At 37.5% G+C, this 144,179-nt stretch overlaps 4 protein-coding genes and 1 long non-coding RNA gene across 6 annotated transcripts; 1 reads left to right on the top strand and 4 right to left on the bottom strand.

The window, feature by feature from the left end:
• Window positions 1–34,297: 34,297 nt before the first annotated feature.
• On the bottom strand, window positions 34,298–42,721 carry LOC140172784 (cytochrome P450 2U1-like). Its single transcript, XM_072195914.1, has 2 exons — window positions 42,141–42,721; window positions 34,298–35,958 (listed from the first exon to the last, which is right to left on the bottom strand). The coding sequence occupies exons 1-2, from the start codon at window positions 42,661–42,663 to the stop codon at window positions 35,762–35,764; spliced, it is 720 nt and encodes a 239-aa protein (XP_072052015.1). The 5' UTR covers window positions 42,664–42,721; the 3' UTR covers window positions 34,298–35,761.
• Window positions 42,722–54,898: 12,177 nt separating this feature from the next.
• On the bottom strand, window positions 54,899–60,362 carry LOC140145859 (cytochrome P450 2J6-like). Its single transcript, XM_072167547.1, has 3 exons — window positions 59,933–60,362; window positions 57,252–58,214; window positions 54,899–56,253 (listed from the first exon to the last, which is right to left on the bottom strand). Exons 1-3 carry the CDS (start codon window positions 60,294–60,296, stop codon window positions 56,072–56,074), a joined length of 1,509 nt encoding a protein of 502 aa, XP_072023648.1. The 5' UTR covers window positions 60,297–60,362; the 3' UTR covers window positions 54,899–56,071.
• Window positions 60,363–69,998: 9,636 nt separating this feature from the next.
• Window positions 69,999–73,624, bottom strand: LOC140145858 (uncharacterized). Its single transcript, XR_011858140.1, has 2 exons — window positions 71,141–73,624; window positions 69,999–71,034 (listed from the first exon to the last, which is right to left on the bottom strand). It is a non-coding gene; the product is annotated as an uncharacterized lncRNA (long non-coding RNA).
• Window positions 73,625–74,454: 830 nt separating this feature from the next.
• On the bottom strand, window positions 74,455–99,677 carry LOC140145857 (UDP-N-acetylglucosamine transporter-like). Of its 2 annotated transcripts, none has more exons than XM_072167546.1 (8): window positions 99,547–99,677; window positions 97,051–97,246; window positions 95,236–95,390; window positions 94,335–94,457; window positions 91,414–91,582; window positions 90,887–91,005; window positions 87,652–87,785; window positions 74,455–75,088 (listed from the first exon to the last, which is right to left on the bottom strand). In XM_072167546.1, exons 2-8 carry the CDS (start codon window positions 97,244–97,246, stop codon window positions 75,010–75,012), a joined length of 975 nt encoding a protein of 324 aa, XP_072023647.1. In that variant the 5' UTR covers window positions 99,547–99,677; the 3' UTR covers window positions 74,455–75,009. The 2 variants fall into 2 exon arrangements, with proteins under 2 accessions (XP_072023647.1, XP_072023646.1); XM_072167545.1 differs by lacking the exon at window positions 99,547–99,677 and adding an exon at window positions 99,087–99,211.
• Window positions 99,678–100,596: 919 nt separating this feature from the next.
• On the top strand, window positions 100,597–134,880 carry LOC140145856 (ATP synthase mitochondrial F1 complex assembly factor 1-like). The gene is made up of 10 exons (XM_072167543.1): window positions 100,597–100,787; window positions 109,201–109,291; window positions 110,340–110,405; window positions 111,099–111,161; window positions 111,951–112,001; window positions 118,110–118,157; window positions 119,202–119,297; window positions 120,624–120,690; window positions 123,382–123,422; window positions 130,279–134,880. Exons 1-10 carry the CDS (start codon window positions 100,603–100,605, stop codon window positions 130,471–130,473), a joined length of 903 nt encoding a protein of 300 aa, XP_072023644.1. The 5' UTR covers window positions 100,597–100,602; the 3' UTR covers window positions 130,474–134,880.
• Window positions 134,881–144,179: the final 9,299 nt, after the last annotated feature.

Here is a 144,179-nt window from a genome sequence, read left to right as displayed (position 1 = left end):
GGCAGAAGAAGCATTTTGAAGATATTTGGTTTTATACCGGAAATGACCCCTTAATGACCTTTGACCCCAAATTTGTGAATATCCTATAGACACTGGATATAGCCGATGCATATGTGCAAGTGACGTCATTGTAGGATGTAACATGTAAGAGAAGAAGCATTTTGAAATTTGTTGCCAGAAGAAAGAAGAAGAAGAAGAAAGATCCGATAGCATCACAAGACCTAGCCGGTGTCCCGGCTAGGTAAAGAAAGATCCGATAGCATCACAAGACCTAGCCGGTGTCCCGGCTAGGTAAGAAAGAAGAAGAATTGAGAAGAGACAGAACAAGCCGACATCCGTCGTCGGCTTGTAAGAACTAGTGGCAAATGGTGGTCATAGACCACAAACCTAGCTGGGGCATGTTGGTGTTTTGGAGGTATCTGACCCTGCAAAATGTTCCAAAATGTTCCCCTGGTCATGAGGTTTGTTGTCACCGAGTTTGAGTCCCATACAACTTACAGATGCCCAGAAAATTAAATTTTACGATTTGACCCAGATGACCTTTGACCTGACCCCTGTACATCAGTCCAAAGTGTTCCCCTGGTCAGTAAATTTGTTATCACAGAGTTTGAGCCCCGTACCCCTTACAGATGTCCAGAAAATGCATTTCTAAAATTTGACCTCTGCATGACCTTTGACCTGACCCCTTCAAACTGTTCCCATGTTCATGAGATTTGTTGTCACTGAGTTTGAGCCCCATACCCCATACAGATATCCAGAAAATGATATATGATTTGACCCCAGTTAACCTTTGACATGACCCTGCAAAGTGTTCCAAAATATTCCCCTGGTCATTAAGTTCGTTGTCACAGAGTTTGAGCACTGTACCCCTTACAGATGTCCAGAAAATGCATTTCTAAAATTTGACCTCTGCATGACCTTTGACCTGACCCCTGTAAAATGTTCCCCTGGTCATGAGATTTGTTGTCACTGAGTGTGAGCCCCACACCCCTTACAGATATCGAGATAAGGCAAAATAGATTTTAACCCCTTAATGACCTTTGACCCCAATTCTGTGTGCAAGGTATGGGCACTGGATAAAGCCGATGCACATGTGTAAGTGACGTCATTGTGCTATGTAATATGTGGCAGAAGAAGCATTTTGAAGGTATTTGATTATATACCGGTAATGCCCCCTTAATGACCTTTGACCCCAATTCTGTTTGCACCCTATGGGCATTGGATATAGCCGATACATATGTGCAAGTTACGTAATTGTAGGGTGTAACATGTAGGAGGAGAAGCATTTTGAAATTAATTGCCAGAAAGAAAGAAAGAAAGAAAGAAGAACTAGTGGCAAATGGTGGTCATAGACCACAAACCTAGCTGGGGCATGTTGGTGTTGTGGAGGTATCTGACCCCTACAAAATGTTCCAATAATGCCCCCCTGGTCATGGGGTTTGTTTTCACCGAGTTTGAGTCCCGTACTCCTAACAGATGTCCAAAAAATTCAATTCTAAGATTTGACCCCAGATGACCTTTGACCTGACCTATGCATGATGTTCCATAATGTTCCCCTGGTCTTGAGGTTTGTTGTCACCATGTTTGAGCCCCGTACCTCTTACAGACATCCAGAAAATGAAATTCTACGATTTGACCCCAGATGACCTTTGACATGACCCTTGCACAGTGTTCCAAAATGTTCCCCAGGTCAGTAAGTTTGTTGTTGTGGAGTTTGAGCCCCGTACCCCTAACAGATGTCCAGAAATGCATTTAGAAAATTTGACCTCTACATGACCTTTGACCTGACCCCTGCAAAATGTTCCCCTGGTCATGAGATTTGTTGTCACTGAGTTTGAGCCCCATACCCCTTGCAGATATCCAGAAAATGAAGTTATAAAGATTTGACCCCAGATAACCTTTGACCTGACCCCTGCAAAGTGTTCCAACATGTTCCCCTGATCATTAAGTTTGTTGTCACCAAGTTTGAGCCCCGTACCCCTTACAGATGTCCAGGAAATGCGTTTTTAAAATTTGACCTCTGCATGACCTTTGACCTGACCCCCGCAAAATGTTCCCCTGGTCATGAGATTTATTGTATCGAGTTTGAGCCCGATACTCCTTACAGATGTCCAGATAATGTAATTGTAAGATTTTACCCCCTTAATGACCTTTGACCCCAATTCTGTGTGCAAGGTATGGGCACTGGGTAAAGCCGATGCACATGTGTAAGTGACGTCATTGTGCTATGTAATATGTGGCAGAAGAAGCATTTTGAAGATATTTGGTTATATACCGAAAATGCCCCGTTAATGACCTCTGATCCCAATTCTGTTTGCACCATATGGGCACTGGATATAGGCGGTACATATGTGCAAGTTACGTAATTGTAGGGTGTAACATGTAGGAGGAGAAGCATTTCGAAGTTTGTTGCCAGAAGAAGAAGAAGAAAGAAGAATCGGAGAGCATTACAGTACCTAGCTGGGGGGTTTACCACAAACCTAGCTGGGGCGTGTTGGTGTTGTGGAGGTATCTGACCCCTGCAAAATGTTCCAAAAATGTTCCCCTGGTTATGATGTTTGTTGTCACCGAGTTTGAGTCCCGTACTCCTTACAGATATCCAGAAAATGCAATTCTAAGATTTGACCCCAGATGACCTTTGACCTGACCCCTGCATTATGTTCCATAACGTTCCCCAGGTCATGAGGTTAGTTGCCACCGAGTTTGAGCCCCGTACCTCTTACAGATGTCCAGATAATGAAATTCTAAGATTTGGCCCCAGATGACCTTTGACCTGACCCCTGCAAAGTGTTCCAAAATGTTCCCCTGGCATTAAGCCCCATACCCCTTACAGATGTCCATAAAATGAAATTATAAGATTTGACCTCAGATAACCTTTGACCTGACCGCTGCAAAATGTTACAAAATGTTCCTGTGGCCATTACGTTTGTTGTCACTGAGTTTGAACCCCGTACCCCTTACAGATGTCCAGAAAATGCATTTCTAAAATTTGACCTCTGCATGACCTTTGACCTGACCCCGGCAAATTGTTCCCCTGGTCATGATATTTGTTGTCACTGAGTTTGAGCCCCAAACCCTTACAGATGTCCAGATAATGCAATTGTAAGATTTTACCCCTTAATGACCTTTGACCCCAATTTTGTGTGCAAGGTATGGGCACTAGGTAAAGCCGATGCACATGTGTAAGTGACGTCATTGTGCTATGTAATATGTGGCAGAAGAAGCATTTTGAAGGTATTTGGTTATATACCGGAAATGCCCCTTTAATGACCTTTGATCCCAATTCTGTTTGCACCCTATGGGCACTGGGTATAGCCGATACATGTGTGCAAGTTACGTAATTGTAGGGTGTAACATGTAGGAGGAGAAGCATTTTGAAGTTTGTTGCCAGAAGAAGAAGAAGAAAGCAGAATCGGATAGCATTAGAATACCTAGATGGGGGGTGTAAACCCCCCATCTAGGTAAAGATCCGATAGCAAAACAGTACCTAGCTCGGGGGGTTGAAAACCCCCAGCTAGGTAAGAAGAAGAAGAAAGAATTGGAAGAAGACAGAACAAGCCGACGTTCGTCGTCGGCTTGTAAGAATTGGAAGAAGACAGAACAAGCCGACATTCGTCGTCGGCTTGTAACAAGCCGACGTTCGTCGTCGGCTTGTAAATAAATTATACAGCCTAAATATTAATAAATAAATATTAACTAAATATATAATTCAAAATGTAAATAAATCCAAGTAAGGTAAATCATCCACGGTAAAGTGCTCAAGCAAGAAGGGAGCTGGAATATATTTAAAATGTAGGCCCTACTTGGTATCAAAGTAGGGCCTACATAAAGTATTGTTGTTTACGTCACTGACAGTGGCGTGCGCATGAGGGGGGGGCAGGTGCGCCCCATTTTTGTTGGTCATTCGGAGGATAACGCTAAAACCGCACCTTACACACCTAAATCTGACTCCATTGGGGGAAACCTGCCCCCCCCCCCCCCCCTCCCCACTTTCAATGTGCTGCGCACGCCACTGGTCACTTTACGACGTTGTTTCATGAAGGTCAGACAAGCAGGCTATCAGAACATCATAGTCTCATGTTTTAAATACTCGGTTCCAGAAGGCCCGCCAAAAGGGTATCTCATGCAGTCATGTTATGATGATAAAAACTGCGAGGTGTTCGGTGCAAACTGTTTGTCTCATGTCATAAGTGTGACATGTTTAGACGCTCAGGTAGTAGGCCTATGTTATTGATAATGAAAAGGGCAAAAACTCTCAGGTAGTCTCGCGTCGTTTTTAAAAGATTATAGGCCTAATATAAAGAGCTATCAAGATTTATCACGGAAATGAACCCCTATATCCCCAGTAGTCTCACTCATGTTATTGATAATAATCATAGGCGTAGATCTTGCTAGTGAAGATGGTCCATACAGCCCCCCCTCCCCATGTTGACGCCAATAGGCCCTAAGTGGGTTTCTGAACAAATTAACCTCATATTGGCTATTTTAACCTGAAAAAACCTTTTTGCGCGCCTCGCGCGCATTTGTTCAACTTTTGTACCATATTTCACCAGTTTAGCTTCAATATGCCATTTTTTTTCGCGCGCAAACCATAATTACTAGTACCATAAACTTATTTTGTCGCTAAGGTGCGGATTCACAATACTTCAAGAAAAATTTTCCAACTCAATGATCCCCCCCCCTCAGCTCCCCAATGTCAAAAAGAAATCTACGCCACTGACTATCGCCCGGTATAATCTCATGTTAATGAAAAAATATAAGAATATATCACGGACTATAGAAGACCCATCACTAGATCGCCTAGTTGTCTCATGTTAACAAGAGGTCCAAATCTCTCCGTTACTTTTAAAGAAGCCCCTCCCCCCCTATATAAGCCCACCATATATATTTATTATATAGATGTATCACGGACCGTGTTAGAATTATTGATAATAAAAGGTCTCAAACTTCCCGGTAGTCTCCTGTCGTTTAAACGAATCCCTCTATGCTCTATAACACACAGATATATCACGGACATCACAAATAGACAAATCAGCCGGTAGTCTCATGTTAAAGAAAAAGAAATATATCACGGACATAATAGAGGCCCCTATATCACCCGGTAGTCTCATGTTAATGAAAAATAAAAATACTCAAGGACATGATAGAAAGACCCCTATGTCACATGGTAGTCTGTCTATGAAAAAAATATCACGGACATGATAGAAAGATCCCCTATATCGCCCGGTAGTCTCATGTTATTGAAAATAAGCTAAAATAAGAGGTCCAAATATCTCCGGTAGTCTCATGTCGTGTGTAAATGAATCCCTATGCACACGGACACGATAGAAAGAGCCCCTATGTCACCCGGTAATCTCAGTGAAAAAGAAATATCACGGACATGATAGAAAGACCCCTATATCACATGTTAATAAAAAAATATAGTCACGGACATGATAGAAAGGCTCCATGTATCATCCGGTAGGCTCATGTTAATGAAAAAAATATATCACGGACATGATAGAAAGACCCCGATATCGCCCGGTAGTCTCATGTTAATGAAAAAAATTATCACGGACATGATAGAAAGAACCCATATATCGCCCGGTAATCTCATGTTAATGAACAAAATATTATACGGACATTATAGAAAGACCCCCTATATCACCCGGTAGTCTCAAGTCAATGAAAAAATATCACGGAAATGATAGAAAGACCCCCGATTAGGCCCGATATCGCCCGGTAGTCTCATGTCAACGAAAAAAATTATCACGGACATAATAGAGAGACCCCATATATCGCCCGGTAGTCTCATGTTAATGAAAAAAATATTATACGGACATGATACAAAGACCCCCGATATCGCCCGGTAGTCTCATGTCAATGACAAAAAATATATCACGGACATGATAGAAAGACCCCTATATCACCCGGTAGTCTCAAGTCAATGAAAAAATATCACGTACATGATACAAAGACCCCGATATCGCCCGGTAGTCTCATGTCAATGAAAAAAAATATATCACGGACATGATAGAAAGACCCACTCTATCGCCCGGTAGTCTCATGTCAATGAAAAAATATCACGGACATGAAGGAAAGACCATATGTATAGGTCTTTCAAACTGCCCCCTATTCAAATGTTAACTACGGAAAAAAAGTTAGCCTCCCGGTAGTCTCATGTCAATGAAAAACTTTATCACGGACATGATAGAGAGACCCTATATCGCCCAGTAGTCTCATGTTAATGAAAAAAAAAATATTATACGGACATGATAGAAAGACCCCCTATATCACCCGGTAGTCTCAAGTCAATGAGAAAAATATCACGGACATGATAGAAAGACCCCAGATATCGCCCGGTAGTCTCATGTCAATGAAAAAAAATATATCACGGACATGATGGAAAGACCCCCTATATCACCCGGTAGTCTCTTGTTAATGAAAATAAAAGGTCCAAAAATTAAACTCCTGCAGTCTCATGTCGTGTGTAATCTATGCACACAAATCTATCACGGACATGATAGAAAGACCCTCTATTATATCGGCCGGTAGTCTCCTACACACGACATGAGACTACCGAAGTCTGGTCCTCTTATTTTCATTAACATGAGACTATCATAGGGGGGGGGGGGGGCATCTATCATATCCTTGATTATATTTATTCATGAGACTACCAGGCGATGTACTGGTCTTTCTATCATGTCCGTGAGTATTTTTTTCATTAACATGAGACTACCGGGATACTGGGGTCTTTCTAACATGTCCGTGATATATATATCTTTAAATATAGGGTGGGTGGGGGAGGCTTCATAATGTCTTTTTACCCTGCCTAGCAAAGATATTGTCTTCTTGTACAGGCTACATCAGACTACCGGAGAGATTTGGACCTCTTATTTTCATAACATGAGACTACCGGGCGATATAGGGGGTCTTCTATCATGTCCGTGAGTATTTTTTTTATTAGCATGAGACTACCGGTCGATATAATGGGCTCTCTATCATGCCCGTGAGTATTTTATGCATCCACCGCGAGGCATACTGTTTTTGCAATGTCCGTGCTTCCGTGCTTCCGTCCGGATGCCATATCTCGGGCATGGATGGGCGGATTGACTTCAGATTTTCAGGATAGGTGGGTCATGGTCAGAAACTTTTTGGGTGAGGTTCAAGGTCATATGCTGAGGTAAAGGTCATTTGAGGTCAGGGGCCCATTTTCCTTATTTACCTCTTTTCTTGGAGACTAGGGGTCGCATGTTCCTCAAACTTGGTGGCCGACGGTGGGTGCATCTTGACCCCAGGCAGAACAAGTTTATATTGGTTAGTGGGTCAAGGTCACCTGAGCTCATGCTGGGGTCATTTGAGGTCAAATTAGCAAAAACTGCCATCTGGCCATGAAACTGGGTAGGTACAGTCAACATTTAGAGCAAAATTTTTGGAAGGTCAGTTTGGGGTCATCTGGGGTCAAATTAGTAAAGACTGTCTTAGGGGCATGAAACTGGGTAGGTACAGTCAACATTTAGAGCCAAATTTTGGGAAGGTCATTTTGGGGTCATCCAAGGTCACCCAGGGGTCATCTGAGGTAAAATTATTAAAAACTGTCGTAAGGGCATGAAATTTGGTGGGTACAGTCAACATTTAGAGCCAAATTTTGGAAGGTCATATCAGGGTCATCTGAGGTCATCCAGGGGTCATCTGAGGTCAAATTAGTAAAAACTGTTGGATGGGCATGAAACTTCGTGGGTACAGTCAACATTTAGAGCCAAATATTTGGAAGGTCATTTTGGGGTCATCCGGGGTCATCCAGAGGTCATCTGAGGTCAAATTGATAAAAACTGTCGTATGGGCATGACATTTGGTGGCTACAGTCAACATATAGAAATGTTTGGAAGGTCATTTCGTCAAAATGTCCGTCACATATTTGAGAAGGCTATTTCTCGGAAGTGGTGTGATGCACTTTGGTGGAATACAATTGTTATGCAGTAGATTTCGGCGCAAAATATGCAAATGAAGTACAGCTAATTTGCATAATGTGCTAATGTACAGTGATGGGACTTGGTGAAAAGGTGTATTGGGGTCAGGAAATTATAGATGCTTTTTTTTGAAAGGTCATTTTGGGGTCATCTTAGGTCAAATTCTAATATTTGTCCTTTGGGCATGAAACTTGGTGGGTATTGTTACCATTTACCGCCTATCATGTCCGTGATGTTTTTTCATTAACATGAGACTACCGGTCGATATAGGGGTCTTCCTATCATATCCGTGATATTTTATTCATTGACATGAGACTACCGGGCGATATAGGGGTCTTCCTATCATGTCCGTGATATTGTTTTCATTAACATGAAACTACCGGTCGATATAGGGGTTTTCTATCATGTTCGTGATATTGTTTTCATTAACATGAGACTACCGGTCGATATAGGGGTCTTTCTATCATGTCCGTGAGTATTTTTTATTATTGACATGAGACTACCGGGCGATATAGGGGGTCTTCTATCCTGTCCGTGAGTATATTTTTTCATTGACATGAGACTACCGGTCGACATAGGGGGTCTTCCTATCATGTCCGTGATATTTATTTCATTGACATGAGACTACCGGGCGATATAGGGGGTAGAAGTTCCTATCATTTACCGGTCGATATAGGGGGCTTTCTATCATGTCCGTGATATTGTTTTCATTAACATAAGACTACCGGTCAACATAAGGAGTCTTCCTATCATGTCCGTGATATATTTTTTTCATTAACATGAGACTACCAGGCGATATAGGGGTCTTCCTATCATGTCCGTGATATTGTTTTCATTAACATGAAACTACCGGTCGATATAGGGGGGCTTTCTATCATGTTCGTGATATAGTTTTCATTAACATGAGACTACCGGTCAACATAGTGGGTCTTCCTATCATGTCCGTGATATTTATTTAATTGACATGAGACTACCGTGCGATATAGGGGGATCTTTCTATCACGTCCGAAAGTAATTTTTTTAATTAACATGAGACTACCGGGTGATATAGGGTCTTTTATCATGTCCGTGAGTATATTTTTCATTAACATGAGACTACCGGTCGATATAGGGGTCTTCCTATCATGTCCGTGATGTTTTTCATTAACATGAGACTACCGGTCGATATAGGGGGTCTTCCTATCATATCCGTGATATTTTATTCATTGACATGAGACTACCGAGCAATATAGGGGGTCTTTCTATCTTGTCCGTGAGTATTTTTGTATTAACATGAGACTACCGGGCGATATAGGGGGTATTCTATCATGTCCGTGAGTACATTTTTTCATTAACATGAAACTACCGGTCGATATAGGGGGCTTTCTATCATGTTCGTGATATAGTTTTCATTAACATGAGACTACCGGTCGACATAGTGAGTCTTCCTATCATGTCCGTGATATTTATTTAATTGACATGAGACTACCGTGCGATATAGGGGGTCTTTCTATCACGTCCGAAAGTATTTTTTAATTAACACCATATAGGGGTCTTTCTATCACGTCCGAAAGTATTGTTTTAATTAACATGAGACTACCGGGTGATATAGCTGTCTTTATCATGTCCGTGAGTATATGTTTTCATTAACATGAGTGACTACCGGTCGATATAGGGGGTCATCCTATCATGTCCGTGATGTTTTTTCATTAACATGAGACTACCGGTCGATATAGGGGTCTTCCTATCATCATGTCCGTGATGTTTTTTCATTAACATGAGACTACCGGTCGATATAGGGGGTCTTCCTATCATATCCGTGATATTTTATTCATTGACATGAAACTACCGGGCGATATAGGGGGTCTTTCTATCTTGTCCGTGAGTATTTTTTTTATTAACATGAGACTACCGGGCGATATAGGGGGTCTTCTATCATGTCCGTGAGTATATTTTTTCATTCACATGAGACTACCGGTCGATATAGGGGGTCTTCCTACCATGTCCGTGATATTTTTCCATTTCATTGACATGAGACTACCGGTCGATATAGGGGACTCTCTATCATGTCCGTGAGTACCGGTATTTTTTTAATTAACATGAGACTACCGGGCGATATAGGGGTCTTCTATCATGTCCGTGAGTACATTTTTTCATTAACATGAAACTACCGGTCGATATAGGGGGCTTTCTATCATGTCCGTGATATTGTTTTCATTAACGTGAGACTACCGGTCGACATAGGAGGTCTTCCTACCATGTCCGTGATATTTTTTCATTGACATGAGACTACCGGTCGATATAGGGGACTCTCTATCATGTCCGAGAGTACCGGTATTTTTTTTAATTAACATGAGACTACCGGGCGATATAGGGGGTCTTCTATTCATTCATTGTATTTTATTAAGTACGTAGGCCTCCAGCCCATAGTACAAAGCAAACAATAATTACACGGTGACAGACATTATTTACATGCATATGAAAGAAAAATCAACAATTTAGATTAATAGAGAAACATTATGTATCAGAATGCATATTATACCTGAGTTTGAGAGCAATATAAATAAACTCTGAAAGTGTTTGAATAACATTAATATCTTCATTTTTCATCAAAGAGATAAACTTATATAATGATGGATTGACTCTATAAAAAACAGGAATGTACTTATCTCTTAAAATCCGAAAAAGGGACATACCAAAACAAAGTGATATTCATCTTCAACACTACCATCATTGCACAATTCGCAAAACCTCTCCTCGGCGTTTATTTTATTCCACCTGCCAGTTTCAATTCTGAGAGGGTGATCGGAACATCTTAATTTTGCCATGGCCCTTCTTTTACCAAAATTTCTAATCAATAATAAGTACCTTTCAGGAGCAAGGAGTGATTTGAACTGAATGTAGGTTCTTAATTTATTCCTTGAACTCATATCAGAAAACCAATTTTGAAAGGAAATATCTCTAATTCTGGTGGCAAAAATATTCAAAAATAATTTTAAATCACCAACATCTTGAGTTTGCCACACTACACCGAAACCAGACGTCTGCAATAAGTGTTTTATATTTGTAGTCCAATTTGTCATACCACGTTGATCTAAATTAAAAAGCATCAGATAACATTTCTTTGGGTATCTATCATTTGACATAAAAATTAATTTCAACCAATATTTTATACAACGCACAACCTGAAAAGTATACATAGGGGGTCTTCCGCACTCACCCAAAGAAGCACTATTTGATGTATTGTATGATACCCCTAAAACTTTTTACAGGCCTTAATATGTACATTCTCAATCGCATCATATCTTTTTACACCCCAGATCTCAGAACCATAAAGCAAAATAGGTGCAATGACTGAATCAAAAATTTTGAAATATGCAGAGAAGGGCAAACCACCAACCTTTTTCATTGCACTTTCTAAAGCATACATTGCTTTTGTTGCTTGCATAGCAAGCGTTTTGGTTGCTTCAGTAAAAGTATTACCAGTTGAAACCATTATACCAAGATATTTATAGGCGCTAACAATTTCAAGCTCTTTACCTTGAAAAACCACTTTTCATACCTTCCGGATTTGCCTCCTTTTCGGTTTATGATAACCTTGGTCTTATCTACATTTACTGACATGCCCCAAGTATTACAAAACAATTCAAGAACATCGATGTGTTTTTTTAAATTACTAACACTATCTGCAACTAAAACAATATCATCTGCATAGAACAATGATTTGACTTCAGTGTTATTATCAAGTTGAATTCCACGACCACCATTAACATCAAGAAGTCTTGAAAGCTCACTAATAAAAATTGAGAAGGAAAGAGGGCTAATTTGGCAGCCCTGACGAAGACCAAAGGGGCAATCAAAGAGATCTGAAAGATGTGAGCCACTTTTAATACAAGATTTTAAAATATTGTTTATATTACAAAGAATATTATACAATTTACCATTAACACCAATATCCTTAATTTTTTTTAAGCAACTTATCCCGAAGTATGCTGTCAAAGGCCCTCGAGAAATCAACATAAAGACAATAACATTTACCACGTTTTCTGACCAAAAATTTTTGAATAATACCATGGAGTGTAAAAATGTTATCAACAGTCATATAGCCTTTCCTAAAACCGGCTTGATTTTCAGGCAAAATATTATTATTTTCACACCAAGAATACAAACGACTGTTTATAATATACATAAAAATTTTTCTTATGACATCGAGAAGAGAAATAGGCCTGTAATTTGAGGGACTATTCACATCACCCTTCTTAAAAATTGGAACAATAATACTTACTGTCCACGAATCTGGAATGACAGCAGTATCAAAAATTAAATTAAAATATCTTTCCAACAAAGGCAAAATGTAATCAAGAGAAAATTTAAACACCTCAGCTGGTAGTCCATCAGGACCAACAGCTTTTTTTACATTTCATTTTAGAAACAGCAACTTCAATTTCATGCCTACTTATTGGAGCATTAAGCTCTTCGACGTCACGATTTGGATCAAACAAATTCTCTTCTTCAACCTCATTTTGATCAAAATTCACAAAATCATTTTTTGAAAAACAGTTTGAAAGTGATTAAACCAATCATCCATACCCAAATTATTTGCAACTCTAGGCTCATTTCTAGAATAAATGTTCCTAAGAGTTTCCCAAAACTCGTTTGGGTCATTGACCTTATCTTCCAACTCCGTTTGTAACATTTTGTTATAAACGTCTTTTTTTTTTTTTTACATAACTTCTTATAATCTGACCGACAAGCAATATAATTTCTTAAATCAGTTTCAGTTCTTTTTGTTCTGAATTTCTTAAGTAAATTAAGCTTTTTCTTTTTCTTTCTTCTACATTCATCATCAAACCAACCATCATTTTTCATATTATTATTATTACTACGACTTGGTTTACACAGCATGTTATTTGCAGCCAACTTCAATGCATTAATCAGCTGGGATGTAGCACTACTTACGTCACTGGAATTTATCGCATTGTCACACCCATTTAAAAGTTCATAAACCTCATTTGAAGCTAGGTTGCACCTAAACTCATTAACATACTGGTCTTTCCATTTATACTTTTCATGAATGCTACCTGTACTACATGTATCATTGATATTATTTGTGAACATGTTATGCAAAGCTCCTGTCTTAATAGACCAGGTGATAGGTAAATGGTCGGATTCAGTACGCATAGTCACTTCAAAATCATTCACCGCATTAAAGAATTGGCTGCTCACCAGTAGATAATCCACAAGACTAAGACCTTGGTGACTAACAAAGGTATATTCACCTTCTTTATCTCTTTCTGACCGTCCATTCATGATGTGAATATTAAGTACTTTACACAACTCAATAAGTCTACGACCCCAAACATTAACAACTTTGTCCTTAGAGCAGCGAGCTGCACAGAAAGAATCTACGTTATAAACATCAGCATGATCAATGCTTGGAATATAGTCATATGAATCGTCCAAAATAAAATCATGTTCAGTACCTGACCGGGCATTGAAATCACCCGAGATAAGGAAATTTGCTGTAGAATAAGACGTTCTTAAATCTAGAAGAACATCTTCCAACGAATCAAAATTTAAATCAGACTTTCTTTCATGTCTTTTTGAGTCGATTGGTGGCAAATAAACAACTCCAAAAACAATATCATTTGTAAAACCAAAGAATCGTTTGTCCAGAAGTAAAAACACAGAATCACTTTGTTTTGTATTCAGAAGTTTAACACCACCAATCAGATCATGTTTAAGGAAAATAGCAACACCACCTGCAATTCTACCTCTTTTTGGTTTTTCCCCATTACATGCAAAAACATCATAATCAACAAACATATGCGAGAAATCATTTTCATCAATTGACCACGTTTCTGTGGTACCAATTATATCAAAAGTATTACAAAATTGCATAAAATCAGTATCAGTTGTTTTGTTTTTAAGTCCATTCACGTTCCACGACATACATTTTATAGTTCTTCTGCACAATGGAATAGTACTATTTTGGCCTTGACCATGCCCCTATAGCGACACTATTTCATTAGAGTCTTCGTCGAAAACAAACACCGACTTGTTATCCGCGTTATCGACGACCACCAGTTTCTTGTAACGTACATCGGCCTTTTTTACATGAGCTTTTATTTCTTTTTGCCGTTCTCGCAAGATTCCGTGGATTCGACGGGTGTTCTTACAGTAATCTTCGTTCACATACATATCACTACCTTTCAATTTATAAGATTTTGAAAGTACATTATCTTTGTCCTTATATCGAGAGAACATTACAATAATTGGTTTACTGTTATTTACTCTCGAAGTAGGCCCATTATGTAAGCGATGCGCTCTTTCTATATCAATGTTTTCAGTATCTATCCCCATCTTGTCTTTTATCACCTGTCTGACTTTTTTCTCCGTCTGCTCCCAAGATTCCGCACGTCCCTGCTCAATACCTGAAAAGATCAGGTTATTACGTCTGTTTCTATCTTCTAGTTCGTCCATAGAGCGATTTAGCGATTTGTTATGTTCTATCGAGTTTTTAAGATCTTCTTTTGTTTGACGCAGATCCTCTTCTAATAAATCAATTTTGTTCAACTTTTCTTGATTTTCAACAGATTTTTGCTCAATTTCACTCACCGAGTCTTGCAATGTTGATAACTTATCCGATAGTGAGTTCCATTGTATTTTCATGTCGTCGATACCTGACAGAACCTTGTCCAATCTACAATTTATCGCCGTTATGTCCTCTTTAGTAGCAAATTCAGATCCCGGGCCGGGGTGAGTTTCGATATCATTTCCCAGAAGCAAGAGTTTACGGGTAAAATTCAGAGAACATTGAGTAATTGACAAATCAGCATCAGTACATGTACGTACCATATGAACTGCCATATCCGTTGTATGCATAACCATGAGACTCGAGTCAAAACCGTGCATTGTGTTTGTCATCCTTATATTCCAAATGTCAAGGTTGGACGCAGATGAAACTCCGGCGGGAAAAACAAAAGAATCATCGTCAGTCATGTTAGTTGAGAATCCATATATCTGCTCCATGCCCTCCAAAAATTTGTCACAACCATGTCGAACCACTGGTCTACCCCAGTATACCATCTCTAATAACAACACCTGTAGCAACAAGCGGTAGCATAATTCTGCACGGTTGCCCGGGTCATATTCACTGTGTGTACCTATATCTACACAACGCCACGAAAACGGCTGTTTAAAAGTCCCAATTCTGGCTCTCCATGACGAGATATCGACCCCCATACTGGTTGATAAGGGGGTAGAAGTACCTATAAATAGATTATATGTACAACTGAGCCGAACTCTATCGAAAAAAGTGGACAATTTTGATGAAAAATGCCGGACTCGCTGTAGATAACAGGTAGCGTGTCCGTCACCGTCAAACTTTTTTAATATCATGTCCGTGAGTACATTTTTTCATTAACATGAAACTACCGGTCGATATAGGGGGCTTTCTAACATGTCCGTGATATTGTTTTCATTAACGTGAGACTACCGGTCGACATAGGAGGTCTTCCTATCATGTCCGTGATATTTTTTTCATTGACATGAGACTACCGGGCGATATAGGGGGTCTTGCTATCATGTCCGTGATATTGTTTTCATTAACATGAAACTACCGGTCGATATAGGGGGTTTTCTATCATGTTCGTGATATTGTTTTCATTAACATGAGACTACCGGTCGACATAGGGGTCTTCCTATCATGTCCGTGATATTTATTTCATTGACATGAGACTACTGGGCGATATAGGGGGTCTTCTATCATGTCCGTGAGTATATTTTTTCATTGACATGAGACTACCGGTCGATATAGGGGGTCTTCCTACCATGTCCGTGATATTTTTTTTCATTTACATGAGACTACCGGTCGGTATAGGGGGCTCTCTATATGTCCGTGAGTATTTTTTTTAATTAACATGAGACTACCGGGCGATATAGGGGGTCTTCTATCATGTCCGTGAGTACATTTTTTCATTAACATGAAACTACCGGTCGATATGGGGGGGGGGGGTGGGCATTCTATCATGTCCGTGATGTTGTTTTCATTAACATGAGACTACCGGTCGACATAGGGGGTCTTCCTATCATGTCCGTGATATTTATTTCATTGACATGAGACTACTGGGCGATATAGGGGGTCTTCTATCATGTCCGTGAGTATATTTTTTCATTGACATGAGACTACCGGTCGATATAGGGGGTCTTCCTACCATGTCCGTGATATTTTTTTCATTTACATGAGACTACCGGTCGGTATAGGGGCTCTCTATATGTCCGTGAGTATTTTTTAAATTAACATGAGACTACCGGGCGATATAGGGGTCTTCTATCATGTCCGTGAGTACATTTTTCATTAACATGAAACTACCGGTCGATATGGGGGGGCTTTCTATCATGTCCGTGATGTTGTTTTCATTAACATGAGACTACCGGTCGACATAGGGGTCTTCCTATCATGTCCGTGATATTTATTTCATTGACATGAGACTACCGGGCGATATAGGGGGTAGAAGTTCCTATCATATCCGTGATATTTTTTTCATTAACATGAAACTACCGGTCGATATAGGGGGCTTTCTATCATGTCCGTGATATTGTTTTCATTAACATAAGACTACCGGTCAACATAAGGAGGTCTTCCTATCATGTCCGTGATATTTTTTTCATTAACATGAGACTACCAGGCGATATAGGGGGTCTTCCTATCATGTCCGTGATATTGTTTTCATTAACATGAAACTACCGGTCGATATAGGGGGCTTTCTATCATGTTCGTGATATAGTTTTCATTAACATGAGACTACCGGTCAACATAGTGGGTCTTCCTATCATGTCCGTGATATTTATTTAATTGACATGAGACTACCAAAGCGATATAGGGGGTCTTTCTATCACGTCCGAAAGTATTTTTTAATTAACATGAGACTACCGGGTGATATAGGGGTCTTTTATCATGTCCGTGAGTATATTTTTTCATTAACATGAGACTACCGGTCGATATAGGGGGTCTTCCTATCATGTCCGTGATGTTTTTTCATTAACATGAGACTACCGGTCGATATAGGGGGTCTTCCTATCATATCCGTGATATTTTATTCATTGACATGAGACTACCGAGGAATATAGGGGGTCTTTCTATCTTGTCCGTGAGTATTTTTGTATTAACATGAGACTACCGGGCGATATAGGGGTTCTTCTTTTATTTCCGTGAGGACATTTTTCATTAACATGAAACTACCGGTCGATATAGGGGCTTTCTATCATGTTCGTGATATAGTTTTCATTAACATGAGACTACCGGTCGACATAGTGAGTCTTCCTATCATGTCCGTGATATTTATTTAATTGACATGAGACTACCGTGCGATATAGGGGGTCTTTCTATCACGTCCGAAAGTATTTTTTAATTAACACCATGCATATAGGGGGTCTTTCTATCACGTCCGAAAGTATTGTTTTAATTAACATGAGACTACCGGGTGATATAGCTGTCTTTTATCATGTCCGTGAGTATATTTTTTCATTAACATGAGTGACTACCGGTCGATATAGGGGGTCATCCTATCATGTCCGTGATGTTTTTTCATTAACATGAGACTACCGGTCGATATAGGGGTCTTCCTATCATCATGTCCGTGATGTTTTTTCATTAACATGAGACTACCGGTCGATATAGGGGGTCTTCCTATCATATCCGTGATATTTTATTCATTGACATGAAACTACCGGGCGATATAGGGGGTCTTTCTATCTTGTCCGTGAGTATTTTTTTTATTAACATGAGACTACCGGGCGATATAGGGGGTCTTCTATCATGTCCGTGAGTATATTTTTTCATTCACATGAGACTACCGGTCGATATAGGGGTCTTCCTACCATGTCCGTGATATTTTTTCATTGACATGAGACTACCGGTCGATATAGGGGACTCTCTATCATGTCCGTGAGTACCGGTATTTTTTTTTATTAACATGAGACTACCGGGCGATATAGGGGGTCTTCTATCATGTCCGTGAGTACATTTTTTCATTAACATGAAACTACCGGTCAATATATAGGGGGCTTTCTATCATGTCCGTGATATTGTTTTCATTAACGTGAGACTACCGGTCGACATAGGAGGTCTTCCTACCATGTCCGTGATATTATTTTCATTGACATGAGACTACCGGTCGATATAGGGGACTCTCTATCATGTCCGTGAGTACCGGTATTTTTTTTAATTAACATGAGACTACCGGGCGATATAGGGGGTCTTCTATCATGTCCGTGAGTACATTTTTTCATTAACATGAAACTACCGGTCGATATAGGGGGCTTTCTATCATGTCCGTGATATTGTTTTCATTAACGTGAGACTACCGGTCGACATAGGAGGTCTTCCTATCATGTCCGTGATATTTTTTTCATTGACATGAGACTACCGGGTGATATAGGGGGTCTTGCTATCATGTCCGTGATATTGTTTTCATTAACATGAAACTACCGGTCGATATAGGGGGTTTTCTATCATGTTCGTGATATTGTTTTCATTAACATGAGACTACCGGTCGACATAGGGGGTCTTCCTATCATGTCCGTGATATTTATTTCATTGACATGAGACTACTGGGCGATATAGGGGGTCTTCTATCATGTCCGTGAGTATATTTTTTCATTGACATGAGACTACCGGTCGATATAGGGGGTCTTCCTACCATGTCCGTGATATTTTTTTCATTTACATGAGACTACCGGTCGGTATAGGGGCTCTCTATATGTCCGTGAGTATTTTTTAATTAACATGAGACTACCGGGCGATATAGGGTCTTCTATCATGTCCGTGAGTACATTTTTTCATTACTGACATGAAACTACCGGTCGATATGGGGGGGGGGGGGCTTTCTATCATGTCCGTGATGTTGTTTTCATTAACATGAGACTACCGGTCGACATAGGGGGTCTTCCTATCATGTCCGTGATATTTTTTTCATTGACATGAGACTACCGGTCGATATAGGGGTCTTCCTATCATGTCCGTGATATTTATTTCATTGACATGAGACTACCGGTCGATATAGGGGGCTTTCTATCATGTTCGTGATATAGTTTTCATTAACATGAGACTACCGGTCGACATAGTGGGTCTTTCTATCATGTCCGTGATATTTATTTCATTGACATGAGACTACCGTGCGATATAGGGGGTCTTTCTATCACGTCCGAAAGTAGTTTTTTTTTATTAACATGAGACTACCGGGTGATATAGGGGGTCTTCCTATCATGTCCGTGATGTTTTTTCATTAACATGAGACTACCGGTCGACATAGGGGGTCTTCCTATCATGTCCGTGATATTTATTTCATTGACATGAGACTACTGGGCGATATAGGGGGTCTTCTATCATGTCCGTGAGTACATTTTTTCATTAACATGAAACTACCGGTCGATATGGGGGGGCTTTCTATCATGTCCGTGATATTGTTTTCATTAACATAAGACTACCGGTCGACATAGGGGGTCTTCCTATCATGTCCGTGATATTTATTTCATTGACATGAGACTACTGGGCGATATAGGGGGTCTTCTATCATGTCCGTGAGTACATTTTTTCATTAACATAAAACTACCGGTCGATATGGGGGGGGGGGGCTTTCTATCATGTCCGTGATGTTGTTTTCATTAACATGAGACTACCGGTCGACATAGGGGGTCTTCCTATCATGTCCGTGATATTTTTTTCATTGACATGAGACTACCGGTCGACATAGGGGGTCTTCCTATCATGTCCGTGATATTTATTTCATTGACATGAGACTACCGGTCGATATAGGGGCTTTCTATCATGTTCGTGATATAGTTTTCATTAACATGAGACTACCGGTCGACATAGTGGGTCTTTCTATCATGTCCGTGATATTTATTTCATTGACATGAGACTACCGTGCAATATAGGGGGTCTTTCTATCACGTCCGAAAGTAGTTTTTTTTATTAACATGAGACTACCGGGTGATATAGGGGGTCTTCCTATCATGTCCGTGATGTTTTTTCATTAACATGAGACTACCGGTCGACATAGGGGGTCTTCCTATCATGTCCGTGATATTTATTTCATTGACATGAGACTACTGGGCGATATAGGGGGTCTTCTATCATGTCCGTGAGTACATTTTTTCATTAACATGAAACTACCGGTCGATATGGGGGGGGGCTTTCTATCATGTCCGTGATATTGTTTTCATTAACATAAGACTACCGGTCGACATAGGGGTCTTCCTATCATGTCCGTGATATTTATTTCATTGACATGAGACTACTGGGCGATATAGGGGGTCTTCTATCATGTCCGTGAGTACATTTTTCATTAACATAAAACTACCGGTCGATATGGGGGGGGGGCTTTCTATCATGTCCGTGATATTGTTTTCATTGACATGAGACTACCGGGCGATATAGGGGGGGGGGCTTTCTATCATGTTCGTGATATAGTTTTCATGAACATGAGACTACCGGTCGACATAGTGGGTCTTCCTATCATGTCCGTGATATTTATTTTATTGACATGAGACTACCGGGCGATATAGGGGGTCTTCTATCATGTCTGTGAGTACATTTTTTCATTAACATGAAACTACCGGTCGATATATAGGGGGGCTTTGTATCATGTCCTTGATATTGTTTTCATTAATATGAGACTACCGGTCGACATCATGTCCGTGGATATTTATTTCATTGACCATGTTGACATGAGACTACCGGGCGATATAGGGGTCTTTCTATCATGTCCATGATATATAGATCTGTGTGCATATAGGGATTCATTTAGACATGAGACTACCAGAGAGTTTGACATTTAATTATCAATAAAATAAAGGGGTCTTTCTTTATATATCTTTAAATATAGTAAGGGGGGCTTCTTTATAAACAATAATTATGAAATATGAGACAGTCGACATCATATGGGGTCTTTTTTTATTCGGCTTAGCAATCTTCTTCACAAACAACCCGAGACTACCAGTGAGTCTGTGAGCTCTTATTATTTGGCCTATTATACCGTATAAAATATTTGTTTGTTTAATCTTGTATATGGTAGGTAGGCAGTTTTATAGAATAATGAGTGATTATGAAATAACATTCGTAGAAAAATGACCGGGTACTGAAAATAACAATTCGATTTCAAAGAGGAAAATTAGTTTCATTTATTTATTTTAACTACTTCAATGTGGCAACATCCACATCCTGACACGGCCTTGAACGTCTACGCGAATACAAGTTACACGACAGTTAGGGACGCACCAATAGATATCAATGGGGACTGTCGACTGGGTAGGGTAGTTGGGTCGATTTGTTTAGCACCCCGGTTAGCACCTCGGTGAAGCATAATTGGAACACCTCGGTGAAGCAATTTTTGTTTGGGGGGGGGGGGGTTTGAACACCTTGGTGAATAATTCTTTTTCATTAACATGAGACTCAATTTTTTGTTTTCATCGTTATTGAATAGTGAGTTCTCTATTTTCAGCCATTTGTGTGCATTGGTTAAACAACTTTATAATGTTGTTTTATATTTGCCGCCTAAGTCTATATTTTTACCATTTTAACGTTTTATATAGCACCTAAATTCTCATGTGCCGTAAAAAGCAGTAGGCCTATCTTTAGGTTAAATGATATAGGCCTAGTGAGTTTTTGTGCAGAATTTTTTTCAAAGGATAGGCCCTATCCATGATATTGAAAAATAACTCTGGTGCGTAAACATCTAGACGTATCCCCTTCTATAATCTGTGATATACATCATCATTCATGCTGACATCCTCACATCCAAACCCAGTAGGCCCGCACCAGTGCCGTGTCCGCATCAAGATTGACTCCCGCGGATTAGGCCTATCATACATGTATAGGCCTATGCTGGAACAAATTCGCGCAAAGCGCGAGAAAATATGCATTATTTTAAGCCAAACTAATAAAATAGGACGTCAATAATTATTTTCCTTAATTAAACTGTAATTTTTTTTCCTACCCTTGACATGAAATCTTTTCTTTGCTCAGATGGCGAGACAATTTTTTCCATAAAACTATCAAGCCCTCCTTTATATCTTATGGTGCGTCCCTTATTGGTCTTCTCTTGCATTCGTTGCAGTGACAGAAAACAATTTGAGCCACAGTTGCAATTTTATTGTTTCCCCAAAATTTTACTACAGCCTTATTAATATCACCAAACATGTCAGTTGACCTAAATAATTAGTAAGATAATGTCAAGAATATTTCTGGGCCCCTCCCCGCGATCACACAGGCTACCGTAATTACGGGGTTTTACCAGGGTTTTACGTAGCCTACTGTATCATACCACGTACGTGTGATGCCTGATACCATCATGGGCACTTCATGCCAATTTTAACTGCTCATTGATTTGTGCGAGCGAGCAGCGAGGGAGAAAAATATCGTGTCAACTCTTCTAATTGTCTCTACCAATTACCTTGTAATATTATGAACTATTATTTTATTTCTAACCAAAATACCCAGCCAGAAAAACCCACTCGGAGACACCCCAGCCATCGCGCGCCATACTGTATTGCCCAGTGCCGGAGTGGTTTAATATGCCACTGGCTGACCCGAAAGTGGCCCTGATATTACTCATTAATATTCATATTAACACAATGACGTACAGCATGAGACTACCGGTATATAGCAGTGTCGCTGAGGGAACAGGTGTTTTGCCGTTATACCAAGCCCGTGTTACTGCTACTTTTTCCTATTCTTAGTCCGTCACCCTAAGTTCTCATTGGGTGAAAGTTTTCATACCCCAAAAATACATTTCCGTCGGAATAAACAAAACAAGTTTATTATCAAATTCAATGTATACGGGTGGACAGTGCAATTCAGTGGCGTAACTGGGGTTGGAAGCGCCCGGGGCAAGAAACAAAATCAGTGGCGTCCCTACCCCGGGGGCACTTCAATATGAAATGGATATAGGTGTAGGGGCATTCAGTTTGAGCAAAATGTAAAAAAATATGGGGTCATTGGATGAGAGCATGATTTTTGGCATTCGGATCCAGGAATTTTCAATAGAAGGGGCGCCGAGCCTCCGCCGTCGCCGCAGCGGCTCGGCGTGGCGCCCACACAAAGTCAGGCGCCGCTCTGCAAAAATACACATAGTCAGGCGCCGATCTGCAAAAAATAGAGGGGGCGTGCGCCGGGTGCGCCCCCATCTAAATCCGCCACTGGGTGAGAGCAAAATGTAAAAAATATGGGGTCATTGGGTGAGAGCCGAAAAAGCGCTACAAAAACCTCGAAAATCGAATTTCTAGTTCTACATGGCTTCAAATTTCATTGTTTTTTCAAAATAAGTAACAAAATCGGTGAAAAATGAAAGTTGCTGTTCAAATTGAACTTGTAAGCGCCATCATGTTGGTTCCCTTCCCAGGTGGATGGGCTTAGTTTAGGTTTTGGGCTACGAGCTCTGTTTACCACTTCATTCTTCCTTGCCAACTCATGGCTGTTATCATACAATAAATGTGTTTCACTTATCGACATAAGCTCAGTGTTTGGTTGTTATCCTTCTTCCTTAGTGGCGTGGCGGCAGCGTTGAGAAACGATTCCATAGTCATAACTCTGTTCTACAAGTACAGTGCAGTGCTATAACTTTGCTTGCCTTTAAGCTTACTGTTGGTAAGCTTATAAACACATGCTACAAGAACACTCACATTCAATTTGTGGACAACCAGCCAGCTAGTACAGAGCTGTTTAATGACACTGACTTATAGTTTCTCGTGAGTGTAAACCTGACATCATGGCTACAACAAATCGTGCGCCAAAGCAATGGTGCCTTAGCAAGACTGAAACTGTGAATTCATTTGAAAACTGGAAGCAAAACTTGCAATACACCCTTTCACTAGACCAAAACTTTGCTCCCTTCTTAGTAGAAGGTTACGAGTGGGGCAAAAGTCCAAGACATCTCCTCAACGTGGATTGACAAATGACGGTGCAGACGTTCCAGAAGCCAAAAGACTGACTGCCATCCAGAAGAGCACTATGCTCGACCTGATGCTAGGACAAATTGCAAATTATTGTCCCATTATCTCACGTAGCACCATCGTCAAAACCTCAAAGTCCCTGAACGATATTTGGCAGACTATCAGACTCCACTACGGATTTCAAAGTACTGGGGGTCACTTCATTGACTTTGCCAACATACACCTCAACCCAGATGAACGCCCGGAAGACCTATACCAACGATTAATGGCGTTCGTAGAGGACAACCTGTTGGTTCAGGGTGGAGGAATCACACACCATGGTCAAGCAGTCACAGAAGACGAAGAACTCTCCCTTCCCTAGAGAACTTTGTAGTCCTCACCTGGTTACGCTTGCTTCATTCTGATCTACCCCGACTCGTCAAACAACGTTATGGAACAGAGCTCCGGTCGCGAACACTCGCTTCCATCAAGCCAGAAATATCACAGGCGCTGGACTCGCTTCTGGATGAACTACAGTCATCAGAAAATGCACGTTCCATGCGAACCACTATGCCCCAAGCACAACAGTATCACCGCCAAGCCCCACCAGCCGGTAAGCCTCGCATGACCCTAGCAAGATCCAAACCCGCCAAATCATGTCCCTTATGCAAACAAGTCGGTCGCGCAGACTTCCACCACTTTCTCAGTGAGTGTACATTTCTTCCAGATAGGGACAGAAAGTACATATTACGCGCACGCCAAGTTGCAAACATTTTTGATGAGCAAGAGGAGCCTGATCCTGATGACATGACATGCGCATTTGTGGAACAGTTTCCAGATGACCAACAACATACAGATGCACCAGCCACACATCGCGTTCAAACCCGCCAGTCTCCGTACTTTGACGCATTTTACAATCACCATACTACTAGGATCACGATAGACAGTGGAGCCGAAGGCAACTTAATTCGCGAAAGCGCTGCCAAGTCCATGAACGCCGTTATTCACAAAGTTCACAGTCGGCCCATCAAGCAGATGGTTCCTCTCCATTAACTGTCACTGGTGAGACAACCTCACATTCACTCGTCAGGGAAAATCCTTCCTGTTTGAAGGTTTAGTTGTTCAAAACTTGGACGTTGACGTCCTTGCAGGAATCCCATTCATGGAGGTGAATGATATCACCATCCGACCTGCAAAGCGCCAAATCAGTCTCAGTGATGGAACCATGTTCTTCTATGGAAGTAAACCCTCACGTTCCAATCACCACACTGTGCGACGTGCCCATGTTTTACGCGCACCCACCCGCACAACAACCATCTGGCCTGATGAATTTATCGAGATTGACCTCCTCCAGATATTTCAGAGCACGACTGTACCTTTGCTCTTGAACCCCGCACGGATGCCTGCATTGCCAAGACCCTCAGTCCAAGCCAGTTGTGGCCTCAGCCAAGTCTTGTGCACAGCGTGGCTGGTAAGATCCGTATCCCCAACCTTACTCATGACCCATTGATCCTGAAACGCCATGAACAATTTGGCCAAATACGTGCTATTTTCATACCCCAGACTATGAATACAAGCCCAGTAACACAACATGCCCCCGCAAATGTGCACCCATCAACCACATTCTCCGCCTCTGTTTCCATTGATCAAGGCAATACGCTTTGTCCTGATGATCAGTCAAAGTTCCGCAGTCTCCTCGAAGAATACGACGAAGTGTTTGATCCAGCCTTTCCTGGCTACCATGGTGCCGCAGGCCCGTTTGAGGCAGTTGTCAATATGGGTCCCGTACAGCCACCACAACGTAAGGGGCGTCTTCCCCAATATGCTCATGATAAACTTCAGGATCTGCAACAAAAGTTCGATGAACTTGAAGCACAAGGCGTATTCGCTCGCCCTGAAGATCTTGGACTTACAGTTGAGTATTTGAATCCATCCTTTTTGATCAAGAAACCAAAGGGTGGTTTCCGCCTTGTTACGGCATTTGCTGATGTTGGCAGATATAGCAAACCACAACCATCACTCATGCCAGATGTTGAGTCAACCCTCCGTACCATCGCTAAATGGAAGCATCTCATTGCCACAGACCTTACAAGTGCCTTTTACCAGATCCCACTGTCCCGTAAATCCATGAAATATTGTGGTGTTGCAACACCTTTTCGTGGAGTCCGCGTCTACACAAGATCAGCCATGGGCATGCCTGGCTCTGAGACTGCCTTGGAGGAGCTCATGTGTCGCGTTCTGGGTGACCTCCTGGAAAAGGTGTTGTCGCTAAGATCGCTGATGATCTTTACTGTGGTGGAAACACAGTGCAAGAACTTCTCCATAATTGGAGATTAGTTCTTCAAGCCCTATACAAATGTAAACTACGTCTCTCTGCATCTAAGACTGTAATATGTCCAAAGAGCGCCATGATCTTAGGATGGATCTGGTCTGATGGAACTCTTCAGGCAAGTCCACATCGGGTGGCCACCCTCAGCACATGTTCTCCCCCAGAGAAGGTTCGTGGCCTAAGATCATTCATTGGTGCATTCAAGTTCCTAGCCCGGGTTATTCCCAATTGTGCCAAGCTGCTCAGCCCGCTAGATGAAGCAGTTGCTGGACTCCAGTCAAAAGACAAGATAGCATGGTCTGATGACCTTCGCTCAGCCTTCCAAACTGCTCAAGCAGCACTCGCTTCCCCACATACCATCACTCTTCCACAACCACATGACCAATTGTGGATTGTCACTGATGGCTCTGTCAAGAAGCACAGTATTGGTTCCACCCTCTATATTACTCGTGATGGTAAACCACATCTGGCTGGATTTTTAGTGCCAAGTTACGGGCTCGACAACCCACATGGCTACCCTGTGAGGTCGAAGCTCTGTCCATTGCTGCCTCGACAAAACATTTTAGTCCATACATTATCCAGTCACGTCATCATGCCTGTATTCTGACGGACAGCAAACCCTGCGTTCAAGCATTTGAGAAACTTTGTCGCGGAGAGTTCTCGGCTAGTCCTCGTGTATCTACATTTCTCTCTACAGTCAGCCGTTATCAAGCCTCTGTCCGCCACCTTGCTGGTTCCGCTAATATTCCCTCTGACTTTGCCAGTCGCAATGCCCCAGACTGCACTGATTCAACTTGCCAAATCTGCAGCTTTGTGAAACGGGAGGAAGAAGCTACAGTTCTCCGCATATCAGCCCATGACATTCTGTCAGGCAATGCAAAACTCCCGTTCACCAGCAGAACAGCTTGGTCCTCTATCCAGCAAGAATGCTCTGACTTGAGGCGAAGCCATGCCCACCTAATCCAAGGCACACGCCCTTCCAAGAAAGCAACTAATGTCAAAGACATCAAGCGGTACCTTCATGTTGCTGTAATCGCCAAAGATGGACTTCTTGTTGTCCATCGTGACCAACCGCTGTCTCCCACACGCGAGTGCATCATTGTGCCCCGCCAAGTTCTTAATGGTCTTCTGACGGCACTTCACATCCAATTAGACCATCCATCCCGTCATCAACTTGCTTCTGTTATGCAGCGTTACTTCTATGCATTAGACATGGACAAAGCCATAGACCAAGTTACGTCTGGATGCCACCAGTGCGCTTCTCTTCGTACCGCTCCCCATACCCTCCTGACCCAATCCACAGGCGACCCCCCAGAAGCAGTAGGCATATCGTTTGCTGCAGATGTCATCAGACGCAATCGCCGGTTCATTCTTGTTCTACGCGAAACCACCACTTCCTACACGTCTTCATGCATTATTGATAATGAGCGCCATGATACCCTTCGCGATGCATTGATCCGCTTATGTATTGAGCTTCGTCCGCTAGATGGTCCACCCGCAGTTATCCGCACTGACCCTGCCCCGGGCTTTGCATGCCTTGCCCAGGATAAGCTTCTCAAGTACCATCGCCTGACTATTGAAATAGGTCGCATCAAGAACATTAATAAGAACCCAGTTGCAGAGAAAGCAGTTCGTGAGCTAGAAGATGAACTTGTTCGTCTCGACCCAATAGGAGGTCCTGCAACACAACTGTCGCTCTCACTCGCCACAGCCAACTTGAACTCTCGCATTAGGTCACGTGGGCTGTCAGCACGAGAAATGTGGTTCCAGCGTGATCAGTTCACCAATAAACAGATCCCAATCCACGACCAACAGATGATCCAGTCGCAGCACAAGCTTCGCAAATCCAACCACCCTTCTAGTGAGCACTCAAAGGTACCATCTGGACAGTTAGCCCCATGACACAAGTTGACATTGGCGATTTAGTGTACCTTTACTCAGATCGCGACAAGTCGCATGCCAGAAACCGGTATTTGATTACGTCTGTCGACGACAAGTGGTGCAATGTTCGCAAGTTTGTGGGATCCCAATTAAGAAATGCTTCCTATCGCATTAAGAGGTCCGAGTGCTACAAGGTCCCAACTCAGCAGCGTACTCCGCATGAGACTAGATTTAGACCAACTGTAGACTACGCAAGCGACGAAGACACGGCCATAGAGCGGTTACCAGAACCACCTGTCCCACCCCTCATCCCACTGGAACTGTCAACCCCAGCTATAGACTCAGCCAATGATAGCTCTGATCTTCACAGTGATGGTGCAAGTGACATTAACTTTGTACACCCTCCTCCGAATGAGGCTCCCACCTCCCCAATCACCAACCCTGTTGGTCCAACTACCAGTGGCATTGAGGACGGTTCTGACCCATCTCCAATCCCATGTACCCCTAGACGCTCAGGGCGCCAACGCAACATACCATCTCATCTTAAGGACTTTGTGATGGAGTTCTAGTCCATCAAATAACTTTTGTATACTCTTGTTGGACAGAAAACCCCGCTAATTTGCGGTGGTAAATCAGTGTTTTTTGTAAATATGTTTGCATGCCGCGTAAGTTGGATTGTCGCGACTGTTTTGCCGAAAGTTCAGTCGGCTTTTCAACCCAGGACTCAAGCCAATAAGTACTGTTTTGAACTTTCTTCCCACGTTTGAACTTAAGATCAAGAAAGAGAAAAAAAAAGTGGTTACGCCATCATGTTGGTTCCCTTCCCAGGTGGATGGGCTTAGTTTAGGTTTTGGGCTACGAGCTCTGTTTACCACTTCATTCTTCCTTGCCAACTCATGGCTGTTATCATACAATAAATGTGTTTCACTTATCGACATAAGCTCAGTGTTTGGTTGTTATCCTTCTTCCTTAGTGGCGAAGGGTCTTTGGGTGACAGATCAAATGGAAAAATAGGGGGTCTTCGGGTGACAGAGCATGTGTTTGTAAAAAATATGGGGTCTTTGGGTGACAGCGATACTGAAAAGGGGTCTTAACAGCCCTACATACGCGTCACCTCCAAAGTTGAGTGCCCCTGGGGTCCCTACCCCCAGAATATCTTAGGCGCGGGCAGTGGCGTAGCTATGGGTTGTGGCACACCGGGGCTAATTAATTTTGGTTACTAGAAGTTGAATATCGGTCTTAAAATGTTCTTTCAATTGATTTTGTGCTGAAATGCGCGAACATTTTGACTTTCATCGCTTGGAGGGACGCAGAATCGATGCTGAATTGGTCAATTTGGCGCCCCCCTAAAGGTTGCCCCCTGCCCCCGTAGATGCAATCTACGTGAATTGCACTTGCATGGGTTCATCTGCTACCAATGTGGACATAGCAGCTGCCGAAAGACATCATTCGCATGTCAAATGCTGGGAAGAGGACACAACATCAACAAAAAATCAAAAATCCAGGCTGCCATTCACACCGCCACGCGCCATTGTGATTCACACACATCTCTCCCTAGTATCGAAAAAAACGGGGAAGACAACTACTAAAAAATGCCGAAGGGTTTCCCAAAGTGACAAGAAAAGACAAAACGTCCGCTCAACAAAAGGACCCGTTTAAAGACGGTCATCTGGATCAAACTGTGGACTCCAATGACTTGTCGAAGCCACATCTAACTTCGGGTCTTTCGAAATTTATTCAGCCTAAACCAGCGGCGTAGCTGGGATTTTTCCAGGGGGGGGGGGGGCAAGCCTGTATGGGCCCAAATGTACCAAATTTCCCTGCACTAGGGGGGGGGGGCAGGGGGCGGGGGCCCAAATAGACAATTTTTGCCAGGCTTATTGATAATAATCGTAAAATATTGCATATCGTATGGCTTCCCCATCCCTCTGCCCCTCCTCTCCCCCTCTTCTCTTTTTTCCTCTCCCCCCCCCCCCCCTTTCCCTCTTTTTTTCCTTGCACTAGGGGCGGGGGCCCAAATAGGCAATTTTTGCCAGGGGGGGCAATTCCTGCCCCCCCGGCAGCTACGCCACTGGCCTAAACCACCAACGACGCCTCGAAATACATTTAGTAATCAAACATCCACTGAATTCACTCAGGAAATTATTTAAATAGCATAAAAATGCAATTAGCAAAAGGGGATAGGTACATATGTAGCCAAGCTTAGCCAGAGGGGTGGTCGTACATTCGGCCATTCCAGTTGAAATACATACACCCCTGTGGAAGATTTGACCTTAATCTTTCACACAGGGAGTTTGAATTTCAAATGGAGTTACCTGAATGGGTGACTCCATTTGAAATCTACACCCCCTGTGTGGGAGATTAATGTCATGTCTTCTATAGGGGGTGTATGGATTTCAACTGGGATAGCCCATTTGAGTAGTGATTTGGATGGGTAGATATGTGTGGGGATATCAAGTGGTGATGATATCTGTTATGATCATGAGAAGAGATCAGTGCACGGTGTCATGGATAGTTAAGGGGGTCTTGATTGATACCTAGGTTAAGGATAGCATATGTGACAGCATCACGTTGACGAAGCTACTTAGGGAATTGAAAAAGTATGTTCATGTCTGTTATGAAGAACGCTGCTCTTGGTCATATAGAAATGGGTCATTCCATATGATATCAAGGAGGCGCCCCACCTGACCCCCTCAGATTTGCTTTATATTTTAGTCATATATTGTACCTGTAAAAATATTAAAAACCTGCAAATTTGAGGTCTGTAGCTCTTACGGATTTTCTGTGGCAGCCATTTAAAGTTGGAGTAGGGGGGTCTAAATTTTAACCCAAAAGTTGCCCTTTAAATAAATTTCATCTTTGGGAGTCTGTACCTTCTTTATAAAAAGAGAGAGAGAGGTCTGAAACTTTGTATACACACTAACAGCATGCCCAATTTGTCAAAAATAAAAAATAAAATAATTCTATAATTGCGCATTGTGTCACAGGGTCATATATTCAAGAACAAATTTAATTTTTTGTAAACTGGCAAGTTTAGCCCCCCTAAATTCACATTTTTTGTCAGAATAATTATTTTTTGTTGTCACTGATGCTATATATAGGATAAATTCAATGCATATCCAAAACATTGAGGTCACAACTCATTTACATTTCGAACAGCGCCCTCACGAAGATGAAATTTATTGCAAATTCAACATGTTCAGGGGGCCCAAAGTCGATGTGGTCCACCTTCTAGAAAATATAAAAATCTCATTATTTGGTGGCACGGTGGTGATTTGAGGATGTCACCAATGGAAAGAGCACCCTCACATTACCCATGATATGGATTTATCTCAAAATGTCCAAATTGCAAGTTAGATCGTCACCAAATCAGCTCAGGGCCGAATGTAACTCGGAACTTGGAATCAGAATGTTTGAGCGATGGGCTTCAATTCAATGTAGCAAACATTGTTTGTTAGAGTTGGACCACACACCTTTAATTTGAGTGAAAAAAAAGGAAATAATAATTTATGCAAGAAAGGAGAGTGAAACTGGTGAAAATGCATGAATGCAACAATGAAATTATAAAACTTATACAGGTCATTGTTAGGACACTTATGGAAATCACATGATAAGTTTCAGTGCCTGTTTCCCAGTATAAATCCTAAATACACTCTTTTTCAAAATGTTTGGTACCCATTGGTTTTCATGTTTATTGACACTACCTTGATCATATTGAAATGGTCACAGTTTACAACCTTCCACAACCTACAAATTAGGTGCATCTTATGGTGTATTTTGAGGTGACAGTCTTCTGACAGTTTCACTAGAAACTGCATTGGTAATTATTGTATTGATACAGCCTGTATAACTAATAAAGCACAATTGGATCAAACAGAAGACTCCTGTGTATTATCGAAGACACATCTAACAAGGCGTCGTCTGAAAATCGGTCCTAAACCATCAATTACGCGTCGCGATGCGTTATTTTTTGACACTAACAATAATTCTAAAAGAAAGGTAACATCTCCAAAAACGACATCAATAATGTTGCAGCGTTCAATAAATATGCCAACATGTCAGACAGTGCCGGGGAAAGTTTTCTCAGTATCACCTCATCATGTTCTATCAAAATTATGGCTACTCAGCCAAAATTGGAGGATATAATGTCCTAAGTAAACGAAACGTAAAAAGACCCGCTCTATATTTTTACGTTTCGACAATGATATTCATAGTCAATTTTGGTATTTTACATTAGGCTTGCCAATGTGTTCTCTACAGTACCAAACTAATTCACGTTCATTTATTTTATTTTCATTTACTTATTTGCTACTGTAACGATGTAGACAGTACAGCCAGCAACACAATCATGATGAGATATTGCTCCGTTCTTTCCCCTTCTATTTACTCACATCTTGGTGTTCATGGCATTTGTTAGGTTAGGTTTAATACCAGGTCTTTCAAGAGCATTTGTGAGTTATGTTCCGGCCGGACTTTGTCCTTAAACTGCTGGAGAACAGGGCTAGTTTAGTTCCAAGGTCTCTTGCCATGAACATCAAACTCCATCTTCGTTTTCTTGAGTCTTCTAAGGGGTCAAGGACGGTAGTGATTCTCTTCATATTGGCGTAGCCTATCTCAATGGCTCCGAATTTCCATCATGGGCCAATATGCGGAACAGGAAGATTTACTTCGCAACGGTCAATAGGCTGGTGTTGAACATGTCATCATTAGTCATCCTTCCAACACTGGCCCACATGTTCCAGATCAGAGGCGAACTACTGCATAATTGGTGGATCTCGGCTGCTGTGTGTCCAGAAATAAGCTGAAACAGGGCTGATCACCCGTAATGCTGGTGGGACTGGACTAAAATAATCCCCTGCAACTTAATGATTACGAAAACTACAAGCAAATTTTCAAAAATAGCGAGGGTAGATGAGCGGCAGTCTACTGTTGACCCCATGACGGACCAGCGTGAACTCGGCACACCTTCACGAACTGTTGGCCCTGATTATTGTCGCCTGTCTACCTTCAAACCTCTTGTAATATCTACTTATAATGTCCGTACTATTAACCAACAAGAGAAAATCCATGAGCTATTCATGGGCTGTGCTGATGCAGGTATTGACATTGCCGTAATTCAAGAACATCGTCTGATTACACCAAGCCCAACAGAACTTTGGTCAGACGATAGGAACTGGGTTTTAATATTCAGTTCTGCTACCAAGCAAAGGCACGGAGGAGTGGGTCTGGTCTTGTCTATTCTTAAGAGTGTTGAAGCTGTTTCCGAGAGGATACTCTTTGTAACATTCCATGGTAACCCTCAGCTTAGCATCACTGTTGTATATGCTCCCACTGCTGAGTGCTCAACATCTTCTGACAAGGAGGAATTCTATTCATCTCTATCTGACCACTTGTATGGTATGAAAAGGCACAACATCCATCTCATCCTCGGCGATTTTAATGCCAGAATAGGAACAGATAGTCATCTTTCCCATCCTTGGGTGATTGGTCCATACTGCTACCATGATTCTACCAAATGACAATGGTGAGGAGTACAACATCAGACCGGCCCAAATGAGATTCCCCAACCCAGGAACCGTCTCTGGACTTGGACCCAGAGAGATGGATCAGCCCCAACCAGTGACCATGAAGTGCTTGAGGAATGGAAGGAATATTTTAGCTCACTCCTTAACAACGACAGTGGCACAGTAGCTTAGCTTCAGAACTTTCTGCACCAGCTGTTGAAGATCTTCCTATTATCACTGAGCCCCCAAACTCGTGAAGAAGTAGTCGAAGCAATATCAGCCACGAAGACCAACAAGGCAGCCGCATTGGACTGTGCTATAACTGCTGAAGCACTTCAGGGAGGAGGGGATAGCATGATTGATATGATTCTCAAATTCTGTATGGAAGTATTCTCAACGCTGACACCGCCACGTCATTGGGTCGCAAATGTCATCATTCCTTTACCAAAGAAAGGCGACCTCTCTCTCATGACAAACTATCGCGGTATTTCGCTTATGTCCATGGCCACAAAAGTGTACAACAAGATCCTTCTGAACAGGATTCGACCTCACATTGATCCTTTTCTGAGAAGCAACCAGGTTTGGCTTTAGATCAGGTCGAAGCTGTGCTCAGCAAATACACATTTTGAGAAGGATCATGGAAGGCTTCAAGGAGTACCAACTTCCATTAACAGTCACTTTTGTGGACTTCAAAAAGGCCTTCGACTCCATCAACAGGTCTGTCATGTTCTCAGTGCTGCGGCATAATGGAATACCAAAGGTTGTGGTCAGTGACATCCAGGTGCTCTACAAGGACTCCAATAGTGCCGTTATGGTAGATGGAAGTATCTCAGAGCCTTTCCAAAAATAACAACTGGAGTGCTTCAGGGTGATGTGTTGGCACCATTCCTGTTCATTATCCTGGTAGACTACCTCCTGAAGAAGTCAACTTCAGGAATTGATGCCGGAATAATTGTTACCTACCCACGTCGGTCAAGCAGGTATCCTGCTAGGATGCTGAATGACCTGGATTTTGGTGATGATATTGCCCTGTTGGAATCTTCTATAGCCCGGGCCCAGTCACAGCTTACTAGGACTGCAACAGCAGCAGCCGATCTGGGCCTTGTCATCAGTGCACCTAAGACAGAATATATGACTGCAAACTGTAACGCCCAGCCAGCACTTGAAGTCTATGGTAGCACCATCAACCATATCACAGACTTCAAGTACTTGGGTTCCAAGATGGGCTCTAGTGTTGGAGACCTAAAATGAAGAAAAGCATTAGCCTGGGCCACTTTCTGGAACATGGAACGCCTTTGGAGAAGCCCATCCCTGCCAATCGAAACAAAAATCAAGCTGTTTGAGACAACTTGTGTTACTGTCCTTCTGTACGGGTGCGAGTCATGGGTAATCATGCAGGACATGGAAAACAAGATCAATGCCTTTGTAACATCTTGCTACAGAGTCATGTTAAACATCAAGCGTGTGGATCGGATTCCAAATGAAACCATCTACAATCTGACCAACACCATCAAGATTCATCAACTCAAATTTCTCGGCCATATACTGCGTCGTGAAGACGACGAGCCTGTGAAAGAATATGCCTTTTATATTCCACCACATGGGAAGAGGAAACCGGGACGGCCACGCACACTGTACTTACGTACAGCATCTCCTGGGAGATACTGACTGAAGGGATGCTGCAGCCAAACAAAATGGTTTCGCTTGCCCAAGACCGCAATAGTTGGAGAAAGCTTGTAGTCGCCTGCTCCGCAGCCGACTGATGATGATGATGATGATGATGATGATGATGATGATGATGATGATGATGATGTTTCTAGATTTGTTCCTAATTCATAAACACATGTTTGTAAAAGTATAATGTTTGGAAGGTCGTATTTGACATTCGTTTACTTATACTTTGATCAGCTCGTAATTGGCGGGAATTATTAGGCTTTTACCACTACGCCGAAAAGTAGACCCACGTTAAGAGTGATATAGTTGATCTGCCTGGTCTATATTTTGTGTGTTAAAGAAAGTTCGCACAGTATAGAACAATAAAATGTATTGATATTAATCCGCAATGTTATAAGGCCCCCGATTACGAGCTGATCAACTGAACTATACTACTATTACACCCACAAGCTAGCAGTGAGCGAACATGTCAAATGAAATGCCATTTCGAAAGACAAACGGACGCCTGAAAATTACAGATTATCATTTCTTTGGCGCTCCGTGATAACAATCTGATAGGGCGTGGGACTCAATATGACTCCACCGATACCATTCATAGAGGGTGCCTTCGCATCAGATGGTTTTGTGATAGTGAATGTGTGCAGGATGTAGGTGAAGAACAAGAAGTTCTCCATTTTAGCAAGATTTTCACCAACACATTGTCGATGACCTGTAAAACATAATAATGGGAGAGAAAAGAAGATTGAAATAAGAATTATACTCGCTGAGATCGAAACAGTTAATATATCAGAGACTAGAGAAAACATTTCTACAGTATGGCATTATATATTCTTTCACCCACCGTACCCAGGATCGATCACTATCTGGTGCGATTAGTTACTTAGCGGTTAGTGCGTTCGGCTCAATTATCATAAGGTTGTGGCTAGGGGATACACTCTTATTCACGTGTTCATTTATACAACGCAGACATATATCGAATCCCGGTGGTTTGCGAATAATGAAATGTCCACACCCGAGACTATTTAATCCCTGGTATGAATTATTTATTAGGCTTGTTAATGCAATTGCCACGATCCGTTTATATAATTATACGGTGTAGGTGGTAAATAATAAAACAACTAATAAAATCATGTCATCATGATGTCATTTCAAAGGTTCATTATATCCCGTATGTTTGTCTAAAGTCATTAATATTTGAGAACAATTTCTGTATCCATTTAATACATGTATGTACACAGGTGGAACCCTGCTTTTTTTAATTTTAATTTTTTTATGTTACAAATTCAGGTTTTTCCATTGCGCGGAGCCGCCGGGCAATACAAATTTAATGCTTACATTGAGTGAATGCGAAATTAAGAATAGGCATTTCTTGTACATGCAGCGTCTGATTCTACTTGAGGACCAACCTGGGTCCCACGGGCTCCAAGAATGGCTCTCCATACACAAATACACACAAAAAAGAAAGAAAACAAAACAACAACAAAAAACAGATCCACCGTGTACATATAAATGGGTAGAAAAATTGGTCTCAAATATTAATTAATTCAGAGAAACATGCGGGATATGATGAACCACTGACCTGACGCCATGATGGCAGAATTTATTAGTCGTTTTATTTCATGTATATACCGTATGTCAAAATCCCACTTCTTGCACAAACGAAAACTAACCTTTACGATATTATTAAGGTTTTTGTACAACTCATATAACATGTAACGCAGGTCATATGTGTTGATAAGTTTCAACATAAATTAACAAAAATAAGCTGGCTGCCAAATTTTACGCAAACTTGCCGCTAGGAACGCGAATTTTCCCAAATGGAACCATGCAGTCTGTTTGAATATGTTACATTTTGATGCAAACTTGCAAATTGTCAGTTCTTAAAAACAATAAAATACAAAAGAATTTTAGCAACAACTGAAAATCAATATTAACCATACCGTAAAACCCCGTCTACAAGGATATACCTAAGAAACGCCCTCAATAAAATTGGTTGCTTGTTGTATTTGGAGTTTGAGCAAATATATACTGGCACTGGGTGGCTATGCATTCCATCTAAGGACCCGGTGCTTTATCTCGCCGATTACCTCAGCGTCGTCTCGCAGCAATTCGATGGCTCTACTGCGTGTTGCAGTTTCAAGCCGCAGCACGCCGATGAATTAATATAATGTAGCCATATATCTGGTTGCGAATTCGCGAGCAGTTATGTGCATCGAGTTCGCAACATTTTGCCATCATCTTGCTCTGCGGTTTGCCATTCATTACTCAAAACCTTTATATTAATGTTTATTGTAGTACTTACTTGAGTTTACTCACCGTGAGCAATTTGCGGATCAGTCGATATAATCCGGCAAAGAATATATATCGAAGGTCATAATGATATCATCCAAGCATAGAAATGGTATAAAGCACATTGGTTCTGCTTTAAAGGGTTTATAGGTTTTCATTTTTTTCTCTCTTTCTTTTATCGGTTTCACCATTGTTTTATATCAATTATATATGGATATAAATTATATAGCATATATATTTCCCGTAAAAGGTTCTTGACATTATACATTATTTGCAATAATACATGAATTTTAACCATTGCTAGTCTCTGACAACTTCATTTGATGAAATAAGAAAGCGTGCTTTCCTACCAAATTTACCATTTCGGGTCAAATGACGTCCTACCACTCTCTTAATTAATAGCCATAAGTTAGTTAAACCGATATCTGTAACTCTTGGCGTAATGTACATGATGCATGAAGAAAGTACAGATGTTTTAAATAAAATTATTAGAAATTCATCAGTATACTGGTATTAAGGGCATCATATCAGCCTATAATACTAGCCTCAGAGGACTAGCTAAATCTAATTGGAAAGTTGCTAACAAAATGGCAAACAAATTAAATTTAGCAACCTGATTATAAAATATTCATGAAAATTTGTAGGCCTAAATTCATTTTATGAATGAGCTCGACTGTAAACATATTCTATAAATAGGCGCTTTTTTTCAAAAATAACTGACTCAGCGTCAATAATTATCATGCATATATATAAATGCATGTTCTTATGGTGAAATAAGAAGGCAACATAATGACAAAAGACACACCCGCCGCGACCCGGGCCTTTTGCATTAAGGATTCCGCGCGGGTCAATACACCACTATAATACGCCACTGCTTTATGAGTGCATATCAATATGACGTTGCTATTTTATTATTAAGCCAAAACAAAGAGCTTGTTTCTTTTGCCAAAAGTTTGTGTGTTATGTTCGTTTGTGCTGAGGCTAAATTAAATATCAATACCCGATTTAATTCTCAGCTGGGTTGTGGGGGAGGGTTAAGGGGGTACCACTTTTTCTTGGTTGATTTGTCGCAAAGTGGCCAAAATTATGATATCAGATAAAAAGTTAAATATTAAGAGTTCAAATTTGACATCATTATGATGAAGATTGTTTTAATAATTGGGTTTACAGGTGCGGGTGGGATGTGTGGAGTGTTTGGTTGGGGTGTGAGCCTCGTGTTTGGGCTTGCGGATGTGGATTTGTTCATAATTCTAATCTTATAATTCCAATGTTGTTGCTTCTTATGTAATGGTTTGTTCTTATTACTTGATATACTCAATTTTATTGTGATTTATATGTTTATATTTTATTTGCTTGTGTATACTCATTATGTCTGTAAAATACTATGTAGGGTACATGATCGGGCTGGGTAAATATGTTATAACAAATAAATTGATAGATTCAGCAACTATATTGTATTATTCTTTAAATTTTTCGGGCTTGCATCGTTAATTTCCGATCCTCGCATATATATATATAATAGTGTCTCGCATTGTCTTACGCCCTGCTAGAAGCATATATATAGGTCGTCTCCTTCTTCATTATTCTTTAATTTGAATACATGTAGTCTAAAATTAAAAGAAAACAATATATGCTGGCTAATGTGAAGTTTTGTTGAACAAATTACTTTCAATATATTATCATGCAAACATCATCATGGTAAATAGCATTTGCTTCCAACTACAGCCATTTTGACTAACCTACCATAGGAGTAAAGTATGCACATAATTTTAAAATGTGTAAAAATGTTGGGTTTGCAGCAGAGATCGAGTTAATGTTATTAAGTAAACATTGGCCACATTCATCAACGCACTCAAGGATACTAATTTGTTAGGGTATTGTTGTCAAGTGTTATAAGCCGGTTGCGAGAAATGTAGGAGTTGGGCCGATCAAGCCGATGAACGGGTGACTGAACATGGCTTTTCATCGAGCAGACACACATTTTGTTAGTGCATATCGCAACAGTATTTTATTTCTCAGCATAGGCGCATCGGCTTGGGTCTGCGTCTTGGGTTGCGGGCACGCCGCAGACTTCATCGTCGAGATTAAGCACCCGGGCCTAAGTATGTTGTAACACCAATCAATTGTATTGACATAATAACGACTGTTTCGTATATCAGGATCGTATAGCTCAATTGATAGAGCGTCAGACTTTGGAACTGAAGACATGCTGAAGAGAGCATGGTCCGGGCATCGGTTCCGTTTTTTCATTCTCGTTTAATTTTAACTTTTTGACATGTTCTTTTTATCTTTCTTCAAATCTACCTTTCTACTTTTAATTTTAGGTGTGTTTTTTTGTGTTTTTTTTTTTAATAGTTTTTTATAGTTTTTTTAGTAATTTTGTGGTTTTATAGAAACTAGTAAAAGCATTTATTCTAAATAATAGCGAAACCCACGGTTAGACAGATGTGTTGTAACTACTTGTCTGTCCTCGTCTTTGCAATAAAAACCTATGTTGCACCTTTGTGCCATCCCAATTCTTGAGGAATGGTAGGTAGGGTGCGTTTTGGCTTAAGCACGATTTTGTTTCTACTTGAAATGAAATCAAAATAAATATTGTTCTGTTGCCACAATTGCAGTTTTTTCAATAAAAAAAAATAGATGAGGAATAATAATTATTCCATATTTGAATCTATTGTCCCATCAAGAATAGAGTGTCTTCAAAAACTTCAATCAATTCATCTGACAAAGGAAACTATTCTGGTCATTCAATTTTGTTTCGCTTGCACCTGTTATATCACAGGCGTTGGTAGAGAAGGCACACTTCTCTTGTCTTCACCGAAGTAGTGATGTAAACACTAACATGATTAATTACCATAGCTAGCAATGGACATACACTATTTTTTGTTCCACTTGAACCCATACTATAGGCTATTCGCTGTCGATGTGACGTAATTAATCGGATTAACTACCATAGCAATTGATGAATACAATTTCGAATATATAGCCCTGCACTTCATCGTTCACGTGGCACCTATGCATTAAACCATAGTTGTCAAAGAAATGCTAATCACTCGCCATGTAAGATTAGTATTTATGAAAAGAGTGGTATTCAATCTATGTTTGGTGACATACGCGGGTGATTAGTGCAATCTGCTTGATGGTAGTTATTGCGATTATTACGTCACTTCGACAGCGAATTGTAGTATAGACGAATCCAACAAGCCAAGTGATGGTCAGAATTTATTCGGCCATTATACGCTGGTGAAGTTGCGTAATTAATCGGATTAATTACCATAGCAATAGGTGAAAACAATTTTGAACATATCGCGCTGCGCTACAAGCAGGTTACACTCATCACCTGTACTGTGTATGTCTGCAATCATAGATTGAATACAATACTGGTCTTTTCAAAGATCTTACAGGTGCAGCATGATATGGTTCAATGAAGAGGTACCGCCTGAACGTATCAGTGTATAACGCGGTATATTCAAAAATTGTTTTCACCTATTGCTATGGTAGTTAATCCGATTATTACGTAACTTCGCCAGCGTATTGAATAAAACAGGAGGATGTGAGTTCATAAGGGCAATGTCGGGGATTATAGGTCACAATCGATGTGGAGAGATGAGAGGTCCGACCAACAGCCATAGCGAATGGTTCATGTTCAACTAATTCCAGCGGACGGTCTGTGGCTAGTAAGGAATCGTCTTTGACCACATGCGCAGATCTGTCTCGTCAGGAAGATATTTAATATCCCGAATTTATAATAGGCCTATGCCTACCAGTTCCATCGTATAACAGATCTGCCAGAGAATATTTGTTACCATGTTTAATAAATTCGTATTTATCGTATAATAAAATGTAGCCAAATGTATATTATGTGTCACACGCCCGGGTCACACGGTTTTCTGCTGAACCACTAGCAGGCTATGTTACCACATCTATGACAATGACAAAGGTGAATTTTGATGATTTTTACGATCGTCCGGATGAGCAAATCACTGAATGGGTCTTTAGTTCCCTCCTCTCCTTATCCTGCCAATATTATATGAATCAAAGAAAAATAAAGAAAAAAAATAAAATTAAACAAGAAAAAAAAGACAAAGAAAAGAAACAATAAAAGAAAAACAATAGAATAAATTAAACTAAATATGAAAAAAAATGATCACGAAAGGAGTCTTTAGAAAATGCAAGAAAATATAAATGAAAAGTTTGAACAATATTTTGTTTATAAAAGTTTGTGTGACCGTGATGAGGCTCGAACTCACCATCTTCCGATCTAAAGAACCAAAGTCTTATGCCTTGCCAAGTGAGCTATGCTCGTGAGATGCGAAATAAAGATAAAATAATACATTGTATACCTGCTTGTGTCGGTAAATGATTTGCTCAAATTCCATAATGATATAATATTGTGGAGGGCGCTAGCGTGAAATATGCTATCATCACAGTCGCTTCTATTCCTTATAGACGGGTTTCTACGGTATGTGACTCATTTCCCTAATAATCCTGTCACATTTTATTTATTTAGTTGTTTATTAATCTGCCTATACATTCAATGTGTTAAATACAAAAGTGTAATGATTATGGCCATTGGTGTGGGTAAAGTGAAAAATATCTGACCTTTACTGAAGGGCATCAATTCTTCACGATGACGTAACTTTCCGTCATCATCTATGAACCTCCCTGGCCTGAATTCCTCCGGTTTCGCCCATACATCAGGGTCGTTATGCACTGCCCAATGATTGAGGACCACAACTGTACCTTTTAGTATATCATAGCCAGCTAGTTTCGTGTCTTCGGAAGCCACACGAGGAAAGCTAGTTGCCTCCACCGTCCGAATACGTTGAATCTCAAGCAGAACGGCTTCGGTGTAGGGGAGCAACGATCTATCGGCCCACTGTGGCTTACGCGTGGGAGATATAACCACATCTATTTCTTGATGCACTTTAGCCTGAATCTCTGGGTACATCATCATATAAAGGAGAGACCATCGCAAAGTTGATGTAGAAGTTCCAGTTCCAGCTGCGAACAGAATTGTTGTTGTAGCAATGAGAGACTTCATGTGTATGTGGTTGACGCGTTCACCAGTTTCGATTTTAGCAAGCTCAATTTCATTTAGAAACACATCAACGATGTCTTTCATGTTGTCCTTATCAAAGGTTTGTCGATGCTCGTTAACGATAGTCGTGATAAACTTTCTTAAAGGCCCTTTCAGTGATTTCACAGGAACATTAAAAAAATGGAAATTTGTCAGAGTTGCTTAGAAATAAAGAATAAGTCTACAGAATTTCATTAAACCACTTTTCCCTGAATACATCGACAAATTAGTCTAAAAACAGAAGTTTTAGAAAGGTTTTCTACTTCAACTCAGATCGACTCGAGAAAATCGAGATTTTCGTACAGTGCGCCACCAATCGACTGGAAAAACTTCCTAGTCCAGTGTTTCTAACACGGGGAAGTAGAGTCTAAATTGATTTAAAACAGACGCTTAATTTTTGTAGTAGAAAACTAAATCAGCAATTAAAGGTCACCGAGGCAAACTAACGGTCAATTCAAATATGAAAAACAGTTAAAAGCTGTTAAAATTGTGTATTTTGTTTAAAATAGTAGCTACTGATGTAATAAGTAGTAGAAACAATACGCAACGCGTGTTGGTACGTGGAGAGTGAGCTTCTTTCGATCTCGAGTCGGACTTTTTGTACTGTCAGTATCAAAAGTCCAGAATCATGCAAATGCTTTATTTTGTCTAAAATACACGGCTTTCGACCGAACCACTAGCAGGCTATGTTAGCACATCTATGCCAATTACAAAGGTACCAAAATCTGAATTTTGATGATTTTTACGATCGTCCGGATGAGCAAATCACTGAATGGGCCTTTAATTCTGACATACTAGATGCTATGCTCTTGTATCTTTGTGCAAAAATATATTTTGCGATGGGAAGAAACGGGACATGCACGCCGGTTCCTACCTCATGGCTGGCTTGGTTTATCAGCAAGATAAGACGTTTAAACTCGGCGTCTGAATGATCATATCGCCTGCCCAAAACGAACGAACATGGGTGATTCTCTGAAAAGAGTAACTTTTAAGTCCCGCGACTTTCGGCGCTCATAAAAGTTTTAAAAGCGGATTTTTTTTTCCTTTTTTTGCTTAGTCATGGACTTTTGTATGTATAAAAATAGTTAAGAACATCCAAGTAGGGAAAATTAATTTCTTGGTGTCAAAAATTCTTCAATATCTGACGACCCCCTGAAAACCCCATGTCCCGATGTCACGCACCGAATTTTAGTGATTTTGTAGTATTTTTGTGAGCAAGTGTGGGAAGTGAAAATTACCACTGACTGGGGTAAATATCATGTCTAAGAAGGTTTAAATGCTTAAAACCACTTCTAAAGTCAATATTATGGAATAATTCAAAACTTTGTGTCAAAAAATTGCTGTCCCTTGGTTTTGCATCATTGCCGTCACATTGGCATCAAAACGACTGGAGGTGAAGACCAAATATCAGAGGTCAATAATTTGACCCTGTACGCTGCCTTTTACAGACGACGAAAAACATCAACCCGGAATAGGTGCACATTGGCACTCTTTTCCTGCCAATTTTGAGGGTATCTTCAAGTATACACGTGCGTACCTTTATTCAACATCATCTCCAAACGTTTCTGATCAATTTGATATAAGTCTTATTGTTGAAATTTTCCGGAAAATAATGATGGTTGAATATGTCCCACAAGCTGTTGTGGTGATATGTAACACGTGGGTAAGATTAACCCTGCTATTAATCGTAAGCAATGTCTGAACCATCATCTCCGCTACATCAGTTGGCGTCACAATTTGCCGTGGCGGAGATGATTCTCTATAGGAATTCGTGTAGAAATATCATCTCCGTCACATCACCATCATCTCCATCACATCACCGGATCTTGAGATACAGCGAAGTCCAGTTTAGTTTATCAGAAAATGCTTACCAATTCTAGACCTTCTCATCTGTATGAATTTAATTTTCAAGTAGTGTGAAAACATTACTGAAATCAAATGTCTGTGACGGAGATGATTCTCTATAGGAATTTGTGTAGAAACATCATCTCCGTCACATCACTATCATCTCCATCACAGCATTGTCATCTCCATCACAATTGTTGTTGACCTTTATTTGACCTTTGACCCAGACAACATGGAATTTACTATTTGGAAATGTAATTGATATTGTATGTGTTTACTATGTCAATAGAAATTTATTTAGTTATTTCAAGCAAAATTATGAATATACTTAAGTTTGTATAAAAAAATACTAACAGACGTGACATTTTCCGTACAGCCTGCCTCTCATTGTCCCAACTAAATGACGAAAGTACAAAATCATATTTTTAAAAAAAAAAAAAAGCAAACATGAATCAAGCAACTTACAAGTTATCCATAAAACTCATAATTAAGAGTTTTAACAATAGTTTTGTCCTTATTTCCTTTTTGGCCTAAATGTGACGGAGATGATGCTCACCTGGCACAACCTGCAGATTACGCCCTCTATAATATAGAGGGCGCCCTAAAGATTGCGCCAAATATTGTTTTCATGCACTAGAGACTTACATCTTTACAGATATGTAAAGGAAACATTTTTATAATCATTTTCAAATTCATATTTGCCTATCTTCAAATAGTACACCTTTTCAGAGAAATACCCACATATGACATTGGATACGCAATTTGCGATCAGAGTATGAGGATCAAAAGGCTCCCCCTTGGTATTGCGTATGCCATCAACCAATGTTGTTGCTTCCTTGATAATGTTGCCTTCGAATTTGGTTCTCCCAACGCCAAGAGCCCGGAATGTCTTCAGTACAAAATTACGCTGGTATTGCCACGATTTACCGGCCGGAGGTAAAGCCTATGCCTGAAAAAATAAAGACATAAAGATATTAGTATCCAATTGATCTTCTTTATCTGGCAACAAAGTCGGCCCCAAAATGATAATGAATATCCCTTGGAATGTAAAGAGCACCATACCAGACTACCCACCTCTATAAGTGCCGATCTGACCTGCATAAGCGCCCAATTAACAAGTCCAATTTTGACTTTTAGAGTTTTCAAAAACTGTAGCAAAAGAATCGAGTAAGTGATGAGAATAAAATTCAGCATAACTTTTCTTAAGGAATCGGATAGCAACGTGTGTATATTATTTTTTGTGGACCTGAGAGAACATCAAACATATCATATTGCATTTTAAAAACAAGGAATGTCTTTCTGGTATCAAACAATTTGAATTTTTTGAAATTCGCGATATAATACAAATTGTGTGCTAAATTATTAAAATATGATATTTTTGATATTCAACAGACCTCGAAGTAAACTTTATAAATCTAATGATATGTACTTAAATATTATGTATGTTGCTGGGATATAAAGCCGACCATCAATTGGAAATACATTTTCCCCACAAAAGACCCACATTTTTTTTGGTGTTTGGGGAAAAATCTATATCTTCAATACGAAAGATCAAAATTTTCATATGAAGGACGGCTTTTCATCCCAGCTACATAAACTTTAGGTACATATCATTAGATTTATACAATTTACTTCAAGGACTGATAAATTTCAAAAATATCAATTTGTAATCATTTGCCATAAAATTTGTATTAAATCTCGAATTTCAAACAATCAAAATTATTTGATATCAGAAGGACATTCATCGTATTCAAATTGAATACAATTCGATTTGTCTGAAGGGCTCTCATGTCCCTCAAAAATACGTGAAAACGTCGCTATCTTAGCCCTTAAGATATTTCCATTGTGCATTACATTGAAAATCTTAAAGGGCATACATATTGCTCGGACAACATCATATCATTGGCTTGCTAATACTATGAGGACAATGAAAATGGCTAATTTTTTGAAAAAAATAAGTCGTTTAATTTGACCTAGTCACGATATGAACATTGCCAGCTTTGAGAGAATGGACTGACAACACTCTCAATGCTATCTGATTTTGTTATCAGAAAAAAACACCTCTGAATCAAGTATTACAAATTGAATGGTTTTTACACACATTGGTAAAATCAGGCCGCTTTATTATATATTAGTAAATTGTAATATGTATATCAACTTGATGAGATATACTTTGGACTAAAAAAATAAAAAAAATATTTTAGGTCAATTTCACCGTACATGCCGTATGAGCTTAGAATTTGAGCATGGCATATCAATATTGTATTTATTATGCATATAACCAATGTCCATGGCCCGGGAACTAATATTTTGTTGTCCTTTCACAATTTCTCGTGTACAAGGTCGCGCATTATAATACACCAATGAACATCAAAAGACCTCTCCCAGAGCTCATGTGTATGTATTGCACTGCTTGTGAACATTATCGTGTCCTACACGGCCAGTTTGGTTACGTGTAACAAAACAGGCTGCGGAGGAGACTACTCTTCATATACTGTACGTCATCAGTCTGCTGTATTGGAAAACCCGACAGCTTCTTGACTTGTAAAGAGTACCTCAGGAGCTCCCTGGTCGGGTAGTATCCCGGGGGTTTTGCATATAGACAAACTCACCTTCGTCAAGCTCAACCTCTTCAAATAAGGTACTTGTTGGGCGGCCATTGACGCGAGGATCTTGGGAACTTTCTTTAATTGATTTCAATTCATTAGCTACAACAATCAATTTGGTACCGATCTTCAAGCTGAATACTTCGCCATATTTCTTTGCCATGTCAGCAAACAATTGCTCCGGTTCTTTGCCAGTGCGATAAAGGGTTAACGCGAGAATTGGAAGATTTCCCAGCAGAGGAAGACGCCATGGTCCTGGTGGTAGATTCTTGCGTCGTCTAAAACCATATGATGACAACAAGTATATGGCAAACAATACCAGTATTGTTTGGACATTGAAAATCGGTATAAACAACTCACAAAATGACATTTTTTCTCTTGATTTGCAACGTACAAAACAATATATCTGATTATTGGTGTAGTGCAAACGGTGTCAATATACTGTCAATTCGTACGTATGAATTCATAACGACGTAAATTATTATACACAGGTAGTGCAAGTTCTAGACAACATAAATAGTCATGCATGTGCGAACATGCTGAATGTATGGTTCAAGGTCTTTCATTTCGTTTAAGGGTAGATGAGGTATTGTTGGTCGAAGCAACCAAATATTATGTAAATCAATATATTATTGAAAACAATAAACAAGAACTGCAACGATATCAAAGCAATATGCAAATCGAACGTCACATCATGCCCGAATTTTCAACTCCCAATTGTCTTTTACTGGAATCCAATACCTTCATTTCATTGGTTCTTATCATAGGTTCTTTTATTTAAAATTTTGTTGCAGTTTGGAAAGACACAGAGGTCTGCAATAGTTACAGCGCATCATTTTAAATGCACTCAGTAATAACAATCTGATAGGGCGTGGGACTCGTGTGATTCCACCGATACCCTTCATAGAGGGCGTCTCTGCATCAGATGGTTTTGTGATAGTGAAATAGGATTGGGGTAATTTAGGATTAGAAATAATAGGAGATTTTGTAGAATTGCATGCTGTCCCAATATTTTTATTTTATTTCTGCAAACTCTATTTATTGGCTATGAATAGTTATAAATTTAGGGTCCATTGTTCAAGTAAAATGTTGTTGCAATTTGGAGGCCTGCCATAGTTACAGAGCATTATTTGTAATGCGTTCAGTAATAACAATCTGATAGGGCGTGGGCCTGAACGTTGCTCCACCGATACCCTTCATAGAGGGCGCCTTCGCATCAGATGGTTTTGTGATGGTGAATGAATGCAGGATATAGGTGAAGAACAAGAAGATCTCCATTTTAGCAAGGTTCTCACCAAGACATTGTCGATGACCTGTACAACAAAACACGGGATAGAAAAGAAGATTTGATGTTATTTTGCGCCAAAATTAATGATGTCTCGTGTTATGAGAGGATAGATACACGACAGAGGCTAAAAACAATACCTTTATTCTCATTCTTAAACACTTATATTAATCTTAAGTATACCATATTTTAATCAAATTAAATCCTATTTTCAAAGGAATTACCTGGGGCTTAGAATCGATTAGTCTTGTTGTTGCTGTTCACCTCCGATTGGTAAAAATAGCGCGTAAGAGTATCGCGTCGCGACACGCACACGCTATAATGTGTGTTATATCGTGTCATACCACACAGCTATTAACGAACCAATAAGATTGCAGTGTTTAAGATAACGTCTTAAGGGCACGGATAGCGACGTTTTCACGTATTTCTTGTGCGACCTGAGAGCACATCAGGCATATAGAATTGCATTTTCAATACGAGGAATGTCCCTCTGATGTCAAATAATTTAGATTTTTTTTAATTCGCGATATAATACACAATTTATGGCAAATTACTAAAAATTAATATTTTTGATATTTTGCTAAAAAACATCGTTTAATTCATAAAAAAACTAACCAAAAAAGGCTACTGAAAGTAACAAGTTTTGTCCGAAAATAACCTGTCCATGTATTTTATATCTCACGTTGGTTTTGATGTATTGGTGTTTTGGTGCTGTCTTACTCTAATAGTAGGGATGACCAATGAACCATCAACTTGATTAGAACACTCCCATAGACATGCAGGGAGCTCAACTGTGCACTGCTTGCACATACATTTCTAAATTGATCTCATTCTTTTATTTTTCAATATTTTTCTGTGAAATTTGGGGAAGTTACTGCCAATTATATTTTGTAACTATCTTGCAAATTACAGCAACATAACTTATTTTGTTTTTCTGTAAGTGCGAGTCAAAATTGGTCCATCGCCACAGTGCGCTTAATTGCCAGTGGCTGAGTTTAGCACTGCTCAAGAATGGCACAAAATATTCAAATCAGTAAGATCAGGTGAAAAACGTAGCCTACTGAGCTGTAATTTAGCAGAGTTGCCAGTAATACCTCTATCATACCCTCTGTAAAAAGGTTAAAAAATTGAACAAGTAGATCTCGAGTTACAAATTAAATCACCAGCTTCCCTTTGGAATTTTTATATTCCTTTCAAATCATGTTAAGAAGACACCTTTCTGAACATAAATGTGAAGTTTCGTGCTCATTCGATGTATTGTTCACCTGATCTTAACTCTAAACGTTTTCTTATATTTAGGCCTATAACATCTACAACTTGCTGCTGGCTATACCTTGTTTAGGACTTTCAAAAGAAGTACCTGAATGTGCAACCATAACTGTTTCAAAATAGCCCGCGATAGTCATGCAGGTAACTCCGAGGTCAAGCATTGAATTGGTTTGAACAAAGATACTCATAATGTATTGAGTGCTACTTTGGTTTGAATGAGGAATACTACAGGAATACACATGAGCATGATGAGGATAATCTCTATTGTTGTGAATGAGTCAATGACCTTCAAAACTTAAGATTTTGTTTACATACACCTACTAATTGGTCATATTAAACCCAATAACATTGAAATTCTTGGTTGTGAAAAAAAGTTCACCTACTTAGTGCAATTTTGATTTTGTGCCATATCGGCTATCTTGGATGATTTTTGGCAAATGTCCTCTAAATGCATGATTTCAATGCCTTGGTTTGAAAAAATAAGTTATGCCAGTGACTAGTTAAGTGCCATTTCATAAGAAACCCCTTTGATACTTTCACAATATGCTTGTTTCATGTTTGCAAATATGTTAAAATAAAGAAATATATAAAGGTAAATATATGCTTATGCCAATTTTGCTCCCAACTGCTATTTTTGGACCTTGTCATTTTATTTCGTTCCAATGACCGGTCAGAATGGGAAACTTTGATAATTCATAATTCGAAAAGTTTTTGACCGATTTTGACCATTTAACCACCAAAATACTTCTGTTGATTAGTTCTACTCAGAAAACAATCTTTTGTAGCAATAGGGTCAACATGAAATTTTGATGGTTATCCCTACTAATAGTGTCTAGTTATCAGTACGTATGCGTGCAAAAATTCAATTTGCAAGGGTGATTGTGGCCTAATGGAAGATAAACATTCCTAATTTGGTCCATTTTATCCCTGTACCTCAGCGATCGGTATGCATTCATTATTTAAGTGCCAACATTTCAGGGTGGTCGTCGGACGAGCTGGTTAGGCAAATAGCACGCCCATCGGATGCCAAAGTAGCCCGTCTCGGACATCCGGACTGGCGCTAATAATACAGGTAATAAAATTTACTACTAAGACTAGGGTTATTGGGACTTCACGTATTACTGTTAGAAATTATACTCGATCGCTTTTGCCGAGACATGATTCGCACGGGACCCTGGGTCGCACGTATGCTCAGTTCAATATACATTTTTTTGCATGCCGAGAATTCGTGCTAATAGCGATCGAATCTAATTGCATGTTTAAGGGAAAATTTGCACTTAAGGGTACATTCTCTTTTGCAATTTTGAGAGCTAAAATGGGATGTTTTTGCCATATTAAACATCTAATTTGGCCAAGATATAATCATCGGAAATACAAAAGTTATATTGCAACGGAAAAGGAAAGATTTATATATTATTATTTTTCCATTGCTATTTTAATTTTCAGACTCTGATTGGGACTGGGAGTGAATGAACTGGGTCATTGATTATACCACTCGCTATTATTTTTTGGACCAGTCATTTCATCAATTTTCCTCATTCCGATTTCTAAACCAAATTGTAGTCATCTATAAAACATCCCATAATAACATTCTTGCTATTCAGTTTTGATATCTCTACTTCAGAAATAAAATTACAAGTTGTAGAAAACCTAAATTTACGACTGAAATTTGTTTTTTTCAAAATTTTTGTTATTTTGGCCGTTTAACACGCAGTTCTATAGGAGGACATAAAGTCATAATTCTTGAATTATGACTTTATATCGAACTTTAACTCTGTTTACCTACAAACACAACAAATTTGGCTGATTCCATTTAGATGCAAGTTGTAACATGTGTATACATTACAAATATGCCATAAAAAAAAAAAAAAAAAAAATTAACCAAATTCATATTATATCGTACATTATGACTTTAATAAATCAAAGTTCAGTTCCAAATAAACGGTGTGTAGAATTGATGTTCTTTTAGCTTTTTTAATGGTATCACGGTTAGGCCTATCGACAAATGTGACAATATTAAATAAAAAAAGAACACAAACCTAGAATCATACAAATGACTTTTTGTTAACACTGATAGGCCTACATTATCTCTGCACTGATATAGCAACAAAAAACTTTCATTTTTCATACCAGCCCGATTTACACTGGCCATGGAAATAGTACATATCTACTATTTCCATGCACTGGTAAGCGACCTCAAAAGTTTGTATTGCTTTGATTGCATTATCAAAATCAATCGATTGGGATACCAAGTACTTGAGATGACTTGAGAGTCCCAGTTATGTATATAGATGCGGTTGAATGATGGCCCGAATGATGGGCGGGGCTATTTTCCATATTTGGATTCATGACGTAACTTATCGACTGGTTCAACGCACTGAATGGTCTATTGTTCTATTGTGTCCGATTTGAGCGCTGACATATTGGAAAATGTTGCCAATCAATATTCATGAGAGTGTACATTCAACGTCCAATTTTCGAAATTGGGTGACTTGTGCTTGGCAGGTGTAAAATACATCTGACTGGGCGTTTTAAATACGTAACGCATAAAAGGCATTGGCATCATCGAATGGCTGCCTATAGTGCTGTTAGTGTTAGGGCTGTGTGTGTGGGGGTGTGTGGGCGGGGGGGGGGGGGGGGGCTGTGTTTAGTTTCTATAATTATTATTATAAGGCCTACATTTATTTGTCATTCATTTCTTGTCCTTTCTCTGTACTTGCTAAAGTATCACTCCCTCTTCTTATCTCCCTTCCCTCCCCTCTTACGTTTTGTCCCCTCTCATTCCTATCGTTTTCCTTACCTTTTTATTTATTTACGTCTATTTATTTATTTCTCTTTATTTCTTCCTCTTTCTCTCTTCCTCCAGTCCCCTCTCATTCTTCATATCCCCTCCTTCAACCTCATCCCCTCCCAAGACCTCTCACAGAAGAGCTGCCCCCCCCTTCAGTACGCCACTGATTATGACATTCTCCTTCTTAAAATAAAATAAAATAAAATCTCAATTTGTAAAACAACTTTTATATAGGCCTATACCGGTATACTTATTATATGTTACATGTATACGTAGCTCCCGGGACGTAGCTATTTAATACCATTATAGACATGGCAGCCATGTGTAATCATTCAGCAGGCGCATTCAATTTATTTAACGGGTTAGGCCATTTTAAATCGACTTTCGAAAAGTTTTTTGATACATTCATTGATTTCTCAAAAAGTAAAAATCGCAGTTTAACAAATAACGGTTCAAATGAAAGCCATTATTGGGGGCTAATTGTTGTATCACTATGAAAGGCCTGACACCAATATAAACACTTATTTCGGTGACCCAAGTTCATGGTCATTTCTGCTCACGCACTTTTTACAGATGGCCTAGAATTTCATATTTCGGTTTCAGCGATTGCCCGAAAATGGTGGTATGTTTTTGAAACGCGTTTCCGCTTGGAATGTAGATAGTTGTTGTTGCTATTACTGTTCGCGATTTTAATTTATGCACTTTTTAGCCGACAATTTTCAATGCATTTTACATAATAGAAATGTCGCTGGCATAAATACCGATATTTTTAACAGTATCGTTTTTTAAATCAAAATACCATCCAAAAGAGTTCCCAATACTTTTATGAAACCGTAGATACCAAATCGGACTGCAGGTGATGAACAGATTTTGAACTAGAATTAAAAGAACCAGCGTAGGCCTTCTCAAAATGTACTTTTTAAAATATCGAGTTGTTTAATTTTGGACTGCTTTTTCCTTGTTTTTTATAACAAGAAAATGCTTTACATACCCCAAACTTCTCACATAGTCTTGGCTAAGTGTCCGTTACTGGTTGATATTATTAGAATTAAACGATTTTCATGATTAACTTACTTTTACCGCAATGTTTTCCCTCGCAATGTTCAAATATATCCCCAAAATGGCGTTGCTTTCTGTCTCACATTAATGACAAGGTTATCCCAAGATGTGTGAGAGTTTCTGACACTATATTCACGGGTATTCTATAGCTATTCAAACATATACAAATTTGGCTGGTTTGCGATAAGCTATACCATTTTCACCCTGATGTGGTAGACTGGATCCTTCAGTTTTTCAACAACTACGCACGGTCATCGGGTTGTGCTGTTGGTGAATAAGGCAAAGTGACGGATTGTGGGTAAATAAAAGACGCCGTCATTAGAGGCCAGAAGTATTCAGGCTACTGATATGGCAGTGACATCAGCACTGTATGAATTTCATTACACTCCCTAGCGTTCGATCAAAGATATTTTGCACTATTTTAGCCTGTCTTTACACGGAGAACATGGGAATTTATTTATTTATTTATTTATTTATTTATTTATTTATTTATTTATTTATTTATTTATTTATTTATTTATTTATTTATTTATTTATTTATTTATTTATTTATTTATTTATTTATTTCAAATCTAAACGGCGCCTCGCGCCACTCAAACCACGCTATTTGCGGACCCCTGGTATAGGTAATAGATGACTATGAAAACTTTCCGCATACCGAATATGGGTTTAGCCCATATTTAATTGCCTTTAGGCCCTATGATTTATTTTTAGAAAAGAAAGCCTAAGACTGGAGCCTAATCAATTGAGAAGGGAATGGATTTTGTCACAGTAATATCAAAATTAATATCGTCCATAACAAGAAGGAATGCATCACGATTTTTTGATATCCAGCTATAGTATTTTAATTGATTTACACTGAACATGAAGCTATAATATCTCTACTATATAGCTTCATGCATGGACATTTGCAGACCGACCTTCTCCATGTAGCGAGTACCACATTAGATTGTGTTTACAAGAAATATATAATAAGCGCCACTTCCACGAAATGTCCTATATGCCAGCAACTTTGATGATAATATATTATCTACAACATCACACCTGTTTTTAAAGAACTCTCTTTTATCTATTCACCTCAAAGAAAGGATTAGAATTATTATAATAGAATCCCTGACCTGATGCAACGCATTTTTAATGAGTTGCTGAGGGACTAGAAATCTTTTATGGTCGAATGAACAACGTATGACCACTACACAGGTCAATGGCTTATTGTGTTCTGGCGGGTTATTTAAAAGCACGGTCCCTGAATTTTTCCAGACAAGGAACAATAGGAACAAATTGCCTGGCAATGGGGTCACATATAATCCCAGTCTATAGTGTGATCAGAACATTATAGGCAGGTAATCATTATAGTATAATCAGTACGAAAAGTCCAATGCGATTTTTAATGTATTTTAAAAAATTCAAAGAACCACTTTTTAGCGGGAATTTGTGCAAGTTACACAGCTGAAGTTGTAAAATGGTTGAAATACAACAATATTACGGCGTAAACAAGAATATGTTTGTTTGGTCTTTGTTCCTACAGCCACATCCCTTAAATGAAGCACCTAATGTCAGTGGGGTGACAACGAACTATGCATTAGCGGCTAATGTGTGCCTTTTGTGCTTACGGCTACTCAATCACACCCTTGGGTTTATGTATAACAATAGGTACTTTTCATTCCGTTAAGCGCTTTCACGCGACTTGCATTTGATCACTTATTGACAGTAGCAGTTTCCGAAACGTCTGCAAGTAAGTGGATATTTTATTGGACTAGTCGTAAGAAATCACAACTAACAATGCTACTATGAACAGTCCTGATGAATTTGTTCAAGAATCTAACTTCTACCATATTGGTGAGGGCAAAAAGCTATAGTCCGTGGTTTCAATCGGCGACTATCATATTACGTGCGAGCCCGCTATCCATGTACGAAGTTAGTGGTTGTTGCAGAATAATATTGTATGTTATATACTTCATTAATATATTCTTGTTCATTGATTGGTTAAAAGTGGATCACATGACCAAAAATAGTTCTACCATCAGTACTCCTATCCGTAAATAGTACCTCTAAGCCGTAAATAGTATTTTCAATGTCCCGGATGAGCCGTAAATAGTACCTCCAAGCCGTAAATAGTACTTTTGACCATGCCTTCCGCGTGCGCGCATTCGATGCGACGGAACAGTTCACGCACGCGAAACTACCATAGCGTGATTTCGCGCTGCTGTAATTGGTTAGCCTGATTTTAGCCTATTCAATTTTTTTGAAGGCCAAAACATAGGTTGTGCTTAAATTGGTCGTGCTGTTCACCCAGGATAGAAGCTGGAGAGTCAAAACGTCAAATAATTTTCTTTTAACCAATCAATGAACAAAGAACATATTAATGAAGTATATAAAACAAATATATACTGCCTTTATTCGAAGTTCTGGTTAAAACTATGGCTAACCAGAACCTCTCATGGCAGTGTATATTTGTATACTGTCTCACTTTTTTATTTCCACAAACTCTTGGCTGCGAATTATTATTATTATAGGGTCCATGAAGATATATGTTCTAGTAAACTTTTGTTGCAATTTGGAAAGACAAACGGCGGCCTGCAATAGTAACAGAACATGTTAAATGCGCTCAGTAATAACAATCTGATAGGGCGTGGGACTCAACACGATTCCACTGATACCCTTCATTGAGGGCGTCTCTGCATCAGATGGTTTTGTGATAGTGAATGAATGCAGGATATAGGTGAAGAACAAAAAGATCTCCATTTTGGCAAGATTTTCCCCAGGACATTGTCGATGACCTGTAAAACATAATACGGGATAGAAAAGAAGATTTAAATAAACATTTTACTCTCTGACTTGAAATTTAAATTATAACTGAGATCGAAACAGTTAAAGCTATCTAGTAACATTTGCTGAGGTGGACGCCCTCAATATTTTTCAAAATTATGTTTTTATACAGGATTGTAATGTACTTTATTAAACTAACATAATTATACCCTGCAAAAATTAAGACTTTAGGTGCTGTACAATGTAGGTCTGACAAATACCGTCGTTGATTGTATTAGGATGGAAATATTAGTCGAACGTGTACACAATGTACGCGAAGTACATAACACAGTACGTACATGGCGTGCGGGACACACATGAAAAGAAAATGAATTATAGTGGACGATGCTAGAATGCGAGCATATCTTTATTGTGCGGAGCAAACTTATATTATGATGTCGACATCACGGCCCGGCATAACGGTGAAGAATGTTGGTACTTATTGTGAATCATTCCCTGTTAATCGAAGTGTTTAGAATAATAAAACACCTATGACTGTTCTATTGTTACACCTTTCAAACGTTTATCAATATTTACCACAGTAAAGTAATACTTAAAAGCGTGTACTTAGATTCTTACGAGTATTAAAATTCTAAGCACATAAACACTAAATGCTTGCATAAAGTTCAACACATGTTTATTTCAAGTTATTTGAATCACGTTCTAGTCCTTTGAAAATGTTACATTTTGGTGCAAACTTGCAAGTTGTCAGTTCTTGAAAACAATAAAATACAAAAGAATTGCAGTACCTTTTTTACCAACAACTGAAAATCAATATTAGCGATGTGTGACTCATTTCCATTAATCCTGCTACATTTTATTTATTTAGTTGTTTAATCTGCCTATACATTCGCTGTGTCACTGTGTTAAACACATAAGGCGTGTAACAATGAAAACACTTCGATTAACAGTACAGGAAATGTTCGTAATGGATATGGCCATTGGTATGGTAAAGAGTAAACTATCTGACCTTTACTGAAAGGCATCAATTCTTCACGATGACGTAGCTTTCCATCATCATCCACGAACCTCTCTGGCCTGAATTGCTCCGGCTCCGCCCATACATCAGGGTCGTTATGCACTGCCCAATGATTGAAGACTACAGCTGTACCTTTTGGTATGTCATAGCCGACTAGTTTCGTGTCTTCGGAAGCCACACGGGGTACGCTAGCTGCCACCACCGTTCGAATGCGCTGAATCTCAAGCAGAACGGCTTCGGTGTAGGGGAGTAACGATCTATCGACCCATTGAGGCTTACATGTGGGGCCTACAACCGCATCTATTTCTTGATGCACTCTTTTCTGAATCTCTGGGTAATTCATCATATAAAGGAGAGCCCATCGCAAAGTTGATGTAGAAGTTTCAGTTCCAGCGGAGAACAGAACTGTTGTTGTAGCAATGAGAGACTTCAGGTGTATGTGGTTGACGCGATCACCAGTTTCGATTTTAGCAAGCTCAATTTCATTTAGAAAAACATCAACGATGTCTTTCATGTTATCCTTGTCAAAGGTTTGTCGATGCTCGTCAACGATAGTCGTGATAAACTTTCTTAATTCTGACATACTTGATACTATGCTTTTGTATCTTTGTGCAAAAATGTATTTTGCAACGGGAAGAAACGGGACCAAAATACCGGTTCCTAGATCATGAGTGACTTGGTTTAGGAGCAAGATAAGTCGCTTAAACACGCTGTCTGAATGATCATATCGCCTGCCCAAAACGACTGAACATATGACATTGGACACGCAATTTGCGATCAGAGTATGAGGATCAAAAGGCCCCCCTTTGGTATTGCGCATGTCATCAACCAATGTTGTTGCTTCCTTTATGATATTGCCTTCAAATCTGGTTCTCCCCACGCCGAAAGCCCGGAATGTGTTTAGTACAAAAGTACGCTGGTATTTCCATGATTTACCGGTGGTAAAAGGTATGGCTGAAAAAAAATAAAGATATTAGTTTCCAATTGATCATTGTTATCTGGCGACAAAGTCGTTGCCCAAAATGATAATGAATATTCCATGTAAGGTAGAAAGCGTCCAACCCACCTCTATAAGTGAGAGTCTGAGCTGTAAGATGTGCCCAAGTCCAATTTTGACATAGAAGAGAAGAAATAGAAACATTTAAAGTTTGCAAAAACTTTAGCAAAAGAATGGAACAAGTTTAAAATTTAATATTCACATTAGACTTCTCCGTAGTCCACTTGCCAACTGTGCATACATTTAAGCTTAGAACTCTGATTCAATTAATTTGTGCACAATTGATAGATTTTCACATCTGATCTTTTCAGTCACCGTACTCCCTCTGTTTGTTAGCTAAATTATAATCCTTTAGTTAGTTCTAACTGGCAACAAAGGTCAAATTGTAATATATATTTTTGTAATTTGAGGTAAATGGTTCAAAAACATGCAATTTTACATGTTTTATGAGTTACTTCATAATTTTAGTATTATATGTTATTTTTGCGAATTGGTTATGAAAAAGCTTGGACTGTGTTTTCCATTTTCTTTGGGCTTGACTGTCACTGGATACGAAAAAGGTCGAAAATGCCCTGAAGTGCATGTTTTTGGCCCTTATTACCAAAAATTGACCAAATATTTAAAATTTTAGTTTCATTGCCAGTTAGGACTAACTAAAGGATTAGGATTCAGCTATGTTTCATTTGGCAAAACAGGATAATATTTTTTCATCCAAAAAAATTAGTGCTGTTATCTTTTCTGGAATAGGGAGTAGTTTGATGCATATTTCATGAATGACATTATCTCTCTCTCTCTCTCTCTCATTTTCTCTCATCTTCTCTGAAAAGCACTTAAGGGATCTAAAATGAGCGTTTATTGGGTTTCGACAGTATTTTTTGTGGGACCTGAGAGCACCCCAGACCTATCGAATTGCATTCTGAATACGAAGCATGTCTTTCTGATATCAAATAATTTTCATGTTTTGAAAATCACAATATAATACAAATTTTATGACAAATTATAATAATTTGATATTTTTCAAATTTTTGATATAATACAGTCCTCGAAGTAAATTATATAAATCTAATGATATATTCTTAAAGTGTATGTAGCAGGGAGGAAAAGCCGACGGTCAATTGAAAATTTTGTCCTTTCATATTGAAGATATGGATTTTTTTCCCAAAAAGACCTAATTTTTTTTGGTGTTTTGGGGAAAAATCCATATCTTCAATACCAAAGGTCAAAATTTTCAATTGATCGTCGGCTTTTCATCCCACCTAAATACACTTTAAGTATAAATCATCAGATTTATAAAGTTTACTTCAAGTACTGTTAAATATCAAAAATATCAATTTTAATGATTTGCCATAAAATGTGTATTAAATTGCGAATTTCAAAAATCAAAATTATTTGATATCAGAATGACATTCTTCGTATTCAGAATGCAATTCGATATGTCTGATGTGCTCTAATGTCCCAAAATAAATACTGTCCAAACGTTCATACCCCAGCCCTTAAGAAAAACAGTTTTACATGGTCTCTATACATTCGTTTCTGTTTTGATACCTCGACTTTGGGAGATTATATAAAAAGGACGGCCTTATAAATTATTATATAACGTGCACAATAATCTGAGTATGTGACGTCAGGTATTTATGCCAGGGTAGTGTGCATGCCTAGGGTTAGACAAACTCACCTTCATCATACTCAATCTCTTCAAATAAGGTACTTCTTGGGCGGCCATTGACACGAGGATCTTGAGAGGTTTCTTTAATTGATCTCAGTCCATTAGCTACCACAATCAATTTGGTACCTATCTTCATGCTGAATACTTCACCATATTTCTTCGCCATGTCAGCAAACAATTGCTCTGGTTCTTTACCAGTGCGATAAAGGTTTAACGCGAGAATTGGAAGATTTCCCAGCAGAGGAACACACCATGGTCCTGGTGGTAGATTCTTGCGTCGTCTAAAACCATATGATGACAATAAGTATATGGCAAACAATACCAGTATTGTTTGGACATTGAAAATCGGCAAAAACAGCTCAAAATATGACATGTTCCTGCTGCTCTTGATTTGCAACTTATAAAACAATGGTTGCGATTATTAGTGCAGGATAATTCAAATCTGAATGATCAAATTTGTATACATATTTTTTGATCTGCTGCTCTAGTATCAATTTGCAATAACGTCACTAAGGACCACAATGGCCTCATCCCAGTTTAATAACCTCAACTACACATGCACAATCATAGTGCAAAATTTGACCTCAAATTGCAAGGTATGAATTTTTGTACCCAAAATTTTCAAAGATATGTACAAATATATTGGGGTTAAAGAATTATGCCCTGATTATGAGCATGTTGTGGATCCTAGTGCGTATTATACGGAGAAAGTTCAAGGCAACTATGTGATTGTGATCAATGCCTGAGTGAACCTGGTGAATGATATAGTTCAATGTCTACCATTTATTGTTTAAGTACACGTATTCCTACAGCATGTCCCAAAAAGAATGGTTCAACCCAAAACGGCTGATTAAAAAATGTACTCAAAGTTGTAGGTTGGCTAAAGTATTCATGTTTCCAATACTTTTTACTCCATCCAGTTTTGCGATGTCGTTGGTGAGATATGACATTTTATATTATGTAATCATCCAAAATACATTTTTGAGTTACTTTTCTTTCATTCACATTTTATTACGTAATTCAATCATAGACATTGCGAATAAAAAATTTGCATCATTATTAAAACAGATATGACAAAACAGTACACACAGTAGCATATGCCAACTTTTAGAGTCGGATAAAAACCTCGTAATGAACCGTTTATAGTAAGTATAGCCCAGAGTCCTTTTACATGAATCTGGAACCAACACACACATGAAGGCAAGATGGGGCTAGCAGATCATTTTACAACAAAATGAAAAGCAGATAATAAATAAATAAATAAATAAAAAAATAAAAAAAATAAATAAACAAATAAATAAATAAATAAGTAAATGAATGAATAAATAAATAAATAAAAATATAAACAAATAAACAAACAAATAAGTAAATAAATAAATGAGTATATAAATAAATACCCAGCAAACACAAAACGTTTTCGACATCATTCGCAAAAGGTTACAAAAGGTTGTCAGAAAACTTTTAAATGTCGGGTTATATAAAGGGTATATTAGGGGTGGTGCAATAATTATGTGTACCCCCCGAAGTGAATTATAGGGGGGGCAAAGATTTTTGGCAGGCCAAAGGGGGGCAAGCATTTTTGGCAGGTCAAAAGGGGGGTCAAGCGATTTTGGCAGGTCAAAAGGGGGCAAGCAATTTTTGGCACTGATATTTTGGGCACCGTTTCATATTACGCCCTAAAAAGGCGTAGGAAAACGTTAGGAACACGTTCAAATATGCAAAATTTCCTGCTCGCTGCGCTCGCACTATATGATAAGACAATTTAAGGTTTTAAATTCGGGTTCCCCAAAATCTTGCATGTGTAAGGGGGGGCAAAGATTTTTGGCACATCAAAGGGGGGGGCAAAGGTTTTTGGCACGTCGAAAGGGGGGCAAAGATTTTTGGCACGGCCAGAGGGGGGGCAAGCGATTTTTGGCAGACCATTTTGAGAATTCACCCCGGGGTACACATAATTATTGCACCACCCCTTAATGGTATAGAATGTTTTCATAACATTAAATAACATTTGTTGGTAATTTACTGCACAGCAAACGCAAATGTTATACAAAAAACATTTAAATGTCGGGTTATGTAAATGGTATAAAACGTTTTAATAACATTCCAAAAACATTTTTGAAAACTTGGTACAAAATCATTCTAAAGAGAATGTTATTTTGGGGTGGAACAAATATTTTGCAAAAAATGTTTGGCCAAAATATTTACAATAACGTTGTTAAAACCCGACATTTAAATGTTATTAAAACGTTTTGTAAAAAACATTTTAAGAACATTTCTGTGTTTGCTGGGTGCAAATATTTTAACATTATGTTATTTAAGTGTTGACAAAATATTTGGCCAAAAATGTTTGCAAATATAGTTTACAATGACATTTCAAAAACATTTTTAAAATATTGTTGTAATGTGTTTTCATACAAAGCGTTTTAAAACGATTTCATGACCTTTGTATAACCCGAAATTTTAATGTTATTAAAACGTTTTTACCTAAACCAAAACCCAATGTATAACTTATTTAAAACGTTTTAAAAACGTTTTTGTGTTTGCTGGGTAAATAAATAAATAAATAAATAAATAAATAAATAAATAAATAAATAAAATAAATAATTGAATAAATAAATAAACAAATAAAGAAAGAAAGAAACAAACAAATAATTAATTACGCTTATATGTCATACATCACTTGTACCATGTGTACAGTGGCTACATTTCAAGTCGATAAAAATACCATAGGGAAGTTGTGCAAAAGCTTAGACACACAATAGGCCTACATGACATTTTTAATCTGATTGTTAATATAATTATATAGAAAATTTTGAAATTGTGCACCAATAATTATTTCGAGAAAAATTTCCCCTATATGCCCCAACCAACAGTGATAGCTGCCATAGATAACACATTATACAATTGTGTTTTAGTGCTGTCTACCGTAGATAGTACATTGGACCATTGTGTTTCAATGATATCTACCGTAGATAGCACATTGGGCCATTGTTTTAATACTCCCTGCCGTAGATAACACATTGGAGCAATTCTGTTTAGTGCTGTCTACCGTAGATATCACCTTGGACTATAGTGTTTTAGTGCTGTCTACCATAGACAGCCCATTGGACCTTTGTGTTTTAGCGCTGTCTACAGCAGATAGCATATTAGAGCATTGTGTTCTAGTGCTATCTACCGTAGATATCACATTTTACTATTTAGTGTTTCAGTGCTGTCTACCATAGATAGCCCATTAGAGCATTGTGTTTTAGTGCGGTTTACCGTAGATAGCCCATTGGAGCATTGTGTTTTAGTGCTGTCTACCGTAGATAGCATATTAGAGCATTGTTTTCTAGTTTTATCTACCGTAGATATCACATTGGACCATCTACCATAAAGAGTATATTGAAACATTGTGTTTTAGTGCTATCTACCGTAGACACTACATTTGACCATTGTGTTGTAGTGTTAAGTTTTAGTGCCGTCGACCGTATATAGCATATTGGACTATTGTGTTTTAGTGCACTATCTACCATAAATATTACATTGGAACATTCTGTTTTGGTGCTGTCTACCATAGATAGCACATTGGACTATTAAGTTTAGTGATGTCTACCATAAATATTACATTGGGCTATTGTGTTTTAGTGCTATCTACCATAAATAGTGCATTGCAACATTCTGTTTAGTGCTGTCTACCGTAGATAGTACAATAAAGCACATTGGACTATTTTGTTTTACTGCTATCTACCGTAGATATCACAGATATCTACCATAAACAGTACATTGGAACATTGTGTTTCAGTGCTACCTACCATAAATAGCACATAGGACCTTTGTGTTTTAGTGCTATCTACTGTAAATAGCACATTGGACCATTGTGTTTTAGTGCTATAATTAGACCATTATGTTTCAGGAAAGTCTACCATAGATAGCACATTGGAGCATTGTGTTTTAGTGCTGTCTACCATAAACAGTACATTGGAACATTGTGTTTTAGTGCTGTCTACCGTAGATAGTACATTTGAATATTGTGCTTTAGTGATATCTTCCGTAGATATCACATTGGAACATGGTGTTTCAGCGCTGTCTACGGTAGACAGCACATTGAAGCACTGTGTTTTAGTGCTAATGTAGATAGCATATTGGACCATTGTGTTTTAGTGCTATCATTGGACCATTGCGTTTTAGTGCTATGTACCATAAATAGTATATTGGATCATTGTGTTTTAGTGTTATCAACTGAAGATAGCACATTTGACCATTGTATTTTAGTAATGTCTACCGTAGATATCACATTGGACTATTGTGTTTTAGTGCTGTCTACCATAAATATTACATTGCAACATTCTGTTTTAGTGCTGTCTACTGTAGATAGCATATTGGACTATTGTGTTTTAGTGCTGTCTACCGTCATGACCGTAGATATCACATTGGAACATTGTGTTTCAGCGCTGTCTACGGTAGACAGCCCATTGGAGCACTGTGTTTTAGTGCTACCTACTGTAGATAGCACATTGTGTTTTAGTGCTATCCTTGGACCATTGTGTTTTAGCAATGTCTACCGTAGATAGCACATTGGACTATTAAGTTTTAGTGCCGTCGACCGTAGATAGCACATTGGACTATTGTGTTTTGGTGCTGTCTACCATAGATATTACATTGGAACATTGTGTTTGAGTGATATCTACCGTAGATAGCACATTGGAGCAGTGTTTTAGTGCTGTCTACCATAGATAGCACATTGGAACATTGTGTTTGAGTGATATCTACCGTAGATAGCACATTGGAGCAGTGTTTTAGTGCTGTCTACCATAGATAGCACATTGGAACATTGTGTTTGAGTGATATCTACCGTAGCTATCTAGCGTAGATAGGACATTGTACCATGATTGTGTTTTGCCATAGATAGCAAATTGGACCATTGTGTTTTAGTGCTATCATTGGACCATTGTGTTTTAGTGCTATGTACCATAAATAGTACATTGGACCGTTGTGTTTTAGTGCTGTCTACTGTAGATAGCACATTTGACCATTGTTTTTTTAGTGCTATCATTGGACCATTGTGTTTTAGTAATGTCTACCGTAGATAGCACATTGGAACATTGTGTTTTAGTGCTGTCTACCATAGATAGCACATTGGACTATTATGTTTTAGTGCCATCTACCATAAAGAGCACATTGGACTATTTTGTTTTAGTGCTGTCTACCATAGATATCACATTGGAACATTGTATTTCAGCGCTGTCTACGGTAGACAGCACATTGGAGCACTGTGCTTTAGTGCTATCTACTGTAGATAGCACATTGTGTTTTAGTGCTATCCTTGGACCATTGTGTTTTAGTAATGTCTACCATAGATAGCACATTGGACTATTAAGTTTTAGTGCCATCGATCGTAGATAGCACATTGGACTATTGTTTTAGTGCCATCTACCGTAGATATCACATTGGAACATTGTATTTCAGCGCTGTCTATGGTAGACAGCACATTGGAGCACTGTGGTTTAGTGCTACCTACTGTAGATAGCACATTGTGTTTTAGTGCTATCCTTGGACCATTGTGTTTTAGTAATGTCTACCGTAGATAGCACATTGGACTATTAAGTTTTAGTGCCATCGATCGTAGATAGCACATTGGACTATTGTTTTAGTGCCATATCACATTGGAACATTGTATTTCAGCGCTGTCTATGGTAGACAGCACATTGGAGCACTGTGCTTTAGTGCTACCTACTGTAGATAGCACATTGTGTTTTAGTGCTATCCTTGGACCATTGTGTTTTAGTAATGTCTACCGTAGATAGCACATTGGACTATTAAGTTTTAGTGCCATCGATCATAGATAGCACATTGGACTATTGTTTTAGTGCCATCTACCGTAGATATCACATTGGAACATTGGTAGACAGCACATTGGAGCACTGTGCTTTAGTGCTACCTACTGTTTTAGTGCTATCCTTGGACCATTGTGTTTTAGTAATGTCTACCATAGATAGCACATTGGACTATTAAGTTTTAGTGCCATCGATCGTAGATAGCACATTGGACTATTGTTTTAGTGCCATCTACTGTAGATATCACATTGGAACATTGTATTTCAGCGCTGTCTATGGTAGACAGCATATTGGAGCACTGTGTTTTAGTGCTACCTACTGTAGATAGCACATTGTGTTTTAGTGCTATCCTTGGACCATTGTGTTTAAGTAGGTAATGTCTACCGTAGATAGCATGTTGGACTATTAAGTTTTAGTGCCGTCGACCGTAGATAGCACATTGGACTATTGTGTTTTGGTGCTGTCTACCATAGATATTACATTGGAATATAGTGTGTGAGTAATATCTACCATAGATAGCACATTGGACTATTGTGTTTTAGTGCTGTTTACCATTGTTATTTAACCTGGGGTGACCAATCAATGCACTGGCACTGTTCTCCCTTGGTTCCCAGAGAAGGGCCACGGCGGTTTACATTGCAACTCAGGAAGTCAGTATCTTCATAGATACTTATAGGCTAGTCAAATTTAAAAAATCACCCACCATTAATTGAAACAGAATCCATTTAGCATACGTCATCTCGCAAAAGCTCACACAAAAACATATAAAAAGTCCCAAAAATATCAATTTAAGGAACAGTGCCTAATTTGAATAAATTTCAAATTTGGTCAGATCTTGCTAAAATGATTCAGAAAAGTATAGTTTGACAATTGTCAAAATGGTGATGCTTTCCCCAATCACTCACTTTCTCCAGGGAACAGGCTTTTTCCACGCTGTTCCACTTACATTGACAGTGTTGTTTCATTAAGTTGATAGAAGAATATTATTCCCTTGGGGAGGATGAGCATTTTCGTGTACTCAAAATCCCCTTTGTTATTGCTGTATTAATAGCACACTATTGACTATGCAAAATGACTGGTTCACAGGTACCTTTCTTTGAAGGTACATAGACTACCGACACATTAGAAAGCCTACAACTTTCCTGATCCTAATCTGCAACAAGAAACTATTGCTTCCCTCTTTTATAGAGTTATAAGTCCTTAACCGCCCTAGTATGGCAACAAGGATTGTCCATACAGTCTAAACGCAGGACAACCGATTGTTATTGTTCTGCAAGGCTCACTCAGTCATTTAATAAGGCAATACAAACGATCGAATTTGGTATTCAAATGAACAAAATTTTGAGTTAAACCTTTTCAGTGTAAAATTTTTTTCTCGGCCAAATGAAAAGCAATAATTTTCATTTTTTCAGTAAATGTCAGGAAAAACTGTAATGCTTGATACTGTATTTTTTTTCAAATCTTAGTGTTAAACTTAGTCGTGAAATTCAGTCATTTTGTGTATGATTTTCGATTTTGATAGGCTTCAACTCTGCCCTTGAGCCTTTTTTTGGATCAACCTTTTAGCTTTTCAAAGTAATATAGTTAAGCTAAAGAAGGATTTTCCCAACTTTCTAACGCACATGTCCGTTAGCGATATATCATAGTTTTGTCAGAATTTCCGTTTTGATGCCATAATTTTTTACTACCAGCTGAAAAATTTTCAAATCCACGCGTGAAATACTAGCATTGTGGATCGATATCTCTGGGTGCCCGGCCTGGATACAGTGTTGCCAGAACTTCAATATAGCAAAGAAATTACCTAGTGTTTCAATTGTCATGAAGGTGACTGGGTATAGTGCCTTTTGTTTGTGATTGCTGGCCACCGAAAGTCATAATGAAGCAGCCAAAACAATACAAGGTTAAACATGGAAGTTTATAACAACCTATTATAATGACCTAAAGGAAAAATCATTTATGGCAACAATGAGCCTTGCATTGTAAGTCATGGTTCAAATGTGTTGAGTACCCACCCCACCCCATAGGCCTACATAATATTACATACCGGTACCTTATAATATTTATATAGCACGGCTATAGCTATACATTTAGAAAGTAGGTCCTATAGCGCTAAATTATGACAAATAGGCCTACACAAACCCGAACGCAAGTCTGAAGGGTGTAATGAAAATGCCAACCCGCGATGGGGGGGGGGGGGGCATTCAAAATTCACCTGGAGATAGGAGGGACATAAAATTAAAATCCCCTCTAATAACACGCGAATTTTGCTAGGTTTGGATTTTCCCATGGACCTCATCCTAGGTAAATGAACAAACAAACAAATAAACAAACAGACAAAATGGTTTTCATAATCATGGAATCCATAGCCCCTATAAATTGAAATTGCAGGCTATCACGGGAGCAAATTTCCAAAATTCACCTCATTTACCAGAATTGGGGATTTGGGCTACCAAATCGCTGGTCAGGCAATCCTGGTTTTCGATGGAAAAGGGACCTGGTTGACAACAATTGAAATATCGATTATTTCTGCTGGTTGCTCTCGAAATAGAGTACTGAGTTTGACATTTCGAGCATGAAGGGAAAAAGGGTAAAATAAAAACGGAAATTCTGACAAAACTATAATATATAGACCCACACGATGTGCTTTACAGAGGTGGGAAATATCTTTCTTTAGCAAACTATATTAGTTTGAGACACTAAAAAATAAATTCCAAAAAAAACTCGCGAGCCAACTAAAGGCCTATAAAAATCAAAAAAATCACACTAAAAGACACAATTTGATGCTTAATTTTAACACCAGGATTTTAAAAAAAAATGTTCATCCAAGCACTATGTTTTTATTTGACATTACTGAAGAAAAAAAAAATTTGCTTTATATTTGACCGAGAAAATAAATTTCATAGCAAAAAGGTGTATCTCGGAATTGTGCTGATTTTAACATGTATCGATCGACTTTTAGCGCGACTAAGCAGAACAAAAGAACGGTTGTCCTGCGTTTAGACTGCATAATGGTACAATATTAAGCGTTCAATTTCACACAAAAAAGAATGACACTTATACGTAACTGATCAAAAAAATCTGAATTGGATGGAAAAACTAATTTGTCATACACAGACAACCATCAAGAGATGGGTACAACTTCATTCATTTTGTAATATTAAGATAGAAATTTATTTACAAAGTCTCAGATTACAGATAATTTGGTTACAATTATAATAGATTCCGTACTATACGGTCCACAACTTTTTACAATAAGTCAAAAAATATTTTACGGAGATACAGGGGTAGAATGGGTTTCAAAATGATTAACTCTGACAAATTACATTTGAAAAACATACTCCCCCTGTGGAAGATACTTCCAAAATCTTCCACTGGGGTAGTGTGGATTTTAAATGGAATAGCCCAATATACTCCAGCCTTATGTACTCTGATGACTGATGATGCACTTTGAGTACACCATCTTGATTCTTGATGCCACAAAAATCACACTAAATTTTCACATAGAAGGGTTGTCTGATAAAGAAATTTGATTAGTCATTAAAGAAAGGGTTTTCCTGAAATAGTCAATAATTTTGATTGTTTGCAATGTTGTAGATTTGTTTTTACATAAAGTACACTATAGTATTCAGCAAATTCCTTCAGCGTTGTCCGTCTGCTCTTCCTGATTATCATGTAAAAAGAACTAGATCACATGATGCTACACAGCTTGACCAGCGAATGAGGTGCTGATGTGATGATTCAATTAGCCAATCAGAACACCACTTCTGTTTTTACACCACAAACATCACCAAATTGGCAGACCGCTGAAGAACTTTGCTGAAAACTATTACAGCAATAAAAGGATTTATTCCTAATGCAAGTCATTCGTTCTAGTAATACAATAATTTATATCAATTAAATCAAGTTTAAAATTAAATTCATACAATAAGACCAAGAAAATAGTTGAAAAATTGTTGGGTTGGTATAACAAAAAAATACCAAGAAAAACACCCCCCCAAAAAAAAAAAAACACAACCAAAAACATTTAGGCACTTTGCACATAACAATGAAGAGTGGCATTGAATAGATTTTTCACCACCGTATTTTCAATTTCAGCTTTAAAAATGCTCATTCCCCAAATTTATACAGAACGTAAATACAAATTTGAAAATATTTTTGTTAAACAAATAAACCTGCAAGAAATTGTTTGTACATAAACATTATGTAGCCAGAGGTTTCCAGTGGTTTAAAAATCTCAACCTTTTTTGGAGAAAAGTGGGGGGATGAGGCTGTGCATCACAAAAATGTCCCTTGAAAAGTTATGCCAACCCACCAATTTTTTTCTTGGTCTAAGCACACACTTGTAATTAAGTTTTTCATAAAATCAAACATAACATTAATGCTTGTCTCCTTGGGTGAAAAATCAAAACCATAAGAGATTGATGAAGCTCTGCAAACTACTTTGACTATGAGTCCCTCCACCCCTATTTTGCAACAAAATCCCAAATGGATCAAAATAATATGTTAAACCAGTATAACATTAATTTTGTAACACCATCCTTGCTATGTTCAAAGGGCTTTGTCAATCTTTTCAGGCATGAGAAGCCATCTCAATAACAAAAATGCATACAATCTGGCCAAAAATGCTCCACAAAGCAGACAAGAACACACAAACCCCCAGGAAGTCCTGTCTAAACAGCAATATTCTCATGCCAAAATTCTTTTGAATTGTTTGTTCCTTTATTGGTCTATACCAGTTGAAATCCATACCCCCCTTTTTATTTTTGAAGACATGACCCTTATAATCTCCCAAACAGGAGGTTTAGATTTCAAAGGCAGTCGCCCATTTAGGTAACCTCATTTGAAATTTCCACTCCCTTTAATAAGGTCATGTCTTCCACAGGGGAAGTATGGACTAGCCCATTACTTCATGTCACTCACATCAACCAGTTATTGGCATTTATTGTCAACTATAGAACTGACTGCTACAGAGTACAGTAAATATATATATTTTAATTATAAATTGATTCGGATTTTTGATTACCAGTACTTAATTTTTGATAGTCAAACGTTGATTAGTGAATTTTGATGATCAAGTCTAATATTTACATTTACATTTAGATTTATAGACTCCAACAGAGTACCATGCATAACCAAATTGTTAACCCACCATGTTGAAATGACACGAATATTGTGTACATGTACCTCTGATAGTTATTGGTAAAAAGCCTCAAATGGAACGATAATTGACATCTCTAAGGCCTAAAAAATGTTTGATTGGCGTAACCCGACCGACCCTAAAAATAGGCCAGACCCTGACTTTTTTTTGCGAAAATTTCTTAGGCCTAAGCTAGCATGTCACAAAGCTATACAAATGTAGTACTAAGCATGTATTATTAGGCTATTCTATTTGAATTCCATAAACCTCCTATGGAAGACATGACCTTAATGTCCGACACAGGGGGTGTATATTTCAAATGGAGTAACCCATTCAGTTACCCCATCTGAAATTGACACTCCATGTGGGAGAGAGTAAGATGTTCCAGTTGAACTACCGTAAAAAATTGATAATAAGCATGTGGCTATCATTGAGTTGCACAGAGGACAAGTACAAATTGTACGGTGGGGGGCCTGAAAAAAATGACCACACATTTTCTTGGAAAAATTGAGTTTATATGCTTTTCTTTGGGGTTGACCCATAATTTTCATGTCAAAAAGGGGGCCCTGAAATTTTCAAGGTCTGTAAAGGGGGGCCCTAAAAATTTTCGCGATAAAATGTTTTTGCATCAGGCCCCCTTACAAGTGTTTGTGAACGGTCCCTGATCCCTGGCACCTGCCTGTGTAACTCAAAATGTCACTTATAAATAATTAACCCTAGCTTCTCCATGTTCTGCACATCTCTATATTTATGTTTATACAACATGACTGGTCAGTGGTCACTTGCTTTGTATGCCAAGAGGGATGTTATGATTTGTCAGTGGCGGTATAAGGGAATTTGTGGTAAGCCATATCACAGTAGTTTTCCGATCTCTCTATAATTAAGCAAAATGTCCGTCTCTGTTAAGACAGAGTGTCTGGAGTATACATGTTTTGAGACATACAGTAGAAACGGTAAGATATGGTCCCGGATTATATGGTCGGTACACAAACCATAATAAATGTGGCAAATGAAAAGCAAATGCTGAATCGGTCACTGGGTTTTTATAATTTCAAACCCTTAATTATTATAGAGATAACAAATAAACAATATATACACATTATAGCATCATGCAGCATTTGTACAAATATGAATAATACACAAATTCAACAATGCTGAGCTGAGTAAAGCTGCTGTGAACAAATATAGTGACGTTAAAATATAATATCATTTGAATAATTATACAGACTAGTGAGTAGTTTGGTTTTGTTCTGATGAAATTGTACAATTATTTACCTTCAAACCTAATGAATCTATTCAGTGATAGTCATCATTTGGTTCTCCATAAGAGCCCCATATTACTGGGCCTATAATATTCCAGGGCCAGCATCCTTGCTTATGCTCTTGTGGTGACCAAGTTTTGTAATATTTTCTCAAAATATCAAGAGCAATCTCAAGAACTACTGAACGAAATAATAGGCTTGTTTGTAAAGCTTAGTACATTTTCCATGCTGATCCCAAATATGGTAATAATTTAGTAGGAATATGTCATTCGCCTAATGGCACTACATCAGTCTCCATTGACATAATAAAGGGTACATACAGACCCTTAATTCTTTTTGGGATTTTCAGATAAAGGAACTTTCTATTTGTATGTACAGTCAGTCTACTCTGAAGTACAAAGTACCGACGCGGACGCACACATTGTGCCGACTTTAAAGGCACGCATACCTCAGCAGAGACGCAGCACTGCACACTGTTTACGTGCTGTATGCTCGAGCGTTGTCACTTTGTACTTCATAGTGGACATACTGTATATGAAATTTACCCCAGGGCATAGGAGCCAATGTGCGCCATTAGGCTATTCTGTTGTGCGTGCGACAGCAAAATGACAAACGAGTAAGGTCAAAGGCCTGCTTATACATTTGACCAGTCACATCAGGTGAACTTTGCAGGAGAATCAAATTTAAAATAATACTTTCATTTGTTTCTAATTTAAAAAAAATTGTTTGATCAACAGGAAGGTCAAGTATTCGGATGTACAATTCTATGATTCAACAATAGTGCTTGACCTCAGAAACTAAATAAGTAGCTAAGTAGAGAGCGGTTCTCAGGCCTTGTGCAAAATGACCTCAAATGGACCCAAAAATGGCCTCTGACCTCAAGCTTGCTGACATTACACATGTCAATGTGTCATTGGGTCCAGGTCCCAATAAAATCCATTTAAGCATGTGGAAGAAATTAACAAAAGAAGGCCCAAACATAGTTTTGAAAAATGTTTAACATTTTCTGCACAACCACCAAGACACACCCCCTACATGTTTTCACCAACAAACGTGGACCCTATGAGCCTCATATATGTGACATGATCAAGGGGAATGAGTCACATGTCGACCCTGGTCAAAAATGAGTTTTTTAGAGAGAACATTTAGGGCTTTCAGAAACTGACAAAAAGAAAAAATGTTAGGGTTGGGCCTAGGTTATGTCGGGTTACGCCAATCAAACAATTTTTTTTAGGCCTTAAGGCCCCTAACAGTCAATTTTGAGTTTCCCGTCACATAATTTCTGAAAACAAGTGAGGTAACTTTTTCATTATTCATTATTCATTATTTTTCTGCCTTTCATTATATGACCAACACGCATGTAAAATGTGTTGTTATTTGCCGCTCACAGCGGCTCACTCACTTGAAGATTCATGTTTAGCCCAAATGAGATTCAAAAGTATATTAAAAAGAGTCTGCAAGTGCAAGGTTGACAGCAAAAATAAAGGGATATTCATAATTTTTTTTGCAAATATAACCAGTTTTGATCAGTATTTTTTGGAAAATCACAATAATGAATTCAAGTGAGGGTCAGAAAATGAAGTGAGGGCGGGTGACGGGAAACTCAAAATCGACTTTCCTTGGCCTAATATGTGAAATGTCATAGGTGGGTCCAAATTTGTCAGTGAAAACAAACACACACACTATTACTTTGGAGCTCATTTTATATTCCCCTTTTCAAACTTTGTTTGGCGGGAAAATAAATTGTTTTACCTCAGTCCTTAACCCTTATCCTACTGTTTTATTTTTGTTGCATATTTTACTTAATAGGTGGGTACCTATTTGGTATGCACCAATAAATAACAATTGATTTTTGCTATACAGTAATACCAAAATAAGTACCAACATAGCCCACATGATGTCACTAACACATCATAATATAATTTGCCTATATGAAATTGGGAAATCCTGGTTATGTACAAAAAGACCAAAAATGAATTTGGGTTACACAAATTTACAAAATATGCAATTTCAATTGTATTTTATACTTTAATATGTCAGGAAATAACAAAAGTAATCTGAATATCAAGTTTGAACTTCACATCACTCAAGAATAAATTTGTAAGAACAAATATAAATATCAGAGGGCCTCAACAGCCCACCTCAAAGCTTGAATGTTCATCCTTTCCTAGGTAAAGGGAATGTACATAAAAATGTTCACTAAAATGAACAAAAACGGATGTTCCTAACATTAGCCACATCATTTGGAAGCTTTGGTCCTAAAAAATTGTACACTGCCATTTTCGACCGACCCTAAAATCTGAAAAAATATGAATGTTTGAATTTTCATAGTTCAAAAATGTTGTGAAAACGTTTTGCCTGTTTGCAGTAATTCATACTGCACAGCTCTGGATTATTAAAAAACAAGCCTAATAAACCCTGTAAATTATTGTTTACCATGGTATTTTGTGGTGAAATTGCACTTCTTGATATTGTATGTGGCAAAAAGTGTAAACAGACTGACTGACCACATTTTGGAGCTCTAAGGTTAATACAATATTTTAGGTTGTTTTTGAGTATTTTCGTGTACCACAAAAAAAAAATCACTTAGTAAGACGAGGGTTAAGAAACAAAAGTAAAGAACCAGGACCCAACGTATCACCTTGGATCCTAGTTTAATGCACCCTGAATATATAAAATAATTGAGGGGTTCGTAAAAAAAGGCCTGTCTGCAATAGCTGCCAGATGTGTAAAGTATAGAATGCAGCATTGTCAAATGTATACAAGGCAGCTATTGCATATAGGGCATTTTTGTAAATAACCCCTCAAAATATTGCTTCTATTACAAATCTTAGTTACACATGCACACATATCATGCCTCATTTGGTTTTGTTGTTATTGTTGACGATTTTGGTGGTTCCATTCCATACAAAAGGTTGCTCCTATCACTAGTAATGCACCAATGAAGAAAAAGCTGCAAATGAAACAGAGAATAAAGAGTATATCTTTCAAATGGTAGAGACAAATTTATTTGAAAGGATAATGTTTTTCATATACAATTCACACCATTCAATGGGATGAAGGTGAAAAGTAAAAAAAAAGAGAGATCCATTTCCTGAAAATCGACCCAACCCTTGGATAGGTAGCTAAATTTGTGTGTGTAGCAATTTACATGGGGACATTTGTTCCCAGCAATGGGCTATTCAGATGAATTCCGCACCCCCCTATGGAAGACACTTCTGGAATTGGGGTCAAATTGACAACCGAATTTACCCTCAGCAAAACCCCATGGAAGACAAAACCGGAATTTGTGCAATTTACAAATTTACCTGCTGGAATTTTGATATTTCAATTTAGACACATCCAAAAGTAGGGGTGAAATGGACAGCCAGATTTCATCCCTCAGCAAAAGCTGTATGGAAGACACAGCTGGAATTGGTACAATTTTTTGATTTACCTGCTGGAATTTTGATACAACAATTTAGATATATCCAAAATGGACAGCCGGAATTCAACCCTAGCAAAACCCCTATGGAAGACAAAACCGGAATTTGTACAATTTATTGATTTACAGCCGGAATTGATACAATTTACCTGCTGGAATTACTATAGTTTGGTTTAAACTCATCTGAATGGACCCTGATTATGATTTTGACCTGGGGGTTACTTCAAAATGAAATGGCTTGGTGTTGCAGTATTAAGGGGCTGTGCAATAAACGCTTGCCCCCCCCTCTCGGCCTGCCAAAAATTACTTCCCCCCCCTCGGTCCACCAAAAATCTTTGCCCCCCCAATTGGCAAACCTTTTAAGGTTAAAAATGGTCTACATATAGACCTAGATGTTGCGAGTGCAGTGAGCAGGAAAATTTGCATATCAAGTTAAAGCGTACCCGGTATTGTATTGTGTATTGTTTTCCTAAGCCTTTAGAGAATTTTTAATGTAAACTACATTTAGATCACTATATAACTGCTGCACTTCTGGTAACATGTTTCGTCAATCCATAAACCTCTATTTAAAAAATTCTCTCCCCTGTGCTACATACACATAAAAATGAACATTACATTAAATAGCAATAGCTCGCCTGGAAATGTATTCATAGGGCACCTTGCCAGAAAATTTTTGAACATAACTTGAATCTAAACAAATAATTTCTCCGAGGGGTTTTAGTGCTTTGGTACATCACTCAAGGGACAACTTTGGTCCTTTAAAAAAAAATTAATCAATTTCTTTCAATTTGACAAATATGGGGTCATTGGGTGAGAGATGGATGGATGGTTTAGGGGGAGATTTAGGTGAGAACATGACCTTTTTAAAAATGAGAATTTTGAATGAGAGCCAAAATAGTCCCGGTTGCAGAACATAGACTGTAGAGGGTAATGCATAAGAATGTCTTGAACCCGGGGTCTTGAACATGATGGCTTTTTATTTCAAAATAAGTAACAAAAAGTTGCTGAACAAATTGAAAAAGAGGTCTTTGGGTGTGAACCCGGGGGTGTGAGAGCATGTGCTTAAATGCAGAGTTTTAGGTGACACCCTATACGGTGTCACCTCCAAAGTGGGAGTGCCCCCCCCCCTTTTGCTCTCATTCAGATCATAGAATGTCTGTCTTTTGCTCCAATTCAGATCATAGACTGTCTGTATAGAAATAGAGTCTATGTTCAGATTTATTGGATTTAGCAGGGGATTTTGATAGTTATTTAATAATCACTTGGTTTTTTTTCTTTGTGATTTAGCTAGCTTCTTGTGATTTTTTATACTAAAATTTCACTGGCATGGTAACACATAATAACAAAAACACATCCTGTCGCAGATCATTGATCAGCGCAAGCAGTATATGTGGTGCATGTTTTAAAAATAAAAATACATATAGGCCTATAAAATTAAATAAAAATCATAAAATATAAATGAATGCATAATAAGTTTAATGACTTAATTAATAATGTTCAGTGTAAATTTTCAACAACTTTTGTGCTCTACAGTCTATGACTGAAGAAGCCTTTTGGTTTCAAGAACAGAAATTTGCAAAAATATAATGCCACAAAAATTTACACTTTATAATTTATAAATAGAAAAGACCAGTGAACAAGGTGAGGTGTAAACCGAGATACACTATTACATAACCCCATAGACCATGTCTAATATAGTCTATATTATAACCTTGACCGGTTGGTCCTCTATTGCAAGTACTGTATTGGAGTTTTGTGTCTTCTACAGAATCTATGCTTTATTTATCCTACAGCACATATAATTCTCATTCACTCTAGGATTTTCAACTGGCTATCATTTTAGCCTTGTGTAGGCTCATAGTCATTTAAGCTTGCAACATGTTTTTTTACTGGTTTTAAACCAGTAAAAAATGATATTAAATACTGATACTGATTTCACTGATTTTAGACCTTATTATTTTTCTTAATATAAATATAAATAGTCAGTTTTATATTGACATGTGAATTTCAAACTTAACAAATATGCCCATTTCTTCTGAATTGATTTCTACTGATTTCTATATTCATTGTTGCTATTAGATTTAAATGTAAAAAAAAACGGGAAAAAAAGAAAAAGCATGGAACTTGCTGAAATATGAAAATCGAAATTCAACGCTACATCAAATATTTTTATATCAAAAAGTTGAGAACAAAATCCACCATTCATCATTTATTTCAAGAAATTGGAGATATATATAAAGTTTTATGGTAGTGAACTTGCCTTTTCATTGAAGTTTTTTTTTTTTTGCTCTGAGCTGAGATGAATATACCTCTCCAGCTTGTTGTTCCAACAGAGTTCATCAATTTAGATTTGCCACTAGTTTTTAATATTGGGTAGTTGTAAATTTAGTAACGATGTCGAAACGTATGGAAGCGTATGGAAATGGGTGGAAAAGGATGGAAATGGATGGAAATAAGATAGGAGCGGATCGAAAAGGATGAAAATGGGTCGGAATAAATCAAAATATGACTCGAACATCTTAAAATGGGTACAATAAGAGCTAAAATTCATCAAAATGTGTTTCACCCGTCGGTCAAATAATACAAAGCTCGTCTCCGAAGACTTCACCACCATCAGTGCTATAGGTGCGTCATTGATACCAATAGCTTCCTCCATGCTTTCAGCGGCATGGAAACACTATAAAGTTTCTTCAACTTCATTCAATTATTTAATTCAATAAACTAACTTTCTTTCTTTCTTTCCTTCCTTCCTTCCTTCCTTCCTTCCTTCCTTCCTTCCTTTCTTTCTTTCTTTCTTTCTTTCTTTCTTTCTTTCTTTCTTTCTTTCTTTCTTTCTTTCTTTCTTTCTTTCGTTCGTTTCTTTCGTTCGTTCTTTCTTTCTTTCTTTCTTTCTTTCTTTCGGGAGGCTTTCTTTCATGGAGGAGGATAATACCTTCTCATTCTAATTCATTCTCATTTTTTCTCTATATCTCAATAAATTTCGATTCTTATTGCTTTTTTTTGGTCTTACCTTTTTATTTATTTCTCTTTCTTTTCGTATCTTTTTTCTTATATTTTGTATTTTGTTGTTCATTTTTCTTTTTCTTTTCTTTTCTTTTCTTTTCTTTTCTTGTGTCTTCATTTGTTTTCTTATCTTCCCTATTTCTGCATTTCTTTTTTCTTGCTTTTTCTTTTCATGCAAATAAAATTCAAATAATGGAAGGAAAAAAGAATTTTGTTTTAATTAATCAATTAACGCAAGAAGGAAATAATGAAAGAACAATTCTTCTTTAATTAAGAATAAATAAATTGATTTTTATTGATATTAATAAATTAAATAAATAATTGTACTTAATTTTTCTCAATAACATTACTTATTAGCATTAAATAAAGTCCATGCATTTTTTTACCATCCAAGTCTAAAATCATAAAACAATGACCTTGGTGACCTTGACCCACTAACCAAAACAAACTTTTGCTTTAGTGAAAATCCTCTGGTCACAATCCACACTCTCCCTGACCTCCATGCAATTAGCTACTGCATAACTTAAAGCAATTCAGAGCTGTAGCAATTCGTGCATTTACTTGCGCCGGTGATTTGAAAACATTTCTTCGTTTATTTTGTACGTTTTTGCGAGTACCTTTGCATCAATTTCGATCCATGGTGGAATATTTTGACCCATTTCCATCCATTCTTACCCATTTCCATCCGTTCCTACCCATTTCCATCCTTTTCCATCCTTTTCCACCCATTTCCATACGTTTCGATACGTTACTAAATTTACAACTACCCTTTTAATATTACCTTCACTATCTATGATCTGCTCTAGACATTCATATATCAATTGAAATGGATATACATGTAGTTGTAGGCACTTTCACAGTAAGGGGCATTCGATGAGATGGGGTCAATTGGTGAGAGCTTGATTTTGGGCATTCGGTGAGAGCAAAATGTAAAAAATATGGGGTCTTTGGGTGAGAAAAAAAAAAAAAAAAATGGAGTCTTTGGGTGAAAGCTGAACAGTATGTCACACAGAAACCTTGAACATTGAATTTCTAGCTCAAAATGGCTTCATGTAGCTTTGTTTTTTCAAAATAAGTAAAAATATCAGTGATAAATGAAAGTTGCTGTTCAAATTGAAAAATAAGATCTTTGGGTGACAGAGCATGTGTTCAAAAAACAATATGGGGTCTTTGGGTGACAGCGACATTGAAAAGTGGGGTCTTAACAGCCCTACATACGCGTCACCACAGAAGTGGGAGTGACTCCCCCCCCCTGGCGGTGAAACCACTACTCCCCATTAGTCTATGATGAAACATAGCTCAATTCTAATCTTTCATTTAGTTGTAACTGGAGATAAAAGAACAAATTCGCAGTTTTATCAATTTATTGAAAAAAGAGCCAAAAACATGCATTTTCGGCATGTTTTCTGATAAGCAAGTCACAAAAATCATCAAAGACTTGGAACAAGTCTATTAAAGCATTCAAAATCTTGAATATTATGCCTAAATTTTGCTAAATTTTCACTTTTTTGTGTTACTTTAATCACAGATCCTGGAATAATTAAATGGTTGGTTATAAGAATGAAACATGACATACTTTTTCAACTAGAATTACGCGGTTCGTAATTAAGGTGGCCCCACGAGGATTTGCCGCTTGGTCTAATACCATTTCGTCTAATATCCATTTTGTCTATATCCATTTAATCTAAACCCATTAGGTCTATATCCAGTCGTCCAATAATCATTTGGCCCTATAACCATTTGGTCCGGTTATCATTTAGTCCGATAACCATTTGGTCTAATAACCAATAAGTCTAAAACCATTTGGGCTAACAACCATTTAGTCTAATACCCATTTGGTCTATAACCAATATGTCTAATAGCCATTTGGTCTAATACCCATTTGGTCTACAAACCATTTGGTCTAACAAGCCATTTAGTCTACTCACCAATTGGTCTACTAACCGATTGGTCTAATAGCACGTGTGAGGCTGCATAGGCGCAATAACGCTATTACACATACTGTGAGTGTGATGTCATAATCCAGGGTCACCGTGGTCTTAAAGGAGCGCGTTTCATAAACAGTGTAGCAGGTCTATAGACCTTCATGTATTATCTACACATAATCCATATGCAAATGACAAAAACATGAAAACATGATTGGAATAGCAATACCGGCAAATTCCCTGCACCCGTGGCACCCCAGTGATACGTGATTATCATATTAACCTTTAAAAGACAGAGGAAAGAAGGACAAATAGTCCGGCACAATGTCACTTCACTCGAGTAGGCATATTATACAATACCAGCAGGCTACATGTATTAGTTCTCCTCTTTTTTTTGGATATATCAATAAACAATAATAATTCTATTAAGAATGCATAAGATTAAAGATTTGATACACGTGGTATGTTTGTTTACATGTGCTCATCTCATTACACATGCGCGCCTTATACATTGTATTTTCAGCCCGTATTCAGTAGTAGACGAAATGGCAATTCTTTTAGACGAATTGGCAAATAGACGAAATGGTATTAGACTAACTGGTTAGTAGACCGTAGGAGTATTGGACCTAATGGTTATTAGACCAAACGGTTATTAGACTAAATGGTCATTGAAAAAATATTAGACCAAATGGTTATTAGACTATATGGTTAGTAGTCATACTGGATATTAGACCAAACAATATTAGACTAAACGGACATTAGACTATATGATTATTGGACTAAACAGCAATTAGCCTTTCTGGTAATAGACCAATTGAATATAGACGAAACGGGAATTAGACCAAATGGTATTAGACCAAATGGCAATAGACCGCCCCCACACATAGGTGTTTGTAAATACAAATAATATGCAAATAAGCTCATTAATATTCATAATTTGTATAACATGACACAAAACTATACAGCACATCAGGCCACCATTTCCAATCCACAAACCAAGTTAAGTTGATCAGCCTTTGCGATTAAACTGCAGAGTGGATTAATGAAAATGCATGCCAAAATAGGCAAATGAGACATGACACAAATCTATACAGCATATCAAACCACCATATCCAATCCACATACCAAGTTTGAAGTTCATCGGCCTTTGCAATTAAACTGCAGAGTGGATTAATGAAAATGTACGCAAAATATGCAAATCAGATCATTAATATTCATGCATAAAAGCTGCAGAGTGGATTATGGAAAATGCAGGCACATGTTGATGTTATGTGGAATCAATGTACGTTGTTTCAACTTTGAAATTGAATTTCAATGTTGTTTTAACATTGATGCAACGTTGAAATCTCCTAATCGCGCATATGTGTATACACTATGAAACTTGTGCCCCCCCACGGACCTATGCAAGAGCTATGGTTGTAAAGTAAATGAAGCCATGTGTTTTACCAAATTATTTATCACAGAAAACCCTAATTTCATTTCTGGCTTTATATTGTAATACCGGTAATAAGTTTTCAATTCCTAATGTTTACTACATGTAAATTAAATATTAATGTTAGGCCAAGTAAACTAGAGCGATAACCGCACCATAGCTGAACCATGTGGCTTCAGCAGTATATTGTGGTAGGCCTATTATAATACCACTGTCACCCGGAGTCTGTAATGGACATAATCTCGAAATGCAGGTATGACCACCCGAGTGGTGTTAATGAAAGAAGAAAAATAAAGAATATAAAATAAACTAGAGCAACTGTGCCCTTTGCAAGGGCACGAGGTAAGTTAGGCGGATGACTGTGACGATCTGATCAAGCAGCAATACTGTGCAGGATAGTATTAATTTTAATAAGACTGTTTCATTAATTGCCGTCTTGATCGTGAGAAGCTGGCATTTTGAAAACTTGACTTTTGACCTCTGTATGACCCCCATAATGACCTTAAATGTATTTTAAAATATTTAAAACATGTTAAGAATGTCATTAGGATCATTGCATTTAAATTTCAGGCCAATTGAAGCATTTTGAAAACTTGACCTTTGACCCCTTTATTGCCCCTTAATGACCTTAAATGAATTTTAAAATATTTTCAACATGTTTAGAATGTCATAAGGATCATTGCATTTAAATTTCAGCTCAATCGGAGCATTTTGGAAAACTTGACCTTTGACCCCTTTATGACCCCTTAATGACCTTAAATGAATCTTAAAATATTTCTTAAATGTTTAGAATGTCATAAGGATCATTGCATTTAAATTTCAGGTCAATTGAAGCATTTTGAAAACTTGACCTTTGACCCCTTTATTGCCCCTTAATGACCTTAAATGAATTTTAAAATATTTTCAACATGTTTAGAATGTCATAAGGATCATTGCATTTAAATTTCAGCTCAATCGAGACATTTTGGAAAACTTGACCTTTGACCCCTTTATTGACCCCTTAATGACCTTAAATGAATCTTAAAATATTTTTTAAATGTTTAGAATGTCATAAGGATCATTGCATTTAAATTTCAGCTCAATCGGAGCATTTTCAGTTAAAATGACCTTTTTTGACCCCTGTGACCCCTGGATGACCTCCAGCATTTGGAAATATTTTTATTATATTCTTTATGTTTTACTCTTTCATATGACACCACTCATGGGGTCATACCTTTGTGGCATTTAGAGATATGTCCATTTCAGACCAAATGGTTAGTCAGTAAGCTAGTAACTTAGTAAGCTAGTAAGTAAGCTAGTAAGTAAGCTAGTAACATTCACTCTTATAGGCTGATACCATTTCATGGTTCAGCAAAAATAAAACATGTTTCACGTCCGGGTTTTCAAAAAAAAGGAGGAAGAGGGGGCTTTTTATTTTCTATTTTTTATCCCAAAATTGGTGTAAATACCCATAATTAGAGCTGTTTTAGCGTATACAATAATGCCTGGAAAAAGGAGGAGGCCCTTTTTTATTTGTTGTTCTGAGAGTTACACCCCCTCTAATGATCACAAAACCTTCCTAAAGTGTTTCTTGTATCTTAACAAGGCTATAGAATGCATCACAACTTCCTAGACATATTGTTTGAAAAGTTATAACTGAATTTCAAAAAATAAAAATATATTTGAGGAAACCTCAAAAAAGGAAGCGGGAGGGGACGTGAAACATGTTTATTTTTTTATTTGGCCTTACTTGTCTTCTGCAGTCTGTGTTCAAATCCTGGGGTTCAAATGGACAAGTTAATAATATATAGGCTTAAAAAGTTCATGCATGTCAATATTTTTTACTTTGATAGATTTGACATTTAGTGTGTGCTTACATTTTAATCATTCTGAACTTTTAGGCTATCCTGCTTTATTGAAATAGTTTAAAACCGTACATAAAAGTATCAGATGAAATTTTTAAACCAAATCTAAAATATCCATGAAAGTTCCTTGGTTTATAAATAAATGTTTTTACTTCCAAATTCTGTCTGCCCAGTATACCAGTACATGGTATATACAGTTTAAAATATGCAAGGACATATGAATGTCTTGGCACCAAGGTCTTTCCTGGCAAAATGTTGTTCCATGCATGTTCCATGTTTATTTTAATGATCACAATGACCCAACACTCTCAATGCCAAATGTAACCAATTGAAGCTCAAATTTGACCCCAGAGTATGAGTTTTTGTGCTCAATACATTCAAAGGTCATTTTTATGAATGTTCAAACATTCTGTGGTCAAAGAACTGTGTCCTGATCTATGAGAAAGTTTGAGATTTAAGTTTGAGATTCTGTTTATATGTACATGTACAAGCAGAATATTCATGTACCAGCAAAATATTCATGTACCAAGTATGTACCAGACATACTCAGATACAGGTCTACGGACACACATACTAGTACTGTAGTACATGATATAGTATTAAATCAAATAATTTTATTATAATTTGTATCATGCTTGAATACTGAATTTGAAAAAAAAAATTGTTGTAACTTTATAGTTTTTAATATTACAAATTGACAAAACCGTTTGTTGTTTTTCTTGCGGGATTTAAAAAAATTGCCAATGTTGTATTAAATTGTTGTTATCTACCAATTATTTGATATCAGATTGAACTAAATGTGATAACAATTATTGAAATATGCTTGACAAGAATGTCCACTTCTCAAACATATTTTAAGTTATATTCCTCTTATTGTTTTATGCCTTGCAGCACAATTTTGGTGCAGCAATGAAATGATAAAGGCCTTCAACAATTGATTTTGAGTGTACTGTTTCCCACCTGCATCCAAAATTGAGAATTGCTACATGTAGGCCTAAATGTTTAATTATTTTATTTTTATTTAACATTTTCTCTGTTAGATGACATTTTAATTACATTCATTTGCTACTTTCTTACCGGGCTTAGAACACCCCTGCATTATTATCAATGTATAAAATCAACCATAATTGCAATAAAATTAAATCTGCAGTTCCAAAATGTACTGTTGATATTGGGCTGTGACCACTTGTTTCAAAATAAAGAAAATAATACTTAATTAGCCATAATAATAAGTTACCTCATGCCTCTTTAAGATGTTAAACAGTAGGCCTAACCCCTATCTAATGCCAGTACTTGTATGTGTCAATGTCCATTTCCACAACAAATTGTCTTTTTTTTTTTCAATTTTAATATAGATTTTCTTAGTTAATTTAACACATTTTTTCGTTATATTTTTATACAAAATCCTCTTCAAAATCTAATTTTTTTGTTTTTCAGCTTAAAAACATATTTTGATCCAATGGCCTCCATCCCATTCCATAAAGCCTTCCTTTCTTCCTGAATCCATGACTCAAGACTGGTACTTTGCTTCTACAATCTGTGCTCTTAAAGGTGTGTGATTTGATTGTAACATATGATGTATTCTTCCTCTACTCCCTACTCCAGAAAAATACAGAACTATTTTTTTTTGAATAAAAGAAATCTTATCCTGTTATGCCACATGAAACATAGCTAAATCCTAAATTATTAAAATTTGATATTTTTCACATTTTTTGATAACAGTCCTCAAAGTAAATTTTATAAATCTAATGATATATTTTTAAAGTGTATGTAGCTGGGAGGAAAAGCAGATGATCAATTGAAAATTTTTACCTTTCATATTGAAGATATGGATTTTTTTCCCAAAAAGACCTAATTCTTTTTGGTGTTTTGGGGGAAAAAAATTCATATCTTCAATACGAAAGGTCAAAATTTTCAATTGATCGTCAGCTTTTCATCCCACTTACATACACTTTTAAAAGTATAAATCATCAGCTTTATAAAGTTTACTTCGAGTACTGTTAATTATCAAAAATATCAATTTTTAATCATTTGCCATAAAATGTGTATTTACATTGTTAATTTCAAAAAATCAAAATTATTTGATATCAGAAGGACATTCTTCAGTATTCAAAATGCAATTTGATATGTCTGATGTGCTCTAATGTCCCACAATAAATACTATCCAAACATTCATACCTGATTTTTTTTTTTGGTGGGCAACTTTCCCCGGGCTCCGCCACTGTATTGCCTGGAATCGGCCTCAATGAAAATATCATCTGTGATATTAATTATTATTTAAGCCAGTTTCAATCTAAAATAATATCATTTTGCTTAATTTCCCAGGCTCAATTTTGCACATTACTGATTATTTTGATTTCATTTCAGGATCTGTGATTTCATGAACATGAAATCAAAACACAATATTTATACTGAATATCATTCAGCACATTTGACCATGAACAGGGATTTACTTTTACTGTGTGGAATGTGTGTGTAAACCACTAAGAATAAACTTGTTACCTGTCAGATTTAATTATGATCTGCCCTTGCCTGTATCTCATTCTCAGTAATTTGGGGTTTAATATTGTAAGATTTCAGTTGAAAAATTTTGAACTATGTCATGAGAAATGAGGCTGTGTCCCAGATTCTGTCAATCAGATATGGATGGGGAACATTTTGTCCTGAGATGACCTATGTAGCTTGTTGCAAAAATTCTATAAAATGCTGTATATTAAATCACAGATTCTCAATCACAGACCTAGCTAGAGGTAGTGCAATAATTATGGTCCTGGGGAGGGAAAATTGGGTGGACAAGAATTTTTGGCTAGTTGAAAGGGGAAGCACTTTTTTGGCAGGGGGGGCAAGCAATTTTGGGCACACATTCATAGACCATTTAATGTTTGCAAATTGAGATCTAAAAAATTTGGCTTGTGCAAAGGGGGGGGATTTTAGCAGGCCGAGAAGGGGGATCTTTTTTGGCACACCGTTTGTAAATTTTACCCCCCCCCCCCCTGGGCTGGGGAATTTGAGCATTTTCCCAATTTTCCAGCCGGATTTGAAGGGAAGGCGAATGTCTTCCATAGGGTCCAGCTGGAATTTGAGCATTTTTCCCATTTTCCAGCTGGATTTGAAGGAAGCGAATGTCTTCCATAGGGTCCAACTGGAATTTGAGAATTTTTCCCATTTTCCAGCCGGATTTGAAAGCAAGGCAAATGTCTTCCATAGGGTCCATCTGGAATGGGAGCATTTTTCCCATTCCTGCGGAAATCACATAAATGCCAATGTCTTCCATAGGGTCATCGGTACTAGAAATTAGAAGCTGCTGGAATTAGAGCTATTTTGTCCATCTTCCAGCAAGAATCTAAAAAAATGTCAATGTCTTCCATAGGGTCTTTATAGACTTCTCATATAATATTGATTTGTTATCTGCTTTATCGTAATTTAGACCAGCGAATTGTACCAAATGTCCATACCTCCTGCTGGAATCTATGCTTAAATTGCCAGCTGGAATTTGAGCTTCTCCCATATTCCAACCGGAATTGCACTTTTTTCAAATGTCTTCCATAGGGGGGGTGCGGAATTCAACTGGAATAGCCCAATATGACCTCAATCAACTATATCTGGGGCCAACTATATGTGACCTATAAAATCATAGATGTAACTGCAGGTAAACACATAACAAAAGTGTGCAAAGGTCATCAACATTCCAGATAAACTATCTGGAGAGCGTATATAATATGTCTTGAAAAAATAGCCCCGGTTCTATTTTGAGGAAATATCAATAGGTCAGAGTATTGCCTGGTAAAGTTACCAATTTACACCAGGAAAAAAAATCCAGCAAATTATATTTCCTCATGTAAATTGTGCTTTAGACAAAGTACTTTGCAGAAAAAGCCATAAACCTACCTAGTTGGTGTAAAATCATCAAGTAGATAATAGGAGACAGTCGTTGATAGGATAATAGATAACGACGTAGCAAAACCTTTCAGGATGTTATCTGCATATTTGATGACAGCTGCTATTACTAAACCACCAAATGCCTGAAAAAACAAAATATAATAATAAATGAAATCAGGCTAATACATATGGATTGTAAATGTTAAAGAAATCTGCAAGACGCACATACTAGCAGCATCATACAATAAACATGTACAGTTGACAACAACTGTTTCAGTTCAGGTGATAAGAACATTCCAGAAACAAAAGTTACAAAAAAAACCACCTTTCTCCATGTATACTGTACAGTCCTTTGCCTGCCACCTCAGACCAGAAGGCATACCTATAATGTAAACAAATGTCACCTCATCTATACCAACTAGTAGCAAATGAAACAGAGCAAAGCAACTGGTATTGACAGCATACCTGCTGAGTTCCTTAAACATTGCCAAAAGTCCTGCTCAAGATGCTTGTGAGTTTATTCAATACAGTATGAAGCTCTAGTTGTTTTCCCTTGCAGGGCCACTGGGCTGATTGACCCCATTTTCAAAAAGATAAACATGATGAGCCCAGGGAATATCACTTATTTCAGTTCAGTGTTCTCATGAATAGACTGACTGAACTTCTGGGTGGATGCAGTGAATTTCTTTTGCCAAGAACAAGCAGGTTTAGAAAAAGTTATCGCACAAGAGATAATGTTTTCATTAACTATCGAACAGTAATTAATAGATACCTATCCCGTAAAAGGGTAGATTATGTTGCTTTCATAGATTTTTGTGAAGCTTTTGATTCTGTGAATCACCAACTGCTCATTTCTAAACTAGAGTATGTTGGCATATCAGGTAACAGAGAACATTTATAGGCGATCCCATAATACTAGTGAAACATCCGGTACTTGAGAACCAGTCTACTAGAAATTTTTAATTGAATGAACACAGCTGTCTGCAGCGTGATGATTCTCTGCGTTAGTAACGCGGAAGTGAATCAAACCTTGCCAACTCACTCATGATTAGTTAGTATTTTCATTATTGTATCCATGGTCGTGTGTTCACATTGTACTTTAAAATATGCGACATATGAAATCGGTCGCATCACGTACAGCTGTTGGCAGCTGTATCCATTAAATTGGAATCTTTACTTTTAGAATACTGATTTCTTGTACTTTCAGACTTTTATTCCGAATTCAAATGCGGGTCGATAGTAACAAAAACAGAGCTCCTTTGAACAGGGTACCGATGTTCTTTTCAGGGATCATCTCAAAATGCTTATCAACCCATGTTTTGGACATATTTTGAGTGTTTGAAAATCGCGTCTTTGGAACGGGAATCAAAGGTGAAGAATTGTGTCAAACTCTGTGATATACTAGACTAGACTAGACTGGTTCTCAAGTACCCGGATGTTTCAGTAGTATCATGCGACTGCTTATAAATCTTCTCTGATCAGGTAATATCCTTGAAGTGTTGCGTTCCATGTATATGCAGTTAAATGCACATGTTAAAACACCTGATGGAGTCACAAAGTCTTTTTCTTGTTTGGTGTTCAGCAAGGTTCTGTGTTATCACCATTTCTTTTTGATTTGTTCCTCAACAGCTTGAGTCAGCAGCTGAATTCTTCTGACTAGATCAAATGATTTATTTTTGTTACTTTGCTTTTGTTGCTTGAGACATCTGTTTTTTGTGTGTAAATGTATGTAAATGTGTTTGTGTGTAATTCCTAAGTCTAGTATTATAATAATTAGCCTATAATATTTCTTTTAAGGTAATATACTATTTTAAAGTGTTGCGATTTGGTAGTTCACAACATCTTGCGAATGATAGTGAGCTTCGGCAAAAATTGCATTGCTCATTTCCTTGCGAGCGTGTAGAAGAATTCAAATATCACATAAATGCTTTTATAGGTCCTGTGGTTCTTGAGTTATGTTGTAAAGAGGGCTGAAACAACAACACTTTTGTAAAATGTACATAACTCATTAACAACAATAAATTAAGCAAGTTTTGAAAGTATATGATTTGTAGAATGAACTTTTGCAAAACATCAGTGTTATTTTTCAATAATATATTGATTTAGACAATAAAAAAATCGATTTTGTGGCTGCTTCGACCAACAATACTGCATCTACCCTTAAGCTGGTATAACACTTAATTCAGGCTTTTACCTTTTGTTGCATCTCCACCATCTTTTTTAAAATTTATATTTTGCTGTTTTATTTCATTTGCATGTATTTTGATGGAAATAAATAAAATATGTAATGTATGCATGTATGTAGGCCTACTGAATAAATTTCCCTCATTTGAGGGAAAGGGCCAGAAGCCTTTACATACTGAATAAATTCCCACATTTGAGGGAAAGGGCTGGGGGCCTTTATGTACTGAATACATTTCCACCATTTGAGGGAAAGGGCCAGAAACCTTTACATACTGAATAAATTCACTCATTTTATCAAAAGAGCTTTCTGTGAAAAATCCATCAAATATGCAGAGCTCTACTAAGTTATGGAATAATGTTGATAACAGCATTAAAAGTTCATCATCGATTAATCAATTCCGCCATGTATTTAAAAACATCTTATGCAAAGTTACTATTAACTCTTATTGTATCTGGTTTATATGACCACATTGGATATTTATATTGTATATTACTTATTTGTGTTGTGCATTTTCTTATTTACTATTGTTAACTGTTATTTTTTTATGTATTTAGGTTAATTCATATCAAGATATGACAGGTTACTGTTACTTCATTGAAGTGACAGTCTGCTGCCATGTCAAATGATGAATTAACCAATCAAGGGATCACAGATTTTCAGGCCTCTCCTTGGCCTTTCCTGTGATTCCTTCACTCTCACTTATATTATGATTTTGTATGTATTCTTGCTTTTTGTAATTTGATGAGTGAAAAATAATAAATGAATGAATGAATGATGGAAAGGGCTGGGGGCCTTTATATACTGAATAAATTTCACTCATTTGAGGGAAAGGGCCAGAAGCCTTTCCATACTGAATAAATTCCCTCATTTGAGGGAAAGGGCTGGGGGCCTTTATATACTGAATAAATTTCCCTCATTTGAGGGAAAGGGTCAGAAGCCTTTACATACTGAATAAATTCCCTCATTTGAGGGAAAGGGCTGGGGCCTTTATATACTGAATAAATTTCCCTTATTTAAGGGAATTGAAAAATATACAAAGACTACATTATGATATCTCACCTGTAGGGATACTACCATCCAGGTAGTTTTACTGTAACCTTGTAGAAAACCATCTGATAGAACAGCTGTACTGTCATATACAAACACACCCATAAGGCCAAATAGTACACCAAAGAATGCTGCCAACAAGAATGAAATGGCATAATAATTAAACACATAGGAATAATGATTATACTTAAAACATTATGATATGGAATGTTTATTATTGTTAAAAATAAAGCAGTGTCATAATAGTAACTGCAGGATGGGGGGGGGCAAGATACCCAGGATAAAGTTGACAAATTAATGTCCTATGTGCATCTTCACTTTGGTCTGTTGTACACTAAAATCAATATTTTCACCCATTTTAGCATTACAACTGCAACATTTCAGGCACAAATGTCCCAATAAAGTCATATTGATAGAGGGTCATCAGGACGATTTTGTCATCCATGGAAATCTTTTTCTTGTGCCCAGGAACAAGAAAGCACCAATTTCTTAAATGTCACTCTTAATACAAAAACAGTTTTTGGTTATGCTCCACTTACCTAATTGAATATTTCTAACCCATATAGACTGTTTAGTTCCTTTCAGAATTTTCTCAAAATAAACACCAGCGAACCCACTGGAAAAGCAGGCGCATAACACCGCCACCAATCCTATAAACTGATTGGTGGCTGTCAATGGTTTCTCAGGCTCCTTACTCTCGGATGGCATCTAAACAAAGCAAAAGTACAGTTACTGGTATGTATGTGTAGGGGCAGGGGTTAAAAGGGGTGTGAAGGGCATCTGTGTGTGCATGGGTATAGAATCTTGTTTCATCTTGAGAGAATCAGTTAGGAATTCTGGCAACAAAATTTTACGAGACTCTTTAGATGCCCCCTCCCCACCATTATACTGTATAGGCTCAAAATATCTAACAGAATCACTTCTGATTCACACAACAAGAATAGCAAAATCTCTGCAAGAATGGATTGGATCCTCCCAGTATTTCTAGGTCTGCTGGGTGTGTGTGGGTAGGGGTGATTGGGTGTGCTTTTGTAAACTCCGTCAACTGAGGAACCGCACATGCAACAAAATGCTGAATAACTGCATAGAGGAAGTTAGATCATGACTTGCCTGGCTGGGCAGTGCTGATATAATTGTTGCAAAAACCTATCATCAGGCCTCCAAAACATTTTCTACTTGCTGGGAACTTGATGATAAGTGCTGGAAATTTTCTGTGAAATTACTGAAATATATGTATGGCAAAGCTTGAAGTCCTCACTGCTTAATTAGATATGCTTGACATAATATGAAGAGCTTATTTCCAAACCGCGTTAAGTCCACAAACACATGTTTCTGATTTACCTGTGCGCCATTGTATATTCAGGTATATTTATTATGGGTTGTGATGCTATAGGTATTATAATTTCAGTTGAATGCACAACATATAAAGTAAACAGTGGATGGATGCACAGTAACAATACTGTATGAGGGGTCAGTCCATGTCGAAACAGATTGAGTGTACACCCACCCTCTTGGATTTTGCTCTCCTTTGGCTCAGGGGTACCTTTCATGGATCCCTAGGTGAGGTCACAAAAAAAATTCAAATTCCATTTAGTTTCTGAATGGCGGGCAATCAAAGTTTGGCGACCTCGACCAAAATTGTGAATTTAAGGGGTCCAAATGACAAAGTGCTCTCTTTGAGGGGCACTTTCTTCTTAATTGAATCAGTTGTGATCCTCTTTTTGAATGTGGTCACTCACTGGCTGTGTCTGAAATACCTAAGGCCAAAACAGATAGATTTCGGAATTTCGTTGGGATTTCAGAGGGGTCAAAATCAGCACTTCGTACTGTTCAATCAAATTATCTTGATTTTGAAGGACCCATGATAATGTCAGTCACAGTGCACTTATAGGTCCTAATTATGTTCAGAATGGATTAACCATATGCCAATGTCTATGAGCAATTAAAAAAAAAGGGAAATTTCTAGACCCCTACAGAATTTTAGGCCACCCCTAAAGTGGTTCAGCCACAAATGGCACTTAAAGTCGGCAAATTTTGACCCCTAATAACTTAAGGTGTACACCAGATATGAATTTCTAGTCTTTTGCATCTGAAAGAATGTAGTTTAATGTTACTAGGAACATAAGATTTGTTTGGTATTTTTGTGTTTTAGTATTAGGTTGACGCTTTCAAAAATAGTCATTTTTGCCTAACATACCATGCATACAGGATACGGTACAAAATGCCAATTTTAGTATGATATTTTTTTATATTTTTGATCACTTTATAGCCATTTGTATTATTTATCCTGATATTTCAAGTTGCTCTTGAGTCAAGTAATAAGAAAAAACTACTTTCTAATCCTCTGTATGGATTTTTAAGGGGTCAAAATGCACTTCCTGGCAACGATGCACATGCAAAGTACAGGTTATGGGGTTCAATTTTCAGAATGCTCCCAATTATGTCAAGTAATATATCAAATTACTCGTATGGTCATGAGGATTCCAAAATGTATAGTTTGTTATGTGTCAGACCTTTCAGGAGGGCGCTATGACGAAAAATGTTCATAGGTCAATGACCTTTTGAAAGTATCAAAACACAAAAATACAAAACAAATCTTATGTTCCTAGTAACATTAGACTACATTCTTTCAGATGCAAAAGACTAGAAATTCATATCTGGTGTACACCTAAGGTTATTAGGTGTCAAAATTTGCCGATTTTATGCGCCATTTGTGGCTGAACCACTTTAGGGGGCCTAAAATTCTGTAGGGTGTCTAGAAATGTCTCTTTTTTTTTATTGCTCATAGACATTGGCACATGGTTAATCCATTCTGAACATAATTAGGACCTATAAGTGCACTGTGGCATTATCATGGGTCCTTCAAAATCAAAGATAATTTGATTGAACAGTATGAAGTGCTGATTTTGACCCCTCTGAAATCCCAACGAAATTCAAATCAATCTTTTTGGCATTAGGCATTTCAGACACAGCCAGTGAGTGACCACATTCAAAAAGAGGGTCACAACTGATTTAATTAAGAAGAAAATGCCTCTCAAAGAGAGCGCTTTGTCATTTGGACACCTTAAATTCCCAATTTTGGTCAAGGTCGCCAAACTTAGATGGCCCGCCATTCGAAACGAAATTGAATTTGAATTTTTTCTTGTGATTCACCTAGGGGTCCATGAAAGGTACCCCTGAGCCAAAGGAGAGCATAATCCAAGAGGGTGGGTGTACACTCAGTCTGTTTTGACATGGACTGACCCTGAGGTCTTTGATTCCCAAATGAGAAAAATAGTCTACATATATTGTTAACCAGCATTGTTGTGGTAAATGATGGCTTGTTGCTAATGTCAAACTTGTCAAAGTAATTGTGATTTTATCACACAAGTAAATGAGAAACATGTGATTGCGGACTTAACACGGTTTGGAAATAAGCTTTTCATATAAAGATATAATTAATTCTAAAAAACAAACATACCTGAACAAGAGCAACACCAATCATCAATGTGACGAGAGAAGCCCATTTATATGAATTCAGCTGTTTAGACAACATGCATACAGAGAACATGGCAGTCGTTAAGATCTTCAGCTGATAAGTGACCTGTAGATTTAAACACAAGAAAGGCAAATTATTCTATAAACTGTTCAACATTACTTTATTTGTACCTATAGATGAGGTGACCAGTGACATCACATGTTTACATTCCCATAGGGCAAAATAATATATAAAATCTTTTCCAAAAAAAGGAGAAAAAACAAAACAAGAAAAACCTAAAACTAAATAAATAATAATGCATGTGGCAGCCTACAAGTCCATAATCACTGGAAACTGATGGGTACCAACACATGTACCATTTAACACTGTGAAAAAGTACCATGTATTGGATAAATCACCTCAAATTGCCCCCCCCACTTTCAAGGCAAAACCACCGAAATCACACAAATTTCCACTTTTTTTTTGGTACACATGTACCATTTAACACTGTGAAAAAGTACCATGTAACCACCGAAATCACACAAATTTCCACTTTTTTTTGGCAATTTTGTGCAAAATTTCCCCAAAAAAATTAATTTTCCTCATTCCCCCCCCTGGAAAAAAATCCTGGTGCCGTCACTGAAAAATATGAGTACTAATTCAAGATCTTCAGGCCACTATTTGTATGGAGCATTGGTTTGTTGATCGATTTATTGATGCTAGGAATAAGTGCTTGTTTTGTACCTTGTTTTGCTACTTTGGGTGGAAAGTGTACTTGTTTTGTTGCTTGTTTTGTTACTGGCATTGCAAAGATAACAAAGGTAATCCACCATTGTTCACAGGAGCTTTAAAATAAAGTGATTTGTCCATACAAGGTACTCCCTTTTCACAGTGTAATACCTACCTGATATGTGGCTGCATCAAGGTTTGAAAGCGCTAGGAAGAGTAGATTATTCTGTACAGTGTATAACCCTGATGGTACTGCTAACTTGAGAGAGTCCCATGGTCTGCCTATTATCTCTGTGTTGATGACCTCAAAAAGTTTAGGGATCCCTCCTCCTAGAAACACACAAAAACACACATACTTATCACTAGAATCACTGCATTGTATTGATTATGTTCATAAACTGGGCTCAAAAGAAACTGATAATTTTTCACAAGATCATATCTTAAAATCATGTCCATGCTAATGAACCAAAATTGCATACAGTATTACTTTAATACTCTATTCTAAACACGGGTCAGTAACCAAACAGTTGTCCAACTGACACAACAGCAACATGCACACATGGAACAGCTTCCTGTACCACATTCAGAGCCCAATAATTGGCACCCAGCACAAGAAATCTGTGAGTAAGTGGAGTAGTATGGAACAAGACCTGTTTCTTGAAGAAAGTGTGTGAAAAGCAGAAGCAGCCCTGTTCCACACTATTCCACTTATATGTACTCTTTGAAAATTATCACCTGTGTAAGGTTCTTGTATGCATTCTGAGATATTTCTTTTGTTGGGTGCCAATTACTCACCTCTGTGGTCCAAGAAGCTGTCCCATGTTAGTGCATTTTGCTGCTGTGTCAGTTGGACAACTGCTTGGTTAATGACATGTGTTTAGTGTAGAGTATCTAAGTAATCCTGTGTGTAATTCTGGTTCATTTTATGGACAGGATTTTAAGATATGACCTTGTAAATTATAAGTTTCTTTTTGAGCCCTGTTTACATGCATGTATGTTCATTCTATGAAATAGAATAAATGCCTTCACAAAATTCTTGTAACAATCTGAACTCTGGACTGTATTAACCACACTGTATTGCATGATGACTGCTTTGTCAATGTGCAAAAGCTATGACCATGACCACCTAGAGATCCAGTCAGCTACACTGACCAGGTAGCAGATCTATGCTTCTAAATCCATCTGTGTAAAACCTTATATTTTTTAAGTACCACAGTATTCGCATCTTGGTTAAGGGAAATACAGTGTACAATGTAGTTCTACAATGTACGCAATGGAGCCATGTAGTACATGGTCTGTGATAGACAGTGATAACTTAGGATATAGTTACAATAATTTGGCTACTGGGCTCTAGCAAAATTCAGTGGCAATGGTATGTGGGGGAAATTTAGACCAAGTTTACATAAAATGTTCATCTGTTTGATTATAATTAATTCAGTAAAATCTACTTTGACAAAGTGTTTTGACAAAAGCTTAGGTTGAGTGGTGGGCTGCAAGGCTTACAATTATTATTTTTATAGTGGTGGCTCAGATATTTAGTGGTAGGCTCTACCACTCATAAAAATTTTTTATCCATCAGGATTGACACACCTTCTCAGGACACTTTCAATGAGGTAGCTAATAAGTGGCATTACTTTTCAGATGAAATTTTGCCGGTAAGCACAAATTTCACCTTATATTTTTGGTTAAAATAGTGTAAAATTTAAAAAAACAAGCAATAACATCCTGAGCAAAATGATGACCACCAGAAATTTTTGTTTTTTAAATGTTTGACCCTCGGACAACTTGAGAGGTGGGGGGGGGGGGACTGGAAGCATCCCCACTGTCTAGAAATGATGACACCCTATAAATGTAAATAAATAACGACAGTCCCTTACCTTCCTGATAACAAACAGGACATAAACATGTGTGAGGATTGCAAGGACCTCCATTGTTCAGAAATGATGACACCCTACAAATTAAGTGGCCCCAATAGCAATCATTCCCTTACCTTCCTGATAACAAACAAGACATAAACATGCAAGAATCTTGAAGCATTCCGCCATGACAACAGCCGTTGAACTCAGGTATTTGGGCCCATCTTCTTGTACTGTTCTTGAATACCTCAAAGCCAGCACCATAGATGTGGTCTGGATGATGAGGACAGTTAGGGAGATGTACTTCAGATTGTAGTTGATTGCAGGCATCTGTTTTGAAAAAAAAAAAAAAGTGATTTTAATACTGCACAAATATTCACGGCCTCTGCAAACCGTAAGTGTTTCTAGCCCGGGCCCCAGGGATCACTCTTACATGTACACGTACAAGGCTTGCTTTTGCGATTACTTTTGGTAGAGGTAAATGAACTTGGCGGTTCTCGGCTGGGCACGATTACCTGGCTGATGGTGACTGTACCCTCCAAGTTTCATGCCCATCTGACAGTTTGTACTAATTTGACCTCAGATGACCCCTGGTGACCCTGAAAAGACCTTCCAAAAATTTGGCTCTAAATATTGACTGTACCCAGCAAGTTTCAAATGTTAGCCTATTGTAAAATGTAATAATTATAGTACAGTAGGCCTAACTCAATTAAAAAAAAATGCCTCCTTTGGCCCCCATAGACCAGATCGTGTCACATTTTGGCGGCTTATTTCTGAGGCTAAGTCGAGGATTAGGCAAGGCCTTAACCTTTGGTACCGGTAAGGGCTTTCACAGCACTTACCATATATACCAGGTCAAGTTAGTACAAAAATGTGTCATGGACACGAAAAACGTCATGCGATGCTATGCAGATTGATCAGCAAATGAGCGCTGATGTAACATGATGATGTGATTAAATTAGCCAATCAGAAACCAATTTCATACTTATGCTGTAAACTACGCCAAATTGGGTTTAGCTCGAGAAGATTACCCACAAATTTGCTCACCGATGAGCTTCACATTCAAGGCTAGAGACTTTTGCAATCAAAATCTAGTCGTATTTGCTGCAAAGCATGACACCCTGTATACTGTGTACTGTCTGTACAGCAATGGAAGTTCAGAAGGAAACAGAGCCGATCACGACGGCGATTGCATCAAAAATATTGCTAAAATTGCACGAGTTAAACAAAATTTTGGACTGTTCAAAATCTAGGCAATCTTTCAAATATACACTTGACTTGATCATCAAAAATCAAAATAACTTTCATCTAAATTTCACCATTAACAGAATAAATAACATCCGTTGCAAATAATGTCAATTCTGACCAACCAAAAAACGATAGCAATATGTAAATAGCAATGTCTAGCATCGAATGCGTATAACTATATTGTAACGTGTGCACAATCAAAGCTAGATGGAGTTCTAGAGTAAATTCATAACCTCATGAATATACACAAAACCTGTGATCCAATTTAAGAAATTGATTGCTTGACCACGCTGACACACTTTTAATATTGCATGGTCATTATAACTCGCAATGACTCCTAACACACTGATACGTGCTACAATGACTTCTGCGCGAGCGTACGTGTAAATTTACGCTATGCGTTATGGTAATGCACACGCCCACACGATGCTGTCTTGCTTCTGCGATTGGTAGCTCTTGTTGTTGGCACATAAATGTCAAGTTCGCCTGGTTGATTTTTTTATAGGGTAGGTTATAACAATAGAACTGTTTTGTTTTATGGCATAAAATGACATAAAATGCCATTTTGATTTGTTCAAAATATACTTATACGATATTAGATACATGTACAATATCTTTGCACCACCTATTTCTACCGCTCCGTCGGAAAAATACCTTGGCCCACCCTCCGATTTCACACAATGACTTCAAAATAGATGGTGCGCAGTTATTATTGTCTAATCTATTTTGAAGTGAGCCAGAAAGTGACTTGCTAGGTCACTGCATTGTATTTCATCATTCAAGGTCTTTGTGAGTTTTGGGTGGATTTCCAGTTCATGGTTTGTGATCAATTCAAACAAATTTTCAAGACTGCAATTCAAGTGACTTTAAACATGATAGGCCTATTGATAAACATCAGTCAGAAAATCAGAAAAATACTTACCTCCGGTTGTTCACGTACATTATGTAGTGCTTCATTTGAATTTCTTATGCTCATTTTAATGCTACATGTGTAAACAATCCTAAAAATAGGAAAGTTTAAAACTGAAGCTTACATGTTATAATATAGATGTCATCTCTGTAGTGTAGACTCTGACTAATGACTCCTATCCAAAATATAATAACTGACACGTGTGCATGAAAAAAATCATTTAAGCAGTGGTTTGCAAATGACAGCTGGTTGTGCATACACTGACTATTAAACTAATGTGACCTTGTAACATACATTGTAAAATTCAATGCACTTTGGATTCTAAATCTTGCACATATACATGTTTATCATGAATCATTTTTATCATCTCTGATCTGATCGTGATATGTCAAATCAATGTTTGATAAAAACCGACCACGAATCTGATAACAAATTCAAAGGTTTTTAAACTTGCAGCATATTAAACACTAACCTTGTCTGGTCATAAAATATATGTGTTGTGAAAATGCAAGTCCAATCTCTGCACCAGCTGCAGCCGCAGATGTTGGTCGATGGAAGAGAAAGTTGTTTACATTTTCAGCCTGTGTAATTTGACACGTTGCAGGGTTCACCGGAAGTAAATAAGATTTTGTTCATGGGTTTTTCTTATGAAATTGGATAAGATCAGTGCTGTACGGTGCAAAAACTGATTGAGGAGCCAATGGCTCCTAACTTTATAAATTTAGGCGCCCAAATTTTGCTCCCAAGTTAAAAAAACTGAGGCGTCAACGCACCGTATTCCAACTTTTCTCGAAGTCATTCTGCCACAATGTTTATATCTACGTTCAATGTTAAGGGGGTACTACACCCCTGCCCAATTTTGGGCCTATTTTTGCATTTTTCTCAAAAATTATAGCGCAATGATGACAAATAAGATATGTATATTATAGGGGCAAGGACTACAACTACTGCACTGGAAATTTAATTTCGGCACAGACAACAGTTGTGGAGTTATAGTCAAAAATGAGGGAAAACCAATATTTGATCAATAAATCAATAACTACTTGCTTTGAGTTGCTGAATTTTCAGTACAGTAGTTGTAGTCCTTGCCCCTATAATATACATATCTTACTTGTCACCAATGTGCTATAATTTATGAGAAAAATGCAAAAATAGGCACAAAATTGGCCAGGGGTGTAGTACCCCCTTAAGGCATTGAGATGTCATGATATTCATAGCCGTACATTTGTACTATTGAACACTACATTATTTACACGTTCTGCATTTGCTGGCGAATAAAAGCTTCAACAGTTGGTCGCCATTGGCACCAAGGATTGAAGGTTTAGTCGCATCAGAAAAAATCTAGTCGCCAATGCGCCTAAATTGGTCGCACCGTACAGCACTGGATAAGATGTATCTAAAATCTTTCAAATAATTTGCAAATTTGTTAAAATAACTTTAAGTATCATATGTAAGCACATTCAGTGTTTTTTCAAAGTAAAAAATATTGAAAATGTTATATTTATTTACCCACAATGCACTATCTAAAATGGCGGCGCCCATGGTGAGACAAATTTTGGCAAATGCTGCAAGAAACAATGCAATTACAACCACATCTAGGGGATTTGTGGGGTCGTCATGCTACAAGCAGAATAAGGAACCGGAAGAGAAAGATGTTCTATCGGAAAATCCATTTTTTGATAAATATGCTGATAAAATAAAAGAATTACAGAGGTAAGCTTAAAAAAAGAGTTAAGGCATATTACTAGCCCTAGAACTCTGGCCATAGTATCCGTTTTTACTTCCACTAGGGCCAGAGGCACTTACATTGAAAAATTTGTTGGAGATGCTTGAACGATCCAGTACAAAAAATCAATGCTTGATCGAACCAATACAAATGTGTGTCAGGTCACTAATTAACATGATAAAACCCACTTGAGAACACACAATCGCCAGTCATTTCTAAAGACGCAGTTATCCTCAATCGCTTTTGCAGAAATCTGAATCGCACGCATGATCAGTGTTCTAAATCGCCGTCGTATTTGCCTGCTGAGCATGCGCATAAATCGCTGTTTTTCAAAAGCGACACGTAGGCCTATATTGACACCCTCTGTCGGTCAAGGATTCAGACTCAGTCTGATGATGAGCAACCCATGGGTATAAACACAGCTTTACACAATGACTAATTTACATAGGCACAAAAGACCGTGTTCATGTACCGTTACTCAGCCAAACATGGCAGAGTAGGTCCCGGATGACGGTACATGTTCCTATCTCCTCAACGTTATACCTTTCCAACAAGGAAAGAGATACGAAAAGCGAACGTCTAAGGCATATAAGCTTACTAGACTACAATATGCGGAACTCAGTCTTCAATGATAGTCAGTAATTTATCTTTTGGTCGTTTAATACATGACTATCATTTGATTGAAGACTGAGTTCTTATGATACATCTTCCGAGGAGCAGTTTCAGACAATAGCTCGGGATTATTGGGGCAGAGGTTATCTTTTGAATTCTTTCATGACGATTGAAGCATAGTCACACCTGTCAAGGACACTCGGCGTGAATTGAAAGACCATGTCACTCGCCACAAAAGAATGTCAAAGGTCATACGACACCAATTTGTAGGTATGCTAGGTGAATTCAAATTTGCCATCAAATTGCATCGTTTTATATATCAAATTAAAGCCCTTGAGTAAACTAAGCCAAAACTGAAAACCTTTTTTCATAGCACTTTCCGTAGCAAAGTTACATCTTGTCAAAGATTGACTTTCATCAAAAAGATTCAGCTAGCAAAATTCCCCAAAACGGCATATCGGGGTGTTTCTAGATCTTAGTCTCATGGCGATAGCAGCTTTTTTAATGGAACTGCTATCAAAATCCTCTAAAATTCCATGTGCGACTTGATTATCACCATAAAAAATCATATATTTGGGTCAAGTGAAGTATAGAAAACATATTTATGTAGGTTTCCTTCACCCACCTATTCTCGAAAAAATTCAAATTTCTATGTAAATATGCATTGTGTTGGGGCCCCGGTCTCGGCGAATTCGCTGACTAGTAAATGTGTTAACTAAGGTTTGCCTAGGTTACCTACAATTTGGTGTCTTTCCGCGCCTCGAAATATGATGCTTAAGGTCTATGCACAATCAAACTTGCACCATTAGCACTGTACAAATAATTAAGAGAACACACCAGGTACCACCACCATGATGATCAATTGCACAGTTGGGAAACCACCAACCAACAGTACCGGTACACACCGCTGCTCACATTACAACCCCATGCACTGAACTGACCAATCAGGTGCATGGATTTTCAAGAAAATTTGTTCTGGACCATGAAAAATGCTCATGCATATTACGTTTGTCCATCAACATTTGGCAGTCTCCACTTGTACTTCCTACACAAGTAGCTTGAATAAACCTTAAACTTCCGTGAAAAACTTTGAAAATCTCAGAAAAACTTGTAATTTTTACAAAAGGCCTTGAAATTTGAGTAATGTTGGTTCCACCCGGGGGGGGGGGGCACTTCCAAAACAGATATGCATCATGTGCCTCGGGATAGACCCCCTTTTTCGAACCGGCTTGTACCCAATGACCCCCTTTTTTGTGTTATGGTCCTACCTATTACCCAATGACCCCCTTTAAAAAAAATTCATGTACGGTACTCAATGACCCCCTTTTTTCTATTTCCTGCTACCCAAATGACCTCCCTTTTTAATTCCCCCAATTTAGGTGGTATTTGTGTTTTCCTCCAGAAATAATGAGATTTCTCAAATTTCCAAGGTGGCCAAGTTGTTTTTTCAAGCAGTTTGGCACTTCTTAATGATACTCTTTTGGCAATCCTGTACCCAATGACTCCCATTTTACAATTTGTTACCCCAATGACCATCCTTTTTTCAAAGTTTCATACCGAATGACCCCATTTTTTTTAGGTTGTGTACTGAATGACCCCATATTTTTGTAATTGGTCGTGCGCCATGAATTGGGGGCCAAATGCGTTACATACTAAAAAATTGAACAATTTGCATGTTTTTGTACTTAGACTGATCTAATTCATAAACTGTTCATCAAAACCCTATAAAATTATATATCACTGTAAAGCTTAGGGTACCAGGAATACACATGTACAAACAATTGGTCAATATACAGGGTGCCACAAATGTCATATAGGGTGGAAAAGTTGAATTTTGGTTCAAAAAGTATACAATTTTGTTCCTGTCTTATTTACTAACAAAAATTCCTGTTCTGCTGAAACCTTTTTAGATGTGCTAATAACATTGTAGGCTTCCAAAAAAAGCAAACTTGTAATGATGAGTTATGTTGCCCAACTGAGATACAGGGTGTTCAAAAGTCGTACATAATTTTTATGATTTTTATTACATAATCAATCACAACTTGTTTTCCTTCATGACCTCCACAAAAACCAATGGCATATTTGAATTCCTCATCAAATTTCCATCCAAAAAATGTAAACTTTTACAGCAGTAGGGTAACTCCTTTAAGAAATATGACCTTTGGAACATTTCGGAGCATAAATGAATACTTAACACAGTAACGTATAGGAAAAGCCTAGAACCCATGACACAGAATGCAGCACACATGCAACAAATTAAATTAACTTGGAGTAAAACTGGTCACATTTCAAACTAGACATAAATACCAAAACAATGGTACATAATCCATCTCAATACCTTACTGGGTTATGAAGTTACAGTAAAAAATATATTTGTGAGGCACTAAAAATCAACATTCCCTATACTTTAACACATGCCTCAACCGTAGGATCCTCAACCGTAGGATCCTCCACCCCTGACTTCACATCGTTTGAATTGCAATATCTCAATAAGTAAATAAAGTGTGATGTTCTTTCTTTCCACAATTTGAGCTAGATAAATAAGCAACAAAATGAGACCAAAACTAGTTCAGTACCCCTCTCCATTCTTCAGATCTAGGACAAAATGTCCTGAATAAAATGAAAAAATGTAACGCCTCCACCTTTTCCAATACCCCAATTCATGACGCACGACCCTTTGTACATTTGACCTGAATGCCCCCTACTTTTAACATGGCCGAGGCACATCCCTGCCATTTCAGATAGGGAGTGCCCCCCCGGGGTTCCACTTACATCAGTTACATGTATTTCAATGGGATGTAATTTGAGCTGGTGATGTCATTGGGTTATAATGAGCTGTGTTTGATTCATTTGCATAAGTTGAATTTGTACAGAAGTTTGCTTGTGCTATGACTGTAAGCTTACATGATGCATGCATGCTTTTACGCAGCTTAACAATGTGTACGTCGCATGACAACAGCAGGCTAGGCAGTCAATCAGAGACAGGTTAAGTATGTATGTGGGGGCACGGTGACACCCCAGTTCCACATGTTCCAATAATTGAAACTCCCGGCTGCGACTGGGAGTTCCATCCTAGTCCGAAACATCATGGTCCTAGACTAGTTCCTTCCTCACCATAGGGCCATGTATGCCCAGCGCGGTCACGTCACACTCGGTGTGACGTGCCCTGAACTCCAAATAATTTTCGTAAGCGACAGACATATTGCAGGAAAGCGTGCCAATTTAAGCTTCCTGTAATATCTATTGCACATAACATAGGCCTCACGAAGTCACAAACTTACAAACTTCAATATGAACTTCAAATACACCAGACCAGCTGTTAATCATTACCGATCCTTCAGAACGTTTTACTCAAGTCATGCAGCTGTTCGATGTAAAATGCGACTTCGCTATCTCCATTTTCCCTATTTTACCTTCTTCTGGAAATGCGCAAGGCATTGTGGGAAATTGTCAGAGCTGTGCAAGTCCTCAAACATTCGAAATTTGTAGTTACTACAACTGGGTGGCACCCCGTTGACAGCGATACAGGCTCTACCTCACAATCGGAGGGAGTTTGAGCCCCGGCGTTGCCATCGCGTTGTGCACTTGGGCAAGGCGCTTAACCTCACCTATATCTACCCAGGGGTGAAATGGGGAGCTTTTAGGAATATGTCCATTGAGGTCATGTGTCATATGGTGGGGCACATTTGTGTTACAACTTGTAAACACATAAATGTGCCCCACCATCATAATACTAATCATGGCGTGTCCGTCCGTCTCGTCCCTCTGTCCGCGCGCTATGGTGTGCGCGCGGCTCACTAACGCGTGCTCACTGCGCATCATGCGAAGGTCCAGCAGCAGTGCGCTATCGCGTAGTGCGCAGAATACCGACGGGCGCAGTGCGAGCATCAGAAAGCATTACAGTGTGGCTAATCGTTCAGGTGCATCTGATCGGATCAATAGGCCTATTTTCAACACATATTTCAATACGGCACACGTGCAGAGGCCTATTACAGCAGAACATGACTATTTCCGGGGTATTTTTTTGGGGGGGGGCTCATATGTGTACAATCCACATCAAAACGATGCACTTATCGGCTGCTACATGTGCCTCATTTCACATAATAGCAAAGAATAAATACCAGACTCATCTCCGAAGTGGAGGTCACTTCGAATCATCCCAAGTCACATGGTTAGAAATACAAAGAACATTCCTTTTACCATATGACTTGGGGATGATTTGAAGTGACCTCCACTTCGGAATTGAGTCTGGTACTTACTACTTATTCCTAGCTATTATGTGAAATTAGACACATGTACACACATGTAGCAGCCGACAAGTGCATCGCTTTTGATGTGGATGTACATATATGTGGTAGCAGGACAGGGCTTGGAAGAGGCGAACGATGGGTTTCAGATTACGGTCAAGTAAGCGCCACAGCTACAAAACTACTAAGTTGAATATTGTGTCAAATTGGGTCTTGATCATTGAGAGACGTATATCATAGTTAGTTTAAAAGGTCAGGGCAGGTAGGCCTATATGGGTAACAGGTGTTGCGTAATTAGAGATAGTACTATCACGAGAACCACCCAACCCGAGAACCGCTAAATCTAGTATCATATGTTATCAAGCACCAATTTTGATCAGTTGTCCTCCTTTTCACTTAAATTTGATGCATCTAAAACTATAATACATCTCACATCAACAAAACTATACATTTTTGGAAAGCTTATGTTCCAAGGAATCCAACTATGTAAAATCAAGGTTGGTATACAGGGTGTGTAAGAAAATTATATATACCCTTACCAAAGTGGATGGCCTGCACTAGGCATTCCACTAGCATGCCATTCTGCATAATTCTCAAGATACAACAGTTAAAGCTAAAATGCATGTTGTGACTAAAATCTTGGCATTTGTGTGCTTTTGCAGGTGGGGTCAAGCGGAAAGGAAAATCTAGTGTGTGCGCCACTAGTGGACAGTTTAGTTGCTTTTAAGGAAGTGGTCTTGGATGCTTTGCTTGAATTGAAGTGAGTCTGTTTGTTGAGTTAATGTTGCTGGTAGAGTGTTCCACTCTTTTATTGTTCTGGGGTAAAAGGAATAGGCCTACTTGAAGACGTCCTTGTTGACTTGTAGTTCTTTGGATGGCTACGTTTAGTATGACGGTGGGTTGGTTGCAGTATGTTTTGTACTGGCAGGGCCAGGTGACCCTCGCTGGCTTTCTGTAGTATGGACAGTCTATCAATCTTTCTTCTGTCAGTTAGAGATTCCATGTTTAAGTCAGGCATAAGTTTGGTTACTCTAGTGCGTTTGCTGTAGTCTTTTTTGATGAATCTTAGGGCATGATCACATCAGGCACTTTTGATGTAGGGACGTGGAGTCGACCCTACATCGAAACCACTTCCCCGTGTAGTGTGAACACAAAGTAAGTGGATTCGACCCTACATCAACAATGTGGATCGAAACTACCTGGTTGAGGTAGTTTCGACCCTAGGAGGTGGGTTAAATTTTGTAATGTGAATGCGATAATGTGGAGTCGATCCAGATCGACTCCACATATACCGAAGTGGCCATGGTCGTGCGGGCGAAATGGTGAACGCCAATGGAACAAAACGAACTGTATTCACTGGGAATTGACTTCATGACATTTACATGCTAAAAATATTTCAGTCCACAGCATGCTCAACATAAGCTTACATAAATTACTTGTTTTACGAGCAGACAGGCCGTGTTACGGGCAATCCCAAATAAATGGCTTATGGTTCTGTATTCGGCGTTTTAGCCGCCACAATGTTACCGCTATTAAATCGCTTCTCTGGGGTGATGGCTTTACGAAATTTGGTATCTATGCTGCGTGGTAACGGCGCTTTACTTCGGTCGTTCTGACATCCGGTATGTGGATTCGCTCCACTTACGCCATAACCCGCTTCGATGTAGATTAGCTTGGTAGTGTGAACGCTTGAACTCAATGTGGATTCGATGTGGATCGACACCACTTCACTACCTAGGTACGAACCCACATTGTGTAATGTGAACACGCCCTTACTGCTCTACGCTGGATCGCTTCTAGTTGGTAAATTTGATCTTGGGTATAGGGATCCCATACAGCGGAGCAGTATTCGATGGTTGGTCTAACAAAGGTTTTAAAAGCTGTGAGTTTGATGTCCTCAGTACATGAGCTGAGGTTGCGTTTAATGAAACCAAGAGCCCTGTTACCTTTCGCTGATATTTGATTGATGTGTTTTTTCCATTTCAAATCCTTTGTGATTTCAACTCCTAAGTACCGGTATTGATGCGAGTCAGTTTCAAGTCAAGTCAAGTCAAGTCAAGTAAAACTTTATTAATCCACAAGGGAAATTACACTCATGAGTGCTCATACATACAAAACACATAATTACAACAAAATATCATATCATATCAAAAACACAGTGAAAAAGATGAAGCTCTGTCAATTAGGCCTACGTGTTACTAAGAACGGCGCCCCGAGTGTAGTTAGAGTTATGAAGTCTAATAGCTTGTGGAACGAAGGAGGAAAGATACCGGTAATATTGTACCTCCTAAATTGTATTTATGTGTGAAAATATGTTTACGAGCATGTGTAATTTTAAGAGTGAAACATTTTTCTGTATTAAATCTCATTTGCCAGTTCCTTTCCCAAACCGACAAAGTATCAAGGTCTTTCTGCAAGGCTTCTGCATGTAGTGAATAGGGAAAAATTGTGATTCTTGTGACTTGCAGAACAGTGAGTACGGTACTTTAAAGCATGAAAAATATCAAATCATTAGTTGAATATGAATAATGAATGAACAAGCTTTGATTTGAGATATGATTTGCATAATATATAGTCAGAATTTGGCAATGATTAAATTTAAAATTCAAAAAGATATCATGTTGCCACAACATTTCTCATAGAGATTGCACATACTCCTCCACTGCTTATCCTCCACCGCTTATCCTCCAGGTTTATCCTCGTTAACATTTTAACATTTCAAATTGTGAAACATATCTGAAAAGTAGAATAATCAAGCTGTATAATGAGCTCAAACTTTATGCAATTGGACAAAGAATAGCTCTGTAGCAACAAGTTAAATCTGGAAGAGGAGAGAAAAATGTAACACCTCCCACTATTTTGGGGTCCCACCATATGACACATGACCTTGAGCGCTGTCCAAAGGTACAATGTATGAGCATGCCTTGGGTATTGTATGCCAGCTGACATCTATATTCTAATCACCGCAGACAATATGTAAAGCACTTTGATGTGAATTAAAGGTGCTATATAAATGTCAACATTTATGTGTGTTTCAACATGTTCAATCATTCATACATTCATAAAATAAAGCAAAACAATCACAGTGAAAAGTGTGGCACCACCACTCTACATGATATTTTTTAAGCTTATATTGTAAAAAGGTTAGACATAAAATTAGCATTGTAGTTTGAAAATGTGATACAATTACGATTGGGTCAAATACAGCTGTGTTCATTCAATTAAAATTCCCAGTATAGTTCATTATCATGATGACATGACATTGAACATGTTGAATTTAAGTAAAACTTCCTTGTTGAGTTTTGAATTTACTGATCCCCTGGGCCCCAAGGAAGAACAAAGGATAGGTCCTTACCCAGGCAAAAGAAGAAATAAAACAAAACAACAAAACAAACCAGTCTTAAAACTCCTGTGAATTAATTTGCAACCCTACATGTAAATGGAACCCAAGCATATATGTTGGTTTGTTTTGATATGTTTTAGACTCCATTTATTTCAGAACGCTTGAAGTCACTGCTTGTACTATATATTTATCCTGCAGATCAAAGCCAGAAGAATTTCAATCAAACTTGAAAGCCGTTAAGGAAAAAGAGAAATGGAATGATGCAGAGAAGCAGCCGGAAGAAGCTGGGGTAAAGTGACATTTTGTATTTTTTTATTATATAAAAAGGATTTAAACCTGGCAAGCTGATCAGTGATTGGCCAAACCTTGTCTACTGTAGTAGACCATTTTAATTTATCATCCCTCTGACCATGGAAAATCCACCAATCCTATTCTGATCCAACACTCAACAGCTAGTTAGCCATGATATTTAGAATACACAATGAACTACATTTTATGCATTAGTAACACTTGACATGATACTACCTCATTAAAATTGCAGCCTTGGTTGTTTATGCACAGACCCTGTGATTTTATGTTGTAACATGTACCTGACCCAGATACAGCAATATAGAGCAGTCCCTTTTTGCTCTGGGCAGGGCAGTCACTGGGGATGTGTTGTGTTTTATGCCTGGAATGGTATGAATTGAATTAATAATAATATAATAAAAATAATAATATATAAAAATGCCAATATAATAAATATTTTCTTTCTCCCGAAAAAAAAATCATGCAAAAATGGGGCAGAAATGACAACCTTATATGAAGCCCTGAGGTCTTATTTAGAGAACCTATACCATATCATTCCTCTTGTGTGTCAGATTTACTTGTCTCAGTAGTTGAGTCCAAACACCGCTAGATAATGTGCCTTTCTGATCCACCTCATACCCACATTAAAGATCATTAAAATTCAGATGTTCTTTATGATTTTAAATATAAGGCCCTCTAAAATGTGTGTTGTCTTCAAGTGTGAAAAACATAAAGGTTGGGTTAGTTTGGTAGATTTTTTTATTAAATCTTCAATTTTCAAAATCCCCAAAATTATTTACAATTATAATTCTTCAAGAGACATTTGTCATTTTGACTACTAGACACTTGTTAAAAGCAAGTCTTTCAGTAAAATGTTGATTTTAAGTGAAAACATTAAATCCTCTTTAAAAAAAAAAAAACCAAAAAAACTTCTGGTTGGTCGCTGAGGACAACACAACAACTTTTTTTGCCTAACTTTGAAAACTAGTTGAGAACATGACCCATCTCTGCATCTATTAATTTGTCTTTTCTTTCTTTGCTTCATATAGGCTAAACCTAAACCAGCACCAATGCCAAGATTGTTGAAAGCTGAAAGCCAAGGAGCTTCCCAACATGTAAGCTACTTTTTAAAAATAATTATCTTAGGGTAAATAATTACATATGTTATGTCACATATGTATTCATACATGCAAAATTAATCAGAATAAGAATATTTTATCATACATTTTCCATTTTGCATTGGACCCCCTGAATCCAGCAATTTCTTTTTAACTTGAGCTTCTTTACAATTTGATTTTGGCGAACTATCGTATTCATTCCCTTGTAACCGCTGAGGGTGCTTAACAAAGTCATTATGGTTGGGCGTTTATTTATAAATATTGTTTACATAATTGCTTGACAATGTACATGAAACTTGCCCAAAATAGTTGATTTTATGTGCAGACTGACAGTTCCTTGTTTGATGCGTACATGTAGTTGGATCCTCTTCCCATCAGTGCGCATAATGGTGTATGATCATTGTGTTGGATCCTGCACATAATGATGGAGGATCATGTGTAGTAAAGTCGCTTGTTGGGCGCTATAAGGGCATGAGCGGTAAATGGAACAAATAAAGTTCCAATTTTGTAAAAATTGAGACAGCAGAACCTTGTTTGTAAACACAAATTTGTGTCAATCACCATGGACCTGCCACACTTGCAAAAATCTCAGCTATACTGCTAACATTGTCTTCCCAGCATGACTGTAACAAATATTTCTACATGTAGCACAAGTTTGATACACCTTGTTTGTATTATTTTTTATTTTAGTCACTGGACTCTATCATAAAGATGGATTTGATTCAAGACTTGTCTGCTGATGAGATCTCTAATGTGAGTAAATGAATTTGATTTGCCCAGACAAAGATTGCTAACTGCTATAAACAAATGCCCAAATATTAAGCTTGATTGGTTGAAAACCTGATGTGCTCATTTATTTTTTTCTCCTTTTATTGAGGGTTCAGAGCCAAAAGGTCGTAAGTACAAAAATGCCATTTTAATAATGATACAGGCATTTTTGTACTTGGGCCTTCCAGTGTTGGAAGGATTGTTTTGGTACCAGACAGCCCTACATGTATGTGCAGAAAAGCCATTTTGAGATACAGGTATTTTGTCCTCCGAAGGGCCTTTTGACTCTCACACATTCATGCATTAGTATTACTATAAAATCATGAGGTGCCCAGTGTTGTAAGGATTATTTTGGTACAAACATCTAATTTTTCCAAAACTGTACCTAGCCCTAGGGCCTTTTGGCTCTGACCCCTCAATATGATTGCTTACCTTTGTATATGTATCTGGTATAGGTAGATCAAATCATGCAACAAATAATATACTATGATACAATTTAATTAAAAAGTTTCATTTAGATTTAACAGATTGCATGTAATTAGTACTAAATTATGAGAGGCGAACCTCCAATCATAAAACATGAGGACAGTGTAAGAGCTGGACCTTGCGTAAGAAGTAGACTCATAAGATATGGACAAATCTTTATCACATGTAAATGCATAATACATTTACATGTATAACAAAAGGGTATACTCAACTTGATGTAGGGTAACCATAAATTGATGAGCACTGTCAGTCATTAAAATATTTTTGAATTAAAACATTTTTTTTCAGTTATGGAAAGAATTTCATGCCAAGAAGGATTGCTTAAGTGCCATTATTCCGGTGAGTCTAAATTTGCTTTGATGTTACTGTTCTCACCTTACTGTTTTATTTATTTATTTATTTATTTATTTATTCTTTCTTTATTGAGGGTTATACTGCTTCAGTGACAAGCACTGCTTTTCAAGCAGGCCCTCATTGATACATGTTATATAGCAACAAAATATATTACGATACACAATATTTACAAAGTATCATACAGTATTTACAACGTATTTACAATATATTACAAATAAGTATAATGGTACCATCAACTACAAGATAATTATAAATACCATGATTCAAAATACAGAAATACAATAATTATATTTATATACAAAATCAAGCAAGTAAATGAATAAAATATAGAAAAGACAGGCCTAAATTTCTTTAATTTTTGATTGAAATTGGCCTAAAGTCATATTTTGCATCTGAGCTCTTACTGTCGGTGGCAAAGAATTCCATGCATAGGCTGCCCTGACATGAAAAGTACGTTGACCTGAATTTGATTTAAATTTTGGTACAATCAATGTATTAGAAGTATGATTTCTAGTTATATGATTATGGTTATCATGAACAAAATCAAATTGAGAAGATAAGTACGATGGATATTCATTCTTTAAACATTTGAAAACAGTCATTAATAGAGTATTATGCCATCTTTGATCAAGTTTAACCCACTGCAATGTATTCATTAAATCATTAGTTGGTGTCCTTATATCTGCTGAGAGAATTATTCTAGCTAGATTATTATGAAGTACCTGAAGCCTATTATGGTACTCTACACTAAAATTTGACCAGACCATGCTTCCATAATCAAAGTGGGGAATAACAAGAGCATTGGATAACATTACAGTGGTTTTGTATGGAAGGAAATATTTTATACGGTTTATTATGCCAGTTCTTTTGGAAATAGTTTTACTAACATTATCGACATGAGCTGACCAAGACAGCTTGCTATCAAATTTCACACCTAGATATTTAAACTCATCTACTCTTTCAATATCATTGTTGTTATATATTAAATGTACATTGTTGAACTTTTCAAGCATTTTGTTTGTACCAAAGATCATAAACTTAGTCTTTTCAACATTTAAAGTGAGTTTGTTTACTTTGAACCATTCAGCTACCCTACTTAGACATGACTCCATTTGAATTTTAAGATCAGATTCATTTTTAGCTTTACACATTAAAGAGGTATCATCTGCATACATTACAGTTTTACATTCAGACACAGCATTAGGTAAACAGTTAACAAAAATTATAAACAGTAAAGGACCTAAAATTGAGCCCTGAGGAATACCAATATCAATTGGCCTAAAGTCAGAAAAAGTTGAGTTAACATTAACAGTTTGTTCTCTGTTGTTTAAGTATGATTTAAACCATAATAATTCATCCCCACATACCCCATATTGTTTAAGTTTCCTAATCAGAATATCATGATTTACAGTATCAAATGCTTTCTTTAAGTCTATAAATAAAACGCCTGTAGCATAACCTGTATCCATATTCTTTAAAATGTAATCTTGAACATCTAGAAGGGTTGTTGTTGTGGAATGATTTGGACGAAATCCTGATTGAGCATTTGATAATAGTCCTACATTACTCATATATTCATATAATTGATCATGAACAGCTCTTTCAATGATCTTTGATACAAGTGGTAATACAGAGATAGGTCTATAGTTACTAACATTAGTTTTATCACCCGATTTAAATATTGGAGTTACTTTAGCCTTCTTCCATGTATCAGGAAAAGTAGACCCATTCAAAGACTGGTTGCAAATATGAACAAGGCATTTTGAGATGAAAGGCGCAGCCAACTTTAATAACCTTACATTGAATGGATCTAATCCTGATGATTTGCAATTTTGCATTTTACTTATTTGTTTAAGAACAAATTCATTAGATATTGCTCTAAAACTAAATTTGTTTACACTATCATTTTGATGGGAACATACAGTATTACAAGTGCATACATAATTATCATTGTTATTATTAAATTTGCTCCCAAGTTCATTACCTATAGAAGTGAAAAACTCATTGAACTCATTTGCCATATCCTTTTTATTACCTGAGTAATTACCATTCTTTTTAACAACTGCTGTAGGTATACTTGATGTTTTGTTTGGTATAATTTTCTTAATTGCTTTCCAAAGATTTTTACTATTATTTATGTTGTTATTTATAGCTTCGTTATAATAACTCTTTTTCAGTGAATATTTCATATTGTTTACTTTATTTCTAAGAGACTTTGCTTTACTCCAATCTTCAGCATTATTTGTCTTATGTGCTTTTGAAAAATAGTAGTCCCTATCTTTACTTAGTCTCAAAAATTCACTGTTCACCCATTCAGGTAAACAACCTTTAACTTTCTTTTCCTTAAATGGTGCATGCTTGTCACAGGCAGCTTTGAATGAAGACTGCCATTCATTAAGTGCTTCATTGACATCATTTATATTACATATTCTACCCCAATCAATATTTTTGATTGTATCAATATAATCTACTTCATTGAAGTTTTTGAAACACCTGGATCTTACAATTTTGGTGGAAGTTTCAACTTATTACATTTTCTTACAGCATATATTAATGAATGATGATCACTAAGACCTAAACTATGAACACCAGATGAGATTATAAGTTCTGGTTTTGATACAAATATTAAGTCAATTTTTGTTTTACTAGTTTCGGTTATTCTTGTATAATCTGTTATAATTTGTTTCATATTAGAATTGTTTGCCAACCTTGTCACTTTTCTTAAATTACCAATTTTAACCTGATCTAAATTAAAGTCTCCTAAAATATATACATCATCATATAAATCGTTACATTTCTTAAATATATCATCAAGATTATCAAGAAAATCAACAGTACAGTCTGGTGGGCGATAAATACTGCCAACTAAAATAGGCTTTGTATTGGTTAAATTAAGTTCAATAAAAATACCTTCAATATCATTATCATATAAATCCTCATTTTGTTTTGACAAAATACTGTTTTTAATATAACATAAAACTCCACCCCTTATTTTACCATTTTGTCTATCAAGTCTATAAGTATTGTAACCATCTATTTCTACTTCTGAGTCATCAACATCCTTATCTAACCAAGTCTCATTAATACATAACACATCAATAGCATTGTCATTCAAAAGGAAGTTAACCTCATCAACTTTGTGGATTAAACCTTGGATATTTAAATGAGCTATTTTAAGACCCTTCCTAATCTTACACTTTAAATCAATAAAACCCTCATTAAGAGGAAGTTCATCATTAGCAAGTTTGTGAAAACAATTCTTACAATACCAATAATTATTTTGCTTAACATCATTGTCATCAACACATCTAAAGTGAAAATCAAGTGTACAATTATTACAAGTTACATAAAGATCATTTTGTAAGATTTTTCTTACACACTCACCACAAAAATCATTTTCAGTTTTCTTACAAATTTTGGCATTCTCTACAGTTTTTAAAGTTACAGTTCTTTTTTTATTTTTATCACTCACAGTTTCTTTATTAGTTCTTTCCTTTACCTGCTCCTCCAATGAGATGTTACAACACAAAAATCCTGGTGAAATACACTACTGAGACAAGACAAATAGTTCTCTTGAAGAAGTTGTGTTCCTAATCGTGATAAATGTAATCCGTCAGACTTTGCAATATGATGATCCAAAGTGATATTCCTATTGTCTATGAAATTCAAGTTCTTGGTATAACACATGTCATAAAGTCTCGCGTTAAATTCCTTTATCCACGCACAATGTTGTTTGTTCCTTTGGATAGTCAATGAAGAGATAGCAATGCTAATAGTAGGTCTGAATGCAAAAATAGTTGACAAAAGGGTATCATACATAGAAAGGCACTCATTCACATAACATCTGGACAGGTCGTTCGTTGCACAATGAATAATAATAAAGTCTGGGTTCTCTTCTTCAATAATAGCAGGGGCAAGTTTATTCCATAGTCCTAGTTTGCTTCCAGGGATGCATCGGTTCCTAATAATACAACGTGAAGTCATTCTGCGGCCCACAAGGTGCTTTGGAATCGAGTCTTCAATAATCAGAATCTTTCTCTTAGACTGTCTAGGTGATGGTGCCTTAGCTGCAGTAGGTTCTACATTAGATGGTATGCTGTCAGTTGTACAATTAATAAGTGTCCGTGATTTCTTGATATGTTTCCTAGGCGAATTCGACTTCCTTGTAGTGACAATGGTAGGGATAGGCAGAGGAACACAATCCTCAACTTCCAGAGTATCAAATCGGTTGCTTGTGGGGATAGTAGCTACAGGTACATGCACAAGTGTCCTAGGTGCAGGGATGGGTTTTGGTTTAACACACGGAAATGTCCTTGGGGCAGGGATGGGCGATGGTTTCACAGTTTGTGACAAAGAAAGTCTTGGTGCTGGCTTTGGCGCTGTAGGATGGGTTTGGGTTCCAACATTCACAAAAAAACAGGGCGATCTGCTGTCTGTACTCCAACATCTTTAACAAATACATTGTCAATATCAGAAATCATACTTGTTGAAGCATTCAAATCAAAGCATGGTAATGAAGTACTGCCAGTCTGGGGTGTTGATGCTAATGGCTGTACACAAATCGATGTATGCTCCGAACTGTCCATTGAGTTGTTGAGAGTTTCATGTTTGATCTTGATTTTTGGTAGCACAGTGTCTATCCAATGTTCATGTAGATGTCCTTGTACAGAAATATTATGCTGTACTGTCATAGCAAGTAATTGTTACAGTTTGATCATTGATGTAGCATCTGAAGATATTTCCTTTGGTTCCTCGGTTGTCAGGTGGTCCATATAATGTAGAAAGTTTGTCCATAAGTGAATCATATATATCAGGGTTGATAGCCACTGTTGTAGATTTCTGCTTAGGCATAATTGTCCATAAGGCATTCTCATAAATAGAGGCATTAGAGAAGCCATTGAAAGTTTGGTGGAGAGAGTTCAACAGGAAACTCACAGCCATTGGTTGGTTGGTTGGTTGGTTTGGAAATTCCGCCTCTGTAAACAGGCGCACCGCATTAAAGCGTAAGTTAAGGTACATCTAACATCTGTTTCCCACCACCACTAGCTGATAGCACAAATGATGATTCAATTGATAAAGTTCAATGAAGCACTTTCCCGCCACCACACATGTATCCAATGCAAAAAAAATATATACAGTTCTCAGTGCAGCTCATGCAAAAAAGGGTTCATGCCACAGCAGGCAAAAAATCACTGTATATATGCCACAATATATACAGCACAGTTTCTAAAGCCACAATACATGCACAAAGCAGCTCGCGATAAATGCCACAAAAATGCCACATTATGAATGTACAGGAAGTTGAAGATCAATAACACAATCAATACAAAGGTCCAATATATAGCAAATTAAGTGTCCACAATGATACAAAAATATATCAAATTCATGCAAAATACATCAAAATCAGGAACAGTTAGATGAAATAAATATCACAAGAAGTATCCTGGTGTCACAAGTTACACACTGATATAAAATTTATATACAAAATCAGTCTGGAAACTGCTAAAAGTTGCGATTATTTGAGAGAGCACAGGAGAGCACTGCTGCTGTTGCTGCTGTTGCTGCTGCTGCTGTCTTTTATATCATGATTGTTTTGATTTTACTGTTTCATTGAATTGTTTTGTTGTTGTTTTTTTTACATTTATTTTTGTTGGTTTATTTGTCTGAGAAGTTTTGAAAGGTGTGGGTTGGGGGTTGTTTGCACTTAAACATGTAATGTAAGAGGACTGAAACTTAAAAGCATAATTGTAGTTTTCTGGTAATAGGCCGGACCTTAACACAAACCAAGGACAATGTGTTGAACACACACAGGTATTTGGGCATTTTCAATATAAAACATGTCACATTTTTGAGGACATGTATTTCAAGTTTCAAGTTTAGTGTCTGTTGATGAGTGGTAAAACAGGGGGTGTTCTTGTGTGTGTGATGGGGGGGTGGGGGCTACTATTTGTCAATACAACCATCTAGAGAGCTTTTCCACACTTGAGAGTCAAATAATATTTTGGTGATGATGGAGTTGGATCTTTTAAATTTTGATCATTTTTTCAAAATTAAGATTAATTAACTGTTTTACACTAACCTTTTTGTATACAGAGCCCAACATATGAACATCTGCACAAGAAAGCACAACTATACCCTCTGGTAAGTACATTGTACATGTAGTAGATGATTCATTGTATGAAAACTATAGTCCATTTGACTTCCTAGAGAGAATCACATCAGTACTTTGTACTAGGAGTTTCTTCATGGGTGTACAGATGTAGCACTTTTGATTGCCTGTGTAAACATGCCAGTCCTTTGATTCAATGCGTGCGTTTAAATACTACGCGCACTGGAACACGCACTGACATCACTCTCTCGAGGAAGCCATATGGAGCTATGGCTTTGGTGTAATTTGTATCATGCGTTTATACTTCCTTATAGTTTTGTCATACATCACATTGTACATCAGTTTTATGGATTGGTTTTTTTTGCATGTACCGTGTTCTACCGGCAGCATGTATTAGGGCTGCAAGGTGTTTTGTTTTGATTTTGTAAGCAGAAGTGTGTCTAAAAGTGGTTTAACCCATTTCTCACAGTATTCAATGGGCCCTTTCAATTTTGCATTTTTGGCTTTCACACCAAAATGATTGGAATAACTGCATTGCACTTCATAGGTGGGGAGTGGGGTCAACGTCAATCGATACCATAAAATTTGGTGCATTTTCAAATGTTGCAAATTAATAGGAGCATGTAGATGTAAAATGTCATATGGGCCAAAACAATCCCTAAGGTAATATTAATTTCACCATGCCCGATTCCAAAATATGTTGTGTTAATTATACATTTTAAATGACCAATTGAATAAACTGCATTTTGAACAGGCACTTGGGATAGTCAACGGGGTTCATAGCTTGACAATGCCCAAGAATTTCGACCATGTGATTATTTTGATTGGCAACTTAACCTAATTTTAAATACTGTAATCAATCGTTGTCAATTTAGAGCTTTTAGTAACAAATGTGGTATGAGTCAAATTATAGCTAACAAGAGTCAGCATAAAACTGTATCAATCAAGTTTTTGTCACATGATCATGGTTATATTGATGATGGGTCATTAGACTTAGAGTGAGGAATTTCTTTTGTGCTGTATTTACAATGAATGATTAATGTATACATTGTATGTGCTGTTATTTTTCCATACAGTTTTTGTATCCATTACCCAGAGCGCAAGGTTATGAGTTTGTCTTTGCCCAGTTTCATGGACATCAGTGCTTTTTTACATCACTCATCAATTACCAGGTTAGTGGAAACACTACAGTAGAAATTTCATTTGAATGAACACAGCTGTCAACAGCATGATGATTCTGTGGAAGTGAATCCAACCATGCCAACTCACTCATGATTGGTTAATATTTTCATTATTGTATCCACGGTCATGTGTCCTTGTTGTACTTTAAAATTTGCGACATACTATAGCTGTCAACGGCATGAAGATTCTCTTGAAGTGAATCCAACCATGCCAACTCACTCATGATTATATTCTCATTATTGTATCCACGGTTGTATGTTCATGTTGTACATTGAAATATGCGACATACAATTGCGGTCGGAATCACGTATAGCTGTTGGCAGCCATGTTCATTCAAATGAAATTTTTACTATAGGATCTCAGTCAGTACACAGTTCTAAACCCCCGATATGCTTCCATGTGTGCAGAATGACCTTTGAGTGTGTTGGGTACAAAAACTCAACTAATCCACAACTTGAGGTCAACCTTTGAGACATGCTTGTGAATGGAGGTTATTGAGCTTGGTCATAGGAAATGGGATAATTTTGGCTCATAGCGGACATCTCAAGTTGTCAATTTTTTCGCTTTGGCTTCATGGGGTAAAAAAATAAAAAATGCTCTGATTTTGATTAAAAAATTGGTCTCAGATTGTTCCGCTTGGAACGCTGTTTTTGAAAAAGAATAGTTTGCCATACTCAGAATTTGTGTTACTTGGGTGAAGTGATCACAATTGTCAAAGTTAACAGGATTCAAAGGTGATTGACCTGTTTTGCCCAAACACCTAGTTAACGCAACACATGAGATATGGTAAACTATTCTTTTTTAAAAACAGCCTGTTTGAAGCAGATTTTGACCAAGACCATTTTGATCAAAATCAGAGCATTTTGGGTTTTTTAACCCCTAGCTGTGAAGCTTAAATTTTGACATGTTACAATTTTGCATATAACTCAAGAACCATACATGACTGATCCTATAATTTTTCTGAACCCTTATACAGCTAGAGAAATACTTTGGTGTGGTTTTTAACAAATCTGAGCAATTTTGAAATGTGACCCCAGCATAAAGTTTGATGAACATTTTCCCCCACAGACATTCTGGCTAGGTACTTTTTAGCTGTGAGATAGTCGGGACCCATATTCATCAAATACCAAAATTTGCTTGGAGTACAATAGTTTGCATTTTGCCACTTCTAGAGCACTTTGTGGTCATCTGCTCACCAAAAAGTGCCTAAAGATGAGACTCACACCAAAATATGCTAGAGATTTGATGCCCTGCACGATAATGCCATAATGCATGCCGAGATTATTACCTCTATTATTATATGTTTACAACTACAGGCATATCAAGAAAATGCTCCAATTGCATTGACTCTACGCCACTATACAGAACTGCAGAAGGACAAAGGTAAGTGTGCCGGCAGTTGGAGGTCAGACAGTAATTTGCAGGGATACGTCAGTATTGTTAGGGACTAATCGCCAATATGTTTTACAAATATTTCTTACCGGAATACAGCTTTTGGCAACTGTTCAAATAATAAATGTTTTGTATATAAATTGTAAAGGCCCACTTTGTGATTGCAGGGAAAATTAAGTAGAGAAATGACAGATTCACGTAAAACGTTTTATTATTAGGGATGCCCACTGTCCATACAGTTTCCACTAGAACGATTTTTCATTTACTGTGTGCACTCACACACGTATTGTCTATGGAGAACCTGATCGATACAAGAAATCCCAGGCCACTTAAAAGGCGTACATACTCGTTTTTGAACTAAATGTATGCCTATCAGGGCGTATCAAGAAATTCCTGATTCCACCGGAAAACATTAACCAAACTTTTTCCTGATTGGTCAGTGAATAGAGAGGACCTTCCTTCATGCAGAGATCAACTTTTTTTAATGAAAAATTTAATGAGATGAGAACTACAACAGGTTGAAGTGACACCATCCCGTGCATCAGGTGTTCAAACGCAATTATTTCCGAATTTGGAGTGAATCAGACAAGCAAACTTACATAGTCATAAAATGTAACTATTTTTGAAGACAAAATGTACAGGATGTTAAGAAATTTAAGAATGTTTAAGCCTACCATGCCCATCTCAAATCATGCACTTCTCACTACCATGTCCATTTCATATGCTATCCATCATGGCTTCCATGCACACACAGTGTATTGCTCAATGTATTAAAGATAACCTTTGAGTTGGAGCAAATTTCTCAAAATTGGTAGTGATTAATATTACCAAACTTATGCCATGATGAAATATAATAATTTTTGAAGATAAAATGTGCTGACCGTAAAAGATTGAACAATGTTTAAGACTACCGCCATTCATTTGAAATAATGCACTTATTGTTCATCTCCTTTATGGAGATATTTACAATGTAGGACATCTATGATCATGCTTGCGATTTCACCAAACAAACTATGGGTTTTGAGGTCTTATATTTTTGTTGTATGTCAACAAAATCGATTAAATTTTCAGGATGATCTTATTTTCATGTTGTTATAAGCAAATATAATGTTCCAGATAACGCTAGTTAATAAATACATTAAGAAAAAGTACCTTAAAATTGCACTTTCTGTTAACTTTTTAACATGTTCTAGCAGCCCTATATAAAACCGTAACACTCAAAAGGCCATATCTCTGGAATGAAACGTCCGATTAAGATTATTTAAACGCCAAAATGTTTCTTTCATCAATTCCCAGCCAATAAGTTAGGTCTAAATCAATTTAAAAATACTTCAATTTTTAGTGGACATGCCTATTATTATGTCTTTAGTATACTGCTTTTGACTTAAGGTGGCTGTGTACTCTCAGACATGCATGTAGTAAAAGTGCAATAACTTTGTAATTATTTCACATAAAACATATAAAAGTATACATTTTTATGAAGGCAAGACATCAATAAATCTTAATATAAATAGAGATTTGGGGTAAAAACAACAATTTTGAAGAAAATCACAAAAAGTGAGTTTTTGGCAATATTTGTTAGGTACATCATAACAAAAAACACTCTTTCCAAAATATTTTATTTTGTTTTTAGCTCAATCTTGAGGCTCCATTCCAAAAAGCGGATTTTTTATTTTTTTGATATTGGCCTTATTTCTTGAGATATTGACCATATAAGGCATCAAAATGAACTTTTTAAAATTCAAAAACTACCTATTTGCACAAAATGATGCCCAAAATCGGAAATAGACCAAAATATAAAAAAATGAGAAAACTGCTTTCTTGAGTCGATCATGCTTTTTACGATGATCATATTTGCTTACCTATAGATGCTGTATTTATTGAGTTATCGTGTACCTAAATCGTCATTTTACCGAGAAAATGAACATTGAAATAATGGCCGTTGAAGTTTAAAGTGGTCACATTTTGCACTTTCATCGAATCTCACAGGAGAATGCGACAGTTTTCGCTTTTGTAACTTATATTACGTGAACATCGGGTAAATCCACAGCCCCTTGAGAATTTTGAGCGAAATCCATTCATAACTTGATATTTAAATCGGGGAAAGAACTTGAAAAAACCCACATTTTATCAGCTAAAACGGAGCCATTTGACCACTAGGTTTTTGTGAAATCAGTGCTTCCGTGGTGTTTCCATAAGATGCGCCAAGCATGCAGATAAGCGTCGCGTATCGTCAGCGTATTTGTGCGTTAACAAATTGCGCGACACGCAACGCGATGAGTTGTTGCGCCGCGTGTACCTTGCTGGTACAACAAAGATTTTCTTTCCTTTTCAATTTCAAACACGAGTGGAATAGTGAAATAAAATCCTTAAAATATTGCAGTTGGAGTTTACAAATCTGGATTTTCATTCCTTGTATTTATAAAAAACATAACAAGGTACAAACATATCATAAAAAGTCAATTTTGAGAAAGAAACAATGGCTAGAGTACACAGCCGCGTTAACCACTAACAGGCTGATTTAAGCACATCTATGCCACTAACAAAGGTGCCAAAATCTGAAATTAGATGATTTGACGTTTGCCTTGTTACAATGTCAGCATAAATCGTGTGCCGGAAAATCATCTTACGATCGTTACATGTATACAAAATTATAATCTATTTTCCCATATTGTTATACAGGTATTGTGCTAATGAGAGGGGAGCTGGACACTTCTGCAATGGTAAGATGATTTGAGGAGGATTATCAACCCTTTAAATATGTAGAAACTAATTTAACAATTTTCCGTCCAACAAATTTTGCATGTTTCGAGACATAAAGCTGTGATTTTCTGGTAATTTTGTGCCCAGGTACCCTATGTCATTTTCGGCAGGTACCCAGGTGCAAGCATATCACCAGCTTAACAAGTCAAAAGTGGAGTGCAAAATTTGCACTTATTATTTATTTTCAATGGTCTCCAAACTGTAGCAATGATATTTATTGAACATATATGGTCAATTCCAGCGAAAGCGGGACAAGATTCACTCTATGTTAACTTTCCACTTTAAAATGTCATTAATAAAGGAAATCACGTTATTGATGGAGCATATCATGTCACGTCCAATGTGCTCTCTTTGTGCATATAGGCCTTTACTAGCAAGTCATACCAGGGGACAAGTTATAATGGCTTAAATGAATTGGGGTTACCTACTTAATTCAAAGATAAAGCACCATATATGTCATTGAATGTCCTTCAATCAAAATGAAATTATTACCGTTAGAAAGACGCTTATGTGATCTCTCATCATATGTAAAACGATTGAATTCCACCAAAGTTTGTGGACTCTAGAGGCCATTAAGTCAATTTGGCTAATAATTTTGTTATTCAAGCGTATCAAAAATAAAATGATTGTTCTGAAAAATGTTAAGTGAATATGCCATAAATGACTATATCATGAAACGAAGTTTCGTTCTATAATTCTGAGGTCCAAGTGATTATTTTATGCAAATACGTTTTACCCATAAAATTCCATAAAATCAAATCTGACGTTACCCACGTATCAACTGTTACCCACGAGTCCAGCAAATATAATTGCCATAACTTAAATTAACATTTAATGACTTTGGACACTGAATTTAGTTTGACAAGCGCTTAAAATTGCAAATCGTAAAAATACGTTCGCCGCTTTAAAAAAGGAATCTACGACGGTTTAAACTTTTGTTACCCACGAATCCCGAATAGATGCTAACCTTGAAAAACAAGGTGATTGTTTATTTTAAGTTTAAATCAGCACATATTCAAGCCATGGGTATGCTATAATTTTTACAGTACTTACAGTTTATGCACCTAAGAAACGCAAACCCCAAACGGTACTATAGTACTTATAGCTTTACCCACGAATTCGGCGTTACCCACGAATCCAAGGATTTACTCAGTAAATTATATGTTTCTTATGCATCTTAACATTTTGAAAACATGCTAAATAGGTTCCAAAACAGTCCTGTTTAATAGCGTCCTCTTGAAGGTATACTGAAGCTGTATCATGAGGTTTTGATTGATTATCCTAAATTACCATTTTTTGGGTAAATGCAATTGGTTAGAGAAACGGGAATCATTGAAACACAATGGAGGAATAACCGCATGATGGTTTCCAACCTTCTGTAATATTTTTTATTTGCTGCCTACCAATACATACCTTCAAATATGTGTTACCCACGAACATTTTGGTTACCCACTAATCCCTACTTAAATTATAGTTAACAATGTATTGATAGTGTTTTAGTTCATAGGAACTGTCAAACACAAGTTAATAGAATATTGCTGCATGAAAATATGGAATGATTTTACTAAAATAATAATATAAAACTGTTTGCTCTGTCTATTTGAATTTGGCAACTTCATTATTCTCAAAATTTTTATACCCAAAATGCCATAATGATCCATTCTAAATATTCCATGTAGTTTGTATTTTGATTAAAATTCATTTTAGTGCCATTGCAGCCTGAATTATTCACATGCGGAAAAGTATTTTTATTTTTATTAAAAAAAATACTAGGAAATGCTATTTTCCAGACGCTGTTACCCACGAATCCATCCGAGATCCTCATCCTGCGATTTAGATACAAAATCTAACTTTATATTTATATGAAGCATTTATTCTAATCTTTCAAATAATACAGTAATGTTAAATGACAGCCACTTTGGAAAGAGTTCAAGAATTGACACAATCTTAACTGTACACCTGGTTCTTTCTTAAAATTTGTAATAACCAAAATATTTCTTTGTAGATATATGTAATAAAATTCTATTTTACGCTCAAAGTCTTCACCGATTTCTAGTGTATATGAGTCACACATAAAATATTGAAAGATATTAAAGAAAGTGAAATTTTATGGCGCACAACAGGTGAAAAAGGCTTGAGGGTGCACACCAGTAAATAGCTCCCATTGACTTTCTGTACAAACAGGGTCCAGGAAAACGTCATTTTCTTGACTCCAGAGCGACTCAGTTCTTCAAAACTTACTTTTTCTGCAAGTCGAAGGTCAGATGAAGTCATCTATTGTAGAAATTATATACGGAGTCCAGCATTTTTTTCCAGGAAAATGCCGACTAGATCACCCTATAGCCCATACAGCATACGCCACCTCACAAATAGCTTGGTGTTTCTGAAATGTAACACATTTTGAAAGTTTAGCCAAATTGTAATAAAAAGTCAGATCCTGCTCATTTTTCACAGACAATCTATTTCCCAGGCCTAAATGAGGATTAAATATGAATAAGGGCATAATAGTAGGATTTTAAGCCTTTTCTAATGGATTTAATTCAGTCATCTTGCACGTCTCCTCGTTCAAAACACTGATTTTTTCCTCACAGGGTGTAGGAGGCTTGTATTTACTGGTGTGCACTCTAAACAATTTTTATGTTTTTATGTTTATATAATAAATCATAAATTTGGACATTGGTAAACTTAGTTAGACTGGTTTCTTTCAGTTTGAAGGGGCTTTTACTATGCAAATCAGCTAATTGACATGGTACTATTTTTAGAATATTTTGCTATCTACTGCTGATAGCAATGACAAAATTAAGTAATTTCATGATTTCACATTTCAATCTCTCTAAATAAGAGCAAGCAAACACGAAGATAAGCAAATTGCATTATAAGCAAATGAGGAGAAAATACATGGCCAGTGGTGTAGCATCATAGGGGTGTGGGTGGGGGTGGTTGCATGGGTGGGTGTGTGTGGGGGGGGTGTGAAAGGGCATCATGTCCCCTGTCAATTGATTTAAAATTTTGAAAATCCCTGAGGAAAATTGCAGAAAAAGTGCTTGGGTGCCCCTAGGGCCTGGTGATGCTCCTCCCCCCATAGTGGTCTGTGCCATGACCCCCCCCTAGGATATATCATGCTACACCACTGTACATGGCTAGTAACTACATAACATATAGAGCCTGGGTACAGTGATGAAAATTAGCTTGCCTAAAACATGTTAAAGCTGACCAAAAATGGTCAGTGTAATTTTTAAGCTTACCAACATAGTGGCCAATGCAGGTTCCAATCAGCCAATCACAGCCTTTTAAATGCATGCTCGAAACCATGGTGGGAATGATTTTCTTGAGCTTTTGCAATTCTATGATAGAGCAGGACAGCAGTGCCAAATTTGGAAGTCTCGCGATGCATGCTCATGCATCGTCTTACAATGCTATGTCAGTGATCTGAGTGATCCGAGTATGAATTTCACTGATTTAGGTCCTATTTGTACACAAATCTTACCTTTATACTCCTTCAATAGTCAAAAATCTGCAGGTAGTTTGCTAAACAAGCTAGAAACCACCTAACTGATATGCTACACAGTCATTTGTAGCTTCACTTTGAAGTATTTTATCGATAACAATTTAAAACTCGAAGGAAAACATTGTGACCGAGGTCAAAAGGTCAAAATTGTACAGGGTGCACACCAGTAAATAGCTCCCATTGACTTTCTGTACAAACAGGGTCCAGGAAAACGTCATTTTCTTGACTCCAGAGCGACTCAGTTCTTCAAAACTTACTTTTTCTGCAAGTCGAAGGTCAGATGAAGTCATCTATTGTAGAAATTATATATGGAGTCCAGCATTTTTTTCCAGGAAAATGCCGACTAGATCACCCTATAGCCCATACAGCGTCGCCACCTCACAAATAGCTTGGTGTTTCTGAAATGTAACACATTTTGAAAGTTTAGCCAAATTGTAATAAAAAAGTCAGATCCTGCTCATTTTTCACAGACAATCTATTTCCCAGGCCTAAATGAGGATTAAATATGAATAAGGGCATAATAGTTGGGTTTTAAGCCTTTTCTAATGGATTTAATTCAGTCATCTTGCACGTTTCCTCGTTTAAAACACTGATTTTTTCCTCACAGGGTGTAGGAGGCTTGTATTTACTGGTGTGCACTCTAAACAATTTTTATGTTTTTATGTTTATATAATAAATCATAAATTTGGACATTAGTAAACTTAGTTAGACTGGTTTCTTTCAGTTTGAAGGGGCTTTTACTATGCAAATCAGCTAATTGACATGGTACTATTTTTAGAATATTTTGCTATCTACTGCTGATAGCAATGACAAAATTAAGTAATTTCATGATTTCACATTTCAATCTCTCTAAATAAGAGCAAGCAAACACGAAGATAAGCAAATTGCATTATAAGCAAATGAGGAGAAAATACATGGCCAGTGGTGTAGCATCATAGGGGTGTGGGTGGGGGTGGTTGCATGGGTGGGTGTGTGTGTGGGGGGTGAAAGGGCATCATGTCCCCTGTCAATTGATTTAAAATTTTGAAAATCCCTGAGGAAAATTGCAGAAAAAGTGCTTGGGTGCCCCTAGGGCCTGGTGATGCTCCCCCCCCCCCCCCCCCCCCCATAGTGGTCTGTGCCAGGACCCCCCCCCCCCCCCCCTAGGATATATCATGCTACACCACTGTACATGGCTAGTAACTACATAACATATAAAGCCCTGGGAGTAGAGCCTGGGTACAGTGATGAAAATTAGCTTGCCTAAAACATGTTAAAGCTGACCAAAAATGGTCAGTGTAATTTTTAAGCTTACCAACATAGTGGCCAATGCAGGTTCCAATCAGCCAATCACAGCCTTCTAAATGCATGCTCGAACCATGGTGGGAATGATTTTCTTGAGCTTTTGCAATTCTATGATAGAGCAGGACAGCAGTGCCAAATTTGGAAGTCTCATGATGCATGCTCATGCATCGCCTTACAATGCTATGTCAGTGATCTGAGTGATCCGAGTATGAATTTCACTGATTTAGGTCCTATTTGTACACAAATCTTACCTTTATACTCCTTCAATAGTCAAAAATCTGCAGGTAGTTTGCTAAACAAGCTAGAAACCACCTAACTGATATGCTACACAGTCATTTGTAGCTTCACTTTGAAGTATTTTATCGATAACAATTTAAAACTCGAAGGAAAACATTGTGACCGAGGTCAAAAGGTCAAAATTGTACAGGGTGCACACCAGTAAATAGCTCCCATTGACTTTCTGTACAAACAGGGTCCAGGAAAACGTCATTTTCTTGACTCCAGAGCGACTCAGTTCTTCAAAACTTACTTTTTCTGCAAGTCGAAGGTCAGATGAAGTCATCTATTGTAGAAATTATACACGGAGTCCAGCATTTTTTTCCAGGAAAATGCCGACTAGATCACCCTATAGCCCATACAGCGTACGCCACCTCACAAATAGCTTGGTGTTTCTGAAATGTAACACATTTTGAAAGTTTAGCCAAATTGTAATAAAAAGTCAGATCCTGCTCATGTTTCACAGACAATCTATTTCCCAGGCCTAAATGAGGAGTAAATATGAATAAGGGCATAATAGTTGGGTTTTAAGCCTTTTCTAATGGATTTAATTCAGTCATCTTGCACATTTCCTCGTTTAAAACACTGATTTTTTCCTCACAGGGTGTAGGAGGCTTGTATTTACTGGTGTGCACTCTTGAATTCGTGGGTAACATGCATATGCGCATTTAACACTTTATTTGGTCTAGCAAGAAAAGTTATTTTTCAATCCGATGGCACTTCCTCCTGATGATTCACTAGATATGATCGTCTCATTTGATAAGTCTAGAATTGAAAAGGAAAACATTTTCAAAATGGCCCCAGAGAGAATTTTGTCCCGCTTTGGCTGGAATTGACCATATACGTAATATTTAATGTTAACAAGTAGTGTATGGATTTCAAATTTCTATGGAAGACATGACCCTAATCTTCCACACAGAGAGTTTGGAATTTCAAATGGGGATACCATAACAGGGTGGCTCTATTTGAAATTTACACCCCTCTCTGTGAGTGATTAAAGTCATGTCTTCCATAGGAGGTGTACAGATTTCAACTGGAATATCCCATATGATTCTTAAGAAGTACACACTCAAAACATCAAACTATATATGTGACCTGCTACGATCAAAGCCAGTACATGTAGTATGTCTTTCTTGAATGACCCATTGTGCCCTCATTCATAAAGGACTTGCATCAGGCATGAGAATTTTCAGGTTTAAAACTGAATTCTTTATTTTTTAGTCAACATTTTGTCGCAACTTTATTTAATTTCAGCCTGTTTTTGGTATTTTTTGCCCAATTTCACACACATTTTCAGTTTTTTTAGGAAAGTGCAGTCTCATACCTGTTGCATACTTCAGCCTTGAACAGGTGTATGTGAAACAAAGAACACCACAGTAGCCAGGGCATTTCAAACTACCAGTTTGCAACTTTACGCTCATTTCATGGTAGCAGGTCACACATATATATACTTCATATACTACAGTTTATATACTTCATAGCAGTTTATATCAAGTGTATAACGATTGTATTTATATATGTGTGTGCTTGTACTGTAGTTTTAAGACCAGTATGCCTGATGATTCCATCATGGATGAAACTGCCAGTTGCATAAAAATTTAATTTTTGCATTACTTCTGTTTATACTTACGCTCTCCTTTATGGATTGAGCACTTTGTTTACTGGCAAGTCAGCCTTATCTACTTCGTATACTTCATATACATATATATATGCTTCTATAATATACTTTCCATGTTTCATTTTTCCAGGGTATTCAAGATGCAGCAATCCTAGCCAATCAACTCCAGCTTTATTATGCAACAGATAACCCAGAGAGGACAAGGTTGCTGCAAACTTTCAATAATGAACCCAACAGTTTCAAGCATGTGGATGTAATTAAGCAATTTGAAAACTTACAGATGGAATTACCGACATCATCTCCCAAATCAGCAGAGCAATCGTAGAACCAGTGTTGGGAAAAGTTTTCTGTGATAAGCCACTGCAATTTGGTCTGAGACAATGCAGAGGACAAGGTTGCTGCGAACTTTCAACAATGAATCCAACATCAGTTTCAAGCATGTGGTGTAATTTAAAAGCAATTTTGAAAACTTATGGAATTACCGACATCGTTTCCCAAATCAGCAGAGAAATTGTAGAATCAGTGTTGCAAAAAGTTTTCCGTCAAAAGACACTGCAGTTTGGTCTGAGACAATGCAGAGGACAAGATTCTTGCAGACATTCAACAATGAACCCATCAGTTTCAACCATTTGGATGTAATTAAGCAATTTCAAAACTTACTGGTGGAATTACCAACATCATATGCCAAACCATAAAGTTACAAAAAATTTCAGAGATGAGCAATTGCAATTTGGTCTGAGACAACACAGAGGACAAGATTCTTGCAGACATTCAACAATGAACCCATCAGTTTCAACCATTTGGATGTAATTAAGCAATTTCAAAACTTACTGGTGGAATTACCAACATCATATGCCAAACCATAAAGTTACAAAAAATTTCAGAGATGAGCCATTGCAATTTGGTCTGAGACAACACAGAGGACAAGATTCTTGCAGACATTCAACAATGAACCCAACAGTTTCAACCATGCTGATGAAGTAATTTGAAGACATACTGGTGGAATTATCCCAAATCATAACGTTATTGAACTGTTTTATGTGATACTCACTGATTGTGCAGATTCTCAAAGATTTTGCAAAATAGCCAGAGTAGACAAGTTGACTAGATATGTTCAACGATAAACCCAAAAGTTTCAAGCATATTAGACTTATCTGCAATTTGTAACTTACTGCATCTGCCAAATTCATCTCCCAAACTAGCACACTGATTGTAGAACCAGTGCTGGGAAAATTCTTCAGTGCTTGGCCATTACAATTTGGCCTCAGAGGACCCAAAGGACAATGTTACTGCATATGTTCAACAATGAACCCAACAATTTTTTTCTTACTTGGCCTACTCATAATAAGAATCATAAGAATAAATTATGTGCACACCATTAATCTCTGGTTCTATTTGGTCACTCTTAGTCATCATGATTCTGCCATTAACATGCTAGAATTGATAAAATATCACTTATCTTTAATACTTGATGCTAGAGAAGCGGGAGAGCTATGATTTGGAACCTTGGGCCTTAACTATAAGGATTCTATGTCATAAGCTTCTTTGATAGCTCAGTAGTAAGAGCACTGGTCTAGATACCCAGGGGTCCCAGTTTCAAATCCTGGGCAAGGATGAAAATATTTCTTAGGCCTACTCTGGGGAATAAACCTTGAGTACTAAGTAGCTTGTAGTCATAACGAACAACAATTTCAAGTATTAGGTGCAATTGTAGGCATCATCTCCAAAATCAGCACAACATGTAATTGGAATTTGCAAATTGCAGTGTAAAATTATTAAAGTGTGAAGTTTTACCTTCCCTTTGAATGAAGTTTACCCCAAATCTGCAAAAAATTATATGAAATTAGAAATGCTTACAAGTAACCCACTTACTATGTGATCATTTTGTCAATTGCGGAGCACTGTGCAACAGAATGCAAGTAGGCCTGTTCCATAGACACTTCCTTTGGCTGCTCAGCGTAATATTATTTACTGTACTTATTTATATATGAACTTACCAACTTCCATTAATGCATGGCACGTGCAGAGGACATCAATTTGATGATATTGGGGTCTAGTACATGTTTATATAGACCTGTTTCACTTTATTTTAATATTTATCATTGTTCTACGATCACCAGTATCATCAGGTGGCTTTAAAGTGGTTTAGGGATTCAATCATGTTTCACCGTTGTTCATCACCACATAACAATGATGCGTCCGTGTCGTCCACATGGTTTACTTCGTGAGGGTAGTTTTAGCTGCCCGAGCGAAGTAAACCATGCAAACGTACCAGACAAGAGTTGTTGAACAGTGATGAACAATGGCGGAACATGATTGAATCTCTTTAAACAATGAAAATAAGGCAAACATCGCCTAATTCACATGATTGTTTCATGAGGAATGTCAGTTAGCCATTGCCACTAAACCTTTAAAGAAGATCAAGTGAACAACAAGACTACAGAATAAAATAGCAATGTTTAGCCGCCTGCTACCATTAGCCGAATTCAACAAGTAAACACAGAAGTTTCAGACATGCCGAATTTGACAAGTAATATAGGTTTATCGCCGAATAAAAACGGATGGTTCCTGTACAAAGGTATAGGAAAAGTTGTTGAACTGTACATCAATAAAAGTATATTATATCTGTTGCGATCTTCAGCAGAAAACAAATCACTGAATATTAAATGTGTGAGTGTGTCCAATTCATAAATATTTTGCAATCTTATCAGATGACTGTTGTGTTCAATCCAAGAAGATAAATAATTTATGTATGCAGAATATAGACTAGAGTGTTAAATAAATAAACATATTGCTATCTTCAGTAGATAACATTGTCAGATATCTTGTATATAATGTGTTATTACAGGAATAAGTATGTATCCTTAAGAGATAAAAAAGGTTCTGGTTAAATATATGGGCTCCGAGGTGAGATAAATAGTAATCTGCGGGGCTCAGGCAGTATTGTTTTAAAATATATTTCATTGATGTATTCAAGCATAGTATATAATGTGAAGCAGAAGTATGGTTCAAATGAAATTGTCCTCATTTTTGGGACCTTTTAACATTGTTTGAAGTATGTTATGGATTTAATTTTAGCAAATTTGAAATCGACACACAAAAAAAACTCTGGTTAGAGAATTTGAATGTTCTAGGGTGTAGTTTGGGAGAAATGATCCCCATAAAGTTGGAGTTTTGCATGATGATGCACTTTTCATGTCGACACACCCCCCAATTATATTTATATTTGTTATGTTATCTTCAGTTGATAGCATGTTGTTTTGTGTTTAATTCATTTATATTTGCTATCTTCAGTAGATAGCATATTGTTCAATGCAATAATATATTGCTATCATCAGCAGATAGCATACTGTTTGTGTTCAATTTATTTGTATGCTATCCTGAGTAATTAGCATGACATTGGGTGGATGTTTTGTGTTCAATGCATTAATATGCTATCTACTGAAGATAACTATATATTAATGCATTGAACACAAAATAGCACGCCATCTACTGGAGATAGTAAATATAAACTTTTCCATTCTTGAAAGTTTCTATAAATTCCACACTCAGTAGTCACCTTCTGTGAAAAAATGAAGTGAATCACAACTATCATTTAATTTTCATGAGTCCTTCTGCTGCGATACCCAATTTCATTGTTTATCCACGAGGTACCATGCATTTTGAATGAGAGCACACAATGTGCGATAAAGGCACCAGCTTTGAAACTGACTTTAACTTATTTTATTTTATTTTATTTATTTCTTATTTAACCTGGGGTGACCAATCAATGCACTGGCACTGTTCTCCCTTGGTTCCCAGGTGCCATTTTGCAGGTTGATTTTTGCATTATTTTAAATTTTTTTTCTGTTCAAACAAACTTTCTAACATTACTTTAAGTCCTTCATACCTCACTCGAGTCCAACTCCAGTTTTTTGATCCCAATATGTCGAACTTACTGGATATTTGTAATGCACTTTATGTCAATTTGTGCATTTCATTTCGACATTTAAAAAATCCATAAAAAAAGTTGTATGTTTTTGATATAGAATAAACATCTTTAAAGTAAAGGTAAAATGGAAATAATGTTTCTTCTCCTTAAACAAGACAAAGGGCAATAACACTTTGGGTGCTCCGTTTATTTCAATGCCAATAAGTTTAAAAAATGGCAGTTGTTCCAATTCACCTTAAACAGAGTGGGCTGACATTCAAATTTTAGAGGTCTCTTGGACTAACATTAAACTTGGGTATCGCTAAAAATGTGTCATAAAAACAAAATAAAATGGTAAATGCTTATTCCTTGATTTCACTAATGGATAAATCATTTATTAAATGTTTTTAAACCTAAAAGGTTCAATTCAGTTCTAAAATAAAACTGGATTCTTTTCTCTATTGCACTTTTTTTGACTCACTCTGTATCTACTGAAGATTGCAAATATAAATCCATTGAGCACAAAACATGCTTTCTACTTAAGATATCAACATGCTATTTGCTATCTTCGGTAGATAGCATGCTCTTTTGTATTCAATGCATTTTTTATTTACTATCTTCAGTAGAAAACATGCTGTTTTGTGTTCATGCATTTATATTTACTATCTTAAGTAGATAGCATGCTGTGTCCAATGCATAAATGTTTGCTATATTCAGCAGATAACATGACATTGGGTGGATATTTAGTGTTCAATGCATTGTTATATTGTTATCTTCAGAAGAAAGCATGTTTCTTGTGTTCAATACATTGATATTATCTTCAGTAGATAGCATGCTGTTTTGTGTTCAATGCATTAATATGTTGCTATCTTCAGTAGATATCATGCTGTTTTATGTTCAGTGCATTAATATGTTGCTATCTTCAGTAAATAGCATGCTGTTTTGTATTTCAGTAGATAGCATGCTGTTTTGTGTTCAGTGCATTTATACTTGCTATCGTCAGTAGATAGCATGCGGTTTTATGTTCAATGTATTAGTATTTTGCTATCTTCAGTAGATAGCATGATGTTTTGTGTTCAATATATTAGTATTTGCTATCTTCAATAGATAGTATGCTGTTTTATGTTCATGCATTAATATTTGCTATCTTCAGTAGATAACATGGTGCTATGTGTTCAATGCAATAATATTTGCTATCTTTAGCATGTTTTGTGTTCAATGCATTACTATCTTTACTAGATAGAATGACATCGGATTGTTCTAATGCATTCAATGCATTACTATCTTCAGTAGATAGCATGCAAGATATCAGGTGGCTGTTTTGTGTTCACTGCATGATGATATCTTCAGCAGAAAGCAGGATATGATTTTGTCTGTGTTGTATTCCATGTAAATTTTGCTCTTTTTGGTATAGATACCATGACATTTTGTTCAATATAATTTGTCGGGTCCATGCTGGAACATTGTAAGTGACATTTTGGATATTTTACAATAACATTTTGAAAATATTTTTGTCCCTTTGTATAACGCAACATTTAATGTTATTGAAATATTTTTACCAAAACCTCTTAAGAATCCAGAATATAGGCCTAACCTGTTAAAAACGTTTTGTGTTTCCTGGGTACATTGTCATTCAGACTCCAAAAGCAGCTACTTGTATTTATATTATCCGCACGACCAAGCCAAGTAGGCCTACATGAGAAAACATAATTTGTGCGTAGAGAGTTTTAACTCTAATTTAATTTAATTTAATTTTTAATTTAAAAATTGTGGAGACCGAGATCATTCAGACTCCAAAAGCAGACACTCAGACCTGATATATATTTACATTATCTGCATGAATGACCAAGCCAAAGTACATGAGAACACATCATTTGTGTGTAGAGATTTCTGTTGAGAAAGATAATTCAGATCCAAAACAGACACTTGTATTCAAGCCTGCTTGTATATATTTACAGTATCTGCATGACCAAGCCAAAGTATGAGAACACACCATCGATATACTCCATTTTTCCCAATTTGAGAGAAATATGTGTGCTAATTTTGATCATAGCTTCAAAATGGCCCCAACTAGCGGCTTTTATATCAGAACTCTTTGACATGTTCACGACGGTTACGGTATTTCCAGTGGCGTGCCGTGGCCGCTCCTACCCGGAGGGCTAAGAAAATGTAAATTTTGCCGCCCCTTGCAGTAACAGCCCGAAAAGGTTGACCCAATTTCGGAAAAAAGCTAAAAAATGTTCACCAAATTTTTTCAAGTTAAATTTTACAGGTGTTACACCCCCCCCCAGAACCCACACACCTGTTGACAGTCAAAAAACTATACTTTATTACATTTTCAATCATTTTGAGCGCCCTTTTTCCATCATAATTATTTTTGCCGCCCTTAAGTCCCGCCTTTTTTCTTCTGTTTCTCTTTTGCCGCCCTTTATCTTCCGCCGCCTTCTTTTTGCCGCCTACTTTTACCCCGGGGTTGGCGCCCAAAGCCCCTCCCAAAAAAAATACACGCATGATTTCTCTAAACATGCTCGTACATAAAGAAAAAAACATACAGAAAAAAACTCGCACTCTTCCAGTAGGCCTACTGTATAATGGGCTATTCCAGATAAAACATGCACCCCCCCTATAGAGGGCAAAAATTGTTTTTTCTAAAATGTCTGGAATTCCAAAGCATACTTGAGGAAGAAACCTGGATTTCCGGCCCCGTTTAGTGCATGTAAAATCTGGAAATCCATGGAGGGGTATAGAGGGTTTTTAAAAATTGTCAAAAAAAAGTTGGAATTTTCAATTGACTTACCCAAAAAAATCTGGAATTCCATTGCCCTCTATAGAGGGTTTCTAAAAATACCCAAATAAAAAGTTGGAATTTTTCAATTGACTAGCAAAAAGTCTGGAATTCCATGGAGGGGTATAGAGGGTTTTTAAAATTATCAAAAAAAAGTTGGAATTTTCAATTGACTTACCAAAAAATCTGAATTCCATCGCCCTCTATAGAGGGTATCTAAAATTACACAAATAAGTTGGAATTTTTCAATTGACTACCAAAAAGTCTGGAATTCCATGTTAGGGTTTTTAGAGTGATTTTAGGCTTGTATAGGTGTTTATTGTTCTAAAGGTTTCATTATATTTGCTTTATCTGCATTTATTAAAAGTCATCTATGATGTTTTACATGAACAATATAGGCCCACCACCAAGGCGTGTGTTTGGCAGTAACTTAGGCAGGTTTTCAAAGTGCGGGGGCAGGGGTCTCGATTCTCTGACTGTTTTAAAATTTAATAACTAATCCCCCAGTTTTTCCCCCGATTGGGTGCATTATTTCCCCGAACTTTTTGACAAAAGTGTGGGGGGGGGGGCACATCCCACTGTCCCCTTTGCACACGCATGCGCGTATTTTTTTGGGGGGCTTAGAGGCACCAGCCCCCCTGGGTAAAAGCAGGGGCGGCCAAAATGAAGGGCGGCGAAGAAGAAGGGCGGCAAAACAGAGGTGGCAAAAAGAATTAGTAAATAAAAAAAATTGCGCCTGAAATCCTTTTTTTGCTCTTCACTTTTTCAAACAACCGGGAAAAAATTGGGGCAACCTTTTCGGGCTGTTGAGGAAGGGCAGCAAAATGAATTTTCTTCAGCCTCCCCCCTGGGGTTGGGGCGACCACGGTACGCCACTGGTCTTGGTATCCTAGGTAACCACTAAAATTAAGCTTCTCTTTTGTGAAGGGTTGCTGTTCTCCTTACGGGTTTTCAATAACAATATGTGGTATGTAGGCCTACTAGTTTCTATATTAGGCCTAAAAATGTTTGATTGGCGTAACATAATTTTTAACATTTTTGTTAAACCGGGTCTTTAGGTCCATGAACTGAACCACACAAAGGGACGCATGCTCTGTCGGCAGCACACATTTCGAAATATAAAAGGATTGTATTGTGAAACTCAGTTTCTTGCTTCAGCTCTTTCTAAAAATTCATTAGGGCAAAATTCTTTCTTTATGTCCTTAATTATTCTTTACTTAATCCTGTTCTTTCTTTCTTGAGGCCTAGATCTTGTTTTCCCTATCAATGGATATACCGTAGTACGTTCGCCTAATGGCGCTATGGGCCCCCTTGATATAGGCCTAACTGGTATTTTAGACACAAACTTAAAGTGCCCTCCCACAAAAATCCCACCAGCAAATAAGGGCACATACCCTTAATTCTTGTTGTGATTTTTAGAGGAGGTAGCTCTCTCTCTTTGTACATGAAATTTACCCCAAGGCAAAGGAGCCCATGTGCGCCATTACGGTACATAAGAATTCAAACTTTCTTACTTTGGTTTGAGCTGAGACTAAAATACCTAAAGCCTCAAATGTTGTTTTTATATTAAATATATACCTGTATTTTAATGAAATAGATATATTTATAATAGGCTACATGATAAATACATGAAGCCACAGCAAGTAGAACGAGTGTGATCTTGTCGCGCCGATGGTGCTTATGCTAATTGCTGCAGTACCTTGTACTACGCAGGTGCTCCTTTGTTAAATGGGAATTCCCTGATTGGGTAGTGGACTATCAAAGAGCTCGTATCTAAATTTTTTGGGGACTGTTACTTTTTAAAGTTCCAACGTCCGTATACATACGACATGTATGAATAAAATACGACATGAATAAAGTAATAATAAAGTGTGCACACGTCTTCCAAATCTAGGTATATCAATTTAACACCCAGATTGGGAAGATGTATCTAGGAAATGGTCCTTTATTGTTACCAAATGAGATCTCAGGCAGGAAATCAGGCTGTTCAAGCTCTGGGTGCATCAAGGCAAAGAATGGTAATATGCTGGTAGGGAAAGATGATGTAATGAAAAGATGGATTGAATATGTTGGGGAGTTATTTCACGATGTAAGGGATGGTTTGCCAAGCTTTCCCGATTCTATTGAGGGTCCAAAGATATTGCAGTCAGAGGTTCGATCAGCTATAAAAATGATGAGCAGAAATAAGGCTGCTGGGCCAGATGGAATAGTTGTTGAAATGATTGAAGCATTAGAGGATTATGGAATTGAGAAACTGGCAGGAGTCATCAACAGAATGTATGATGATGGGATATTTCCGGAAGACCTGAGCAAATCAATCTTTATTGCTCTTCCCAAGAAACCTGGCGCTGTGGATTGTGAACAACACCGTACAGTTAGCCTTATGAGCCATGTTACAAAGATAATTCTAAGAATCCTGTTACTGCGTGCAAGAAGTAGAATAAAACCTGAGATTGGTAAAGAGCAGTTCGGCTTTGTAGAAGATGCTGGTACCAGGAATGCGATTTATGTCTTGAGAATGATAACAGAGAGAGCGGTAGAGATGCAGAAGGATGTTTTCATGTGTTTCATTGACTACTCAAAAGCCTTTGACAAGGTGAGACATGATCAGCTTTTTGAAGATCTTGGCAGGCTAGACCTGCATGGAAAGGATCTACGACTGTTGCAGAACCTTTATTGGAACCAAACAGCGTGCATAAGGGTGGATGGAGATTGTAGTGAATATACAAGCATTAAGAGAGGAGTCAGACAGGGATGTGTGATGTCACCAGATCTCTTTAATTATTACAGTGAGCTGATTCTAAGGGAGCTAGAAAAGGAAAATGGTCTCAGTATAGGTGGACATAACATAACGAACATAAGATATGCAGATGACACTGTCCTATTAGCTGAGTCTGAGGAGGATCTGCAAAGGCTTCTTGATGTGGTGGTTCAGGAAAGTGAGAGGAAAGGTTTATCGTTAAATTGCAAGAAGACAGAATGTATGGTGGTATCAAAGACTGAAAGCCCAACATGCATATTGAAGGTGAAAGATCAAAGAATTAAGCAAGTTTCCTCCTTCAACTACCTTGGCAGTCTAATCACAGAAGATGCCAGATGTTTTAAGGAGATTAAGAGAAGGATTGCACTGGCTAAGTCTGCGTTCTCAAAATTAGACAAGATCCTAAAAAACAGTGCCCTCAGTATAGAGACCAGAATTCGGGTACTCAACTGCTATGTCGTCCCTGTATTAATGTATGGAAGTGAAGCATGGTCAATAACAACAGACATTAAAAGAAGATTGGAGAGCTGCGAGATGTGGTTCCTTAGAAGAATGATGAAGATCCCGTGGACTGATAAAGTGTCTAATGACGATGTCCTAAGTAGAGCAAATGTGAACAGGAAGCTGTTACTTGAAATCAGAGTTAAGCAGCTCAAATTCCTTGGTCATATCCTCAGAAAGGATGGTTTCGAGAACCTAGTATTGACAGGAAGAATAGAAGGAACAAGGAGCAGAGGCAGGAAGAGAGTGATGTGGTTATCAAATCTGAAAGACTGGCTAAAAGAAAGGGGAGCTGAACATAAAGCGACAGAGCTTCTGGAGATGGCTTATAACAGAGAATTGTGGCACGACATGATCGCCAACGTCTTAGGATATGGCACCTAGAGAGAGAGAGAGAGAGATTGTTACCAAAAATACATGTTGCATGGATCGAATGGTGCAATTAATAATACCTTGTCTGTGTCATGTGCTCATTTCTTCGAAAAAACAAAACAAATAACCACTCGTATCATACTGATGTCTGAGTGAGGGATTATTATTTGAAAGGAAAATAAGTTCACAACTGCACTTTCAGACAACAAATTGACCCCACTAACCCTAGTAAAAATCAAAATGCAAGTTTAAGAACTTGCAAGTTTCCCAAACTTGCATGTTTTTACTGCACTTGACTCACAAATGCTAGTGTTTCGAACGCAATGCAACTTGTTTTCTAAAATTTGCAAGTTTCTTGAGTTTTCTTGAGTAAACACGACCAAGCTGAGTTGTCCATACTTGCGTTTTACTTGACTTTGTTTATGTAAATATATTCAAGGTTTTTATAATTGACACCTAGTTCTTTCCTTGCCCTGTTATATAGCTATTATTATAAGATGAGCTCAAAGTGTATATTTCTACATTTTGAGCTCAAAATATTTAATCATTGATAATAGGGATATCATATGTCTATACTATGATGCGCATGCATTGTGTGTGGGGGTGTGGGCTGTGGGAGTGAGTGTGATGCTGTTTTAAACAAATAGGCCTATAAAACAAAATTTTCGCACAAGCTAGAATGAAGAGTGAAGACCCAAGTCGGGCTGGGGATCACCATTGCAGGGGATGAACCTATAGACCTACACCACTCTTCGTCATACATAAATTCTTCCAGGCGCATTTCATAATATGAAATTAAAAAGAAAAGAAAAAAGGAAATTTAGTTCGGCAGAGGTGGGGCTCGAACCCACGCTGCACCGCTATCATGTATACAGTATCGTATCGGCATATTACCAGCGCCTTTACCATGTTTACCGCTCGGCCAACTGAACTGACTTGTTGCGTTGGAGCCATCTTGAAAATTTGAACATATAATCACAACTTCAATTACTTCATTACTTCAACATACCACGTGACAAGCAAAGACAGAAAACGTACCATATTTTGAATTTTATCTGCTTAAAAACATTAATGTGTAGAGCTACCATTATTAATATTGTTGAATTCTCAGGCGCATACAAACAATACGAGGGGCCTATGATACATACACAATTGATTTCGTGCATGCACATGCTCTGCAAGGTAGGGAGCCTAGTCAGCCTACCATTTTTCTTGTAAGACTGGATTCGTAGTCCACGTAGGTCCCCAAAGTTAAATTCCCATAAAGACGAAACAGTAATCTTTAGTGGGGACCTACGTAAATTTTACATAAAATTTCCGCCATCAATTCAGTGTTAATTTTTATTATTCAGAAAATATTTTGGCGTATATAAAATTGAAATAAAATTCTCTGCTTCCTAAACCACTGAAGCATGATTGGGTATCACGAATCGTTATATATGATGTACAGTTAATATTCAAATATTCTTTACACATATGATGCTTCAGTTTTTACACAAACAAGAATTTGGATTTATTCGACAATAAATAAGTGATATGAGGCTTAATAATGATACATGTGTCTTGACTCTGAAAAACAATATTTTTTTAATTTGTTAAGTTTTTTTTTATAGTTTTTTAAGCCACCTCGGAAGCCACCTACAGGATCTCATTTTGCATTTAGGGTTTTTATTGCGTTGCAAAGTAGCAAAACTTTCTTTATATATGGCCAATTCATGCCTATCAACAGGTCTCATTTCTATAATGAGGTGTCACCGGGTTTCATGAGATAATAATACCAAATTTAAACACCATGAAATTCAATACATCACGACCAAGCTCAAATTGGGCGCCCCATTCCTTTTTTAAAGGAATTTTTATTAAGCCACCTACAGGAAACAAATTTGGCTATAAACTACGAAGAGTCTAATAAATAAATAAAATAAATAAAATAAAATGAAAATTGTACATGTATGCAAGATGCCTTATCACTGAAGTAAACAATTTACCCAGTCATTTGGTCTTGCTATAGCTTTTGTCAGGGTCAGGGATATTTGTCTCATAGTCCTGCTTTTATGAACACCAATATTATACAGGTTTATAGGCCTACACATGGGTTATTACAAGAGTCAATAAACATTTGACCAATTAACTATAGATAATGGACTTAGTTTTATGCAATGTAGTTATATTGAACTTTTTCTGAAGTAAGTCGCCTGATGCATAGTTTTCTATACAGATGATATGTTTACTTTGTGATTAGGCCTGACCATGACCTGCTAGTTTGATTAACCAATCAGTTATGTGTATTATCAGCATGTGATGGCTATAAGCCAATTGCAAACATATTTATAAAAAAAAAAGGATAAAAAATTCCTACACTGAGCAGACTCTTTGCTGGGTTTAAGGGCTAAATAGTAAGTTGTCATGTTGGGCAAGATTAGATAAAGGCATACAAACTAGGGTATGAGATATTAGGAATTATTTCCTAGCCTCTTAACAACAGGGTTGGGCTATATAGCTATTCAAGACACAGGATATGTAAGAGATAAACTGTGCATATGAGATGTGGGGCAAATGGCATCATTTCACTGACGTGAAAAAATATTTCATTGAAAACCCTCCCACTCAGCTATTTTAAAAAGGTAATCAGGCTTCCTCAGCATATCACATGTGTTATGGTATTATTTTGTGAATTGCCCTGTGGTACTTTATGGAGGGAGATTTTATTTAAATATAAAGGACGAGTGGCCAGTATTCGGTAGGGTCTATTTACAAATTCAGAGTCTTGCAATTATGATTTTAGAGCCAAAGGGGTAACTATATATTATAAAATTATAAAAGGTTAGAAAGTCAGTATTAAAAGCAAGTCAGTAAGATACACCTCTACACTACAGGCTGCACTCCATAGTAGGCCCACAGCTAAAAACTACACTGACAGAAAAAAAAATTTAAAAAGAGGAGAACTTTTTTATTTTTATTTTTTTTCTACAATGCAAAATTGATCATTAAGAGGAGGAAGCAAATTATATTGCCAATATGTTAACTTTAGTTTTCCACTTTTATGCAAGAAATAAAAGAAGAAGATAAAAGTTCCCTTTAAAAGGGGAAGTCAGCTTCAATGCAGAAGAGGTCTTGTAATTAGTTTGGGTGGAAGGCATTTTTAGGATCACTCTTTTTTAGGATCCATCATGTTCCATGACAGCCCACCAATAATGGGATTATTTTGAAAATTTAAAACGCTTGAAATTTCACAAACAAATAGGCCTATATGTTAATAAATAATATAAATACAAGCTAAAACCATGGGGGTTCGATAATGACCGAGTATTTGGAAAATGCCATACGGCCGGGCGGTTTCACAAGCTGCCGGCTCTATCATGCCATTCGCCGTCTGCACCAAACCATAAATGTCCGGCATCAATGATAAGAACATGCACACAGAAAAACCAAACATTAACTCCTATAACTTCCTGTCAACTCTTTAATTAATAACTCCAAATTGTTCTGTCTTTTTGTCTTTTCTGCCTTTTAGGCTACCCTTAGCTCATTATTAATATAAAGAAATACACTGCAGTTTTTAGTTAATTGGCTAAAAACTGCCATCTTACTTGCCTTATACATTAGTTTTATATCAATTTATATATTAATTCGCAATTTATACATAGCACATTATAAAATGTACAAAGACTGATATTGTTCAATAGGCCTACATGTATATGA

The sequence above is a fragment of the Amphiura filiformis genome, chromosome 2, assembly GCF_039555335.1.
Source record: "Amphiura filiformis chromosome 2, Afil_fr2py, whole genome shotgun sequence".
NCBI lineage: Eukaryota > Metazoa > Echinodermata > Ophiuroidea > Amphilepidida > Amphiuridae > Amphiura > Amphiura filiformis.
This window is presented reverse-complemented; position numbering and strand designations above follow the sequence as displayed.

Bases quoted from the DNA above. Each gene is read 5' to 3' on its own strand.
- LOC140145856 (XM_072167543.1), top strand. From the start codon at position 100,603: ATGGCGGCGCCCATGGTGAGACAAATTTTGGCAAATGCTGCAAGAAAC. The intron at 110,406-111,098 runs GTAAGCTACTTT...TTTTTATTTTAG, and splicing joins GCCAAGGAGCTTCCCAACAT to TCACTGGACTCTATCATAAA. The intron at 111,162-111,950 runs GTGAGTAAATGA...ATTTTTTTTCAG, and splicing joins CTGCTGATGAGATCTCTAAT to TTATGGAAAGAATTTCATGC.
- LOC140145859 (XM_072167547.1), bottom strand. From the start codon at position 60,296: ATGTCATATTTTGAGCTGTTTTTGCCGATTTTCAATGTCCAAACAATA. The intron at 58,215-59,932 runs GTGAGTTTGTCT...ATTTTTTTTCAG, and splicing joins AGAGATTGAGTATGATGAAG to CCATACCTTTTACCACCGGT. The intron at 56,254-57,251 runs GTCAGATAGTTT...TATGTTTTACAG, and splicing joins ATTGATGCCTTTCAGTAAAG to GTCATCGACAATGTCCTGGG.
- LOC140145857 (XM_072167545.1), bottom strand. From the start codon at position 99,140: ATGAGCATAAGAAATTCAAATGAAGCACTACATAATGTACGTGAACAA. The intron at 95,391-97,050 runs GTAAGGGAATGA...GTGTGTTTCTAG, and splicing joins TCTTGTTTGTTATCAGGAAG to GAGGAGGGATCCCTAAACTT. The intron at 91,583-94,334 runs GTATGTTTGTTT...TGCTTTGTTTAG, and splicing joins TTGGTGTTGCTCTTGTTCAG to ATGCCATCCGAGAGTAAGGA.
- LOC140172784 (XM_072195914.1), bottom strand. From the start codon at position 42,663: ATGAAAGACATCGTTGATGTGTTTCTAAATGAAATTGAGCTTGCTAAA. The intron at 35,959-42,140 runs GTCAGATATTTT...TATGTTTTACAG, and splicing joins ATTGATGCCCTTCAGTAAAG to GTCATCGACAATGTGTTGGT.